Raw genomic sequence first — 144179 nt, forward strand, 5'->3', positions numbered from 1 at the left:
GATTTGGTAGAAACTGATTCAATCAGTTTATTGGATCAGATTTGATCCAATAAACTGAAAGTCATTTTTCGGTAACACTGGGATGACTCTGGGTGAATGCTCAGGCTTTCAGAGTTCCCCTTCTCCCTTTCCCATGAGGTGTGGACAAACTTTTACATTGTCCCGGTGGTGACAGTTAGGGAGGAGGGTCCACCCTTGGTCCTACAGATCCTCCCTCTCTCTGCCAGTCAACACTGCTGCACACGGTGGTGGCTGCTGAAGCCTGAGACTGAGGCACCTTCCTTCCTTCTCTAGTCCTGGCTGGGGCCCTTTGTCTTCCATGCTCGCTGGCACCACCTCATTCCCCCTGTGCTGTGGACCCCTGAGGCGGGCCTGTGATCTCACCTGGGTCACACCCTCTGGTAAGTTTCTCAGCCAGACTCCCAGACATTGTCTGCAACGTTCTGTGGAGGTCCAAGGAAATCCTGGGTCCTGGCCACATGGGTAGCAGGCCTGCCTGGGGAGAGCTCGACTCAGCCCTCCTGCTAACATGGGTTGCTGTGTTATTTATTAATGGTGTGCTCTTTTTTCCATGTGTAATTTTTAGTGGGTGACAGATTAGGAAGCACTTTTTATTCTGATGTAGTTTCAAACTTATAAAAAGTTGCACATACCTCTTGCTAAGATTCACCAGTTGTTTACATTTTGCCTTTTTTTCCTCTCTTCGTGTTTGTACTTATGTGTGTGTGTGTGTTATGTGTGTATCTACATAGTAAACAATTCAGAAAAACAAATATATCTACATAGTATAATAGATACACACATACATACACATAAACATATTTGTTTTTCTGAATCATTTGATACTTTTTATATACAAGTTTAATATAACTCCTATCAAAATCCCAGAAAAATTTTGATATAGACAAGATTATTCCAAAGTTTATATGAAAAGCAAAAGGAACTAGAATAGCTAAAGCAATCCTGAAAAAAATAGTAGGAGAACTCAGTTTAACTGATTTCAAGACGTTATATAGAGTAGTTAAGACTGTGTGATATTACTGGAGGAATAGACACATAGATCAAAGGGACAAAATAGAGAGCCCAGAAATACACCAGTATAAAAGAGCCACCTGAGATATATATATATATTTATATATATATACACACACACACACACACACACACACACACACATATATACACACAACTTTAATCTTTTGTTTTGTTTTGTTTTTTAGAGATGCAGTTTGTTATGTTGCCCAGGCTGGAGTGCAGTGACTATTCACAGCTGTGATCACTGCACACTATAGCCTTGAACTCCTGGGATCACGCAGTCCTCCAGTCTCAGCCTCCTGGGTAGCTGAGACTACAGGCGTGCCTCATTGTACCTGGCTTCCAGTGAACTGATTTTTGACAGAAGTTCAAAAGAAATACAGTGGTGGAAAGATAGTCTTTTCAACAAGTGGCACAGGAGCTGAACCTTAAGTTTCCCACCTTATATAAAAATTAACTTAAAATCGATCATATCTTTAAATGTAAAACTAGGAAAAAAGAAGATAATTTTTGCTATCTAGGGCTCAGTGATGAATTCTTAGACATGACATCAAAAGCATAATCCATGAAAAAACTGATACACTGAACTTCATCAAAATTAAGGAATTTTGCTCTTAAGTGAGTGAAAGCAGAGGTTGCCGTGAGCCAAGATTGCGCCACTGCACTCCAGCCTGGCTCCTGGTGACAGAGCGAGACTCTGTCTAAAAAAAAAAAAGAAAAAAAAAGATGAAAATGCAAGCTGCAGGCTAGGAGAAAACATCTGCAAACCACATTTCTGACTAAGAAGGTATCTAGAATATGTAAAGAAGTCTCAAAACTCAATAGTAATAAAACAATCCTCTTAGAAAATGGGCAACAGACATGCAGTGACATTTCCCTGAAGATGATACACAGATGGCAAATAGGCACATGAAAAAATATTCAACATTGCTAGCCATCAGGAAAATGTAAATTAAGACCATGATGAAATATTATTACGTGCCAATTAGAACAGCTAGGATAAAAATAAGTGACAACAGCAAATGCTGGTGAGGATGCAGAGAAACCGAATCTCACATATTACTGGTGAGAATACAAATGGTACAAACACATTGGAATACAGTGTGGCAGTTTCTTTAGAAGCTAAACACAATCATACTCCTGGGCATTTATCCCAGATAGATGAATATTTATGTTCACACAAAGGTTATACATAAATGTTCACAGCAGCTTTCTTTGTAAGACTCAAAACCAGAAACAACCAAAACATCCCTTAACAGGCAAATGGTTAAACAAGCTGTGGTACATCCATACCATGGAATACTACTTAGCAATAAAAAGGAACAAACTATTGACTCATACAAAAACTTGGATGAACTCTAACAGCATTATGTAGAGTGAGAGAGGCCAATCTTGAAGATTATATGCTTCCATTTATATAATATTCACCAAAGGACAAAATTATAGAGATGGAAAACAAGATAGTGGCCACCAGGGTTTAGGGGAGGTTAAGAGGGGTGTGAATATAAAGGGGTAGCAAGACATCTCTTGTGGTGATGGAATAGTTCTGTACCTTGATTGCAGTGGTAGTTATACAAATCTACACAGGTGATAAATAGCACTGCACGAAATTTCAAGGGACCCCCCCAAAGAACAGAAACAATCTCAAAAAAGAAGAAGGCTGGAGGACTCACACTTCCTGATCTCAAAACTTACTACAAGGCTATAGTAATCAGTGTAGTACTGACATACAGACATACTGACCAATTAAATAGAATAGAGAGCCCAGAAATAAACCCACACATATGTAATCAAATGATTTTCAACTACAGTGACAAGACTATTCAGGGAGGTAACAACAATGTTTTCAACAAATAGTGCTGGGAAACTGGATATCCATTTTTTTTTTTTTTTTTTGAGACAGAGTCTCACTCTGTCACCCAGGCTGGGGTGCAGTGGCACCATCTCGGCTCACTACAACCTCTACCTTCTGGGTTCAAGTGATTCTCCTGCCTCAACCTGGGATTACATGCCGCCACCAGGCCCAGCTAAATTTTGTATTTTTAGTAGAAACGAGGTTTCACCATGTTGGCCAGGCTGGTCTTGAACTCCTGACTTGACAGGATCCACCTGCCTCAGCCTTCCAAAGTGCTGGGGTTACAGGTGTGAGTCACTGTGCCTGGCCTGGATATTACGTTACATAAAATATACATAACATAAAACGTTATGTATGTTGTCTAGAGGTGTTTGGCTTCCAGAAAGTGTTCTGCACCAGTCAGAGAAGGTGATGATTTCAGGTTCAGAAACCGGTTCACTCCACCATAACATAAGATGTGGAATCTCATCTGGAAAGCACCAGACCCTCTTAGGAATGCAAAGCCTATGCTCAGGGGTTATGTGACCTGCCCACATCACACAGAATAACACAGGCGCCAGCCCTGCACGTAGGAGGCTCCCAGTTTGAGAGTGACTGGGCACTCCTGGTCAGAACCAAACTCTGGGCATTATGCTCTTACTGTGTCCAATTATTTTATTGTTAAGACTCAAACAACAAAACTGATATCACTGAATTGTATACTCAAAAATAGTTAAAATGGTAAATTTTAAGTTGCATACATTTCATAAAACAATGAAGTTGGACTCTTACCTTATACTATATATTAAAATTAACTCCAAATGAACAAAAAACTTAAACTTCAGAACTAAAACTATAAAACTTCTAGAGGAAAACAGGGAGAAAGCTACAGGGCATTGAATTTGGCAATGATTTATTGGATATAACACTCAAAGCACTGGTAATAAAAGAAAAGGTAAAGTGGACTTTATAAAAGTTAAAAACTTTTGTGCATCAAAAGACACTATCTAGGGAGTAACAAGACAACTCACAGAACATGATAAAATATTTGCAAATTATATGTTAGATAGGAGATTAATATCCAGAATATATAAATAACTCCTACAAGGAAACAACACAAAACCAAACAATCCAATACGAAAATTTGCAAACAGAGGACAGATCCAAGATGGCCGATTAGAAGCAGCTCAGGATTGCAGCTCCCAGAGAAAGCGCGGAGGGTGAGTGGACGCTGCATTTCCAGACGGATTATTTCCCACAGACCAGGAGATTCCCAGGCGGAGGAGTCCCACAGGTCACCAGCGCAGCTGTTTTGGCTGGTGTGGCTGTTTTGCTGGCACCCCAGCGCAGCGGTTCTCAGTACAAAATACATGGGTCCAGTCGCCATTTTAGCTGGCGATTGGAGCTCTGGGAAGGCAGAGTCACCCATTCATCTGATTAAAAAGGGTACTGAAAGAGGGAGCCAGGCCAAGAGATTCCTGGGCAAAAAAGTGCCACGAATCTCAGCATGGCTGTTTCAGCCGGTGCAGTGGGTTGATTTCCCACATGGGAAATCACACAGATCCGGGCGCCTTTTCAACAAGCAACTGGAACACCTGGGAGACAGTCGAACGTTCAACTAAAAAAAAAAAAAAGGCTCAGCTCGTCCCACCCCCACAGAAAAACAGCAATCGGAAACACCCTGGATTGAGAGATTCAAAGCAAGCACAGCTGAACCCAGGAGGGTACAGCTCTGTGGGGGAGGGGTGTCCACCATTACCGAGGCAGTCCACCACTATGGAGGTAGTTTGCCATTGCTGAGGCAGCCCGCCGTTGCTGAGGCAGTCTGCCATTACAGAGAGAGTCCGCCATTATAGAAGTGGGCCACCATTGCCGAGGCAGTTCTAACTACACCCATATAAACAGGACTGCAGGGAAGTTCACATGGCAGCTGGGCAGAGCCTCTGCAGGCAGACAGTGATTAGGTTGTCTCATCGCTGGGCAGGGCAGCCCTGAGAAAAGGCAGCAGTACAACAGAAACTCATAAATAAAGCCCTACCTCCCAGGGACAGAGCACCTGGGGGGGAAAAAAAGGAGGTTTATGAGTTCTGCTGCAGCAGACTTAAACATACCTGCCCAGCAGCTCTGAATGAACAACAGAGCTCACAGCTCAGCACTTGAGCTCCTATAAAGGACAGACTGTCTCCTCAGGCAGCTCCCTGACCCCTGTATATACAAAGAGTCACCTCATAAAGGAGAGCTCAGACTGACATCTGGCAGGTATCCTTCTGGGACAAAGATAGCAGAGGAAGAAACTGGCAGCAACCCTTACTGTTCTGCAGCCACTGCAGGTGATCCCCAGGCAAGCAGGGCCTGAAGTGGACCTCAGCAGTCCTATAGCAGAGGGGCCAGACTGTTAGAAGGAAAACTAAGAAACAGAAGGAAATAACTTCATCATCAACAAACTAGATGTCCAATCAGAGACCCAATCTGAAAGTCAACAACTACAAAGATGACAGGTGGATAAATCCACAAAGATGGGAAGAAACCAGCACAAAAAGGATGAAAACACCCGAAACTAGAATGCCTCTCCTCCTACAAGGGATCACAACTCCTCACCAGCAAGGGAACAAGGCTGGATGGAGAATCAGTGTGATAAATTGATAGAATCAGGATTCAGAAGGTGGGTAATAAGAAACTTCTGTGAGATAAAAGAGCATGTACTAACCCAATGCAAAGAAACTAAGAACCTTGAAAAAAGATTTGAAGAAATGTTAATGAGAATAAACAACTTAGAAAGGAATATAAGTGAACTGATGGAGCTGAAAAACACAACACGAGAACTTCATAAAGCATACACAAGTTTCAATAGCCGAATTGACCAAGCAGAAGAAAGGATATGAGAGGTCGAAGATCAACTCAATGAAATAAAACAAGAAGGCAAGATTAGAGAAAAAAGGGTAAAAAGGAATGAACTTAGTCTCCAAGAAATATGGGACTATGTGAAAAGACCTAATCTACATTTGATAGGTGTACCTGAATGTGACAGAGAGGATGAACCCAAGCTGGAAAATACTCTTCAGGATATTATCCAGGAAAACTTCCCCAACCTAGCAAGGCAGGCTGATATTCAAGTCAAGGAAATACTGAGAACTCCACAATGATATTCCTCAAGAAGAGCAACCCCAAGGCACATAATCGTCAGATTCACCAGGGTTGAAATGAAGGAGAAAATGCTAAGGGCAGCTAGAGAGAAAGGTCAGGTTACCCACAAAGGGAAGCCCATCAGACTCACAGCAGATCTCCCAGCAGAAACCCTACAAGTCAGAAAAGAGTGGGGGCCAATATTCAACATCCTTAAAGAAAAGAACATTCAACCCAGAATTTCATATCCAGCCAAACTAAGCTTCATAAGTGAAGGAGAAATAAAATCCTTTGTTAACAAGCAAGTACTCAGAGATTTCATCACCACCAGGCCTGCTTTACAAGAGCTCCTGAAAGAGGCACTAAACATAGAAAGGAACAACCAGTACCAGACACTCCAAAAACATACCAAATAAAGAGCATCAACACAATGAAGAAACTGCATCAACTAACAGGCAAAACAGCCAGCTAGTATCAAAATGGCAGTATCAAATTCACACAAAACAATATTAACCCTAAATGTAAATGGGCTAAATGCCCCAAACAAAAGACACAGACTGGCAAATTGGATAAAAAGCCAAAACCCATCAGTGTGCTGTATCCAGGAAACCCATCTCACATGCAATGATGCAAAAAGACTCAAAATAAAGGGATGGAGGAAGATTCACCAAGCAAATGGAGAGCAAAAAAAAAGCAGGAGTCACAATTCTTGTCTCTGATAAAATAGACTTTAAACTAACAAAGATCAAAAGAGACAAAGAAGGACATTACATAATGGTAAAAGGTTCAATGCAACAACAAGAGCTAATGATCCTAAATATATACACACCCAACACAGGAGCACCCAGATGCATAAAGCAAGTTCTTAATGACTTACAAAGAGACTTAGACTCCCACACAATAATAGTGGGAGGCTTTACCACCCCATTGTCAATATTAGCCAGATCAATGAGACAGAAAATTAATAAGGATATCCAGGACTTGAACTCAGACCTGGACCAAGCAAACCTAATAGACATTTACAGAACTCTCCGCCCCAAATCCGTAGAATATACGTTATTCTCAACACCACATCACACATACTCTAAAATTGACCACATAATTGGAAGTAAATCACTCCTCAGCAAATGCAAAAGAACGGAAATCATAACAGTCTCTCAGACCACAGTGAAATCAAGTTAGAACTCAGAATTCAGAAACTAACTCAGAACCGCACAGCTTCATGGAAACTGAACAGCTGGCTCTTGAATGTTGACTGGATAAACAATGAAATGAAAGCAGAAATAAAGATGTTCTTCAAAACTAACGAGAACGAAGACACAACATACCAGAATCTCTGGGACACATTTAAAGCAGTCTCTAGAGGAAAATATACAGCAATAAATGCCCACATGAGAAGCAAGGTGAGATCCAAAATCGACACCCTATCATCAAAATTGAAAGGGCTAGAGGAGCAAGATCAAAAAAACTGAAAACCTAGCAGAAGACAAGAAATAACTAAGATCAGAACACAACTGAAGGAGATAGAGACACAAAAAACCCTTCAAAAAATCAATAAATCCAGGAGCTGGTTTTTCGAAAAGATCAACAAAGTAGACCACTAGCCAGATTAATAAAAAAGAAAAGAGAGAATAATCAAATAGATGCAATAAAAAATGATAAAGGGGATATCACCATAGATTCCACAGAAATACAAACCATCATCAGAGATTATTACAAACAACTCAATGCACATAAACTAGTAATTCTGGAAGAAATGGATAAATTCCTGGACACTTGCATCCTCCCAAGCCTAAGCCAGGAAAAACTTGAAACCCTGAATGGACCAATAACTGAAGCTGAGGCAGCAATTAAGAGCCTACCAATCAAAAAAAGCCCAGGTCCAGATGGGTTCACAGCCGAACTCTACCAGACATACAAAGAGGAGCTGATACCACTCCTTCTGAAACTATTCCAAACAATACAAAGAGGAAATCCTTCCCAAATCATTTTATGAGACCAATATCATCCTGATATCAAAAGCCAGCAAAGACTAAGCAAGAAAAGAAAACTTCAGGCCAATATCCATGATGAACATAAATGCAAAAATCTTCAATAAAATACTGGCAAGCTGACTGCAACAGCACATCAAAAAACTTATCCACCATTATCAAGTAGGATTCATCCCGGGGATGCAAGGCTGGTTCAACATATGCAAGTCTAGAAACATAATTCACCATATAAACAGAACCAAAGACAAAAACCACATGACTATCTCAACTGATGCAAGAAGGCCTTTGACAAAATTCAACAGCCCTTTATGCTAAAAAAAACCTCAATAAACTAGGTATTGACGAATGTATCTCAAAATAATAAAAGCTATTTATGACAAATCAACAGCCAATATCATAGTGAATGGGCAAAAACTGGAAGCATTCCCTTTGAAATCTGGCTCTAGGCAAGGATGCCCTCTCTCACCACTCCTATTCAATATACTATTGGAAGTTCTAGCCAGAGCAATCAGGCAAGAAAAAGAAATAAAGGGTATTCAAATAGGAAAGGAGGAAGCCAAATTGTCTCTATTTGCAGACGACATGATTGTATATCTAGAAGACCCCATCATTTCAGCCCAAAATCTCCTGAAACTGATAAGCAACTTCAACAAAGTCTCAGGATATAAAATCAATGTGCAAAAATCAGAAGCATTCCTATACACCAATAACAGACTTAGAGCCAAATCAAGAATGAACTGCCATTCACAACTGCTACAAAGAGAATAAAATACCTAGGAATACAACTAACAAGGAACAGAAAGGGCGTCTTCAAGGAGAACTACAAAACTGCTCAATGAAATAAGAAAGGACACAAACAGATGGAGAAACATTTCATGTTTATGGTTAGGAAGAATCAATATCATGAAAATGGCCATACTGCCCAAAGTCATTTACAGATTCAACGCTATCCCCATCAAGCTACCAATGACCTTCTTCACAGAACTGGAAAAAAACCACCTTAAACTTCATATGGAACCAAGAGAGAGCCCACATAGCCAAGTCAATTCTAAGCAAAAAGAACAAAGTGGGAGGCATCACACTACTGGACTTCAAACCATACTACAAGGCTACAGTAATCAAAACAGCTTGGTACTGGTACCATAACAGAGATATAGACCAATAGAACAGAACAGAGGCCTCATAGGCAACACAACACATCTACAACCATCTGATCTTTGACAAACTGGACAAAAACAAGCAATGGGGAAAGGATTCCCTGTTTAATAAATGGTGTTGGGAAAACTGGCTAGCCATGTGCAGAAAGCAGAAACTGGACCCCTTCCTGACACCTTACACTAAAATTAACTCCAGATGGATTAAAGACTTAAACATAAGACCTGACACCATAAAAACCCTAGAAGAAAATCTAGGCAAATCCATTCAGGACATAGGCGTAGGCAAGGACTTCATGACCAAAACACGAAAAGCATTGTCAACAAAAGCCAAAACAGACAAATGGGAACTAACCAAACTCCACAGCTTCTGCATGGCAAAAGAAACAGTCATTAGAGTGAATCAGCAACCAATGGAATGGGAAAAAATTTTTGCAGTTTACCCATCTGACAAAGGGCTGATATCCAGAATCTACAAAGAACTAAAACAGATTTACAAGAAAAAAACAAGCAAGCCCATTTAAAAGTGGGCAAAGGATATGAACTGACACTTTACAAAAGAAGACACACATGAGGCCAACAAACATATGAAAAAATGCTCATCATCACTGGTCATTAGAGAAATGCAAATCAAAACTACATTGAGTTACCATCTCATGCCAATTAGAATGGCGATCATTAAAAAATCTGGAGACAACAGATGCTGGAGAGGATGTGGAGAAATAGGAACACTTTTACACTGTTGGTGTGGGTGTAAATTAGTTCAACCATTGTGGAAGGCAGTGTGGCGATTCCTCAAGGACCTAGAAATAGAAATTCCATTTGACCCAGCAATTCCATTACTGGGTATATATCCAAAGGATTATAAATCGTTCTACTATAAGGACACAGGCACACGAGTTACAATAGCACACGAGTGCTATTGTAAACCATTGCAGCATGGTTTTACAGTAGCAAAGACCTGGAACCAACCCAAATGCCCATCAATGATAGACTGGACAGGGAAAATGTGGCACATATACACCATGGAATATTATGCAGCCATCAAAAACGATGAGTCCATGTCCTTGTAGGGACATGCATGAACCTGGAAACCATCATTCTCAGCAAACTGACACAAGAACAGAAAATCAAACACAATGTGTTCTCACTCATAGGTGGGTGATGAATAATGAGAACACATGGACACAGGGAGGGGAGCATCACACACTGGGGTCTGTAGGGGGGAAATAGGAGAGGGACAGTGGGGGGTGGGGAGTTAGGGAGAGATAGCATGGGGAGAAATGCCAGATATAGGTGTTGGGGAGGAAGGCAGCAAATCACACTGCCATGTGTGTTCCTATATGACAATCTTGCATGTTCTTCACATGTACCCCAAACCTGAAATGCAATTAAAAAAAAGAAAATTGGCAAACAAAGAGAATAAGACAGTATCTTATTCTCCAAATAAGATATACAAATGGTCAGTAAACATATAAAAAGATGCTGAAGGCCAGGTGAGATGGCTAATGCCTGTAACCACAGCACTTTGGGAAGCTGAGGTGGGTGAATTATTTGAGGTCAGGAGTTCAAGACCAGCCTGACCAACATGGTGAAACCCTGTCTCTACTAAAAATACAAAAATCAGCCAGGTGTGGTGGCACACATCTATAATCCCAGCTACTCAGAAGGCTGAGATATGAGGATGGCTTGATCCCAGGGGGTGGAGGTGGCAATGAGTCAAGATGGTGCCATGGCATTCCAGCCTAGGTGACAGAGTAAGACTCTGTCTCAAAAAAATAAAAATAAAAAAAGATACTCAAAATCACTAATCATTAGGGAAATGCATTTCAAAACCACAATGAGGCACCACTTCACACCCATTAGGATGGCCACTATTAAAAATGAAACAAAACCAAACCAGAAAATCACTGTTGGCGAGGCTGAGGAAATTGGAACACTCGTGTCTTGCTGGTGGGAACATAAAATGGTGCAACCACTGTGGAAAATGGTATGGCCATTCCTCAAAAAATTAAAAATAGAGTTACCATATAATCTAGTAATTCCACTTTCAAAAGAATTGAAAGTGGGGTGTCAAAGAGGTATTTATTTGTACATCTATGTTCATAGCAGCATTCATCACAATAGTCAAAAGGGTAAACTGACCAAAATGCCATTGATGGATGACAAAATATGGTACACACATACAATAGAATATTATTCAGCATTCTTCACAATAGTCAAAAAGTTAAACTGACCCAAATGTCCACTGATGGATGAAGGGGTAAACAAAATATGATATGTACATACAATGCAATATTATTCAACCTTAGAAAGGTATGAGATTCTAATACATGCTACACACTTTCAAGAATGAACCTTGAAAACAGCGTGCTAAGTGAAATACGCTAGATACAAAAGGATGTACGATTTTGCTTGTATGAGGTTCCTAGAATAGTAGAAGTCGTAGAGACAGAAAGGAGAATAGTGGTTACCAGGGACTAGGAGGAGTGAGGAATGGAGAGTCATTCTTTAAAGGATATGCAGTTTCAGTCTGTGTTGATGAAAAGGTTCTAGAGATGGATAGTGATGATGATGGTTGGACAACAATGTGAATGTATTTAGTGCCACCGAATTGTACCCTTAAAAATGATTAAAATGGTAAATTGTGTGCTATGTATATTTTACTGCAATAAAAAAAAGACATAGACATACACACCTTCACTCAGCTGCAGTGGCCAGATTTCAAGTACTCAATACTCATATGGCTAATGGCTATTGGAGATCACAGGCCTGAAATGGAGGATTTTGGAGGTGACATGTATTTGGTGGGACCATAAGTGTAATTTGGTTTTGACATGTAGCCTAAGAACATCAGCTTCCTCCTTTTAGTCAACAATAAAATAATGGGAAACAGTAAGAGCACCATGTATAGAGTTTGCTTCTGACCAGCAGTGCCCAGTCACTCTCAAACTGGGAGCCTCCTGTGGGCAGGGCTGGCGCCTGTGTTATTTCGTGGGATGTGAGCAGGTCACGTAACCGCTGAGCATAGGCTTTGTCTTCCTAAGAGGGTCTGGTGCTTTCCGGATGAGATTCCATATCTTCTTATGTTGGAGAGAAGATAAAATATCTAAGTAAGTTCCAGAAAAGCACACAGATGAAACACACCAAGACTGAAACCACAATGATCCAGAAAAAGCTAGTGTTTGGTTATCATTTGCTTCAGCATCCCAGTTGCCCTGATCATTTTTTTCTTTTTTTCCTTTTTCTATTTTTGAGACAGGGGTCTTGCTTTCTAGCTATGCTGGAGTAGTCGTGTGATCACAAATCATTGCAGCCTTGAACTCCTGGGCTCAAGCAATCTTCCCTCCCCAGCCTTTCAAGTAGCTGGGACTACAGGCATGTACCACTATGCCCAGCAACTTTATTTTCTGTAGATATGAGATCTCATAATGTTTCCCAGGCTGGTCTTGAACACCTGGCTTCAAGTAATACTCCCACCAAAGCCTCCCAAAGTCATTAATCGTCTTGATGTATTTCCTCTCATTAGCTTGCCATTTCCAGCAGGATATTCTGTAGTCCAATTTCCCTGTTCTGCTCTCAAACGACTGACAGGGGGCTGGCATCCTCAGGAGTCACCTCCATGCAGATGGGGCACTGGAGCACAGCTCTGTACCTCCCAGCAGAGGTTGTAGAATGAGGAGGATGTGAGTATCCACCTTTGTCAGTACAGGCTCCATGAAAATAAACCACACCACCAAATAAATGGTTTAATTTTATTTCAAAATTGTACAAAATGGCCATAAGTGGCTATAAAAAACTTTGTCTTCAGAACATGTGGAAATTCAGAAACAACAAAACAGGTATCATTCACAGTGTAATGGAAAAGCTTTTTCTGAGGCAGGAGTTATAACTCTTCCTTCTTTTTCCCTAGTCTTTCATGGTCTCCCTCCCGGAGGGCTCGAATATAATTGGTAAATCCCAATTCCTGTGGGGAAGGGGGAGAAAGAGAGAGAGAGGAACTTTAATCCCTGAGCTGGCTGTGCACTCTCCCTCTACTCCCCACCCCCCACCTTTCCAGGGGCTCACTCCTGCAACAGGGAAGAGGTAGGCAGACTTCTGCAAGATGGAGAGGGTCTGCTTGGCTTCCACTAGCCCTGACAAGTAAGAAAACCCCTTGGCATCTGGAGTCCAGCCTGGCTTTGGGGACAAGATATCTGTGACTCTCCTCCCTTGAACTCTCCTCCAACTATGTCAAGCCTCAGCCAGGCCCAGGGCCTGTGGCATCCTGGTGCAGTGTTTCAGCTGACTTCTACAGTTTCTGGGATGCCGCTCAGTGCTGCCCCTCCTCGGTGGAAGTTTCCCTGCCCATCAGCAGAGCAACCCCGGGGCAGACGCCTCTCCCAGACTTACTGTGCGGTCACTATCATACTTTTCTGTGAACTTCCCATAGTGGTAGTAGTGGAAAGTGGGGTAGCCTTTGACGGCCTCCTGCTGGCACAGGTCTTGGTTCTTGTCTTTGACACAGTCGACAGCAGCACAGGCAATCTAGGGGGTAAGATAAGGAGAGTCGACACAGGGCATCCCCAGGCTGAGGCCTGGACCCCACAACAGAGATTGCACATCTAGCCGATGTCACAGGCCCACTCCAATTTTTCTCCATAGTGGCAGGAAGGAACTGAACCAAGGCACCCCCAGCTCAGAGCTCCTTTGAGACTGATGGTGCTTGTTTTCAATTTCCAAGGCAGATGGGTAACGTTAGGGGATTCGGCCTAGAGTGCCTTTAGACTGTCCTTGAAAATCAAGTATATGATGATCATAAAGGAAATGACGACTTGAAAGCAACTGTAAACACCACAGGTTCCGTGGTGCTTTCTGTAAAGCACTGTAGGATTCAATCATTTATCAACTAATGTTTCCGGAACATTTGCTTGGAGTGGACAGTGTAGTGTCAAGGTTAAGAGCAAGAGGTTTCAAGTCAAGTTTCCCAAGTGCATTCTTGGTTTGCCTGGACATGACCCAGTCTCTTGGTGTCTCAATTTTTTCAGCTGTAAAATGGGGACAATAACAGTATCTAGACTATGAGGATATTGTGAAGCTGAATAAGAGAATTCAAGTGAGGCTAATCAGCACAGGACCTAGCACAGGATTTGTGGTCAGGAAATGTCAGCTGCTATAAGTCACTTCTTCTGACCCCATATACAAGCTCTGTCCCCACTAGGGGCTCAGAGTCTGGGCAGGGGTTGGATAAAGAGACATCTCCAAAATGGTGTGATGTGAGGGATGAGGGAGGTGGTCCAGGTGCCAAGAGAACCCAGGTGAGCGGGCCAAAGGTGCTCCGTATGATTCGCCATCTGAGCCAAGACTGGAATAGGAGGAGATCAGGGAAGCACATCTGGAAACTGGAGGAGTCCTGCATGACTAAAGTCTTCAGAATGTTTGGCCAGAAAGTGGTTCCCACATTGGCCACTGGTCTCTTCTTGCCCATCTAGCAAATTCCACTGCTGCGTAACTTTTCCTCAGCATGCGTTGCTCTTTCAAAAGAAGAGAGTATAAAGCAGAAATGGGGAACTTGTTTCCTGTTGAGGGTTATACACCACAGAAGCTGGAGAATGGGTCCTCAATGGCCATACCCAATACAGAGGTGTTAGGGAAGGGAGGGCAGATTCCCATGAGAGGGAGTCCTCCCGCCAGGCAACACGCACTGAAACCCTGCTGTGTGCCAAGCCTGCTCTAGATGCTGGGGGAACAACGTTGACCTTGACAAAGTCCAGTTATCAAGCATCTGCTGTATAATGAATGAGGTCATTTTAGATAGAGCTCAATGAATGCTTGGAATAAATTAAAAGAGTGTGATTCAATAAGATAATTTAAAATTGTTGAATAGCCATGATTCACACAGTTCTTTGGTTGATGGTTATTCACATTCAGACAGAGGCCCCTTTCCAGGTAGGACAGCCCTGCAGGCCCCCATGGCCACATTTACTCATCATGTCCCTCGTGCCCAGGTAAGCTGCAGGACGGAGAGCTGGAGAGAACAATGAGGTGCGGCCTCCCCCTCCACCAGGCGCCACTCTTAATCCCCCTCCCCCTCAGGCTTCCCTTCTCTTCAGCTACGTAACATTCTATATGGTGAGGCTTTTACAATGGAGTTTACAAACTCGCTGCCTGCAATCTGTATCTGGCTCTCAGTCCTGTTCTATTTGGACCACACAGAATTTAACAAAAAATAAATAAATAAACCTGAATTAACTGCCAACATAGAAATGGAACCAGAAGATTTAATATAACAATTTGGCTTTCCAACTTCTCTTTAAAAGTCAGAAGACTTGACAGCACTTACCCTGCATTCCCACAGGCAACAACTGGCTGGGTGGAGAGGCAGCTGTCCTTTAGGCAGGCTAAATGTACCTTCCCCAGCATCCCCTGGAGCCCAATTCACCCAGGCCACCAGACTGGCCCCTGCGTACTTCTGAGAACCCCAGCCCACCACTTAAGCACTTTATTATTTAAAAACATGAGGCAGATGCTCCCCTGGCCAAATTGTGGGATTCCATTTCTTGGGGCAGGTGCTATGGGACTGGGCCCAACGGACATGGGCATCCATACACTCTCCTTCCTTGCAGCCAGCGACTGAGGACCTGTGTCCAGCCCAGGCCAGGGGCTGCTGCTCCACTGTGAAAGTCCTGGACGAACATGGCTCTGGGCTGCTGCTCTCCCTGCAACTGCTTTAAATTATGAATTTAATTTGTATACATGCCCCGGAGCTATTGGAAACATAGTGTATGGTTTTATAAATCTACTAAATTAGAAATGTGTACTTGTTCTGAATCACCTAAACTAGCTGCCAGCCGCACACACGGAATACAACTTCTAGCTGCAAAGGCGAATCCATGTGCAGTTTCCACAGAAGAGGAGACAAATGCATGCCTCTCCTAAGGCAGCAGCTTGGACTCTTTGGAAAGAAGACAGTGAAGAAAGCTCTTCTCAGCAATCGAAATTTCACCTGTCTAAATGCCCGTCCCCTTACACCCAACTCAAGATTTGCACTGATCACTTGCAACACAGAACATCTGTGATTTCTCGATTTGTTCTATGGTGGTCGGCACGAATTCCTGAGGCACATGCTTCTGCTGTCCTGCCACATCCTCTCGGACCAGCCCTTGCCACAGCACCTGCTGCTCTCAGCCTCAGAGCATCCTCCCAGCCTCAAGGAGCTGAACATAAGGCCAATGACAGATGGGGGTCTAGAACAAGTACGCTGGCTTCCTTGGCCTTTGAGTGGAACAGCTCCGTGTCACATTTCCTGGTAAAGTCTCCCTTGTGACTGAGCCTTGGTAACCCATGCAGCCATCTGCCTATAAAACACCTGCTTTGGTTCCTCCCTTTTCATGTCTCACTTCCAGGATCCCCTCTGCAACTTCCTGAGATCGCTGCCCAAAGAAATTCCCTGCACATGAGCCCAGGGGCAGGATCTACTTCTAGGAGAACTCAATCTCTGGCAATGCCTGTTTGTGAGTCTCACTCTGCCTCTCTCCAGCTGACAGACTCTGGGCTAGTCATACGATCTCTCTAAGATTCAATCACCTCTTCAGTAAAATGAGCACGTAACAATATCTAGATGAACAAGCTATTGTGAGGACAATATGACATAAGCAATGCTTTCAGCAGAACTCTCAGTAAATATCAAATATGTTATATTGTTCCTTCATCCAGTCAACATTTATACAGGTCTAAGGTGTCATGACTGTGGGGAGTTCAAGGACAAATGAGGTCTCTGTCCTCAGGAAGTTTTTGCTCGGAATAGGCAGTAGCCAGCCTCATAAACAGGAGGACCTACATGTCATAGCCAGATTCCAGTAGTGATGTGAGCCCATCACAGAGAAGGGGCCCCTACTGCCTCAGGGCCTCCCTCGAGGGGTGACCTTCACACTTAGCCCCACCCCCAGACTGTGGACACCTTGATGTGCAGTGAAAGGTGAGCCCCCCACCTGCTTGCCAGGCCACCAAGGTCCTGTCTGCCTTGCCCCTTCAATAACACCATCCGTTCCAACACTAACACTTTGCAGTCCTTTTCCCACCAGCGTGCCAACCAATAAAGTCCCCAAGTAAGCTCCTGGGAGGGGGTGGAAGCTCCCCAGCTAAAATATGAGCTGCCACATACAGCTTTATTGATTCAGTAAAATAAATCTCTGCAGGAGCTAATATTGACTCGGGCTATGAAAATGGAAGTGAACAACCAACTGCATATTGATTGGGAAAGGAACAGGGACTGGCTTCTGGGTGGAAAAAACCCCCACAATTCCAGCTAAGAAGTGCCAGCGTGGGGGCTTAGGAGACCCAGTTCTGGCTGTCAGTGACCTGCTGGGCATTCCTAGGCAAAGGACGCAGCTCCTCGCTGGGCCTGGGTCCCTCACCAGTAAAGGGAGAGGGGACAGGCCAACAGTCCCCACACACCAGCATGTGGCCAGCACAAGAGCCAGCTCTTAAAAACCGCACATTTCCGGCACCATGCTCCAGAGACTGCAATCTGATAGTTGTAGAATGGGACCCAGTAGTCACTGTGCCATGCCTGGAGCACAGTGGGCACCAGTAAGTTCAGTCCCCCAGGCCAGATGGCTGGCTTCCCTGATGTCATGAATGCAACCTCCAGGAATCCCAGGCAGGCCAGCTGCGCCAGACAGAGAGGTTACAAAGTGCATTCCTAAAAGCACGTAAGGGTGATCCCTGGCTTGGAATAAAGGAAGCTGAAAGGAGAAACAAAGGGAATAAGAGAGGGATTGAACCCAGGAAAAGGCCACACCACCACTGGTCCAAGACAATCAAGCAAAGGTGTGTCAGTGTCTAAGGGGAGGGGGCACCAAGGAAATGGGGCCCCTGTGTAGCAGTGGAGGGGGAACCGGAAGAGGAGAGGTGGGGTCTCAGCTGCTTGCTGGAGGCCTGGCAAGCCTGGCGTCACCTGCACTGATGCAGGTCAGGCCACAGGACAGCCTCAGCAGCGGTCTAGTGGGCAGAGAGGCACCATGTCAATAGGGCCGCCCCTCCAGGGTTTCCCCAGCCTTCCGGGTGCCTCAACTGGACCACGTTCCCTGACACCACACTTTCCAGTCTGGCTGGGAGGGCAATGCCTCAGGGCCCTCACAGATCTCCTAGGCCTGTGGAGACCTGAGTGGCTGGTGGGACAGGGAGATGGCACACCTCAGCCTTTCTCCTGCTGCCCAGCACACCGCTGGGTGATGCAGCTGGCCTGCCTGGGATTCCTGTAGGTTGCATTCATTACATCAGGGAAGCCAGCCATTTGGCCTGGGGGACTAAACTTACTGGTGCCCACTCTGTGCTCCAGGCATGGCACAGTGACTACTGGGTCCCATTCTGGGTGGGGCGTGATGGACATCGATGTGGAGTCCCATGGACTGGCAACCCAGGCCATGTTGGATATCCTGGGACCGCCCCCCCACAGTGGGAGCAACCTCCCTGTACTGTGCACAAGTGGGTGTGGACAATGAGGGACATGGACATGGGAAAGAAGCCCCTGCTGCCACAACCACCTCAGTCCAAGGAAAGGGGCAGGCAGAGGAGAAAACTCTTCTGGTCCTTGTACTCCCTTCTTGTGGGGGTGAAGGGTGCCTCAAAGCCAGGGCTTATCGGTAACAGTGGGACTCCCTGACTCCAGGGAGAGTCCTGGGCTCTGGGTCTAAGTGGGAGTCAGGTCCCCAGTTCGTCCCCACTCTACCTACATGGGTCTGTCCCCAGCCTGGCTTCCTTTGACTTTATGTCCATGTAAGGTTCCCCATCTCTGCCACTCTCTCTGGGACCGTTAAGGTGACCCTAGCACCTGTATCTCTGCTCCCACAAGGCTGGATGGTACCTTCAGGCCTGACCTGTTGGCCTTGATCAAAACTACAAGCCCTGCCCACGCAGCCCTGGAATGGTCATCTGTCTGTGCTCATGCGTGCTGCTCCACTGACACCAGCTGCCCTTCCTGGCCTCCGCTGAACTCTGTCTGGACCTGCTTGGCCTGTTTATCATGTAGGACTCTGTGATCAGCTTATGCCTGGCCTTGGTTCCTTCCAGACTACAATGGCCCCACCTGGAATTCCACCCAGGAAATTAAGGCACCCCCGCACATGACTCTGGGTCTGGGTATGTGTGAAAATGCGGGTCCCACAAGACTGCCAGCTTCTAGGGCCTGTTAGGCCAGAGGTTCCCATGACTGAGTTTTAGGGTTGGGAGGAGTCTTTGCAGCCCTCTGCACCAGCACTCTGCCTGTCATGGAATTCGAGAAGGAAACTGGAAGCCTGGCAGTCAACTGCACTTCCCCGAATTCAGGGGTATTTCCCTGCCCCACAAGCCCTCTCCCTACAGCAGCCCCGCTGCACCAGCTGCCTGGGGGATGCGCCTGGCGGCCCTGCACTCTAATCCAATCTGCAGCTCCAGCTTGTTAATTTTATGCTTCACCACTCGGCAGCTGCAGGAGCCTTTCACTTAGGCAGGGCGAGGCTCCACTGACATAGCCTTGCTCTCCTCCACCGTGGAATCCTCCAGTTGACTTTTGTTGGATTTTTAAACGTAGTTTTAATTATATAAGTAATGCATGACGACAATCCTACAGTAAAAAGTTTCAAGCACTAAAAAAGTAAACAGACGACCCTTTTAACCATCCCTCTCCTCCAAGTAAGTACTGGAACTGTTCAGCATATCCCTTTTAGTCGGTTTTGCAGCATAAATCCAGCCTGCCCTATCTTCCTTATAAAGAGAATGTCCTGGTTCCCTAGGAATTCCCTGCTTATAGGTCTTAGCTGACCTGCCCCTGTTTAGGGAAGGGACCTGAATGACAAGGCGGCAGGTGTAGGAATCAGCTGGAGGCAGATCAAGAGATAAAGAGGGCTATCCTTACCTTTCGGTCATCTTTAAAGACATCAGCAGCAGCAGTGAAGTGCGGAATGACTTTCTTACAGTGTGGACACCCTGTGTGAGAGGGGAACAGAGCACACGGAACAGTGATGATGTGCAGGGAGGCTGCAGGGCCAGGGGCCCTTCCCGAAAGCTCCAGAGAGGCCTCTCCAGGAGCCCCACCCCAGCCAGCCACAGTCAGGGTCCTTTTGTCAGCCTTACCACTCTAACCAGCTCCCTGCCATGTCTGATCTCTTGGTAGGGGGGATTGGTAGGAGTCCCTGTCACAAGCCTCATGTGCTCCTGACCGGGCTGGGGAGTGATGGTCACTGTAGTCTAGTTCTGCTCCTTCCACAGAGGATGAGGAAGAGCCTGATCTTGGGTGCAGAGGGAGCTCTGGGCTTAAAGAGGAAGACACGGGATTCTCAGAGCCTGCCACAATCTTCTCTTGCTCTGGGGACAATGGCAAATCTCTCCATTTCCTGACTGAGAGGAAGTGGCATTGGGAAACGTAGGGTGGGGGGATTTAGGGGCACCTACTCTACACCCACTGCTCACGCTTTGCTGCTAACTTCCACGTTCCTAGCAACCCCCACCCAGCCCAGACTGTGAGCAGCCAAACCAGGCCCTGATCCCCAACTCTCCATCTACCATTTGCTCTACAATAACCAGAACCTCAAAGCCAGGAACAGGAGGGCCACAGTTGGGGTAAGAGGGAGAGAAGCTATCGGAAGCCACCAGACAGTCCTCAGGTCCCCTGATGCTCTCTGTCCCAGGGAGAAGGCTTGTCAGAGTGGCCTAAGGCCTTTGAATTATACTGGGACCCCTATCTCCACCATCTGTCTCTTGTTCTGGGCATCACCCTGAGCCCCCAGCTCTGACCTCAGTGTCTCAGGAGCAGGGTAGGGAACTCTGTGGAGGCCACTTTCTCCTCCTGTCCTGGTGAGCCCAGGAAGCTGCAGGCTGCTCCAGCCCTTCCCTCAGCACTAACAGGTCAGAACCCAAACTCCCCTCCTGTCTCAGCCCTTTCCCAGTCACTGGTGGACAGAACTGCCTAGCGGGCAGACGGGCTCTGAGGGAAGGGTTTCCCTGGGCATGGGGAGGCTCCAGCCCACACTGTTATGTCAGCCAGCCTCCCTGGGCCATAGGAAGGCAGAGATGCCACGGTGGGAATAGAAACAACCCTGCTCATCTACTTTCTCCTTTTTAAAATAAGATAATAATGACTGGCATTTCAAAGGGTTTTGTGAAACCAAATTAAGGCTAAGCTACAAGTTTAATCTGAATTTAGTCTTTGAGCCAGTCCTGAGATGGGCAGGACCACCCACATGGTCCGGCTGGCAGAGTGGCCAGCTGGCCCAGAACATTGTTGGGGGTGATGGGGGATGGGGATGTAGAGAGATTTGCCAAATCTCATGCAGAAGGAGCAGAAGAGACCTGGGCCACTGATAGGTTATATCAGAAATGAGGCAAGCACAGCTTAGCAATGTGCCTAGCACAGCCTAGCTCACGTCAGAGACTGGATGATTTTTTAATAGCCTAAAATGGCAATTACAAGTAATACTTCTCTAATTTGACATAACAGAAAGAAAAATAGCTCAAATTCATGAAAGTGTCATACTATAAAGGGATGGTGTTATAAAATTTTCAAAACACTTAAAGAGCGCAATCTACTGGTTAACAAGGTACGTCTCAGACAGATCCTGCAGGCAGCTGCAGGCCCCTTGTGTATGGCATATGCCCGTAACAGCATTAGGCTGGCTGAAAACAACCATCCCCTTCCTCAAAATTTGGTTTCACTATTAATTTTTTCCTTTTTAACCCCTTTGTTCATTGAAAGTATAAAAGTAACTGTCAGCCTAGTGTAAATTCCTGTTACCACCAATTTAAAATATCTAGGCCTCAGATCAATGGCCTTCTGTTGCATCTAATTTTCTCATTATCCAAAAGAAAGAGCAGGGCCAATGAATAACAAGGGGGAGGGCTGTTTTAGAAAGTGCATGAAGATGCTTCTAAGAGTTGTCAGGAGGGCCAGATGTGCATGATTTTTTAAAATGTGGGCTTTAAAAAAAATAAAAAAAAGGCACTGTCTCTGGGCAGCAGAAAAACCAAAAAGCCTCCCAGGGAAAGAGGAACAAAGACTGAGGACGGGCTGGACAATGGCAGCTCTAGAGACTCCACCAAGCCGGCCTGAGAAGGGCAGTCACCATGACCAGATCATTCAGCGTAAAAGGAGCAATGAAACAGCAGGAGGAAGAGCTGTGCAGAAGCTGGGGAGACAGGATGTGGGGGCAGACATGGTGGGAGAAGGTAAGGTGTGGGGGTGAGGCAGCTTTAAGGGGAGCAGGAATGTGTGGGCAGGCTGCTTTCATGTTAGACCTTTATCAGGGATTTGACATTTATGTAGTGTTTAGATCCTTCATATATAAAAAGTATATTGTATATGCTGTATTTATATATTAAAAATAAGCTTTATTATTTTTATTATTTTAAAAGTCAAAAGATATGTATTTTTTATCCTTGGAGAGTCTTCCCCCTGTAACCCACTAATGAAGATGTATGTCCCTGGGGCAAGATTTAGGGACAGAAAAATGCAGTAAGAGAGATGAAGAAACTCTAAGGACCAAGCCCTCTGCCAGAGGTTGAGTCACTCACTGACCCTGCCCTGGAGGGAATGTGTTTAAAGTTTTGTCAGGGTAGACAGTGAGCCACTCAAGGCCTGGCAGGGACAAGTTTCCCTCCCTTATATCCTGGATCCAGGACACTGCACAGCACAGAGCTGATACCTGAGGATAGAGGGAAGACAGGCAGGAAGGCAGGAAGGGAGGCAGGCAGGCAAGAAGGAAGGAAGGAAGGAAGGAAGGAAGGAAGGAAGGAAGGAAGGAAGGAAGGAAGGAAGGAAGGAAAGAAGGAAGGAAGGAGTTGTAGATCTTTGGCAGCCCAAAAGGGTAAGAGTCTATCCCAGATTCCCTGGGGATTCAAGCACCTGTCTGCCCTGCAGCCAGGGTCAGGGGTGGCAGGGGTCTTATGTCTGCTATGAAGGCCGCTCAGTCAGGAAGGAGCTTAAGAGAGGCAGGGGAAACACTATGGCTCTGGTCTAGAGATCTGGGGAAGAAAAGCAGCATCTCCGGGGGAAAGTATTTAGTCTGGACTTTGTAAAGTTCACCCCAGGGCTGGTCAAGGGCTCCCACTTCTGCAGCCAAGTTCTCACTTTCTGCTGAAAAAAATTCTTACTCTCTGGACTGGACTGTGCCTGTGACAGAGAGCCACCCAGGCTGCAGGAGGGGCCTGCCACCAACTTGCTCCATGGCCTTGGGCAAGGCTCAGTCTTCCACCCACCAAAGCCAGAGGGAAGATGTCAGCTCCCGAAAATCTTTAAGTTTCTGGGCACACTCTACAGACAGAAGAGGACAGCAAGAAGCTCTCTAAGGGACCGGGAGAGGACGAGTCCCACTCTGAGAAAGAAAGGCAGAAAGAGAGGGGCAGGGAGGCCACCTCAGGGAGGGGGCTAAGACTGTGGCGGCCCCTTTCAGACCCTGAGAAAGCAGACACACAGATTATGAACACTTGAAAGGTGGGGGCAGGGAGAGCCAACAGGAGGGCCAGCTACAACTGAGTGGGTTTATGGCTAGATGGAGCTGCCTGGCTTCTCTGCAGACCACGGCTTTTATTATCCTCACTCCATTAAGCTGAGCTGTAACCTGGGGGAGAGAGAGAAGGGCAGCAGAGAGTGGGAAATTCTAAGAACCTTTCATTGTAAGTATCAATTAACAACTTCAAAATGGGAATACACAGAAACCCGAGGTCACAGATGCCAATGTCAGCAGACAAGTCACTTCCTTAGCTTAAGCTCTGATTAAAAAGAGAACCGCACAGGAGCTCAGGAGCAAATGTGGCTGTGCCTATACCACAGCTCCAGAGCCATCTGGAAGGGCAGGGAGATGGGGTTCCAAGGTGCCGAAGATAAGTCAGTCTCTGGAGGAGGAAGAGGGGGCGGAGGCAGCTGAGGGGTGGGAAGTGTGCAGGTAGGGGACAGGGGCGTGGAGAAACCCAGGGACAAGAGGGCACCAGCACAGAGGCAGAGGGCTTCAGGACAGAAACAAGAAAGGCTGCCCCAAAGGAATGAGAGCCCAAAAGGGTTGACAAAAGAAGGCCCTGGATTTGAAGGACCCCTCAGCATGGAATAAAACTGGAGCGCCTGGTTCATAGTAGAGATGACCCCAGGATCAATCAGTGGCTGCCCTGGACCCTGGGGTGGGTGTGAGGGTCTTCTTGGTTTGGTGCGGCCAAACCCTCTTACTTTGCCCCTCCATGAGCAGCCGAGCTACTTACAAGGGGCGTAGAACATGACCAAGGTGTGTTTCTTTCTCTTCAGGGTCTCCTGGAAGTTGTCCCCCACCAGGTGCAACACACTTGTCTGCTGCTCTTCCCACGTGGGCTCTGGGGGCGGGGGGGGCCTCAGGGCTACAAGAAGCCAGGGGAGAGGGGAAGCAGCCATGAGGACAGATTTTTAGACGGGCAAGGAAATCCATCCACAATGTCCCAACCACTCAGGGGAACACGCATGAAGAAGCTACTACATTCCTTCTAAAATTTCATTTTAAAACTGCAGTTTAATCACAAACAAATCTGTACCAGCAGCAAAGACATTCCCTGATTCCCTCTGAGGAGCCCATTAGGGAGTCATTTTGTAAATTGTGGAAGACTTGACCCCATTTTAGGGAGGGCAGCCCCCCTAGTTGTGGGCCATGCTTTCCTTGAAAGGACATAGAGCCACCTTTGCCTGGACTCCCGGGCCCCTCCTTCCTGCAACCTACATGATTGTTCATTATCTTCTGCTTCTCAGTCTTTGTTCTGGTGGAAAGCATGTGTCAAGGAGTGAGGCGGGTCTGGGTTCAAATCCAGGTGACTTACCAGCTGTGCAACCTTACGTAAGTTACTAAACCCCTCTGAGCCTCTATTTTTTTTTTTTTCTGTTAAATGAGGACAATGGGATCTTTACAAAGAGCAGAGAAGTATGTAAAGCATCTACTCAGTCAAGGAACTGTATTTACTGAGAGCCTAGATTCTCTAATAAATGTCAGTCATTGGATAAATGTCATTGCTTCTCCATCCTGGCATCCCAGAGCCATCTGCTGTTCACACTCCATCTGAAGGATCTCCTGTAAGTGCCCGGAAGAACTGCCATTTGTCCCTGGACAGGGACCTTAATTTCTCTGAACCTAAGCTTCTTCACCAATTAAATATGAATAAAAACTCTAGCCTCAGTAGGACTTGAGGATGAAATGGGGCATGAGATAGGAGAGCATTCTGCAAAGGCTGGCTGCTGTGATCACTTATGCATTGATACTGTCAGTCACGAGAAGGCCACAGTCAGTCATAAAAATAGTTTCAACTTTTTTTTTTTTAAAGACAGGGTCTCACTCTGTTGCTGAGGCTGGAGTACAATGGAGGCCCAGCTCACTGCAGCCTCGACCTCCTGGGCTCAAGCAATCCTCCCACCTCAGACTCCCGAAGTGCTGGGACTATAGGTATGCACCACAATGCACAGGTAATTTTTTTTTTATTTTTAGTAGAGATGAGGTCTCACTATGTTGCCCAGGCTGGTCTTGAACTCCTGAACTCAAGAGATACTCCTGCCTCTAATCTCCAAAGTGCTAGGATTACAGGCATGAGACACCGTGCCCGGCCAGCTTCAACTTTTTGAGTACTTCCACATCACATCCTGTGCTGAGCACTTTTCACAAGAGTCTCATTTAATTTCCTAGACAAGTCTATGGGGAAATTACTGTCTTCATCTTACAGATGGGAAACTGAGGCTTACAGGGGTCAAGGAAATGGCTCAGGGTCATGATCTGGGCCCAGGTCTCTCAGACTCTAAAGCCCATGCTCTTGACCTCAAAGCATTTTAAAAAGTACTTAAACCTGAAAGCACTTGGCCTGAGTGCTTTCCAGGCTCTCAGTGGCAGCGCTGGCACACAGAAAGGACAGAAACCCCTCATGCTCGCTGTTTGTGTCCAGGACTCTGGAGCACTGATTAGCAATGACCAACACTCTGGATTCCCTTGGTTCTCTAATCAAAAGTCCAAGCATCACAGGGACCCGGCCAGATTCCTCGCCCCGCCCCATCCCTTCCAGTGAACCAGCCCTGGCGCCAGAGCAAGGCTGGAAAAGTGGGTGTGAATAAGCCCCTTGCTTCAGACACCAGAAGGCCTTGAGGGATGAGCACCTTGTCCCTTTCAGAGGCAAAACATCGTTCCCCTCTGGTCTCTGAGACAAATGCCTGGCTACTCTCCAAATCCTCCCAGTGGACGATCAGGACAAAGTGGGAGAAACTGAAGCCAGGATCTCACCCACCCACTCACCTCTTGCCAGAGGCCTTCCCTGAACTCAGTGGCAACTTTGCTCCCATTCCACGAGCTGGTGTTTCTCACAACACCATGGCTGAGGGTCCCATTCACACCTCCTGAATCAAAGAGTCTCAGAGTCTGCGCTTTAAATAAGCACCTCATCTCTGACCCATGTCCTAACAAAGTAGCTCAGACCATATAGGTTCAACTGTGTTCCCTCTAATTCATATGTTGAAGTCCTAACCCCCATTATCTCAGAATGTGACTATATCTAGAGATAAATTATCCCTTTAAAGGGATAATTCAGCTAAGATGAAGTCATTAGGGTGGGCTCTCATCCAACATGACTGGTGTCCTTATAAAAAGAGCAGATTAGGTCACAGACACATATAGAGGGGTGGTCATGGGAAGTTATAAGCAGAAGATGGCCAGGGAGAGGGGCCTTGGAAGAAACCAACCCTGCCAACATCTTGATCTCTGATTTCTAGCCTCCAAAATTGTAAGAAAATAGGCTGCACACAGTGGCTCATGCCTGTAATCCCAGCACTTGGGGAGGCCGAGGCGGGTGGATCACTTGAGCTCAGGAGTTTGAGACCAGCCTGGCCAACATGGTGAAACCCTGTCTCTACTAAAAACACAAAAAAATTAGCCAGGCGTGGTGGGCAGCACCTGGCAATCCCAGCTACCCAGGAGGCTGAGGCAGGAGAATCGCTTGAACCTGGGAGGCAGAGGTTGCAGTAAGCCCAGATCACACCACTGTACTCTAGCCTGGGCGACAGAGTGAGACTGTCTCAAAACAAAACAAAACTGTAAGAAAATAAACTTTTGTTGTTAAGACACCTGGTCTGTTACTTTGTTATGGTAATATTAGCAAACTAATAGACAGGCTGAGGGGGCTCTTCAAAATCTTTATCCTCAGCTGCAAGCCACCGAAGGCCCAGCCAATCACTAGCAAACCTGGATGAAATGAGTCCGGCTCTGGCTATGAAGAGCTGTGTCTCTTTCATGTGTTCCAAGGGGATGGAATAAAATGCAGACAATGAGACCCAGGGCTAAGGAGACCGAGACAGAGTAAAGGCAACACAGGGTTTAGTGCGCCGATGAAGCGGTGTCCAGGGCTGCCAGTGACCTACTGATCAGAACACGTGATGAGCACATGAGGGGTGGCTTTAGGGTTGAGGAAGTCGGATCCGTCTTGGCTCCTGTGGGCCTGAGCCCAGGACACTGGCCCATAACGCCTACCTCACCTCCTCAAGATGGTTTCCAGGGGCCATCAGCCAGCAGTTAAAATGTGCTATTGAGATTGCAACACTTACTTCTGCATCCACTCGAGAAACTTCTTCTTTGTCCTGAGCGCTGGCACTGCATGTTTCTCTCCATTCTTAAAATACTTCAATGTAGGAAACTCTGAGATGTGGAATCTTTCTGCCAGGGCCTTGTTGACGGTGGCGTCGACAGCTGCAAGGACACCAGAGCTCTGGGATGGGGGAAAGGCCAACCATGCATTACAGCCTCAGACACGGCGCTGGTGGGACACAGGAGCCCAGACGCTGCCCCCCAAACCCATCCTGGACCTGCCGGAATGTAACTGGGTGGCTAGCCGGGTGGGCTCCTGTATCCCAGGGAAAAACTGAACATTGGCAGGCCATCATTTATCATTTATGGGCTGAGATGAGGTTTTCAAATCTGCCCCACCAGCCACGTTGAATAGATTGGCACCTGTTCCCGTTAGCCAGGGTCCCAGAGAAAAGAGGGAGCAGGCAGAGGTCACCTGATTGGCATGGGAACATGGTTTAATAGTCCCTTTGCCCCCCTCTAAGATCTCATCTGTCTAAGATGTTCTACTTGGGCACAGAGAGGTACTGCTGGCCTCCAGGGACCAGGGGAGCTGTGGCAGGGCTTGCAGGGGAAAGTCATAATGATTTCACCTGTCAGTGATTCTTTCAAAGACAACAGTGATGGGGAAGGAAAGGAAGCTTACATCTGCTTCTCCATGGAGGGCTTCTGCTGCCTTCTCAAACTCCGGCTTCATTTTCTTACAGTGGCCACACCCTGCGGGGAGAGATGAAGAGAAACCACTCTTACGGCACAGAGGCCCTGGGGATGCTCCCCTGCACCGCCTCTGTAAGGCAGCTCAGTTTCATTCCCAGACACTGGCGGTGCCTGGGAGAAAAGCAGCAGCAGCACCAGCTCAAAGAAAAGAAATCTTTTGCTTAATCCCCTGGAAATGGGTCGGGGTAGGGTGAAGGTACCTCAGACACAATAATAAAACAAGTGCATAAACAATACAGGCAACATGTATGCAGCCCTGCTGTGCCAGGTACTGACTAGTGCTTTACAGCCTCATAACAGCCCCACAAAGTAGGAACTGACATTATTTCCATTCCACAGATTGGACAATTGAGGCACTAAGAGGGCAGGTGACTGCCCAAGGCTATATACACAGCTGTGGGTCATAGAGCTGGGCTGAAAACCCAAGCAATCTGTGGGAGGCCCCAGCTGCAGGCAGCGTGTGGCACCATGCTGCGATCACCATCATCATCCTCTCCGGATAGATGGCAGTCTGAGGCCTTGAGCTGGGAATAAAAATTCACAGAAGCAAAAGTATGGGAGATAATTACATTCCAATTGTCCCCATATGACGTGATGGGATTTTCCTGGGATAGAAACTGTTCTGTCCTTTTCTTACAGCCACATGAACATAGTAAGATGTCACAAATAATAAAATTTGATGCATTAAAAAGAAAATAAGCCCTTTGTGTAGATGACAGACCTTGACATTTGTACACTGTTTTCATTTTAATCGAAAGAGTACTTTCTGGCCTGTGATGCTGGAGGGCTGGGAGGTGAGGGGTCTGCAGTCTGGCTCAGGCTGGAGGCTGCTCAGAAGGTGAGCCTGGCTGTGTATTAACCAGGCTCAGTGGATGACAGGTCGTGACTCAACCTTCTCAGGGTGTGCTACTGTGTGGGAGCTGAGAACGCTGTAATTCTACTGATTGTTAGGAAAAGGAAAGACAAGAAGAAAGGAAGACAGAAAGTCAAACAGTATAATCAGAGGAGACCTCCCACTGAGCTATGGAATCGGCTTTCCTGCCTCCAGCTGAGCACCCAGCCAGGATGAAAGCTCCTGTCTCCTCCTCCAGGGCCATTCATGCAGAGCTCAGCTCCAGGTGAGACAGGAACCTGTCTCATTCTTAATCTCTCCATCCCACTCTTGCCTGTACCTGGCTTCCTCCGCTCATCCTCACCCTGTCCCCCCATGGAACAAGGGACCCTGGAGGGGCTACTCCCCACTTAACCAATAATAGAAAACTGAACTGATCATTGAGCTCCCGGGCAGTGCTGTCAAGCTCCTCCTCCGGACAGAGCGCTGGGGACATGGCTTGGTCAAGGGCACTGATCCTAATGGAATGCAGCCCAGGGAGTGGCTACAATTCTCAGCCACACCAACAAGCCAGTCCTTCCCAAATGCATCCAAAAAAGAGGGACACTGCTAACCCTCAAGTCGCAGGATCCACAATAGGAGGAAGAAGAACTGCTGGGGTAGACAGGCACCCCTGCTGCCATTATACAGGGAGCTCCCTACTCCTGTTGGGCTATGACACAGGAAAGAGGGTAGAAAAGGTATCAGCCCTTAGAATCTTCCAGCATAATGACAGAGAGGACCACGGTCTTTGGTCCAGAGGAGAATAGAGTGGCACACACGATGCCTTTAAGGGATGAACCAGAGAAAGAGCACTCCTCACCTGCCCCAGCAGCCTTGGGGGAGACAGCAGCTGCTTTTAGCCCTAGTACGTCTGTACCCACACTACACACTCATCATGTTGGGCTCCAGGTACCAGACACTGACTCTCTAAAGGTGGGGCCTGAGGTTTTTTTTTTAACCTTGTACCTCCCCATGAAGCAAAAGTATCACCATTTAATAGATACACGATAAATATTTACTGGTCAGCAATGAAGAGACCTAATTAAATAGTGAGTAGACAACTCCTGGGGTGACCAGGGGCTTGAGAAGACCTCCCAGAGAACACATGGGGGCAAGTTAGAGACGGAGGACAGAGGGTCCAGTCAGGAAGGCAGGGGCAGCCTCAGAGAAACGAGCATGTCCCCACGCTCAATTCAGCAGCACAGAATCCCACTGCCAGGGCTGAGCAAGGTACGCTGCCCCAAAAGGCACACTGCCCTGCTCCACAGGGCTCCTCTGGGACTGCTGAGCTCGGCCCTGCAGAGGCTGCCCCAGGGCTGGGCAGGCCATCCCGGCTGTTCCTGGCCCGATTCTCCACAGCAGATGCTCTTCATGTCCCCTGCAGTTAGACATTGTGGAGATCATGATCAAAGCTGTAAACCCTTTTCCAGAAAAATGCACCCAGGGTAGGATGATGTTGGGAGCTCACGGACTGACTGGAACCCACTTGGGATACCCCCTTCATGAGCTGTAGAGGTATCAGGGTCATTGTTACTTTGAATTACAAGAATATCACTTTCCAGAAATGAACATTTAGCATAGTCACAAGCCATGTGTCGCCTAAATAATCCAGTTACAGAAGGGCTGTTTTGGTAAGCTGGCTGTTTGTGTTTCCCACAGAAACAATTTTACACACCAATTACACGCAGGTTCCCAGGGGCAACTACAAAAGCCCATTTAATAGGATACACCTGAAACATAAAAGCATGCAGTGCTATTTGTATTTCCCTGAGCCTGCTCCCATTGAGACATGTGCAGCCGGCGATCCAACGGGAACAGCAGACAGGCCCCTCCTTCTAGGCAGCAGGCCCCACCTCTCAGCAGTGAGAGGAGGAACTCCAAGAGGGACCAGGGAGAGCTGGGGCAGGAGTCTGTGCCTCCCAGGCACTGACGTTCTTGAGACTGTCACAAAAGCCACTCCTCCCCTTCCCCACACTGATGCATATACTCCACATGTATGTATAATCCCAGAGGCGTCCTGGACTCTGTGAACTTGCCCACAGACTGGGGTTAGGAGCCCAGGACAGAGGAGGCCACTGGACTCCAAGCCAATCACTTTTCCATGGGAGGGGGAGTGGACAAACACGGAGAGCTGACACACAGGGACCCAGGTTCAGATATCCTTCTACACTGGCCCATGTGTCCGGAGTAAATGGAATACTCTGAGGAAGGTTCTACTGGCTTAATATGAGGTATATTAAGATTAAAAATTATTTTTTGTTTCTTACTAAAATAGAGTGGAGTAAACCATCCTTTGGGGCTATGGTCAGGATGAAAAAGTTCTACAGCTCTTAAAGCGATCTCCCTGTCCTCGGGGTACCTCCAGGTTGCTGCTCCCTGCACCTGTCTGAGGTGAGCCAACCATTCTCTGCTCTCGGGCTGACCTCCTCTGACTGGGGCAGAGCAAGGGAGCTCACCCTGCTTAAACAGACTGCAGGAGAAGGAAGCTCAGAGTCACTCCTGCAGCTGTGGGTCCATCACCCGAGAGTTCAGCCTGCTCTGGAGAGATGTTAGTGTTCCCTGCAAAGTCCTCAAAGCTCCACTGCCTTGAGACAGACTGACTTAGCCCAGCAGTGCATAGTGGAGAACACACAGGGAGGCCTCAGGAAATGCAAGCGTGAGGCTCTGGGTGGCCTCCGTGGGAGGTGGGAGAGGCAGGAAAGACAGGCTCCCTTGACCACTCCCCCCATACCCTCCATGATATGGATGGTGCTGTCAGGCCAGCTGCTGGCAGGGCCCATGGTCAAGGTGGACAGTGGGACTGGAGTAGGAATCAGGGGAGGGGAGACAAAGAAAAGCCAGCCATTGCCACTCACTGAGAATCACTGTTTCTTTCTAAAGTGACCCAGTCGATGTGGCAGGACTCCTGAAGATGGGAATTTACCATGCGCTGGTAGGGAGGTCTACCTCATCTTTTTATCAGGCTCCAGGCCTTTGACGCCACTGCTCTGCTAGGGTGGCAAGTGGGTTCCATTCCACTGGCCAGCTTCTACCAGCAGTGGGCCTGAGACAGAGCTGAGACTGAGAACTGGCTCAATGGGAAGAGGAGCCATGACCACCTTGCAACATCTGTCACAGACATGGGAAGCCAGCTGGGGTCAATACCAGGAGACCTCCAGATTCTGCAGCTTACCCATGTGGCTGTCTCCTGGACTTCAGCCTCAGCTCCCAGAATCCCCCACCTCTATAAGGAGAGCACTAACTATCTGTGCCCGGGTTCCACACACTCTATCGTGGCAGCCCCACCAGACACTTAACACAGTGCAATAGGTCCATTTTACAGTGCCAGAAATTGTGGCTCTGGAAGATGAAGTGACAAATCCCCCAGGGCCATCACCACCTGCCCCCTCTTCCTCCCCGTCTCTGCCCTGATGGATAGGACCTCTCCACAGGCAGCATCCACCCTGGACAACCCCTCGCAATCCCACCTTCGTTCTGGCCCCTGCTTTGAGTCTTCCCAGTTCACTGCAGCCCCATCAAATGATCTGCTTCTCTTCTAATTACAATATACTTCTTATTCAGATATTTCTATGGCATTTAATGCTGTGTTGCTTTGTGACCGTGACACTGCTGTCTTCTGATATTTAAGGGCAACCGCAATATTTTTTCAAAACATCAATCACATCAAATCCCTTTGCTTAAAACTTTCCAGTGGCTTCCCATCACAGGTAGATTCAAACCCAAACTTGGCTACAAGCCCCACACAATTCATGGCTACAAACCCCACACAATCTGAGTTCTGCATACCTTCAAATTCAAGTCAGGTCACTTCTACTGCAGCTTCTGGTTCTCCTTCTCTTCTCCAATTACACCAAGCTAATTTCTACTCCAGCGCCCTGGAACATGTTATCTCCCTTACATGGAGACCTACAGAATCCGGAGGTCTCCTGGTATTGACCCCAGCTGGCTTCCCGTGTCTGTGACAGACTTGCAAGGTGGTCACAGCTCCTCTTCCCAGTGAGCCAGTTCTGGTAGCCAGGTCCATGTGCGGCTCACCCCCCTTTCTATCAGCCACTCAGGCTTCCGCTCAAATTTCACCTTCTAGGAGACCCTCCCTGACCACCTATCTCAAAGGTGCCTCATGCCATCATGCCCTCGCCCAATATCCTGTTTTGCTTTCTTAATTGTACTCAAAGCACCTGGAGTAATCTGCTCACTCGTTTCCTGCCCATCCCCTCAACTGGAATGGAGGCTCCGTATGCACAAGTAGGGGCTCAGCTGTCTTGTCTAGTTGACCACCATATTCCTCATACTGACCACGATGCTCCACACACTTTCTGAATGAATTAACCTCATGACTAGGTTGTTGGGTTTACACCTGTGCACACAGGTTTGGCGGGACTAAATTCTTTACAGGGAAGGTCATGGCTTATACTCAAATAGTTGTTAATTTGACTAAATGCCTCTAATTAGTAGAACTGGCAACCAAGCTGGCTCGTGTGCACATCCCCTCTCCACTTCTCCCCACTACCATTTGTGCACCTCCTCTGCACCTCACGAAGAGAAAAATGTCTCCAAAAATCTCTAACATCTAAGGATCCTGTTCCAAAGTTTCCCATACATATCCTATAGTTCTCTTGATATCGTTAAGGTTTTCAGTTCTAACATCAATTCCCTCTGGCCCTGAATAAGACACTAAGGCTAAGCAATAAACTTCTACAGAGTTTAGGATGAGGAGCCTGGCCAGGCCCAGAGGAGGAGAAAGGTCTGGCTGAGCAAACGCCTCCCTCCCTGACAACTGCCTGTCCTAGGGAGCCACGGGTGATGGGTAGAGCTGGCCGTGACCTGAGCACCAGCCTCCTGGGCCTGGCCTTCGTGATGTCCCTGGCTGTGGGACAGCCAGAAGAGGAGGGTTGCATGAGGGGAGCAGGACTCCAGCCCACTGCATTTCGTGTCCTGATTGTTGATTTGATAGGCCATTAAGTTTTATTGCTAAACTTCCTTGTTGGGCTTTTATCATCTGTGTAAGTGTACTTACTCTGATTTCTGTGATCTGGCCCATCAACTCCTTGATCATACTCTTTTCTGGCTGTGGGAATGTTGGCCTCCTTTCAACCCCAAGCCCCCAGATTCCTCTGGATTTCATTTAAGTCAATTATACTCACAATTTTATTATAGGCCAGCTATGGGGCTTTCCTGGATGCTGGAATCAGAATTTCCCAGGGGATTACATTAGTCTGTAAAGCTCCCTGGTAGCCAGGGTATGGGGGTAGTACTTGGGCCTCTAGAAGAGCCTGGCTCCTGCCTTGCTTGGAATTTGGCTTGGGGCATGCCAGGGAGGGAGGGTTTTCTACAAATGCTAGCAGAAATATGGCTGTGGGGGGCTCTACAGAGACCTCAGCGCTCTTTCAAGGCTTCCGAAATGCATAAGCACCAAAGTGGACTCCTTGACAGTCACAGCCTCTTGGGACTCACTCACTCACAGATGCCTCTGTTCATCAGATGGCCCCTCTTCCTATGCAAAGAGTTTGTTTTTTTCCTTTATGTTAGTGCAAAATGTGGATAAACAAGCTTTTAAAATTTTACTTCCAGGCTTCTATCCTAAGGAAACAATCTGACATGAAGACAAATATTTATGCATTAAAATGTTCTTTGCAGCATGATTTATAATGGGAAATATGGTAAACAAACGTTCAACATTATGATGCTAGTTAACTAATTTACAGTGCCATTATATTATACAATTGAATATTATGTGGACACAAAAAGCATGTACAAAAAAAGCATTTTTAATAACATATGAAAATACCTAAAAGATAATGTTAAGGGGAAAATTTAAAGGAAAAAGAGGCACAGAAAAGACTTAAATAAATAAAATTAGGGCCAGATGCAGTGGCTCATGCTTATAATCCCAGAACTTTGGGAGGTCAAGGTAGGTAGATTGCTTGAGACTAGGAGTTTGAGACCAGTTTGGGCAACAGAATGAGACCTGCATCTCCATAAAAAAAAATAAAAAAATTAGCCAGGTGTGGTAGTGTGTTCTTATAGTCCAGCTACTTAGGAGGCTGAGGCAGGAGGATCACTTGAACCCAGGAGTTTGAAATTATAGTGAGCTATGATCATGCCACCATATTCCAGCCCGGGTGACAGAGTGAGACCCTATCACAAAAACAAATAAAATGAACAAAACAAAGGAAAGAAAATCCCTTCCTCCCACCTGGCACAACAAACAAATGAAAAATACTGATGAATTAAAGAAATACATGTAAAAAACAAAAACATTATAACAAGATATAGGGCACTATTTTTATATCCTAAGGCTGGATTTCCTAAACAACTCACAATCCCAGAGGTCAGGATGGGAGAAGGTAGACTTGCAGAACGGCTCGGTGGTTAGGCGGTGGCCTCTGGGACAGCCTAGGCTTTCATCCTGGCTGCACTTTTTGGCTATGCGATCTCTGGCAAGTTTCTTGACCTCTTGGTGTCTACACTTCCTTACTTATAAAATGAGAATATTTAATCGTGACATCAAATTCACAGAATTTTTTGTGAAGACTGAATGAGTTAAAATATGGAAAGTGCCTAGAATGATGCCTGATCCATAGTAAGTGTGACCAGTGATCAATAAATATAATAGCTATTACTCAGCTACAAAGGATGTAAAGCTTTGTACAATGAAAGGCACCATAAAGAAAGTTAAAGCAAGAAATATATTAACGGCGCCAGGCGTGGTGGCTCACACCTGTAATCCAAGCACTTTGGAGGCCAAGGCGGGCGGATCACCTGAGGTCGGGAGTTCAAGATCAGCCTGACCAACATGGTGAAACCCCATCTTAAAAAAAAAAAAAAAAAGATTAATGGAACATGGAAAACACAGAAAACAGATCAAGATTAGTATCTATAATTATAGATGCCTAGGTCAAGAATAAAAAGACAAACCAGTGTATGAATAGGTGGTCCATGGAAGAAACAGGAAAAGCTGATTATCACATGAAAAGATGTCCAGCTTCCCTAGAGGTCAGAGAGCTACAGACAAGTTGCTCTTTTGCCCAGCTTAGCAGAAATATAAAAGGCAGATAGTATCCATGCTGCAAGGACAGGGGCTCTGTCACACACTGCTGGGTTTGGGAAAACCTTTCTGCAGGGCAATTTGGTAGCATCTACCAAAGCTCAAGCTTACTTACCTCAGGGCCAAGGAAATTCAATATTAGGAATTACTAAAAAATATTTACACATGTTCCCAATTATGTATGTTTACAAATACTAATTGTATTGTTTGAATAGTGAAAAATTGGAGATAAATATAATATCTATCAATAGGGGAATGTTTACAATTTATGGCATATCCAAATTATAAAATCCTATTCAATGGTTAAAAAGACTGAGGTAGATTTATGTGCCAATATCTACATTTACATGAAAATATCTTCAAGAACTACTGGCAAATCAAAAAAAACCAAATCAAAGAAAAATGGATAGAAAGTGATCCTAGTGTTTAAACAACAACAACAACAGCAAACCAACCCCCTGTTGTTTAGGTAGAAGCACTGCAGAAGGAGAAGGATCCATCCTCCACTATGAGTGGTGACCACCCCTGAGACGGGGCGTGGGGTGGGGAGTGAGGGATTCTCACTGTCTGCACTATATTATTATTATTATTTTGAGACAGAGTCTCGAACTGTCGCGCAGGCTATAGTGCAGTGGCATGATCTCGGCTCACTGCAATCTCTACCTCCTGGGTTCAAGCAATTCTCCCACCTCAGCCTCCCAAGTAGGTGGGACTACAGGCATGCACCACCACGCCCAGCTAATTTTTTGTATTTTTAGTAGAGATGGGGTTTCGCAATGTTGGCCAGGATGATCTCACTCTCCTGACCACGTGATCTGCCCACCTCGGCCTCCCAAAGTGCTGGGACTACAGGTATGAGCCACTGTACCTGACCTGTACTATATTCTTATGTAACCCTTGAACTTTGCGCTGCTGATAACAAGAATGCTGTTAATATTATTCTTAAATTATTTGTGCAATTAGAAAATACAAGTGGCCACGTATAGTGGCTCATGCCTGTAATCCCAGCTGCTTGGGAGGCAGAGGCAGGAGAATCACTTGAGCCCAGGAGTTCAAGACCAGCCTGAGCAACATAGTGAGACCCTGTCTCAAAGAAAAGAAAAGAAAAAAACAGAAATAAATGAATAAATAAAATAAAATGATAGCATGAAGGCACTTTGTGGCATGATAGTTACAGAAATCTATACATGTGATTAAAAGGTCAGTGTTATGGTATGTTCATTTAACAAATAAAAGTTAAAAACAAGGGGAAAAATAAATGAAAAAGACTAGCAAGAATGATGCCAAAAAGTAAAAAAGAAAGTGGTTACCTCTAGATAATGGGATTATAGGTAGTTTCTTTCCTTTATCATTTATGTTTTACTATACCTTCTAGATTTTCTACAAAGGTTATATATTGCTTTGAGAATAAGACAAAACTAAAAAGCTTTAAAAAAAAAAAAAAAAGACAGCAGATAATCTTGAGTGTGATGGGGACCTGTTGCCAGAAATAGACCAGCTCCTGGAAAGCAGTCCAGATACCTGCTGGAGGCGAGCTATGGCAAAGAAAACATCTCATCTCAGACCTGTTGCCAAGGAAAACAGGTCGATGTGTCAGAAGGTGCGCAAGGGTAGAGCCATGTGGCCCCCAAGACGCCCTGCAGTACAGGGGAGAGGAAGGGCAGGGGTGCTCAGGATCCCCAGCTCCCACATGGGTGTCCACGGGCCTAGCAGAGATGAGCTGTTCCTCAGGGACACCCCTCCCTGGGATGTCCCACCTGGTCCCTGAATATTTCCACATGAGCCACGCAGCTTGTCCTTCTCCTGCTAATGCAGGCGTGGAGTTACTAGAGAGGGGCAAAAAACAGACAGTGACAAGAGGACACCCACACTCTGACTTCTCTCACACTGAACACTGCAGAAAAACAACAGGTGCCACAGCTGGTAGCAGTCAGTGTCCTGCTGACACACCCTTTGCAGAGAGCATCTCTGTCACCTGCTGCAGGGTAGGAAAACTGGGCCTGGAACTGCACGTGAAGCCCCACTGTGAGGACCAGAGGGAGGTCAGACACAAAGCCTCGCTACAAAGGGGAAGCCATGCGCTAGCAAGAGAGCTTGCTCCTGGCCTTGGGCCCAGGCTCTGTCACCAGCAGCACCACAGACACACCCCTCTCAGAGCCCTCTGCTCACACTCAGCCTGTCCCGCCCAGGAGGCCTGGCCCAGCTCCTGGAGGACAGGACTATGGGGCAAACCTGGCCGTAAATTTCGGTGTGGCCTGCGGCAGGACGGAGATCACCTATATGAAGGACCTAGCATTATGGCTCTCCCAGGCTCATCTATTTAGTGACAACTTAGGCATCAGTTGGAGAGGCCGCTGCAGTATCTGTGGAGGATTTCTAAGGGACTCTCGCTGGGAGAGAGAGAGGGAAGGAAGACAATGGGGAGACCGGGGAGGCTGAGGTGGGAAGTGAGTGGCAGGAGTGCTGGGAAGAGGGTAAAGGGCCAGGTCCTGTGGCATCTCCAGGTCAGTCATCACTCATGGTGATGGGTGACACAGAATGGGGAGGAGTGCCATGTGTCTTTCCTGTCAAGAGCCCAGCAGGGCGGCCTCACAAGTGTCCCAACAGTTCCAGAAAGAGCAGCAAGTGACTTGCCTCTGGAACCTACGGGTGCCAGAGAACGCCCCCCTGGGGCGGCACAGGTCAGGAGGAAAGCTGAAGACCCTTTCCCTTCCTGGCCTTTCTCAGCAGGACTGGGAAAGAAACTAACATTGACTGGGTACTCACGATGGGCATAGAAGCAACAAAGCAGACCAGCTTGGGCAACAAAGTGAGTCCCTCATCTCTACAGAAAATTTAAAAATTAGCCAGGTGTGGTGGCATGCATCTCTAGTCCCAACTACAAAGGAGGCTGAGGTGGGAGGATCACCTGGGCCCAGGAGGTCGAGGCTGCAGTGAGCTGTGTTTGTGCCACTGCACTGCAGCCTGAGTGACAGAGCGAGACCTTATGTCAAAAAAAGAAAGAAAGAAAAGAAGAACAGAAAAAAGAAACAAATAAGCAACACTGGAAAGAAAGACCATGGTTTTCTCTGGGATCAGTATCAGGAAGCATTTTAATTTTCTTCTCTATACTTTCCTATATTATCCCATGATACAATGTACATGCATTGCTTTTGTAATTAGCATAGAGTCATAAAAAATAAATTCAGCTTTTTAGTTTGAGCCCCACTATTTTGGTTTGTTGGGATGCTTCAAAATGTCATTGCATGGTCTGATAGTTTAGCTGGTTAGCCTTTTCCCAAAGCTAAGCCTGCCAACTGTGAAAGCATGCTTTTTAATAGTGTTAACAAAGTTGCTGATTAAAAACAAGTACCTACCCTCTAGACAGACTCAGGCCAGATTCACAGTCACAAAGTATCCAGGGGATGCTTCCCCTCAGGGTAGCTCCATCCTGTCTGATTATCCCCATCACAGTCAGGAAAATAGAAACTCATTTAGTCAAATGTCTTGATAAAAGAAAGACATGCTCATTCATCAAGCTCAGCAATCCAAGAAACAAACCAAGCAGCACATTCAGCAATCTGCAGTAAAAGTTGTGGTCTGCTATGTTGATGGATCCCAATTTGTTTCTGTAAGTCGCTTAAAATGGTCTGTCTCCAAATTACTCCGTATTTGGCCTGGAGCTGACGCCTGGAACACTGTGATTTCCGGATTTCACCCTTTCTGCACTTAGGAACCTGGGATGGTACTGCCGGTCTCCAGCCTCTTCACATTTGTCCTTTCCTCAGGGTCCCTCAAACACTGCAAAAATACTTTCTCAATCACTGGGGGTTCTCGGAAGCTCTGGCACGAGGCACAAAGCCAGGCAGCTAAGACGTCTCTGCTCTTAGTTCACCTGTCCTGAGCTCCGAGCTCCCTAGAAAGCATGTCCATTCCATCCCTTCCTAGGCTAAAGAGCATGCTCCTAGATGAAGGACTGTGTAGAAAGATAATTAATCCAGAGCTATCGCTATCTGACGGGAACATGAATGGGCAGCACATCAGGAAGCTAACCACATGCTTTTACCCTGATCCCTCTCCCTCTGCCAGTCCAGCAGAAATAAACCCACATGTGCAGAGCCATGAAAGGCCAGGGGATAGGTGGGCTCTCCTGACTGGAGTAAAGGACTGGAAGGACAGAAATATGAGGGTGAAGACGCTAGAGGTTCCCAAGGAGGAACTGAAAACAGCCAGCCAGTATCTGCCGTCATGGCAAGCAGGGTGATTTCAGCTCTAGATTCAACATAACCTCCTGCAAGCCTTGCTGCCAACAGCAGCTGTGAGTCCAGCCAGGGAGCATATTTTATAGCTAGGAAGAACACTGCAGTGCTGCCTGGCTGGCCTCACAGCGGGCATTTTTTTGGTACCTTTACCCTCAGGGATGACCTCACCAAGGCCTTAGCAGACCTGAGGCAGATGCTTCTAAGGCCTTGCCATTGTGCTTTATCAGGAGAGGCTCACAAGATGGGGGGTGGGGGTTGAAACTTAGTTTTGGGGGCTTGTTTTGGTCTCTTTTCCAGGAACTCAGAAGAAGAGCCATAGGAAACCTTTCCTTTGGATTCTCTTAAGAATTTAACACGTATAAGAAAGAAAGAGTTAGGAAAATCCATCGTGAGAGTACGTTTATAAACAATTCCCAGGCTAGCCAAACCCAAACCAACAGATACTGTGGGGAACGGGGAGGTGGCCAGGAGGCCTGGCTCAGGCTCTGACTCCGTTCTTCCTGGATCCTGAGGCTCTTGAGGCCTGAGGCAGCTCAGAACTCACGAAGCAGTGAGCAGTCTGTGTCATTTCTCTATGTGACAGTCTCATCTGTAAAATGGGGCTAATCCTACTCACTTTGTGGCACTGTGGGTAAAATGAAAGATGACCCTTCAGGAAGACCATTTGTTATCGCCATAGGGTGACACACAGCTGCTGGCACGCGGACCCTATGATTGAGAGGAGGAATAACATTTCCTCCTCATGAAATATGCCTCTACAGACTAACCACCCTCACGCACTGTGACCTCGCAATTTCAGCCCTGCTCCGTGAGGCACTGACCTCTAGCTTTCCTCCACAATCTCTTATTCACCGTACTCTGCACCCGCGACTGCCATCCCCTGGCCTCACGAGGCCTTGTTTGCCTTCCCAGGGGCAGCCTTGTCCCTCTTGGAAACCACCTATGGTCAATTTTCTACTCTCCATGGGAGCGGGGAGGACACTGGCCCAGAAAACTCAGCCACAGGCCTTTTAGCCCTGTCACAAGCACATTTGATAGCACTTACAGCATTTTACTTCCTTGATTCACTGTGGTCATTTCAGGCTGAGACTGCAGCCAGGTGAAGCACACAGAAGGCATTCTAGATGCCAGGTGATCTGCAGCTCCAGCCTGGCCTCCCCATGCCGTCTCAGCTCCTGGGCAAACACAAGCCCTCCTGCAGCCTCAGCACCCGACCTCTTGTAAAATGAGAGGTGACTACTGCTCTAGATAATATGTTTTTTTTTTAATTAAAAAATTCCTTTAGAGATAGAATCTTTTTTTTTGAGATGGAGTCTCACTCTCTTGCCCAGGCTGGAGTGCAGTGGCAAAATCTTGGTTCACCATAACCTTCACCTTCCAGGTTCAAGTGATTCTCCTGCCTCAGCCTCCTGAGTAACTAGGATTACAGGTGTTGGCCACCATGCCGGGCTAATGAGGCCGGGTCTTGTTTGGTTACCCAGGCTGGAGTGCAATGGTGCAATCACAGCTCACTGCAGCCTCAACCTCCCAGCTTCAAGCAATCCTCCCACCTCAGCCTCCTGAGTAGTTGGGACCACAAGTTATGCACCACCATGCCTGGCTAATTTTTTATTTTTTGTAGAGATGAGCATCTTGCTGTGTGGCCCAGGCTGGTCTTGAACTCATGGCTTTAAACAATCTTCCCGCCTTGGCCTCCCAAAGTGCTGGGATTATAGGCCAGCACTCATATGAGCCCCTATATGAGGCATCAGCCCTAATTTTATTTCCAGGCTCGGTCTGTTCTAGGTAACATCTCAGGGTGCTTCCAGCCTAATTTCTCCAATTCATGCTGACTGGGAGGAAGCTGCTCAGAGCAACAGGTGGTGGAGCCTCACTGAACTCTAGCTAAGTGACAAGTACAGCCTGAATGGGGCTTCTGTGTTGTTTCCATGGCAATGGGGGGTGGGCCGTGTGCATCGTGAGGGTGGAGACCTCGCCTGTCACCACTGCATCCCCTGGCTTAGCATGGGTCCTGGCATCCAACAAGTAAGTGCTTCTTGGGTTCACACTGCGAAACACCACGCTCATCCTACTCTGAGAGAGGGGAGGGTGTGCAGAGGAGGAGCAAAGTTCCACTCACATGGGGCGTGGAACATGACGAGGACAGAGGAGTGTTCCTTCACAAACTGGTCAAAGTCTTCATCGGTCAGGTGATAAACGGAGCCGCCCTCATCTGCCCAGGGAGTCTCAGGGACCTGGGGCTGTGGCGGCTGCGGACTGGAAGACCAAAAACAGGCAGAGCTCAGAGCAGGCCCTGGGGCCTGGGCAGCCCTTCTCACTCCAGCCCCCTTGACATGAAGCTCCCCACTGGCTCAGCATGGCCCCCTCCAGGGGCTCAGCCTTTAACAAACCAGGAACTATCCCCGTGGTAGTGTCATGGGGTGAGTGGTGTGGCCTTGCCCACCTCCACCTTCCCCGCAAAGCCCCAGACAGGAACCTAGTTGATATACTGTTACAAACAGTGGCTTCTGGCTACAGCTCTCTAGATAGCCTAAGGCATCTTACTTCCTCCTGGGAATCTGGGGGCTTGTTAGCTTTCTCAACCTATTTCAAACTTTCAGCAAACTGGAAAGAATAAATAGCAACAGTGAACGATGACCTTTGGAAATGCTCACTGTTGTGTTTAGAACTGCCCACTGGGCAGTGGAGGGGAGGAAGAGGGCACAGAGAGGAGGGATGAGGAGGAGAGAGAGAGGCCAGGTACCTGAGAAAGATCAGATCTAGGCCAGGCAAGGGGAAGCTGCCACATGGGGGTGCAGGGGAGTTCACCAAACAGCCTCGGGGGAAGGTCGCAGTGAGGGAAGCAAAGCTGAGGGTATCCTAACTATGACAGTGTGTACGCTACATCACGAATCCTTCCCAGAGGCCAACAACCAACTTATTTAGTCCTCCCAGAAGCCAAATCAACTCCACTAGTCATCAGCTGCAAAACCTTAGGCAGCCGCTTGGCCTCTCTGGAGCCTGTTTCCACAGCGTGACTGTGACCGTCCTTTGTCACCATCTGCTAGGAGGAGGGAGGCTCACAGGGGCCCTCCCTTGCTCCAGAGTTCAGGACAGGGTGGCTGGCGGTGACATGATCTCCTTGCTGCTTTACTGTCACAAGTACCTTTGCCAGAGCACCTTAATTGCAGCTTTGAAAAAACCCTCGAGGATGACAAATGTGAAAAGACAACCATTGTGTCTCAACTTTGAGAGCTTACAGGAGGAAAAAGTCTAAAGTTCAAGCAGCCAGGGCTGTATAATCCAGAGACAGCGAAGTGGCTGACACAGTGGAATCTGCCACCTCCTTCCCTCTGCAGAAGCCTGGGTATGATGTCGCCTTCAGAAGCCCTCTCTGGCCCTTCTGACTGGGCCCCACTAGCTGCCACCAACTCCCAGGTCCCAAGAAATAGAATGAGGCAGGAAAGGGCAAATCAATCTCAGCCAATGCATATCCAATGTCAGATGGGACTGGTGACAAAATCAAGCCTCAGAATGAATCACCAGCCAGACAATGGTCCCAGACAAACATCATGCAATCTAGGTTCCTATACCTGGGCTCAAACAACTGACCCCTCAGAACACCACCAATTCCACTTCAGAGCAATTTATCTTTACAGTACACCTGCACGCATACAAAATTATGTGCATCCAAAGGCATCCACTGCAGGTTATTTGTCATAGCGAAGACTGGAAGGACGGGTTAGGTGAACTGCTGTCCATCTACACCAGGGAGGGCTGAGCACTGCAAACAATGATGTTCTCTACACCGTGATGTGGACAGACTGCTGGAGATAGATGGAACAGTTTAGAATTTGCTAACTTTTGCATTAAAAGGGGGGAGATAAAATATACTCATTCCCATTTGCTAGTATCTACATAAACACCCTAAGAACATAAAAGAAACGGGTCTAAGTTGTAATTGTAAATTCTAGGATATGGGAGGGAGAATAAGAAAAAGGAAAGAAGTGAAAGTGAGGCTTTTGAACGTATTCCTTTTAAACATCTTAAAATGGTGCCAGCCTGGGCAAAAGAATGAGATTCCATGTCTACAAAAATATGAAATAAAAAAATCAGCCGGGTATGGTGGCCTGTGCCTATAGACCCAGCTACTCAGGAGGCTGAGGCAGGAGGATCGCTTGAGCCCAGGAGTTCAAAGCTGCAGTGAGCTGTGACGGCACCCTCTGCACTCCAGCCTGGGTGACAGAGAGAGACCTCATTTAAAAAATAAAAATAATTTTAAAAATTGAATTCTGCGCATGTAATCGATTCAAAACTAAATTTTTAAAAAGTCCAGCAAGAGCACAAATATGGGATGGAGAAGCCATGGCTTAGCAGAAGGGCAGGCCCAGGAAGGAAAGAAACAGAGGAACGTCCAGCCAGACATGGAGGCAAAATAACAGTTCAGGAGTTTTAAAAAAAAAACTTTCTGAGTGGAAAAAGCAGAGTAGGGGCTCAAGAACCACAGCCACACAGAAGACAATGCTCTGAAGGGCCTAGGGACCCACTCCTTGAGGCATAGCTACAGCCTAGGGCTGAAAACAGGAGGTTCAGCTGAAAACTGGAGTGGTCAGGTCCTCAGATTCTAGGCCACTCTCCTCTCCTACCCAGGAGGTGAAGTTTCTTTTTGGGAGAGGACTGCAGAACCGGGCACCATGGTAAAAGGATGTACTGGGAAGAGACGGACTGAGTGGGAGTCTGAACCCAAAACACTGAATGATGCTTTTCACCCCAGGCAGTGAGCTCCTTGAAGAGCACTCTCTCACCTCTTTACTAACTCCTGCACCCAATACACAGCAGACACCCAATAAATGCTCATTGAATAGAAGCATTCCCTGAATGAGGAGAAAATGGCTTAAGGAACTGGAAGTGTTTAATTTGGAGACAGGATGTAAAAGAACTCAGTAGCTATCGTCAAATATTTCAAACTGCATTAAGAAAAGAAATTAAGATTTATTTTCTAGGGCCCTGAAGAGGAGAACCAACACTAACAAGTGGAAGCTCCAGAGAAAGAAACTGCAGTTCGAGGTAAGTAAGAATGTTCTGTCTACTGCAGGGGAGAGGGAAAGAAGGCCAAACTAGGAGTCAGCAGACCTGAGCTTGAGTCCTGTTTCCTTCACTACCCACAATCCAACAGCTTCAAACAGCCAAAGGCAGTGCATTTGTGGTCCTTTCTTTACTGCCTCTCAGCTCAGCTAGACAGAGAATAGATGTGAGATGCTTTGTAATTTTATAAAGTACTACCCAGATGTTCCTAGATACCATTTATCACCTAAATCATAACAGTCATTCAAGCATGAATGGGCAACCTCAGAAGGAGTCCAATGGGAGTGAGGAAATGCAAACATTGAAAGGAGAATGACTGGGGCAGATTTGATGACTTTATGTTCCCTTCCGATTCGCTTTCATGCGACTGATTTCATGAGCTCTGCAGTTTAGAGATAGTAATTGGTCCCAGGCTCCCTAGGACTGGGAGGGCCATACAATCAGACCTTTGTCTAAGGGAGATGTATGTGCCATAGATGAGAAGATGCAAGTCTAACCACTACGAGTCCAGAAAACTTGGTGTTTATAAATTCAGTTCACTTCTGGTTGGTATAAAGCTACACAGGCCAAAATGGCCCTGCCCAAAATGGATTGCTGCTTATGCATCCTTCCACCTGTCTGCTAGACCAACTCACCAGTGACAGCTTCAAGGGGCCAGTGAGATATGTGGCCATTAAGGGCACAAAAGGCACCAGCGCCACAATCAATGCATCTACTCCAGAGTCCTCACACACTCAGACGCCAGGGGCTGACTCTCTGCCCTGCCTCACCTGGTGCCACCCTTCCCCAGCCCAACCACCAGAGTCACGCATTGAAGGGTGGGACCTAGGGACTTCTCTCCTAGGTGTTTGAGAGCCATCTGGAGAATTAGCAAGGCTGGGTTCACCCTCATCTTTCTATACTTGTTTGCACAGAAGCCCTGAGCAGCTAAGGGCCAACGGAGAAACCTAGTGAAACAGGAAAGGTGAGGTCACTACTGCCCACCAGGATCTGAGGGGAAACTGGAAAAGGCTTAATACAAGTGGGACCGGAAAAACCCACAGGCAGAGCTGGATCTGCATAGGGGAAATAATACCACAATATGCTATCTTTGGGTATAGGGTTTGGGAGGACTTTTTGTTTAACCACACTTTTAGGTTTTTCTATAATAAGCCTATCTTAGTTGAGTATCTCTAAAATCAGAAAAGATTTTTAAAAATTAAGCCAGTTGGTAGCAGAGCAACATTGCTAGCTCCTGCAGGGGCTAAGGCTGTTAACAACAGCTCCTTCCCTCCCACGATGGGAGATGGGGGGAAGTAGGAAGTGGGGATGTGGTGCCCGGGACCAGAGTCTGGAGGCAGCTGTGGGGTGCAGGCCAGCCAGAGCAATGCAGGTGGGGGAGCTGAGATGGGGTGCGCCGGAGGAGAGGGGTGGGAGTTTGGGGAAGGAGACTCCACTGGGGAGATAATAGCCTGTTTCAAAAACGCCATGGATGTGCTCCCTTTGTCTAGGGTTAGCAGGCAATTCTGAACACTTAAAAAAACCCCACAAATTGTATCCTTCCAAAAAAGATATGAGGGTGTTTTGAAATCAGAAAAGGTTAGAAAAGGGAAAGAAAGCAGACAGATTTTATGCTCTAGTGACAAATGAGATTGCTATTTGTTGAGACATTCTCCCAAAGCAGAATGAGATGTGTCTGCCTGGAGGAGAGGACACGCTTATTATCAAATGAAAAAGGAAAACAGTAAAGCAAAGGCCCAGGTTAAGACAATGAATACATGATCATGGGCAGCAGCCTTTCCAGGCGGGGGCTAGAAATGAGGTAGCCGATGGGGACAGAGACGTGAGAATGCTTCCAAGAAATAAAAGACACGAAGCAAACCTGTGGTAGCACTTGTGTCATATCTCCCGGGCCCCTGGGAGTAGGCAGAACAGAAGAGGGAGATTCTCCACCTTTAGAAATCTAACAGTTTCATGTGCGTTTTTTTTTTTTTTTCCTTTCCTGATACAAAATTTACCCTTCTTTCCCATTTTGAAAATACACATTTTCAACCTCCATGTCTTTGGATAACTGATTCTTTAATCCTGGGGTTTGCACACTGTGTCCCTAAGGTAATGATGTCAATAAATATCTACTGTGCTGGCAGCCGTGGGGAAGGGTTCCGAGCAGAACTCAAAGAGGCTGAGGTGGACTGTGGGGGCTGCAGGGAGCTGGGCCGGTGGCAGGGATCCATTAGGGCCCTGACACTGCCTACCAGCAGCACCACCCGCCTCACTGTGCCTCAGGACCTCATTCATAAAATGAAGAGAACGGTAACATCTTCCTTACAGTGCTGTTGTGAGGATTAAATGAGAATCCATGTAAAGTGCTTAGAACAGTGTCGGCCACAAAGGAGATTGGCTGTTGTTATTCCAACGTGTGTGCACAAATACCCACGAAGCAGCAGCGGCTGGTAAGTGCCAAACTCGTGACACACAGAGCGCAGCCTGAAGAGGGTGTGTGCTCAGTGAGGGTGGCCTGGGGAGGCTTCCAGAAGAGGACATCGTGAGCCTGTGGTGGAAGAGCTCGTGAGAAGCAGGAACGGGGTGATCCGGCAGGACAAAGCAGCAGGCCTAGCACAGTGGGGGCTCCAGGTAAGCGGGCAGCGGCCAACAGGGTGGTGGAGTTTGGCATTACAAGGGTCTAATCACGTTAAAACAGGGATCACAGGTTGCTCTGAAGCCACGCCTGTGGGGCCTAAACAGCAAAGCACTCAGCAAACCTAAGGCATTAGAATATTTCTTAGTACCTTCATAGCACCTAAGACAGTGCTGTGTTTGAAAGAAATGTTCAACTGACAATTCTATTTTCAGAGAAACCTGCACTGGAACCTCTCTCAAACCTGGTATCCTGGGTGAGAAAGACCTCTATCCATCAGATAGATGTGTCGAGGAGAAACTTGATGTGAAATGTGGGAAGATTTCAGAAAGGCCCTGACTATTCCAGAAGAGCTGATAGGCTTAGGCAGCCCCTCCCCAGTTTCAGTCCATGGAGAAGGGAGGTAGGGGAGACAGACTCCCCACCCAACACACCAGGCAGGTCTGATCATCACAGGCCAAAGTCACACCAAATCCTCACGGATCCTGCAGCCTAAATTCCCGCAATCCCCATAATGACCTAGACTCAAGCCAGAGACAGCTGTGGGCCATACCACAATTCCCTTCCTCGTTCTCTCCCCCAACTACCAGCCAGAGCCCTGCGGCCCTCAGGCCCAGCAGACACCCCGCCTTCTGGATCCATGCCCCCCAACACACACACACACACACAAACACACACACACACACACGCAAGCGTGCGCGCGCGTGTGCCCCACTTACTTCTTCAGCCACTCCACGATGTCCTCGGCTGTGGACCCATAGTTGTCGTACTGGAACAAGAACCTTCCTTTCCTGTGAAATGTGGAGAAACGACGTGGGCTCAGCCAGGGATGCAAATGCCACCCTGAGATTATGGTCAATTACCAGGGAAGGAAGTAAGCTTTAGAAGGAAAGTGGGGGACATACTCAAAATAGCAGATGGTGGGGTAGCCGCGCACGCTGTATTCCTCCTTGATGTTTTCAAATTCAGAGGAGTGGACATTCATCCCAGCCAGCACCTGGGAGGAAGCGGAGAACAGCCGTGAGGAGCCTGTGCCCCACAGACACCCTCTGATCCACACCCATCTGTCCAGCTGCTCTCCCGCCAGAAAGACATGCAGGACAAAGCCCCACAGACCAATGTGCATCAGGGCTGCTGGGAAACAAGGCCAGTGAAGCCAGCTGGGAAACACCACCTGACGCTGGAGAAGGCAGGCAGCTTGGCCGAGTGCTGCACTCCACACACCTGCTCCCTCTGCCTCCCTGCAGGAGGAACCACCCCAGAGCAAAGCCAATGTTCTGAGGGTTGCGGAAGAAGCCTGACCTTGCCACCAAGTTCAAACTGCTCTCAGAGAGGGGCCACTGCCAAGGATGTGTTACGCCTATTTCTCTGCTCATGTCAACTCAAGTTGTATTCTTTCCTAATAAGTGGCTTTTGTATGCCCATTCAGCTCTGCACAACATCCTTACACACCCTCCTGGATACTTCACGGTTTGCCCACCTAGGCTTGAGTGTGATGTTTTCAAACCTCACAGCTCATATGTGGCCAGGGAGGCCATGTGGCTCTTATAACACAACATGAGAAACGAGGTGCCTTCCTAACTCTCCTCACTTCAGGCCGTGCTGTGCCTCCCCGGTGTTTCCTCCTGTCGGTGACTACCCGCAGGCTGCCTGGATTATCATCTCAGAATTCTGAACATATTCTGACTCCAGATGTTTACCTGTCCACTATCCTTGAATCAGAAAGAATATTTTAGTAGCTGGGTAACATGAGGTAGCTAAACACTAAGACTGACTCACAGAATCCCCTAAAACTCCATTTCCTGAAGCAGGAACCTTCTTCTCTAGGGATGGATCAGGAACTAGGAAGGAGGAGTCTGTAGAGATTAAAAACAAATTTTTTTTGGAAACAGGGTTTCACCCTGTCACCCAGGCTGGAGTGCAGTGGCATGATCATAGCTCACAGTACAAACGCGCTGGGATGACAGGCATAAGCCACCATGCCCAGCCAGGACTTTGAAACTGCTCTCACCAGAGAAGGTAGCTAGAATGGCCAGACACAGGAAGGCTGCTCCACAAAGCAGAGTGCCATAGAAGTGAGGGAAAAGTAAGCCAAAAAAGCCAACAGCAGTTGTAGAAGCAGAGAGAAGAAACCCTGCACAAAATCTTCCAATTCCATTGAATATAGGCTAAAATCCAGCTCCATAACTCTAACTCCTGGGCTCAAGCAATCCTCCCACCTCAGCCTCCTCAGTAGCTGGACCACAGGTGTGTGCCACTATGTCCGGCTAATATTTTTTTTTCTTTTTGGTAGAGACGAGGTCTTGCTGTTGCCCAGGCTGGTCTCCAACTCCTGGGCTCATGCGATCCTTCCACTTCGACCTCTCGAAGCACTGGGATGACAGGCATGAGCCACCATGCCCAGCCAGGACTTTGAACCTGCTCTCAGCAGAGAACACAGACAGAATTGCCAGACACAGGAAGGCCATTCCACAAAGCAGAGTGGCATAGAAGAGAGAAAAAAGTGAGTCAAAAAGCCAGCAGCAGTTACAGAAGCAAAGAGAAGAAACCCAGGAAGCTGAACTTTACTGACAAATATACAAGGACACATAGCAAGAGAAAAATAAATAGTGGTTTCAGTGGACAATAACTTGATTGCAAAGACAGCTTCCCCCTATGAGTCATGTGACCTTGGGCAAGTCACTCACCCTCACAGAGGTCCCTTGCTGGAAGATGTGACCATCACAGGACTCTTTAGAGAACTAAATGAGATGACCTCTGTCAGAAGTTTCAGCACAAAACTGGAGCTCAGTAACGGTCATCTTCCTTACTTCCTACCGAGTCTTCCTGGTGATAGGAGCCACTGTGCCTCTGGCCTCTCCAACCCTAGAGGCACCCGGATATCTTTCCAATTGTCTCAAGTCCCTAGCACAAGGCCTCACATACAGCAGGCACACAACAAATGCTCACTAAATCACTGATTTTTTTTTCCTAGCCAATTTTAGGATATAGCAAATAATACAGGAAGAACAAATTTGAATTGAATTTACTTGAAGCCCTGGAACGCTCTGTAAAAGTCATTCCGCTCATTTCCCAGACTGCTCCAGTGGCCTGTTCCAGTAATATTTGTCTACTTTAAAAGTCCTTTTCTTTCTGCCTAATTGATCTCCCCAATGTCAGTGCACATTCACTACAGATTAATCTCCTCGCTCATTACATCACTTCCCTGCACAAAACCTTCCAATTCCATTGAATATAGGCTAAAATCCAGCTCCATATTCAATGCCCATATGGTCCCTATTTCATATTTGAATCTTTCTTTCTTGCAAAACTCTTCATTGTACACCTGCTAGGGTCTATATTTTTTATTCTCCCAGGAACGAGACAGTCTGAGATTTCTGCACAGGAAGTTGGACCGTCTGCCTTCTCAGACATCTTGCCGAGTGCAGCAGCAACATGGCACAGTGGCTGGAAGCATGGGCTCTGGATGCCTGGGTTTGAGTCCCAACTCTCCACGAGGTCATGCGTTTCCTTGAACGAGCATGACCTCATGGGGAGTCAGATGTCAATAACTGGCAAGGCTGGGAAGAGGAGGCAGATGGAGACAGGGCTTGTTCTGACCGCTGCTCTGAGACAGGGGGCAGCATGGTTGCTAATGAGAATGTCAACTAGCAGGAGCAGATGGAACAGAGGTGATGAGTCACCAGACGTCAATGACACAAAAAAGAGGCAGCCCTAACTTTGGAAATGGCAAAGGCTGTGCATCCCTGACCTGGCATGCCTTCCTTCCTAATGATATCATCAGGTTGAATACCTCCCAAGAATTCTGTAGAGGAGGAAGATTTTTGACCCTTGCCAGAGACAGAGCCAGCCAAAAAGGCTCAAGGATGACAGAGATGAAGAGGAGACAGAAAGCCCTAATCCAGCTGTGTTTCAGCAGTGGGGAAGGGGTGAGCTTTGATTTCTGGGGAAGAGTGGCCCATTTCTTAGTCCTACCTCTTCTCTGTGTGTGAAAACAAAAAGCAATTGATACCTGTGGTCACTCAACCCCTCCAGCCCAGTCCCGTTTCTGGGGAGCTGCCACTGCAGAGTAAGCCCTAGCCTCTAGGGTCCTCTTGTGTGGGTGATGCCTGTAGTGGCCAGGGCCCTTCCCCTTTATGTAGCTGGGAAAAGGATAGAACTTTCCAGAAGATGCTTTCCTAGGCAATGAAGGGGAAAATTGAATAAAACAAACCCCAAGCAATACACAAACAAAGAAATGAGTTTACCCAACCCAGATGCCTTAGGTCAAGGCAGCCAATACCTGGTCACAGCTTGACTTGCCCAGCTTCGTAGACAACACCCCTGACTTTTCTGTAACGTTGAGGGAACTGGAAGAGGTAACTTTTATATTTTCTAGACCTGGGCCCAGGCAGAAGCTGGAATTCATTTTTTCTTTTTTTAGAGACAGGATCTTGCTCTGTCACCCAAAGCGTGGTACAGTCATAGCTCACTGCAGCCTTGAACTCCTGGGCTCAAGTGATCCTCCCACCTCAGCCTCCCAAGTAGTTAGGACTGACTACAGGCATATGCCATTGCCCTCGGCTAATTTTTAAATTTTTTTGTAGACACAGGGTCTTACTATGTTGCCCAGGCTGGTCTCTAGCTCCTGGCCTCAAGTGATCCTCCCGCCTTGGCCTCCCAAAGCACTGGGAATACAGGTGTAAGCTACCATGCCCTGCCAGAAACTAGTATTCTTAACACAAGTGGTCTTCGGGGTTAACCTTTTAACCTGTCCTACAAATGTCCTTCCCACTATGCTTCTGTCCTTAATAACAAATGCTTGGAATTCCTTTAAAAGAAAGGAACATTACTCTTAATATAGAGCTTAAAATAAAACATGGGAGTGATGAGCCACAAGCCTATTCATTCATTGGCATATACCAGGTATCTACTGTGAGCTTGGTCCTGTGGTATGTGCTAAAGAAACAGACATGAACACAGCTCCTGTACCTAAGAAATTCACGTATCATAATTAGTACCAAGTGGTGAACAAAGTGATCTGGAACAAAAGCAAAGATGAACATATCTGGCTGTGCATGGCAGGGACAAGCTCTGTGGCAGCGTAGGAGGGGGCCTGGACGGATACTGAGTTTGGCAGTGGATGCATCGTTGGCTGAGAATGGCTCACAAGATGTATTAGACCAGCGTCAAGCCCTTTTGAGATCGGCATCAAGTCCTCTTCTGCTTCAGTGGGTTTGGCCGGGATAACATGTGATCTGATTTGCAGCTAAGCTGTTTACCTTCCGCAGCAAAGAATTCGGGAAGTTGAGCTGAGCAGCTTTCCAAGTGTATGCAGGTGCAGGCAGAGAGAACACTGTGGGTAATTAAGTCTTTTCTCCAGGCTAAATAATCTTAAAATATGGTATCTATTGAGGTCCCAATAATTTGAAGTGAAACTTCCCTGGAGTGATGTATGTGTGCCCCAAGGCCAAACGTCTCCAGGCAAGTTGCTAAAAATTCATTGGTGAGAAGCAAGTACCTCAGTGTTACCCCAAAATGAGGTCAGAAGAGAAAGCACTGGTTCTCTGCAGCCCCATCTTGCAGCTGGCGAGTGGGGCCGTCTCCATGCCAGGTGCTGCCACTTCAACTTTTTAAGTTGACTTTGAGCTAATCACCACTTAATTTGATCCACAAAGATCATGATTCACAAAGATCAGGGAGTTTCTCAGATCTCCCCTAATGGGTCTTTGGCCACACCACTGAGATGGCTTCTCTTGATAACCTTTCATGAAAGATGTATGGATTTTTCCACACTCCCTAGAGGAGCCGGCAGCTGTTTTCATGTTGCCATCAAAACAAGACACTTCTGCTACTCAGGGTAAGTGCAAAAATGGACAAACAGATATCTGAAAGAATTAGAAGCAGGATCCCAAAGAGGTACTTGCACACCCATGTTCATTGCAACATTATTCACAACAGCCAAGAAAGCTGGAAGCAACTCAACAGATGAGTGTATAAAGAAAATAGGATGGTAGGCACATACAATGGAATATAATTCAGTCCTAAAAAAAGAAGGAAATCCTATGACATGCTACATGGATGAACCTTGAGAATATAATGCTAAGCAAAATAAGCCAGTCACAGAAAGACAAATACTATAGATCCCACTCACATGAGTACTTAAAATAGTCAAAATCACAGAAATAGACCCGGCCAGATAGCACACACCTGAATTCCCAGCCACTCAGGAGGCTAAGATAGGAGGATTGCTTAAGCCAGGAGTTCATATCCAACCTGGGCAACATAGTGAGACCCTGTCTCTAAAACAGACAAACTACATATATAAACATAGACACACACATAGAAACAGAAAGTTGAAAGGCAGTTTACCAAGGGCAGGGGTGAGGTGGGAAGGCAGAATTCATATTTAGTGGATATAGAATTTCTGTTTTGGAAAATGAAAAAGTTCTAGAGAAAGGTTGCACAACAATGTAAATATACTTAATGCCACTGAACTGTACATTTAGAAATGGCTAAGATGGTCAATGTAATGTTACATGTTTTTTACCACAATGAAAAAATTATAGACACATGGCAGAGAACCAAAAAGCCTGGCAGGGTGGAGGAACACTGAGGTAGCAGGGAGCATTTGGTGACCGACTTTTGGCCCTTCTGGGTGAAGTCTGTGCCCCTCACAGCTCTCTTCTCCCCTGAACACTCCAGGCTCCCCTCCGACCTCTCCGCCCCATCCCAGCTGCTCCTACTTCTCTGAAGGCCTGTTTCCTTAGTGGCTTCTCTTTCTCCTCCTGTTCCCTAGAGGGAGGCATCCCTAGGACACACGTGTCTCCATTCTGCCTATTCTTCCCTACACTCCCTCCTGGAAGAATGCCTGATTCCCAGGTCTCTCACTCCCATCCAGATCTACCTCCTCCAATTCTGGTTTCCACCGTTCTCCCTGCCCTACAGGAACCACAGAGCCTGGGAGGCCTGGATAAGGCGCTGCCTGTGTGAGCCCGCTTTATGCTTCTGGTCCACCCCTGAGGTCATTGCACCCTCTTCTTTGCGACTGGGCTCCACAGCAGCTGCCTCAGCTCACTTGGAGCCCAGGTCTCAAAATTCTGGACCCACGATGTTCTGACTTTGGTCCCTAGCTCCCTGACAATGCCACATGTGCATCTTGCTGGTGTCCTGTTTAATCACTGGCCTTTGGCAGGTGTCAAACTCTCCTGATCCCAGCAACTTGGTAGAGTCCTCAACCTTCACAGAGAACAGGTCTCTGAGCTTCATGCAAGGCTTCGGTTCAGCAACGGCCCAGACAGCAGGGTTAATCATCCTCACCATCTCAAAACCTGCCCCGTACCCCCGACGCAGCACCCTTCCCCTGCCAAGTCCAAGACTGGCCAAGCCCTGCTGGACAATGGCGCCTCACTTACAGCGTGGCCTCGTAGCTGAGTCGCAGCCTTCTGGAAATGTGGCATCATCCTCTTGCACATGCTGCACCCTGGTCACAGGCAGGAGAGAGACCACATCTAGTTACAGGGATGGCTGGGCCCTCACACCCTGCCCTGCCTCCCCATGGCCATCCTCCACCCGACAAGCACTTATCTAGGCTTGAGAAGCTCAGGACCATTCTAGATCCCAGGTACACAAAAGGAACAGGAGGCGGGAGTCCCAGCCCCCAAAGAGTTTACAGTCTCGGTGGAGCAAAACAAGGCACTGCCCGGCAGCCACTCATAAATGATGGACTGAAGAAACAAGCATGACACCAAGGGAGAAGAGCAGAGTCCAGAGTACTGATAATGAGGTCAACAGAAATTCAGAAAACCAGTACAGGTGTTAAGAGAGCAACTGCTACCTGCACGGTGAAAAGCACCCCTCGCTGCCCAGGAAGGGCCTGCCAATGAGCCAGAGTCAACTGCCATTATGAAGAAAAATGTGTGACCACGAATACTATCACTTTTGGTATTTCCAGGCCTCCTTTCCCTTTCATTAACAAGGATAATTAAGCAATGACCAGAGGCAGGCTGAGCGTGAACAGCACTGGCTCTGGCCTGTGGGATGAGCGACAGACCAGGATTCTGGATGCCACACAGGCTCTGATCTTCACGCAACTTGCTGCAGGCCTTGAGAAGTCACGTCCTCACCCTGGGCTGTTTCTTCTGGCAGATGAGGGAGGCTGAACCACAAAACCTCAGGCCCCTTCCAGCTCTGAGAGCAGAGGATTCTGTCTGCGATGGCCTTGGATCAGCCCTCCAGGGCTCTGTGTTGCACCATGGTCACACCCCTCTCCTGGTGGTGAAGACCCCCAGCCTTGGTTGGGGGTCTTGAACTCCTGGGTTCACTGTGAAGCCATAGTGGATGTTTGGGACCCTGCCTTTCTAGTTGGGGACTCCACAGAGTGACCTTAAACTCCTTCCCTTAAACCAGAGCAGACTACGTTTCAGCACTGATCTCACAGGACAGGAGCAATTTCCTCTGCTACAAAACAGAGTTTAAGATGCATGTGAAGACCACAGGAACCAAAGCTGCCTGGAACCATGTGTCAGGCTGGTTCTCATCTCAGCTTGGCACAGCGGGCATTGGGGCCACGTGGCGACAGGCAATCCAGCTCCAATCCATGCTTAACTGACACCTATGCAGGATATGAAGCCAGAAGGCCAACATTCCTGCTGCGCCACCAGAGCCTCCCCAGCACCAGGCCTATTTGGCCATGAGTCTCCCAAAGTGCCCAGCGGCCCCCTTCTGATATTCCTGTCTAACAGATGGACTCACACACACCCCAGTACGTGATCCCTGGGCTTAAGTTCTGCCATCGGTCCTGGCAGGAGAGAGGGGCTGTTTTGAGGCCAGCCTGCAGTGTGAGCCCGTTGCATCTGCCCTCAGAAGATAAGACGTGCCTCTCCTTGGGACCTGTCACCAAAATGCGAACACCACCAGGGTCATAAAGAAAGGAATATGACACTTGTCAGGGGCATTGTCCTCACTGTGGGGATTCGGAGAGAGGAGAGTAGAAGCAGGAACAATGCTCCAGGGGGAAGTCACTGGGTAGAAAATAGGAGGCTGCAGATGGCGCAGAAGAAGGAGCTCAGCTCTGGGAAGAACAAGACCGAGACCAAGGTCTGCGTCTCCCCATGATCCCTGTTGGCTGGGTGATCCTGGGCAAGTGCCCTGGACTCTCCAAGCCTCAGCTTCCCTATCTGTGCCGTGGGAATAGGTACCCTGCAGGTGTTGGACAGAGCTGGGGAACGTTCAGTGCCTGCAAAAACATCTTAGTTCAATGCCAGGTCTGAGAGCATGCTTCCCGGTCCATGGTGCAGGAAACACTTCCACAGAGGGAAGAGGATGTCACTCCATCCCCAGGAGGGAAAATAAGGGGGGACACTTGCAGCCTCTCACTCATTCTTGACTCAGTGACTTGAGACTGACACCCGCTGGGCCACATTCATCTACCAAGACTCCTCAGGTGTGGCCTCTCTCTTCCTGTTCTGCCTGTTTGCAGCCTGCAGCAACAATACACCGAAACAGGGGATGGGGCGGCCAGCTGTCCCTGAGGGCAGGGCCACCAGCACTCGGCGGAGAAGTTATTGGGTGGGGGGAGAAGTGATGGAGGAGGTGTGGGAAACCACAGGCCAAGCCAGTTTCCAATTTAACTTTTCCAAAAGTAGGGCTGGCCCTGTGATTTCTGAGTTAATCTTCCAGCTGATTCCACTGGGAGGCAGGGGGAGAGGTAAGACTAATTATCACTCTCAAACCCCAAAATTCAGAGTAGTCAGCCTTTTCATTTTCTAATCAATTCAGTGAGCAAACATCCCCCGAATAAAGCGGTAGATCCTGGGGAGCCAGGTTCCTTGTCACCGCCGAAGGTTCCCACTGCCTTTGGGATTATTCACCCCACACGTGACCAAAGGTTCACAGAGTCCTAGCAGACATCCCTGTTAGGGAACTGCTGGGTATCCCAAGAATCAGCTGAATTGAGATACCAAGAAGGCTTGATTAGACTAGAGTGCCAAAAGCACAAGTTTGTTTCATGTTTTAAAAAACCATACATACATGCATAATCAAAAAAAGAGTCCTGAGTTCCTTGGGACCTAGGAGTCCAACTGATCTGACCCTCCACCAAAAGTTTAACTTGACCTCCGAGTTTTCTCCTCCCTCCCCTACCACAAATAAGCTTTGTGACTCTGTGAGGTACTAACTTCCCTGCCCCAGCTTTCTCTTCTGTAAAGATAACTGTGCTCACATCTCTGTTGTGAAGAGTGGGATGAGCACACTGCCACACAGCCTGGATGCATGGCGGGGAGAGGGCGCAGAACACAGGTGCAAACCTCCAGTGCACTACTTCTAGATAACTAGAGATCTGCCTGGTTACACTCGGATCCTGTCTTGTGGCACTCCATTTTCTAGCTTCATTTAAACAATGTGTTGAGTCCTGAAGGGCTTTAAGATACACCAAAGAAGGCCCATCCTCTAGGGGCTATGTGGGCAGGATAATTTCTAAAGCAATTCGCAGCTGGGTACTTAATAATATTCCTCCAAGAAGAAACCAAAAGGGGTGAAACCAACTAATGAACATTAATAAAGAAGAGGAGTGAGGGTTAAAGTAGCTACCATTCAGGTCAGAGCTGGATTTACAGCAAGTGAGACACCAGGGCCTCCTCCCAAAGGCAAGCACAGCCCTGGGGGCAGTGAGGAGGCCTGGGGAGGAGGCTGGGGCTGGAGAACTCCCAGCAATCAAAACAGGAGTCGGGGGCCGGGTGTGGTGGCTCACACCTCACACTTTTGGAGGCCGAGGCGGGTAGATCACCTGATGTCAGAATTTTTAAACCAGCCTTGCCAACATGGTGAAACCCCATCTCTACTAAAAATACAAAAATTAGCTTGGCACCTTTAGTCCCTGCTGCCCAGGAGGCTGATGCAGGAGAACTGTTTGAACCTGGGGTGCAGAGGTTGCAGTACTCTGAGATGGCACCACTGCACTCCAGCCTGGGTGGCAGAGCAAGACTGACACACACACACACACACACACAAACCAGGGCTGGGGAAAGGCTGCTGTCATGGCAAATAAGCTACTGGATCAAGTCAGGCAGAACCACGAAAGCACCACAGAAGGGCATCCGGCTGAGGGTGTGGGGGCATCATTCCCAGAGTGCAGACAAGACCAGCCTTTGCCTAAAGAACTTCTCAGGAAGTGGGATTCAAGATGGGCTTTCATGAGCAAACAGAACTTTGGTTTGCTGTGACAAACCAGAGCCTATTCCACCCTCCTGAGCCACACACACCTGGGCACACCTGCTTGCATCATGTACAGCCCCTCTGTCGCTCCAGCCTTCAGGGAGACACTGACATTGCTGCTTCATGAAGGACAGATGCAGTTCACAGAGGCATAGCACAAAGGACCTTGCCAGGCTCAAATCCAGGGTTATTTTCAATTTGTGTGTTGGGACCCATTAGACTGTGGAGGTGCCCCGAGAGTGAGTATTTGAGGCTTTGCAGGCCACACTGCCTCTGTCACAAGTACTGAACTCTGTTGCTAGCCAATGTAGAGCCATGGCTGGGTCCCAATAAACCTTTACAAATCGAGGCAGCGGGCCTGTGGGCCATAATTTGCTGACCCTTTGTCAGAGGGTTATGAGGCAGTAGAAATAACCGATAATTTTTAAATAAAACAGAACAGAAAACAGTGGGTATTACATCTGGTAAACAACAGATGGCAATAGTAAGGGCAAGTGTGTTCTGTGAAACTTTTGTTTCAGCTTATTTGCATATAATTTATATATACTTCTAGTACAGGGTTGCAATATAAAACATTTTAATTCTGTGAAATTCCATCAAAAAGTTTGAAAGCCACTGCTGTGATCCGGTCCCTCCTCTTACAGATGGAGAAACTGAGGCCTAGCAAGGCGAAGGACTTGGCCAAGCTCACCCGGCTTACTGGTGGCACGGCTGGGATTCAAACCCATGTGTTCGGGCTGTCATCTCAAAGATCCTCCTGCTATCTCCCACATCCCCCTGCCTCATACAGGGGCTAAGCCCAAATCCTGGAACCCATTTCTCTCTGCTCCTGGTTCCCTGCTCCTCCCAGGTGGTACCAGCAGAGGATGCAGGAGCTAGAGCTGGACAAGCTGCTGCCCCTAGAGGCGGGCCAGGCTCTGCACCATGATGCCATGCCTGAGGGGTGGCAAAACAGCCCCAGGGTGACCTGCACCGAGGCATGGCACCACCAGCAGGAAACAGGACATGGCTGGGGAAGGTGGAGCTGACCAGACTGGGCGGAGGTCCGGATAAAGAGGGCTGAAAGCCACACATTCTAGTGGAGACAGAGTGCAGGGCAGACAGCAGGAGGGGAGGAGCCAGATGAAAAGGCAAAGACAAGGAAAAGAGGCGCAGATGGAGAGATGAGAGTCAATGTTCTAAGCGAGGGACCCGGGTCAGTCCCCTACAACCCCTCAACCCCCCCAACCCCTACCCACCTCCTGCCCACAAAGAGATTAAAAAACAAGCTCTGGCCCAAGGGAGAAAGTTCACTCACAGGGGGCATAAAACATGACCAGGAGCGGCTTCTCTTCCTTCTTCAGGAGCCGTCTGAAGTCCTGAGGCACAAAAAGAGAATACCAGGAGCTCACACACAGCACAACAACAGGATGAGACCCCTTCCCTGGCCCTGCTGCATCCAGAAGTGTGGGGATAGGGAGAGGAGCGGGAGCGGGCACTTCAGAAAGCACAGGCTGGTGGCTGACTTGCGGGTGGGGGCAGAGCCGAGGCAGGTCAAGAGCTGGAGGAACCTCAGAGATAACGTATTCGAGACCACCCTTGCCTATTACAGATGGGAACACTGAGGCCCCAAGCTAACAAATGGCTTTGGCCACCTGGAGAGAGGGAGTCACGAGGACCAGGCGGCTGGCTTTCCTTTCAGCTCCACCTGAACAGTTCAAAGATGGCAAAAAGCGATTTTTGTTCCATGAGGCTGTCGAATAGGCTGCCCCTTCCTGTGACTTACACAGCGGTTTTGTTGTGGGGCGGGTGGCTGTTTTCATGTGTGCCTGGCTTGGCCAGATGGGGATCTGCTCATTGTGGGAAAAGGGGTTAACCCATACCGGCTAATCTCTTGCTAATCTCTTCCCATGCTCCAGCCCTGCCACCACCGTCCTGGCCCCCAGGAGTCCACGGAGCACACAGGGCAGAGGAGGGGGCCTGCTCCACCCTCCAGGAGGTTATGGGCAAAATGGATTTGTAAAACCCTTAGAACAGTGCCGGGCATGTTATTAAGAAGTACATAATGATTTGTTAGCTGCACACAATAAAGGCAAAAAGACAAATGGCCACACAGTGCTCATGTAGACTTCAGTGTGTGAGCAGGGTGGAGAGAATTTTCTTCCAACGAGAGCCAATGATGGATGGGAAAAAGCAACTCTATCAAGCACTGCAGTGAAGCACGATGATAGAGCATATTTTGATTAAGCTGCTCAACCACTTTTCACAGAAGAAAATGAGAGGGTTTTCTCTTTTGAATAATAAGGAAAATAAGAAAATTTCAAAATGCAGCTTTCTGGCAGCAAGAAGGCATTAGGTACATAAATGATGGCACATCCCGCACAATGGGATGCCACTGCATCATTAAAACAGAAGAAGAAGGTGTTTAATGTCACAATCAGATGTGCACGGTGCACTGTGGGGACGGGAAGCAAGTTACAAAACAGCATATCAAATATAATGACATCTTTGTGAGTGAAAACATCATGTACATATACCTTGAAAGCCTGGAAGATTACAAAAATATCAGCAGGCATCTCTCTCAGTGAAAAGGTGTGGGGTGATTTGGTTTTTTTCTTTATGCTAAAGATGTATTTTCTAAATTTTCAACAATGAATGTGCATTAACTTAAAATTTTCCAGTTAGATAAAAAAAGATTAAATTTTTGTGGATATCCAAAACATTTTAGAATAAATTCTGGAAAAGTTTACCCTTGTTTACATAACTAGAGGGTTAAGGCACTAATTTTCAAACAAAATTAGTAAACAAGATATTTACCCCAACTAGGGGTACAGGATGCAAACAGTTCTAAAATTATCTTTTGAGATTTCTGGAGATAAAAGCTAGTAAAAGATCTGAGAAGAGAAGATTTTATTGAGCCTATAGCAATTTGGTTTCATATCTTGAGTAATAACAGATATTACATTCAAAGATGCTTAATTACCTTCACAAAGTATGAAATTCCAAGCCTACGAACTGAATCAGCAATTCAAACTTGAATTTGGAACTTTTCATTATTTATGTGGACATTCTATTAGCAGAAAAGCAGCTATACCTCTTACTTCCATAGGAGAGAAAAGAGCACAAATCAGAATGAGAGGGTTCCCTACAGGTGTGAAAGAGCTATTTCTCCTTAATATTCCTGCAGTTACAGAAGAACAACCTTAGGAAGTTCAGGACATGTTATTTGGGGAGGAAGGCGCCAGGCAATCACTTTCCAGAGAAGCTGTAAACATTCATTAACACAGGAGCAGCACTCTGTTTAGGCTGTTTGTATTTCCATGGCTCTTGGTACAAGTGCCACTCTCTCCTGGTACTTGCCCCTCTTTCCCTGCCCCCACATGCCTTTTTAAAAGACTTCCTTGAGTCTAGATGCAGTGGCTTACACCTGTAATCCCAATATTTTGGGAGGCGGAGGCAGGTGGATCACTTGAAGTCAGGAGTTCCAGACCAGCCTGACCAACATGGTGAAACCCCATCTCTACTAAATTACAAAAATTAACTGGGCATGGTGGCATACGCCTGTGATCCCAGCTACTTGGGAGGCCACGGTAAGAGAATCACTTGAACTCCAGAGGCGAAGGCTGCAGTGAGCCAAGACTGTGCCACTGCACTCCAGCCTGAGCGACAGAGTGAGACTCTGTCTCCAAAATTAAAAAAAAAAGATATCTTCAAGATGACAATACTGGCTCTTTCTATCCCAGAGAATGTTGTGCCCAGTCCTTAATTTGAATCACCACTGATCCACTTGGTTGGTCCACAATGATGACACATTTTACCTTCCTCCAGAAGGTAAAAAAAAAAAGCCATCATTTTCTTTTGGGCTAACAAGCATTAAGAGTACAGTCAATAGGCCAGTTACAGAGGCTCATGCCTGTAATCTCGGCACTTTGAGAGGCTGAGGCAGGAGGATTGCTTGAGGCCAGGAGTTCAAGACCAGCTTGGGCAACATAGTGACAGCCCATCACTATAAAAAATTTAAAAACTAGCTGAGCATGGTGGCATGCACCTGTAGTCCCACTTACTCAAGAGGCTGAAGCAGGAGTATTGCTTGAGCCCAGGGATTCAAGGTTGCAGTGAGCTATGATCACACCACTATACTCTTCCAGCCTGGGTGACTGTGAGACCCTGACTCTAAAAACAAAAAAAGAGTCAACAATTTTAAAGGAAAAGGGAGAGAAGGAAGAGAAAGACAAAACCTGTTTTATTTTATCGAGATAGGAATGAACCTTCTCCCTCCATCTACAAAAAGCACTACTTGCCTCACAGACCATCTGAACTATTACAGAGAAGTTCTTGCCCATCCTAAGTGAAGGCATCATACAAACATGGACGCACATGGCTAAAGATGCACATTCAGATCAGGTGGGCAGGCTGTGGATGGAGGGGCAATGTGTGTCACAGCTTTTGCACTCTTTATTATTTTAGAGATGGGGTCTTGCTATGTTGACCAGGCTACCCTTGAACTCCTGGGCTCAAGCAATCCTCCTGCCTCAGCTCCAAGTAGCTAGGACCACAGGCACATGCCACCCACGGCAACCTGTCTGTCATAACTTTTGTTAAATACTCAAGAACTAATAAAGGCTATCATCTACCTCCACTACTGGTCAAATTTGGAACTTGAAGCGTAACAGGGTAAATAATTGGCTCAAAGCTACAGAATGATCCAGAATTGTAGAGATCTGCCTCAAGTCTGTGGAATCTAACCCAAATCTCTAAGATTATTCTTTAAAAAAAACAAAAACAAAAACAAAAAACAAGATGTAAAGCCAATCCTAGCAACATCTGGATTACATAATAGAGAAAGAACATTTAAATCTATATGCACATATGGAAAATCTAAACATTTTCAAGTACATTAAATAAGGAAGGTGAAGAATGGAGAAAATTCTCAGGCAACTTGTGATCTCTACTGGTTACAACATGGAGCTGGGAAGGGGAATCAAATATTAGGGTCCCGGCCTAGCTTCCCTGGAGGAAAGCTCAAGTGATCCTGGAATATTCCCATCTCTCAGCTGGTTGGGCTCCTCTCCTTGGGAGGCCCTGGTACCAGGAAAGCTTCCAGCATCCATCAGAACTGATGGGGAATGCGTTACCTTTTCACTGTCAATGTGGACAACATCTTTGGCTCCAGGATCTTCCTCCCACAGTGGAGGCCCTTTGGGATCCTTCAAAAAGGCCACTATGGACTGACAAAAAAAAAAAGAGAAAAGAGAAAAGGCATTTTAGCCCTGAAAAGCAGGAGGTGGGGGAATCAGGTATCTTCCTATTTCCCTGCCTGGAGATCTGGGCACACCAGGTGCTGGGCTCAGGACTGCATATAGCATAAGCTTGGAGACTGTGCTATTTCCACTGTCCACTGACATCATGGCTAAGTGCCCCAAAAATGTGCCTCCACCACTCCCGCCAGGTTTTTCCAATCACAAGACACCTTGCTCACTCCAGTCAGGTGGTCCATACCTACTATGCGTCTTCATGGACAGAAAAGAGAAAATTTGAGACAATGAGTTGGCTTATTCAAACCAGAGACACACTGATGCTTCTACTAAACCTCATCTCCTCCAAGAAGTCCTTCTAACTAATGGAATAATGGTCTCAGTCTTGTCCAAAGCAGACATTTCCACACACCTGCAGCCACTAAAACTGTCATCTCATAAGCAGATAATCACACCTACTTACAACCTGCTTGATATTTCATGATCTAAAGTGGTTTTTGGTGGATTAAATCCTGATTATCCTCTGCTGTATATGAATAAGCGAGGTCCAGGCTGGGAAGCCCCCAGGGCAGGGTGGTCACCAATGTGGCCTCACACTTGTTGCTGTACTTCTTTTCCTGAGGGCCCCTCTTCTGGACTGCCCGGATTGAAGATCTGAGAAAGTCCTTACAGATAAAGGGCTTTGCTGGCCTTTGTTATATGTACAATGACTCAAACCTCCACTCGCTTTGGGGAAGACTCACAGGGGCAGGGAATAAAGGCACTGTCCTTCCACCCTCGTCCGTACTCCCTGCCATTCTCACTGGTCCAGGGCAGAAGCAGCACTCCCTTTCCCCTCAGTCACTCTGAGAGATGGTGCTCAAAGTCTGTGAGAGCCAGGAACAGGCACCAGATCCCAGCCAGACTGTAACTTCTGTCCACTTTGACCACACTCCAGTGAGCAGATGCTGAACTGTGTGTGTGTGTGTGTGTGTGTGTGTGTGTGTGTGTGTGTGTGTTGGGATATGGGGAGGGCTGAGTGTGTGTGTGTGTTGGGAGATGGGGAGGTCTGAATGTATGTGTGCGCACGCACGTGTGTGTGTGTGTGTGTGTGTGTGTGTGTGTGTGTGTTTTGGAAGATGGGGAGGCCTGAGTATGTGAGTGTGTGTGTCTCTGTGTGTGTGTGTGAGAGTGTGTGTGTGTGTGTGTGTGTGTGTGTGTGTGTGTGTGGAGATGGGGAGGCCTGAGATGAGAAAGGGAAGTACTCTTCTATAATAGTAAGGGTATACATTCAGCCCATCCATTGGTCACATACAGAGAGGACCTTAGTAAGGCTTATTATTTCTGGAAACTCTATTTGGAAAGAACTACTATGGGAGAATGGGAGACAGCCAAGACTTCATAGAATTTCATTCAGGTAGTGCTTCCTGCCTGTCCAAGTGGAGCTGTGAAACGCCTCCTGGCAAGAGAACAGCCATTTCTGCCACAGCAAAAGGCGGATCCACCCTTTCTCGGTCCCTTGTCAAGGCTTTGCCATGACAACATAAGGAATTATGGAAATGTCAGGGTCTTCCCAACACCCACTCTCACCCACAGCTGCAGAGGCACCTGTCCGCCAAGCTATGTGAGAAAGATGCTGGTAGCCGCCCCCCCTTGCCTGGGGTTCCAGAAATACCCAGTGCAGGTGCTCTCAACTTAGGGTGCATAAGAAACTTCAGGAGTTGGTGAAATCCCAGACTCACGTGACAACATTGACTTTGATTGCATGCACACACACTTTTTCAGGGAGGTCTGTGTTCAGTAGATGCTCAGTGGGAGCAGAACCCCAGAACAAGTTAGGCACTGCTGCTCTGAGGGACTCCTGGCCCCATGCCCAGCCCCTTCCCCCATCTCCACCTTGGTATCAAGAAAAAAGAAAGCAGTGGATGGAAAAGGAAAGAAATGACCTTTTAATGTAACAACTGACAGGTTCATACACACAATATTGTTTTTCAGGTGAGGATGATTCTCATTTAACTGAATAACCCTATCTCTAATGTTCTCTCCGAGTTGATCTAACTGGACAAGACCTCGGGAGCGGGGAAGTCTGCAGGGAGCAGCACCTGAAGTCCACCCTCAGTTGTGCTATTCGGGGTGCTCTGAGTCCCAGGCACTGTCTGACACCATATCTGGCCTTTAGGACACCTTCACGGCTGTGATCCTGGCTCACAGCTACCAGGCCCTGAGATCATCAGTGCATCATCTGAATCCAGACTGCCAGGTGGCACCTCTGGCTCTCACCACTTCTATAGTAAGGATTCGGGGAGTATGTGCTAACAAGGAAAGGGCAGCTTACAGGATGTTCCCCACTTTGAGTTTCCTATTGTTTGCTGATGGGGTGAAGTAATTTAAGTCCTCACTTATCTGGCCTGTGACCTCTCTAGGTGCCATGGCACAGCAACTGTGACTAGGCTCCTGCCCAACCGTGTGGGTTGACAAAAGCCACAGCCATAACATGGGCCTTCAGGCCATGGGCCCCTCCTGTCGAGGGCTCTTCCATCTCTCTGGAGTCAGGGTCCCAGGAGAAACCCTGAATGGAAAGTTGGTCAGTCAAGCTGAAAAGGCCAAAGCCATTGGCAGTCAGGGAACCATCCTGTCACCATCCCTCTGCCCTGGAGAGCTCCTGGGACTCTGCCCCAGTCCCGCTTGGGGATGCTGGGACTAAGAGTACCCTCTCTCCATCTGAAACTGAAGACTCTGGGCCTGTGTGATGCTCAACCACTTCTTCAGCTTGTTAATGCAGAAATCATGGGAAGGTCAAGAGAATGCCAACCTCACACGCCTGGTCTTTGTAAGAAGTGGGACGAGGCCAGGATTCTGCCTCTCCCACCCAGACACCCAGTGGCATGCTGGGGCCACCTGGGCTCCCTGCTCCTTTTCTGCTACTCCAGTTCTGAATAGCCACTGAGAACTCCCTGCTCCATAAGCCCAAGACAGATTCCTCAGAGGTCCTGGTTAAACATAAAATATACACAACCTCCAACCACAAAACAAAACCCCAGCCCTCTTTCCATCACTGCATAAGCACATCCCCAACCCCACCCAACTAAACCTCGTTCCTGGGGAACATGTGTTCTCTCCAACAACTTCGATTGACGTCTTAACACGGAATAAGAAGGGCTGAGCAATTCTAGTTGGAAGAACTTTCTAAGTGTCTAAGTAGGTGTTAAGATGATGAGTAATCAGGCTGAGTCCCTGTATAAGGTGAATGCTGTAGCAACTTTAAAAAAGAATGAGTGTTAGTGGATAAGCAAGAAATGACCTGGAGAGATGGTGGGGAGAGACAGAGGGAGAAAGAAGGAAGGGCACTGACAGCTGCACAGACAGATGGACAGATAGGAGAAAATGGAAGGAGACACAGATGGAGAAAGAGGGACAGATGAAGAGACAGGAGTACAGGGTCCAACCCAGTCTGGGAAAGATGAGAGTTAGGAAGTGAGTTCAAACACATCAGGAACAGAAGAAACATATGGCTTCAGCCAACGCAGGACCAGAATGCAGAAGACAGGCTGGAGGAAGGGAATGCTGACCACGAAGGAGGAGAGTTGCAGTACAGGAGTACTAAGGGCTGGGCCGGCTGCTTTGTGATTACAGAATCTCCTATTTCTTTTCATTTATGCTTTTCCATCTACTTCTAAACTGAATTGATAGCAGGGAACTCCTCAATGATACCCATATCTCATTTGGAATAAGCTGCATCGGCCCAAAGGTGCCAAGCTGCCGATGTGTGATACCCTGTGCTAACCTGGGCGCTGTACATCCATCCAACCTAAGGATGTACACTACCACAGAAATGGGGGGAGGGCTTTGAAGCTATAGCGAAGGGAGACCCAGGGGCCTTTGGCAGAGAGAGAGGTGACACCACCTGCCTCACTGGACAGCTGCTGATACATTCACAAATTCATCTCCAAAGCTGGGTCAATTCTATGTGTTAAGAGCTACAAACTTTTCCAGATATTCTGCTGACATATGCTCTAGAGATAAGAATCTCTCAGGTCATTTAGAAGAGCTATTTGTGCAATCCGCTCTTTCTTTTCTCAGAGAGAAAACCTGCCAGACTTTGTACGTCCATTTAGACTCCACCTCTGCTGAGAACGAGGGAGGTAAATTTACCTTAAATGTCACAGCTCGGTTATATTCAGTATGAAATGCACCATCCCTGTCAAATGAGGAGAAAAATGTGTTAACTTTAAGAATGGTTGTGAAGATACATACCTTTGGTTTCCTGCAGCATCTTAATAAGATTCAGCTTTTGAATGCAATTCAGGATTTTTTTAAAAAAGAAATAATTGTAAACACAGGAAGAAAAGCATTCTGAAATAAAATTAATCTAACTAAAAATTGCTGTTCAGTGAAAACACCAATGAAAGCGTTCAGCACTTACTTGGAAATTGGAAATGCCCATGTGTACTTACTGGTAATGGAATACTTCGACCTTTTTATCCTTTGGGCTCAGGTCAACTTTCATCTTTTTGCACAATTTCCTACTCTCTGCATCACTGAAAGACACAAATGTCGGGAACTATTTATTACCTGAAGTCCTCACAGAGGTGTTGACAGCAAAATCTGCTGGTGTCCTAAGAAATAAGCCAGGTAACCTGGAATTCTCAATAGCAGATGAAGGCCTTACTACAGATGGGCTGTGAGAACTGGAGGAAGGTGACTAACTAGCAAGTAGGGGCTGATCAAGAAAGACAGAGGCCAGGCATGGTGGCTCATGCCTATAATCCCAGCACTTTGGGAGGCCGAGGCGGGTGGATCTCCTGAGGTCAGGAGTTCGAGACCAGCCTGGCCAACATGGTGAAACTCCGTTCCTACTAAAAATACAAAAATTAGCTGGACGCGGTGGCATGCGCCTGTAGTCTTAGCTACTCAGGACGCTGAGGCAGGAGAATCACTTGAACCCAGGAGGCAGAGGTGGCAGTGAGCCGAGACTGTGCCAATGCACTTCAGCTTGGGTGACAGAGAGACTCCGCCTCAAAAAAAAAAAAAAAAAGAAAGAAAGAAAGAAAAGAAAGAGGCAAGCAAACAGGAGCTGGTGTGTCATGACTTGTGGGTGGCAACACAGACAGATCCAGACAAAGGAAGTGCCCCAGAAGCTTAGGGGGTAGACAGCCCATGGTAATAAGAAAATAAACTCCAACTGTGGCCGTTCTTTAAATTTACCAGGCAAGTTTTTAAAAATATCGATGCCCTGGCCTTCCTCTGATTATTAATTCAGAATCTCTGTGGGGGTGGGACAAGCAAGATTTTTGTTTCTAGAGCTCTGACATAGGCCATCTACTATATACCGTCTGACCAAGGCTAGAGGAAAACATGCTACCATATTGAAGAAGTTATGAAATCTGGCCAGGTATTGACAAAGGCAAAAGGACAGGGCAAGGCTGTGGTTTAAGAAGCCCCTCCCTTGGCATCTGGGATATTACACTCTCTTCCAATAAGAAATGCCTGTCAGGTGCCATTCCCCGTTTGCAAAGCACTTGTGTACAACCTCATCTCATCTTGGTGCCCTTACTGTTAGAACAATGGATTTCAATATGTGGTCCTTGAACCAGTAGCACCAGTGTCATCTAGGAACCTGTTAGAAATGCAAATCATCAGCCCCATCCCAGACCCACTAAATGAGAAACTCTGGGGATTCTTGAGTGATTTCCATTTGAACAACCTTCTAGGTGATACTGATGTGTGCTCAAGTTTGGAAACCACTCACTATATTAGACTAGCTCCTTCACTGGCTCATATTCCTCTCCCCTACCTCTACAAGGTTTGGCTCCCCTGGGCCCGACACCAGCCCCTTAGAGACCTGACCTGCTCTCACAGCTTCCCCATCCTGCTTGCACTCAGTCAGTCAGACAGCCCTGCTTGTTAGTTGGGGGCCATCTCCCCAGCCCTGAAAGGACTCAGTGAGGGCATCTCGGCTACCCAACACCTACTGGTCACCACGCATTACACAACCGGAGTCATGTTTTGGGGAACTTTTGTTGGAACAGGTACAACAGCCACCTGAGGCAAGAAGCTGTATCTCCCAGTTGCTTACATGCCCCCTCTCCACCAACAGCCACCAGCTTCACACAGCTGTGCACCAGCCTAGAACAGATGGACTAATTAAAACACTCAGCTCAATTCTAAAAGCAACACTCATCAATGGACATGCAAAAAAATGCAGGACCTCATTTTAAGTGTAAAAATGCAATTTGCAACTCAAGAAGCATGTCTTACTGGAGAGGTGTGTGAGGGTCAGAGAGGAAGAGTGTCTCCCTCCCCGCATCCTCCCCCAGGCCCAGGGGTTTCCTCTGTACTAGTCCCAGCTGTCTAGCCATCGCTGCAGCCACTGCAGCTTCCAGCCCTGGGCCTGGCAAATAGTGGGGACTCATGAAATGCATGAGGAATCCAGAGAGGAAAGGCTAATGACACAGCAACAGTTCCTCCCCTAAGGTGGCAAGGACATTTTAGGACAGAGAGATTCCAGAGAAGGGGCAAACTAAGAGTGGGCTCTCCGAATGGAGAAGGCAGCCCAGGGCATTGCTGAAAACTTTCTTATCCTAAAGCCCTCTGGGGTCCACACGGGCCTCTTCTGACAACTGCTATGACAGTTCAGGTGTGCCCCGTCCCACAGGGGCTCTGTGGTGACACTGCACTGACAGGCGGTGGGTCTGTTTGAGAACGACTGCAAACGACATGCCCTTTCCCCACTTGAGTTAATTCCCAGGACAGAGGGCTTGACTCTGATGTTTACACCACTCACTTGGCACCTTCCTCGTTGGCCTTTGTTCTGCTGTGCTGCACTCTTTCTGTGACCACCTACTGTCCACCCAACTGCAACAACAAACAGCAGCTGGGGCAGGAGCCAAGACCGGGATGGGATGGGTGCGGCCTCCCTCAGTCCCATCAGCCCCGTCCTGCCACCAGCAGCACACGATGGGCTTGCTCATCAGCTCTCTGTTCACCCTGCAGTGCCTGCCTGGGCGGCTCAGACACTGCAAGGTAGCAACTAGAGAGGAGAATCCCCACCTGATGCCCCTCTCTCTTCCATCAAGCCTGGCTGCCAGTCTCTGCCTGTGACTATCACAAAGCAGAGGGAGGAAACACGGGGCTCGGTTCATTCCCATGACAATCCCAGTCCACTCTGTGGGAAACCCCTCCACCGAAAAGTCCCACTACGACAGCCTTAGGTTCTCTGAGGGCCCAGGCTAGGCTTAGGACCAAGACTCCAAACCAACTAAGTTGGCTGGTAGAGCTGGGGGCACAGGGGCACCCCTGCCTGTTCTTTAGTGTGGCCTCCAAGGTTCAGCCCGGTGTGCAGCCCTCTGCCCTCACTCCAGCTAAGTAAGCACCCCACGAGCCCTCACTGCAGAATCTGTGCCACCTCCCTTGTTAGCTTATGTAACACTCCTAAGGATTCTCTCCTCTCCCATCCCCTGCACTCTCTCTCTCCTTGAGGAGTGAGTGGGGCGGAGGCTTCCTGTCCTGTCGGAGCACATTTCTGGCAAAGACCCGAGGGCTGCTGGCTCCAGTACTCCCAAACTCCCCTCCCCTGCTGTCTTCCTCTCCTCGCGCTTATCAACATAGGACCAACTTGTCCACTGCCTGCCCCATCAGAAACATGTGCTCTGTGAAGCCAAGGGCTTGGTTTTGTATGCAGCTATCTCCCCAGAGGTACAACAGCAGCTGGCACACAGTAGGCACTCTATAAATCACCTGACTGAATGGCTGAATGGCTGAAATGAATGACGTTGTCTTACTGCTGCTGGGATGAGGCTCTGCGTTTCTGGCTTTCTGGGATCTCTGGGCTCTGTCTATTGAGCTCCAGGAATCCTGCCAGCTGATGATGCCTGACAATGTTCTCTCGGCACTGCTTCCCTCCCTCCCACAGTTCTGTCTCTCAGAGTGTATAAGTGTGAGTTGTGTGTGTGTGTGTGTGTGTGCGTGTGCAAGCATGTGTGCACACACTCATTGTGCAGCGCAGAAAATAAGTATCAAAAGAGTTCAAGTAGGGGAGAAAATTACTCAAGCTCAGAGATTTAAAAGGAGCTGAGTTGGGAGATTAAGTACAATTAATCGATCTACTGACTATCTCCCTCCCCCAACTAATCACTGAGGTTCTAGGGGAGAAAGGAGACAACGCAGTGAGCAGGAAAACGAGATGCTTTGCTAGAACTGAGGAACTGAGGGGGATGGAGAACGCCACCAAGGGTCATGGAGAAGGGGCTGGCAGTGCAAAGACCTGAGGGTCCTGCCACTTCACTGGCCCCTATACTGTAGGAACCAGCCATCTCTCTGCCCATTTACTCACCACTGTTCCAAGGAATGAGGCATCAAGGTCACCAATCTGCTCCATCCTATCCCTCCCCACCTCACTTGGCTCTCTTCCATGGAGAATGTAGAAGGAAAGATGGCAGAGGCCTATACACACTTCCCTCCACACCCCCCACACCCCCACCCAGACAGGCGCATGCACATGGGTGTTTTCGTCTGAATCTACCATGGGACAGCTGGCTGCTAGTCGGGAGTGGCTGCAGGTACACGGTGCAGTGTTTATTGGATTTTCCTGTGCAGTAATAATTATCTAAGAGACTGGAGACATACACTCCTGGGAGTCAGACCCAGGGATCAAAGTGGGGGTGAGAGCCGGAAGAAAGAGAATAAACAAGGTCTGGAAGCCGGCAGGGTCGGGGGTGGGGCTCTGAGGTCTTTCACGAGTCCAGCCTAAGCACCATGGCCAGCTAGAGTGACAGCTTCAACATCTGGCTCTGCCGTTAGCGACCTCTGGCAGGACCCTTAGTTTCCGGAGCTGCAAAATGCAAGGGTTGTCCACATAAGCTGAATGGAGGTTGATTTCTCTACAGGGTCAAGTAAGACTAAATAAAGCATGGAGACAGGCTGCCTTATATCCTGACACATGAACCAGCAGCCAGAACCTGAGGCAAAAGGGGGAGACAAAAAAACCCTCTGAACCCGTCATCTCTCTCCTCCCCTCCCAACCGGATCCTCAGTCAGCCACAGTTGGGGTTCTTATGTCCACGGCAGACCACGTTCAGCCCTTCCTGGTGTAGTAGAAAGGAGGCTACACTGAAAACCAGAAGGAAAGCTTCTGCCTGTCTCGGTATTAACGTGATGCCCACGGCTACCCCAGCCTCTCTAGCTCCATTTCCCCATCAAAGAAGGGGTCACTCTCTTCCTCCCATTGGCCAGGTCTAACATGGCAGGATTCTGAGCAGGTGGACCTGTGATCCCCTGGGGACAAGTAGAAGAAAGGTAGAAAGCACCCTCACTTCAAAGACATGATGAAAATGGGGGGTGAGTGCTGAGCAAGAAATCCTGAGTGACTGCTTGATGCCAAGTACCAAGGACAATGTGAAAGAATGTGGCTGGAGGACACAAGGCGGGAGGCATGAGAGAGAAGTCCTGAGAGAGCTGAGCCTTGAACTTGGAGAGGCCTTGGTGGTCACATAGCCCGCTCTGAAGGAAAGACTCTCTACAACAGGGCTCCTTCTCCCCGATCTGGCTGATCTGGCTGTTCCCCTTGGTACCTGCCTCAAGAAGGTACATCACAGGGTTTGGATTGCACAGCAATCCAAGTTAGCAAGAGTGGTGGAAAACAGAGAGAAGAACATGGTTTCTCTGCAGACATGTAAGGTGCTTCCCCTTCACTGCCCTTCCAGCCCAGCCATTCTAAGGCTCTGCTCCTCAAGGGGCCGTGTCACTCCAACGAGTGCATGGTGGTGTGCTGGGAGGCATCTGAAGCCACAAGACAAACACAGCACTTCTTCTGGCAGTCTGTTTTACCCCATGGTAACTAATGTTGAACATGCTTAGGAGCAAATACTAAATTCAGATAGTTTTTAGGAGAAAACATAAGTCTTTAAAATATGTTACGCCTACCCTGGCAGGCCCCCAGTCTTGCATCTGGGAAGCTGTCACCACTTCAGAGAAATCAAGCAGATGGGGAGGAGAGCAGGGAAGAAAGTAAACGTGGTTAAGCAATGACCTGAAGCCCTGAGGAAAAGAAAGTAGCAAGCACCTGGTAGGACAGCCTTGCCCCCTGTGAAACACAGCCTCAGGAATTAGCATAACAGGCACAGCTCCTCGCTGGCTCCAGCTCAACTTCCCAGACAGCAGCACTCCATGCCAAGCCCAAGTCCCAGCGCCCAGCTGGCAGAACACGAGGGGAATACCAACTCCTGCATACAACCCGCTTAACAGCCGGACAACCACCACCAGCCAGACCGAGCGTGGCTGTTGAGGTCTGAGCCAGGAGTGGAGTGAGGGGGAAGGAAAGCTGACAAAACCCTGGACAGAAGCCAGACACCCTAGAGACACCCCAGAGCAACAAGTTACAGGGCCTGGGACCAGGGAGAACACCAATGGAGAAGTGTTTCTGTGTTCCTGCAGGTGCACATGGATGAATAGGGAGGAAAGAGCCAGAAAAGCAAAACATTTTTAAAAAAGGAAAAGAAATATCAATATAGAGAGGAAAGAGGAGAAAAGAGGCCAAAAGAAGGACAAGCCAGGCAGTGACACATACCTGTAATCCCAGCACTTTGGGAGGTCAAGGCAGGTGAATTACTTCAGGAGTTCAAGACCAGCCTGAGCAATGTGGCAAAACCTGGCCTTTACAAAAAAAATACAAAACTTAGCTGGGTGTGGTGGTATGTGCCTGTGGTCTCAGCTACTGGGGAGGCTGAGCTGGGAGAATGGCTTCAGCCTGGGAGGTTGAGTCTGCATGAAATGAGATTGTGATACCACACTGCAGCCTGGGCAACAGCGTGAGACCCTGTCTCAAAAACAAGAGTGGTTCGGGGCAGAAGCAGGGAGCGGTGGGGAGTCCTGGACACAGGATTGGGAAAAGGGAACAGAAACCTCATAAGGGGAGAGAAAAGAGGAGGGCAGGAGAGGACCTCAGAGAGAAGGATAGGCACCATTCCAAAATGGGGATGGGGAGGGAGGGGCACAAAGAGGAAAAGACCCCCCTCAAAGCCTGGAAGGCAATGCCCACCACTGTGCTTATAACCCGCACACTGGGCCTGGCAACTTCTGGCATTTTCTGAAGCAGGCGCTATACAGATGAGAGTAACAAGATTCAACTCCACATTTCCCAGAAGATTCAACTGAAGCCCAGAGAGGGGCAGTGACTTGCCAAAGGCCCCACAGCGATTTGATGTCAGAGCCTAGGACTCAAAGCTGGGTTTTCTGACCGAAAGTCCTAAAAATTCCACTGCACCCTGTACTTCTTAAGGGTCAGAGCAAAACACCCATGGCCAGGGGCTCATTCCCACGGCCAAAACCTTCTTCAGGTTCATCCTTACAAGAACCAAGGGCTCCTCACCCAGTAAACAGTTGCTGAATGAACATGTACACCATTCCTCCCCTCCAGTTTCCTCCTGAACAACCTTGCCCAGGTGAAAAACAACATCAGGAGAATGGTGTCTCACATGTAAATTGTATTTCCTATTCTCGAAAGAACTTTCCTTTACCCGATCCTTATCACAGACCTGGAAATAAGGCAGAATGCATATCGCTGTCCCGTTTCACGGCTGATGAAAGAGGTTCGGGTGACCGACTTGCCCAGTGTCATGGGGCTAATGAGCAGTGCAGCTAACTAACTAGTTAGCAGTCAGCCCAGGCCCTCTCCTAAGCCTAAGGCTTTCTCCCTTATTCCACATATCTGCAAAGACACCTTAACACTGGAGCAGCATATTTTCTCACCCCAGATGGTCCCTGTTCCCCTCACTTGCCCTTTAAAGGGAAAAGCAAGGTGGTCTGTGCACTCTTGACCTTCTTGGTCACCCCCACTTCAAGCCCTGTCCCCATCCTAGCCACCAACCCTTCGTGGGCAGGGCAGGAAGTAGAGCTGGAAAGGACGAGAGACGGGGGCCTCATCAGGGCCCATTTGAGGGAGGCGAGCTCTGGCTGGCTACTTGCTGTTTCATTGTAACAAGAATAAAGAAGAGAACATGGCTCCCTGCCACCTACTCACTCCTCGGCAGACAGCACCAGAAAGCAAAGTTCCTAACAGCACTTCTGCCCATCCCTGGGTGTGTCTCATTCACAGACCCATAGACACGGACTGGACACACTTAGGACTACAGCGAGAGCTGTCACTGCGGGGCTCTGTGGAGCTCTCATGCGGGCTCCCCATGCCCTAATGATTACAGGCAAGTTTGGAAGTCTCGGAGCAGGAGTGACCGAGCTGAAGTGGAGATCACCTTTTCTAACAGTGGTCCGTGACAGCTGCCACGTAGAGTGGCCTGCATGGCCCACAGCCCAGAATTCTGAACCTTGGGCTACTCAGGAAATATTGTACCCTGCCTCTAATTTCAAACTCACACCCAGATATTCCTGCTTCCAACTTAATCCACTTTGGTTCCATAATCCACCTACTTATCCACACTGTTTTAACATTTCAGTTTCTACTTCCTCTTGCAGGGATGAATTCAATACAGTGAGGCAACTATACGGGATAGTCCATCCTTCTGTCTTAAGGTGAACTCTTTCAACCTCTAAGGTGCTTCCCTGCCCCAATTTTAATTTGAGCACATCGAAATTCACAGGATGTTCTCATTGGCGCTTTTATTGACTCCAGACATCATGTTTCCAAACGCGAGTCCTGAAGTTGAATCTGCATAGCCTGTCTTCACCCACTACCCCAACCCCATTTAACTCAGGAATCTTGCATTGCATGTTTTTCAGGCTGCTTGGGGACTGCAGCAGGCCTTTCACCTCCACAGGCAGTTCTGGGGGCCCCACTCCACAGGCAGCTGCCTACAGGAAAAGCCAGGGCACTGTGAACATGTGGTATTGTGCTCTGAGGTCTTTGCACCAAATGTGCACCTGACCTCCTCTGCGAAGCTTTTCTCAACCTTTCCAGGCAGAATTGAGGGGCTCTCCCTCCATACATATAGTCTGTGTTTTTGGCATTGTTCACCTGATGTTGTAATCACTGGGATAAGTGTGTGCCTTCTCTTCACACACTGAGCTCCTTGAGGATGCAGTTGTTCAACTGTGTATTCTCAAAGAATGCAGTAAATGCCTAGTATTGTCTGTTACAAGGACCCAGGTGGAGGCAGCAACTAAGTCAAAGCTTCTCTGCCCATTTCTGCCACCTACAAGCCTCATAAGAACTCCCTACAATAAGCCTCCACTGGTTTGGCAGAGCTGTTGTCATCTTCAGATATGGAAATTCCAAAGTGCCTTGTCGCCATCTAATAGGCTTTGTCACTTTGCCAGTCACAGAGAGCACGGCTGGTCAAATATGGGAGAAAGAGAGATGTCTGGAAGGCAAGCACATTTTTGGACCAATTATGAATTAGAATTAGCCAAGGGCTAAGATCTCACCTACTGCCTAGTGAGTAGCCTTTTCTGTTCCGTTAGTATGAGGCCAGACACACACACACACACACACACACACACACACTATACAGCACATACCACTTGGCTAAGACTTATTATCCTAGTTTCACTCAGTGCTTTGTTAAAATATGAATCTCCTTCAATGTTTTCTAACCACAGGCAGAACAAACTTGAATTCATCAACTTATAAATCAGTTGTGTCCCAAAAATTCACTCGTAAAGTAGCCATTTAGAACTCAGACTGAATAGAAAGAGGATTACACTGGAGTGGATGCCGCAAAAGCTCACTTAACCTGCAGGGTAGTAACAGGGCTTATGACTCGGGCCATAATAGATACATTGAAGATTTAGAAGACCTTTACAGGACTGGGCCACCTCGGAAGCCAAGGCACAGGCAGGTCAACCCACTGATTGCGTGGTGGGCAGCAGAGATGTCTAGTGTAACGACCTGGGTGGGGGGTAGAGCTCATGGTTCTCGCTGCAGACTCACCACAGGCAAACCTCACTAGGTAACCCTGAAAATCACCTTGCCTCTCTGGGTATCAAGGCCACCCTCTGTAAGACAGGAAGGCCTCCTCTGCCACTCGCCTCCCTCCAGGAAGACAGAAGAAAGCAACACAAGAAAACAGAAGAAAGTGAAACTCTATGGGAAAAGAAAAGAAAAGGGGCTGGGCTGGGAAGAAAGGGGCGGAAAGCAAGACACTCCCTCTTCCAGTCCAGAGGTGACCTCGAAGTATCGCTAGAGGGAATCTTTCCATTGCATCCTCTCTCTCAGATTATTAATCAAGGGACAGTTCTCAGTCCCACCCATCAAAGCCCCATGTGCCCCCTGCCCAGCAGCCACCATGGCCCACGTCCCCAGGACATACCCACAATCCACCCAGCAGATGGTGCCTTGTCCTTTCACCGCCTGGGCCACTGTGGACAGTAACCTGAGATGATTTTCAGCTGCTGCCTCTGCAAAAAAACAAAAAATTAAACACCTGTGCCCAAGAGCACTGGGCCACCTCTGCCATCTTCCCTCAGGGGTGAGGAACGATGGAGACTTCCTTCCTGCAAGAATACTCCCAGCCCTTCTCAGAAACCCCGGATCTCACCATCCTCAGTGGCCTTCCTCCTAGGCATAGAACCCCCAACTCACCCTGCCTTTAATCCACACCTCACACCTTACTCTTCCAAGAATCTCTCAGCCAGATCCTCAAGAAAGTCTCTGACTCATGCCTTTCTGGGATAAATTGTGAAAATTGCATAAACAATTACAATCCTATAATTAACATAAGTAACTATGTTGCTGACTCCACATTCACCTGTCCTGGTGCCCCACCTGGGAGCTGACGAGAGCCGGGATCAGATCCTTCCTTTACTTGTGCAGCACACAATCATCTAGGAGCTCAGTATAACCTGGTGATAAAATGAGGTCTATACGTGACACTAGGTTCTGATGAGTCAATGCCAAGGAAACCTAAGCCACATTTAACAGCCCACTTCCCCAGAAGCGATGGGGCAAGAGCTGGTCCTGGCAGCACCTCCAGGGGTCAGCTGCAGGAATATGGACCATATTGGGATAGGATGTAGTGATCGCAAAAGAGGAAGACTTTCTTACTGGTGCAAGTGTCAATCCTGACAGGTCAGGGCAAGGCACCCAGATACTTCTGTGAGAGGGCAGGGTCTTAGGGACAGAGCCTCTCTGGCCAGGACTTCAGCACTGCCAGCCTGCAGTGATCCACTGCAGAGTGGCTGTGGTCAGTGTTTGATTCTTGCGGCCAGCAGGCTCCTGAGTCACGTTCTCCTAGGTGACACCTGTGAGCTCACTTGAAAGGCCTGCCAGATAAACACTGGTGGGGAGAGTGATCTGCTGCTTTCTCCCGCCAAAAACCGTACGATATGTCCCCAAGCCAAGCAGAAGTGATGTCTGAATTATCTGCCTCCGCAGATCGCCTCTTCTAGTGTAGATAATGGTAGCCGTTTGTGAATACAGAGCATGCTGAGCCTTTCACAGAAGCAAACAAAAGTATCGCTCAAGAGACATGCACGGAGTCACTTGGAGGAGGCACTCCCAGGAAACCACAGCCAGGGTGACAGGAGGAGAGCGAGTCACTGAAGTAGAGAAAGCCATTGTTCCACAGCTCAGACTGGGTTCTGGGAAGCAGGGGAGGGGTAGGAACAAACTAGAACAAGATAAAGTACCCCCTGCCCTAACCCTGCCTTTCAGCCATGGAAAGGGAGGCGCTGCTTGGAAGGATTGGAGGGAACAAAGAAAACCCAGTTTCTGCACTGCTCAAAAACTCTACTGAAGGTCACATGTCTCGTGCAGCAGGCGTGGGCAAGGAGGCAGGAAGGTAAAAGAATTGCCCAGGCCCCACCGGGTGATGAAAGCAGGAAGTAGGCTGGCAAGTGGGAAGCACTGGCAAGTAGGGGATTTACTCTCAATAGCTCGAGACAGGGTCAGGTTAGGGAAAGAGAGCTCAGGTGCTACCTCCTGCCCTGCACGCTCCTGACAACAGACCTCACCTTTCCACTCTCTAACTTCCCATAATGATTTTCTGGCCTCAGCCCCATTCTGGTCTCCAACCCTTTCTGTCATTGCAGAATCAATACTCTCTTCCCATCCTCCATCCGGAGAAAATGAGAGGCAGCAAGGCACAGGGACCAGCTCCCCACTGCTGTTTGGAAATCTCAAATGAGTCTGCTACTCCCAGCTTCAGTTTCCTCATTTGTATACTGGATGTCCTCTGACAACCTGCACTGCTTCCCTCATGGCAAAGGAGCACAAGAGACTGTATTATGATGAGCTTATATGATGGGATCTACCCCAGAGAAGGAATGGAGAGTGTCTGTCACTGACAATCGCTCTAGCTCCAACTCCAGGAGTATCCAACGCAGCGAGCCACATGTTTTCAGGGCCCTATGCCCCAGGCCTCAAGAGGACACTGCTTCCCCTTTCCCTTGATTTCACCCCTATTCTTGACAGCCGAGAAATGCTAGTCACATGTGAGGCTCCCAACAACGCACTCAGTGCATATGTGCCAGACCCCCAGAAGGGGAAGCAGCCGCAAGTGGCAATGAACGCATCCCACATGCCAGGGATGCCTGGAGGATGCAGGCATGTCTGGAGCCTCTATCATCCCCCAGGTGCCAGTGAGTGCCGAGGCCAAGCTGCCGGGGAAAGCTGTGCCCGGAACTGGCCCAGCCACTGGCTGCTGCTTTTCCAGGGCCACAGAAAACTTGGCATCCTTAGAAGCAGCAAAAAAACACTTAACTCTGCTGGAACAACTTCAATAAAGTCGGCGTTCACCCTCCCCCAAAGTCACTGCCAAGAGCCAAGCAAACCTCTCTCCATCTGCTATGTCCTTGCCAGCCTCAAGGTCAAAAGAGAAGCAGGCCACTGCCGCTGCTCCTGTCCCCCAGAAGTGCTGTGTCCCAAGTTTAGAGCCCATTCCAAATTCAGTCTTGCATCTGACCCCAGAGCAGGACAGATGGGCCAGGCAGGGGCAGGGCTCCAGCTGGGGTGAGCGTTCCCAAGCCTTGGGCCCATTCAGCTGGCAACAGGCCGGCCTGGCCAGTTAATCAACAGCTCTGGCAAAGCATGCCCTGGCGGGACTCAGCCCCACGCCTGTACAAGAAGCCAGGATGTCCATTCCTAGTACCCGCCATTGTAATCCTCTGTCCTACTTCGCCCTCTCCGTCTTGAGGAGTGAGGGGCTTCAGAGGACTTTCCCAACAAACACTCCTAAAAAGAAGCAGAACCATTCCCTGGTATCAGAAAGCGGCATAGCTAATGCTCCTGTGTGCCTCGCCTCTGTCTTCTGAGGACAGCTGACAAACTCCATGTCCCTCGGACTCTCCCTGAGTGGCTTTTGTCCTAAGGTCTCCTGCCTCCCACTTCTGCCCCCCTCCTTCCCCTCTATCCTATCCTACCCTGACAGTTGACCTCAAGGCCAGGAAAGGACACTCACCAGATTTGGAGTAAAGCACCAGTACATTATTCCGGGTTCTGAGCAGTTTTTTCAAGTCCTTGGGGTCAGAGATTCTCTCAATGAGCGAGGAGACCTTTGCAGAGGACAACCACGAAGGCAGGACCACCTGGGGATCAAGGAGCCGATGACTGTAAGTTCCAGCTTCTGGCTGAGCCCCGGAAGAATCAGCACCCACGGATATGCTGCCTAGAGCTGCTTCACTTCCAGAGGATGAGGGCAAACCAGCACAACTCATGCACCACACCTACTTCACTCTAGGGACACTCCCCAGCCCACTCCCAATCTCCCTTCCCCTTCACGCACTTTTATAAGGCTGTATGGACTGCAGATATACACAGTCAGCCCTCTATCTTGCATGTTCCGCATCTGCAGGTTTGACCAATCATTGATAGAAAATATTTGAAAAACATAAAAAATAATAAGAGAACAATAAAAAATACCAACAAAAACAATACAGTATAATAGCTATTTACATAGCATTTATATTGTATTCTGTATCAAAAATAATCCAGAGATGATTTAAAGTATATAGGAAGCCATGCATAGATTAGACGCAAATACCGTGCCATTTTATATAAAGTACTTGAGCATACATGGGTTTTGGTACCCTGTGGAGGCAGGATGCTGGAACCAATCCCTCAAGGATATCAAGGGAGGCTTGTATAAACATTCTGCATTGTTACACATGTCAAGAGCCCCCTGGGAGGTCAATGTCTGTCTATATTCTTCATGTTACCCCAATGCCATATGCTGGGGCAATGTAAAAACTTCATCCCATCTAGAAGCACCAAAGCATAAAATACGCAGAGAAATAAAATCATCCTTTAATGCTTAGGGTGGGAATGGATGGGTGAGATGCTTTTAGCTTTTCTTACTCAGTCAAATGATCGCAGGAGGTCAGTCAGCAAGAAATATGCCAACTCTCCCCCAGAGAACCCTGGAAAACTTTGGGAACTGGAGGTACCAGGGACCTCTGCAGGCACAATGAAGGGTGGTCTAAAAGCAACTGGTGGGGGGTTATTAAACGTGTGAATAAGGAGTAGATACAAAGCAGATCCCCTTGTCCAGACTGCACAGCTGGGCAACAGCCCCTTGTCTACCGGGCAGAAGGCAAGAGGGTTACTATATGGAGAAATTGAGTAAGAAAGGTTCTACTGGGAGATAACCCAGCAGAGGGTGGGAGGATGGCCCTCAAAAAAGACAAGGAGATTCAGAGAAAGTCTACAAACTGAACCTTGAGATCACTCATTCTACCAAGCTCCCAGCCCCCAGTGTCTCCCTTCCCTTCTCCGGAATGCCACCTGCCAGTCTTATTCCCCAGGCAAGAGATTAGACAATTTTCCTCTGGGGAAACTGAGAAACATAAGAAAAACAAGCTAAAGGCAGCAATTTGAAGATCCTCAATTGAAACAGCTAAGTTCCTGCTCAAATCTCCACTGTGAGGCTCTCACAGTAAACAAGCCTTCTCCACTCCCTCCACACACTCACAGAGCTGCCAGTCTGTGTGCTAGTGCCTTGCTCTTCAAAACAGACAGATAATCAAGGTTCACCAGTTACAAAAGACAGAGACCAGAAAATACCAATGGAAAGATAAAATGTAGAAGAAAAAGAAAATTAAAAGAATAGAAGAAAACAAGAAAATTATTATTATCAGAGAAATAAAATAGTACATCCATAAAATAAGAATAGAATGTTATAAAGAAAAAGAAATACTCAAAGAGAATCACGAAAAACTATCACAGAAATAATTAGGGTTGGAAGTAGAATTGAAAAAAATCTAGAAAATACAATAAAAAGATCAATAAATTAAAAAGGACTTAAGAAAAATAACAGAATGAACCCATTAAGCACAAGAACCAAATTAAAGGAACTCTAAGAAAACAAAAAGAAAAAATCAAAAAATGAATTCAAAGCCTGCCACAGTGTCTCATGCCTGAAGTTCCAACTACTCAGAAGGCTGAAGCAGTAGAATCACTTGAGCCCAGGAATTCATGGCCAGCCTGGGCAACAGTGAGACCCAATCTTTAAAAAAAGCAAATAAATTTAAAATAATAATTCAAGAAAATGTCCCAAAACTGAAGGATATGAGTCTTCAGTTGTTAGCGCCCAGCATCATGAATAAAAATACTCTTAGCAAAATACATCACTGAAAATTTTCAGAATACTACTGACAAAGGGGAGATCCTAACCATTTCAAAGAAAAAAAAATACAACATACAAAAGATCAGGAATCAGAATCGGCGTAAGATTGTTTATCAGCACACAAAAGACAATGAAGTGCTGGCTTCACAATTCTCAAGGAAAACTATTTCTAACTGGAATTCTATAACCAGCCAAACTATCCATCAATCATGAAAATAGACTTACTTGAACAGACGAAAGATAAAAGATGTATAAAATTTACCACCAGTGTACCCTTTCTCAGAAAGATACTAGGATTCATTTTCCATAAAACAAAAAAATAAATGAAAAATTAGAGACACAGAAACTAGGAAACAAATAATTCAATGAAAGAGAAAGCAAGAGGATTACCACATTGATGGTAATGAGAAATCCCAGGATGACAACTGTTCAACAGCCTGCAGAGCAACCAGGCCAGAACAGAGAGAGGACAGAGCTCATGGAGGAATGTGGTCAATAAAAAGAGGCAACCATAGCTTATTTGATATGCTTGATCAAACTGAGAGGAGTTTTAATTTCTGTCAGAAAAAATTAAAAAAATAATAATCTGACCAAAATTCCATAGCTAATAAGTAGAGCCAGGATCTGAATCCCAGTCTTTCTAATATGCTGATGCCTTCTCAGCCGCCCCCCGCCACCTCTTTGCAGCCAGAATTCTTGAATTGAGTCTGAGCCACACCACTCGATAGCTAAGATGCCTAGCCAATGTCACTCAACCTTTTAGAGGCTTAGTGACTCCTGTCTGACACAGAGACAATGATACTTCCCTCATGGGATTGCTGTGAGGATGAAATGGGGTAATTTATTGAACGTGTTTTATAAATCAGGAAGCACTTTTAGAGTATCAGTTACCATAATATGTAACATAAACTTCCATCTCAGCAGAGAAGAAAACTGAAAGATGGCCATATTCTAGTGTTTCTAAATATAATCTGCCATTGGAATTCAAAGGTTCTCTCTTCCCAGGGTAAAATGAACCAGGAGGAAGTCAAGAAATGATTTCTCCCTCACTACATCCTGCAGAGCAGGGTAAAATGCCTGAGGACCCACTGCCCTTATGCAGGCCACCTTAAACGCTCCCCCAAAAAGTTTGCTAAATTTTATTATCATTACATGTTATCCCACTGCTCCCAGGCAGCTAATGGACTTCAGACTGAAAACTCCACAGCTCAATGCACATGATTAAAGGGGAAAAAAATAATCTGTTGGAAAAACACATTGCCTCACTGCTCTGTTTTTAATCCTCAGATAATCCGACCAGTGGAGAGCAACAACTGCCTCAGGACTTTGACCTGTAGCCCAGCACCTCCTGAGGCTGGTAGCCACCCACACTTCTGGAACTGGGGAGAGGGAAAAGGGAAGGCAGGAGGGAGAGTGAGCTGCTCACCTGCCCAGGCAGTGCTGCATGCAGCTGAGCCGCAGCGACAGCAAAGTGTCTACAAGAGAAACCACGAGAGCCTGGGGCTCACAGCACACCCTCAGCTTCCTTCCCATAAAACCCAGTCCATCCCTCAGATCATCTAAACAAGGTCCACTGAGATTAAACAAACCACTTTCCAGCCAGTGAGCCAAGCCCCGCACCCAGCGTTCAGCGTCATGCAGTAGAGAAGTTAAGCCCAACCGGAAACGGGCTGAGCAAATTTTCTTTGCTTGAAAACCATCACTGGGCATGATGCTGGGGCTCACACTGGGCATCACCTACAGCCAAGCCGGTTTTGAAGCCTTATGAAGGGTCCATCTCCTCCCTACCCTCACCCCCATTCCCAAGATTAAGAGCTCTGGAGGAGGCAGGGATCCCGCACAGGACCTGGCCCACTGAAAAGCCCTCAGGAAACGTTTACCCAGTATTACAAACATGACAAATTACACTTGTTACCACACTCCTGACCTTAGCAGAGGTCACCCACTATCAGCATGTGACGGGTGAGTCCACAGCAGCCCCTGGGAGGCCCAGAAGGGGTGAGGGAAACCAGACAGACCACAGCTCGGGGGGTGCGGTCTGGGCTAGAGCATGTCAGAAGGCAGAAGGGCAGGCTGGGCTCTTAAAAGCCTGCCCAAGGGCCTGGCCTGGTGCAAGAAGAAAGTGGGAAGCATCACTGCCCAGTTAGCAGGGGAGTGAAAGGATGAACACGGTATCGTTGAGACTCATCTGGCTGTGACTTCACACCGGGCAGCAGCCAGGGAGGAACAGAGGTGGAGGGCCCTGCTGGGTAGCTGCCAGAGTGGAGAGACATGGATCAATGCAAAAGCCTCGGAGGGAGAAACAACAAAACCCAATGACTATTCATAGGTAAGTGAGGAAGAAAGAGAAAAAAAGTCTAAAGCGACTCCCAGAATTCTGGGCTGGGAGGCTGGAACGACAGCCAAAGAAGGAAGAATGGAGAAGCAGCAGTGGAGGAGGCTTTTCTCTTATATTGAGGAAGATAATAAGCTCAGGTTTTGGACAGGTGGACAGGAAGGCATCAAATATAGGCATCCTCCAGGTTGCAGGGTGAGCCACCAAGCAAATGAAGTCTCCATAGGCCGGCCTCAGAGGGAGGAGACAGGAAACACCCTCAGTGAGGGAGGAGACGGGACCAAGAGGGAGGTGGGGAGGGCTGCATCCACAGAGACCAGGGAGGGGACACTTCTAAAGGAAAGGGAGTGATCCAGAGTGGGGAGGGGCTGGGAAACGGCCAAAGGCTGTGAAGTCCACGGGAACACTGGAGAGAATGTCCGTGGTACATGTGGCAGGAGCTGGAAGCCAGGCTGCAGAGAAGAGAAAGTCTACCCAGCGCAGGAGCTGGGGTGATAATCAGATGGTGTGAGGTGGTGCCACAGGGTCAGAAGAAGGATGGGTTGTGTCCCGTGAAGGTGCGGGAGTGTGGGTGTTAGTGCGCTAGGAGAAGCAGGGTTTGCCTAGAGTGGCAGGATCTGAGAACGAGAGAGGAAAAATAATCTGGATAGGTTGATTCAGGGAGAATCCAAGGTGATGAGGTCCAAAGAGCTAAGACACTAACTGGGCTTCTGAGAAGGGGAAGGATGGAAGGCCCCTCTGTGTCTGGCCGCAGACAGAGCCTCACCCTAGCAAACAACCACAGAGGCAGACAAGTGGGAGCCCTTTCCTCCTCCCCATAAGCCCAAGGGGACTTTCCTCCTGCCACTTAACATTCTCCTTTCTCCTCCACTTCAGTCCATTTTAACCTTTCCAATGTGCACGCTCCTTCCTTTCCTTAAGATGCAGTCCCAGCAAGCCTCGGAGCACCTTGCCAAGAGCCTTGCTGCAGACTTCATAAGCCACAACCCACAAACCTTGATAACAACAATAACTACCGCAACAATAACAATGTTAATGATGCACAAACTGTCTGCTCCATTGTCAAGCCCTTTAGGGGGAAAGGGCAGGATTTGAGAAGTGCTTCCAAAGGCAGCCAGGGTTCCCTGCCAGCCAAGGCATTCTTCCTGGGCTTGGCAGGCTCTTTACATTCGAAGTCAATCGCTCTGGAGGTAGAGGAGAGAAAAAAGATCCCCTTTGTTCACCATGCAAACTCCTTCTGACCTTCTCCAATAATTGCTTTCTTTCTGCTCACCAACCCTCAGTTTTAATAGTATTTACATCAGGGCTGAGCTGCCCCCACTGGCTGGGCTGAGACCCATAAAACATCTCCCTGGTGCAGGGCAGGATGCTGCCAGGAAAATGGCTTTCCCCTTTCTGCTGCTGGGAAATAAAGGCCCCCAATGCCAGGCCCTGCCTATTATCAGTCAACCAGCACATCACTATCAGAGTGCCAATGCCCCCAACCTCCAAACGCCCTCACAGAGCTTCACTGCACCCTTCCCCCTGGAGCACCAGTCCCCTTCCACCACCCAATCCCTCCCCTGCCATCAGAGTACAGGCTCTCTTCAGAGCCCAGCAGCACCAGAGTGCCAGGCACAGAGGTCCCAACTGCCCTCCTCTGCCATGGCTGGAGGCAATGGGGTGGAGACTGAGTTCTTTCCTCATCTTCCAGACCTCCTGCAGTGCTCTGTAACAGGTGTCTGCTCATTCAGGGCCTGCCACACAAACCACCATCCCACTTAGAAGCCCACTGTCTTCTCCTCCCTCTGCAATCTTCCAGACACACAGTAACATGACCTCAGGCCTGTTACTAGATCTCTGAGTGTCAACTCCCCACCTGCAAGGTGGAGAGGAGAATACCAATGCCCGCCTTGCAGGGTGGCTCAGGACTACATGAGGGGGAAAATGACAAAGAATCTAACATAAAGTTTGGCATGCAGAAGCGCAGAATAATCGTACTTCTCTGTATTAGCGAGACAACATACAAGGGGAGCAAGGACAGCAGTAACACAGGGACCACCTCTTCCTCTCCAGGGGCCCTGGCTGCAATCAGGCAGGGCAGCAGGTCCAGGCAGGAAAGAGTGAACATATACACACATTCAGCCACCAGAAAACCTGAATCATCACCAGCTGCACAGTGACCCAGACCAAGAGGTCATACGGCACATTTACAGCATGCTTCCCAGGTTTCATACCCATTAACTCATTTACCTCTCACAATACCCCAGTGGGTGGGTACTTGCCTCATCCTACAGATGAGGAAACTGAGGCTCAGAGAGGTTATATTAATTACCAAGGTCACACAGTAGGTGAGTAACAGAGCCAGGATTAGAACTTGGGCCTCCTGACTCCTTTTTGTGAGGTTGAGGCCTTCTTCTCTAAACCCCACAAGCTCCCTGGACTGCTACAATAGATGCCACAACCCATACAGAAAAGGAATATCTCCTTCCAAGGCAGGGCCTGCCGAAGCAACCAGTAGAATCCCCCATCTCCCAGAATCCCAGGGCAAGGAGGGTTCCATCAGGGGTTTAGACTAACCCTCTGCTTTCTGCAAGCCCAGGAGATGCTGGAGTCTCCCAATGTTCCTGGGGCCAAGAGCATGAAGATCCTATGTGTGGCAATCAGCCCAGGTCTGTTCCCAGCCAGAGACTGTGTGCAGGAAGTGTGTGGTCCTCTCCATCTGCTAACGTAGCACACACAAACTCCTCTCTTCACTTACCTCACTTAATGAGGCTGGTCGCCACCCAGCAGCGCCATCAGACTAAAGAGATAAGAGTCCCAGCACGCTGGAAGATAATCAGGGAGAACAGTCCTTACCACATTACACCTCAGCTTTAAAAAGCTCCTCGTCTCTGGGGCGCGTGCCAGCACCCTCACATTCTCTATAACTGGCAAAGCCGTCTGTCATTATAGATTTACTATTCAATGCAGACCGTGAAGGAAGAGATATTCAATTATGTAAAAGCAGCTTGCTAAAGGAGGGAGACTTGGGAACAGAAGCTTAACATTGAGGAAAGAGGGTGAAGGTGGGACTCGACCTCTTTTGCTCTGTCACCTGAAAAAAAGATACCCGTATGTTGAGAACTGGGAAGAAAAGGGTTTAATTTAGTTTAATCCACATTTTGCTCAAAATAGTTTTGAAATGTGAGAATCTAAGTCTAGACTCATAAGAAGCTGGGACTCAGGGAAAAGATGAGGACCTGAGAAAACAGATGTGGCCCTGAAGCCAGGGTCAAAGAACTTGAGCGGGCTGAGAATTTAGAGCTCGTGGTTGGGCAGAAAGAGCACTGTACTTGGAGGCAGAGCCCAAGTTTTGTGTTGACTTTGATTATTACTGGTTGTCAGCACTCCTCCTCCAAGTCTGCTTCCTCCTCTGGAAAACTGAGGAACTGAAAGTGACTTCCAAAGTTCTTTACAATCCTATCATTTGGTAAACCTACCACTACCAGAGAAGTACTATGAGGTAATCACACCTTGTGAAGGAACCATTGGTTCCCTGGGCATGTGACCACTCGCAATAAAAGCCTCACCTCTCTGTCTCCCTTGCAGCAAATGTGGCCATGTTCCAGCCCCTGGAATGTAAGCATAAGTGTGATGTGGCAACTTTTAAAAATTGTCCCTAACAGACATCTGATGAGTCTTCTTAGTCCCTGCCTCATTCCTGCCAGCTGGAATTTGGACAAGATGGCTGGAACTCAAGTAGCCACCTTGATAAAATGAGGAGGAAGGACCTGCTAAAGATGAGCTAACAAAACAGACGTTACCTAGGTCCCTGACATCACAGAGGGATATACTGGCCCTGGAATATCACTGTGCAGGCTTCTACCTGAGTGAAATACATGATCTTTTTAAGGTGTTCTCATTCTGGGTCTTCTGGCACACATACAAATAGATCTTCAGTGCTCGCTGCACAAAAGCTTTAACTAGAAAGAAATACAAACATCTGTTCCAATTGGGATATTTCAAAGTGCCTCACACACCAAACCATGCATTAAACTTTAGATATTTTATTTAGAAGGAAGGAGACAGAGAGACTGTCAAGGGATGGATTTACCCAGTGTTCTTCCTAGTAGCCCAAATTTTCAGTGTGCCTATTCTTATCAAGTACCTTGGTCACCTGGTGTGAGCTACCCAGAAATGAAGGAGGAATTAGCCGGGGAACTCTTCAGTTTCCTTACCCCAGCCCTTTTCTGGTAAGAGGGCTACTGCTGGAGACAGAGAAGCCAGGACATCTCTTAACATTCAGATTTGAGTTGGGCTAATTGTTTCCCACAAATATAGAAATCCCCTCAAAATTCCTCACATAGCATCTGCAACTTCCAGGTAACCCTCCAGAGCCAGGGATTCAAAATCTCCCAAGACCACTCAACTCAGGTGGACCCAGAAGGCTGTGGGAACTCAACGTGCTAATATGTAGAAGCTCCATGTCCTATGCCACACCCATATTATCTTGGAAAGCTCCTCATTAGAAACGTTAAATCCTCCCCCCACACACACACAACACATGCAACCATCTGTCAGCCTATCACACTCTAAAGACAGCAAATACGTCTCTTTTAGGATTCTCTAGGTGAAATATCCTAATTGCTCACATGTGATCTCAAATCCCCCACTGTCCTGAATGATCTTCCCTAGATACCACCATCTCAGTGATTCTCAGAGCTCTTCCTAATGCTCTGTTCCAGACTGTTATAGCTTGAAAAGAGTAATGGGCCATTTTATACCATAATTTATTTTTAGAAATAAATACCTAGGCTCTCATCATTCAAAAATATAGGAAATTAATCTCAACACAAATCTTCAATGGTGGGTAACAGTTTAAAAAAATAAAAGGTTGAGAAACACCATTAGTGAATCTCTTAAAATATGGAGCCCAACTGTTATATACTGCTGGCAGAAACCTCAACCAGTACAATTCTTTTGGAAAGGTAGCTGGCATAATTTATCATGTATCTCTAAAGTATTTATGCTCTTTGACATGGTAATTCCACTTCTAGGAATGTGTCCTGAGGAAATCAGCAGAGATCTGACACAGATATGATTCACAACCACCCTACTCATAAGAGTTAAAACCTATATACAACCTGAATGTCCAGCAACAATGGAATGGTTACAAAAATTAGTGTAAACCACTCAATAGAAAAATAAGTCATTCAGATAGCATTCAGATGGCATTTTATTTAAATGGTGTTTTTAAAGACTTTGCAATGCAAAAATATTTGCTTTAAGTCAGCTTCAGTCAGCTTGTGGTGAATGCTGCCAGGCCTAGGACTCATTCTTCATGTATGTGGGCTCCCCTCTGGCCTAGAGTAGGTCCAGAAATGCCATCCAAGTGCCAAGGCCTAGAGTTGAGGGCGGCCCCAAGAGCCCACATTGTGTTGTACTCCACTGTGGCTGAGCTGGTACGTAGCCTGAGTTCTGCCTGTGTAGGAGGAGTTCAGTCAGGGTGGTGGGAGAAATTTTAGAAAATGCAAACCTTAGAAGGCCAGAAGGTTTTGCAAAAGCCTTGGGAAAGAGCTTATGGCTGTAGGCAGCCTAACCCCCTAACCTTGAGCTAATAACTAGGAGTAGATACAAAGGAATGCAGAGGAGTTTGTCTAAATAGCTTGTTTACTCATGTGGTCCTACCGATCTTTGATCTTCCACAGGAGTGTGACTACTGTCTACTCGGTGGGGGGGGGGGCAGGGGCGGGGAGGGTGGCAATGTTAATTACCCTCTAATGGTCTTTACTTGAGACCTTTGTCATTTAATCTGTACTAAATAAATGCAAAGGCTGCCAGCTTATCAAGGTGGCTGCTGGCTCTGGCAGAGCCCCTTAGCCATGTTGACAGGCAAAAAAAAAATAGAATTCAAAATATACATGGTATATCCACAACTATAAGTGAACAAAAGTACACTTGGAAAAACACTGAGGATTTGCCCTTGGACAGTATTTATTCTTCCCCTATTTTTCAACTTGCCATAATAAGCATGTCCAATTTAAATGTTTAAAGAAAAAAATTGCCACCATTTGGCTACCATTATGAAAAAAATTAACTGTCTCAAAAGTATCTCCCCACCAGAAAATGTAACTTTACAGTAGGGAAATATGGCAAAAACCCCCTTAACTAAGGGATCAACATTAACACCACCAGCAATGGGTAAAATTGACATTGGGTGTTCCCTGATGGCAATGCACTAAATGAAAACATCATCAAAAACAAAATTGAGGAAAATTCTTAAAAAATGTTAAGGTCACAAAAGACAGAGACTGAGGAACTATTCCAGATTAAAGGAAACTAAAGAAAGGCAATTAAATGCAGTGTGTGATTCTGGTTTGGGTCCTGAATCAAATACTACCTTCCTAATTTTGGTCATTGTACTATGCTTTTATAAGATTATATCTTTGTGTTTTAGGAAATATTATTTAGAGGGCAAAGAAACATCATATATAAATTTTATATATGTAGAAGAAGAGTAAGATAAAAACAAATGTGATAAAATATTAATATTTGTGGGATCAAGATAAACGGCACATGACAATCCTTTGGATTCTTGCAACTCTTCTAAAAATTTGATGTTATTTCTAAATACAAGTTAAAAGGAAAATAACGTGCCTAAAAAAAAGAAAGGAAGAACACAGCCATATCTGGCCTTCTGATTCCTCCCCATCCAGTGCTTGCTTGGTGCCCTTTCCGACATATGTGCAGTGCTTATCTGTCCGTCTGCACTGCTAGCTGTCTCGCCTCTGTTCATGTGACATTGTGTGGTTTGCTTTTCTTCATGACTATTACATGGAATCTGCAAAGTACTTGGCATGCAACACATGCCTAGCAAATACTTGTAGAATGGTTTTGATGAGCGATGTAAGAAAGAACACTAATTTTAAAATATACATACTGTATGCCCCTTAAAAGGGTTAATTTTAAGCATCTGCCAGGAGCCAACATAGCTAAACATCACTCTTCACCAAGAGCGAAGGAGGCCTAAGCTTAAATAAAGCTTGGAGATCTCACCACCAATGCTTCCCAATGTTCAAATGTCTACCCAGCAGCCTCTGAAATAAAACCAAGCACCATGAGACCCTGAATGATGGTGATATTGGGGTGTGTGTGTGTGTGTGTGTGTGTGTGTATGTGTGTGTGGTATGTGGTGTGTGGTGGGAGAGGAGGAGGCTAGCCCTGGGACATGAGACCCTTGGCTAGTAGCAGCTAAGGGAACTAACTGTGCTTATTAACAAAGAGAAATCCAAAAGCACCTGGCAAGGAACAGAAACCAGGAGAGGATTCTTTAATGCCAAATCCAGGGCCTAGGGATTAGCCCATGATAACAGTAACAGCTGAAAGTAGAGTGCTTATTGTGTGGCCAGCATTGAGATAAGCAGTTCCTGTGGTGTCTAACTGAATTATCTTGACAAGGGTATGAAGTAAGTACTTTTACTGTACCCATTTTGTAGATAAATAACCTGAGACTAAGAGGAATTAAGAAATTTGCTGAGGAGGCTGAGGTGGGTGGATCACGAGGTCAAGAGATCGAGACCATCCTGGTCAACATGGTGAAACCCCGTCTCTACTAAAAATACAAAAAATTAGCTGGGCATGGTGGTGCGTGCCTGTAATCCCAGCTACTCAGGAGGCTGAGGCAGGAGAATTGCCTGAACCCAGGAGGCGGAGGTTGCGGTGAGCCGAGATCACGCCATTGCACTCCAGCCTGGGTAACATGAGTGAAACTCCGTCTCAAAAAAAAAAAAAAAGAAATTTGCTGAAGGTCACACAGCAAGTAAGAGAGCTGTGATTCAGATCCAAGTCTGACAGACTCCAGCACCAGAGTTGGGGCATAAGGAAGACAGATTCCCAGAGCTACACACACCTTACTGCTTGCTGCTGTAAATACAAAGCCAGCTGCATTTCTTACATTTCGCTTCCTTTAAAAAGCCACACCTTATATTTGGGGCTAGGCAGCACAGTTTCTCCCCTCTTGTATTCCCCACGGCACAAATGTGGCTGTCAACAATAGACAATTCAGGGGCAGGGCAACTTATCTGAGAGCTTATGAAAACAGGTTTTCTTATCCTGAAATTGCAACTGCAGTGCATTTAGCCAGGACTTAAGTCCCTAAAGCTTTTAATGTTTTGGAAAACCTCTTCTTGAGCCAAGAAGGCTCTGGATCTCTCCCAGCTTGGTGTGCCAGGTCTGTTAACGAGGAAGTATGGTAGAGGGAACATTGAATTAGGCAGCAGGGAGGGAGGAAGAGCAGGTGAAGTCCCACTCTGGAAATCAACTCTGCCTCCAAGCTCTGCTAACTGATAAGAAAATAACAACTCAGTGCTCGTGATCCACGGTGTACATCCATGCCTTTACATACATTATCTCATTTCAACCTCTAAAGTTGGGGGTCTAGGTCACTGTTTCCACCCTTCAGGTCTCAACACAAGAGTCTGGTCGTAAAATCAGTGAGTCACACTAGCATTTTTTAAAAATTACATTGACTAGAAAACACCAGTGAGTAGCATAGGTAGCAACACAATGCATTCAGTGAACCCAATATGTACTGGGTTATACTGTAAAATGTATAACTGCTCTTGCAGGAGTTGAAAAACTGTCATAAACAATCAGTGTTTATAGGTGGAGGTGGTACTATCCCCACTTTAGAGATGTGAAAACTGAGGCTCAAAGAAGGGATTTGCCTCAGATCAAGCCTAAAACAGTAGAGCCAGGACCCTACAAGGACAGATCTGATGCTTTCCTCTTCACCTGTCAATAGGAATAGTTCCCACAGACATCCCTGGAACATCGTCCACTCCCTGTTGCCCCACCCAGAATAATACTCGAGAGGCTGGCAAGTCTGCTGTCCCTTCCAATCTAGCTATTGAGCGTGACCTGCTGAAAAGAGGTCAACCTGATCCATCTTCCCTCTGCTACCAGCATGTCTGCAAACCCCCACATCCCTTCAGAGAAAAGCACGTGATCAGGCCAAGTGACACTGAGCAGACGGCGGTGACACAGCTCCAATGTGAGCAGAACTGGTGCCACACACTCAATCAAGAGCACCCACCTCGGTTGGCAAAATGCCACCAGCCACTAAGATTAACTTTGAAATGTGTCTGGTTTTGTAGCTACACCACAGTGCTCACTATTGTGAGAATACAGATTCCTGGACTTTATTCTTAAAGAAAAACATCTCAAGGGGCTGACAGCCCAGGAATCCTTTTTACACATATCTCCTTAAGGTGAAGAAACTCCACCACTGACTCATCTTTTAAAAACCCTCTCTCTGGACCACATATCACTCCCCTCTCCACTAACAGCCAGAATTTTCCATGTCCTCCACTCCTCCCATCCTCCTCCCTCCTTCCATTTCTCATCCCTCTGAAATCTGCCCCTCCCCACCACCACCAAAAAGGCTCTTGGTGAAGGCTCAATAATGACCTCCCTGTAGATAAACCCTACAAGCACTTCCAGTTCTCATCTTGTTTGGCCTCCTGAACTGGATGGGGACACTTGGTTCCCTCCTGCCTCTCTGGCCATCATTCCTTCCTTCTTTGTAAACCCTCCTCTCCCTAGCCTTTAAATGTTGAAGTTCCACAGCTCACTCAGTCTACCCTCTCTTCCTACCCTATATGGTCCCCTAGGTGACTTCACCCACTCTCCTGAACGGCGCCCCTAAATGAACACCTCCAGACCAGACCTCTCTTCTAAGTAACACATCCTTACGTCCTGCTCACTCAGTGGTTCTTAACGGTTGTCAAATATAATTCTAAAATGTTAAAAACCTAATTCTCATACAAACAGGTATTGAGCATATTTCAAAGTTCTACTTAACTCACTAATAAGAGACCCTAAAAAAGAGGATATAATCCTGATATAAGATTGCTACATTAGATACCAAACTGGTTAATGTTCTTCAGGGCAATAATCTTTGTGTTTCTCTTCTTTACCAAACAGAAATCATTTGCATCCTACCTAACTTTACAAAGTATGGGTCATAAAAAATAATAAACAGAGTTATGTCACCTAAAGCACAGCTGGTCCTTAGGTGGTTTCTATACAATACAATGCTCTAGTATGATACTAAAAGGTTACAAAATCATCTTTTAGTTCTAAGTTTTAGATATTTTTTCCCCACTGGAATCTATGAATTTGGATGGAGAAAAATGACATCTTTATCTTCGCTAACCTCTAACTGAATTATGAATGTATTTATAAATGTATAAATGCTTTCTACATTTATGAATGTAGGTAACAAACTGCAATGGTAATTAGAGTAGCAGTGTCTGTGACTTTGCCACCAACAGAAATCATATTTTCTTATCACATTACAAGGTACCTTGAAACGCTATTTATGCTTATCACTACTTAAAATTATGGAAGTTATCAAACCTGTATCTTCGATCTTTTTATATGATGCATTATAAACATAAATATTATTTTATCACAACCTTGTTGTTATAGTTTGATAACTGTATTTCAATATAACTGCTTTCTTTGTAATTCTATGCATTCTACTTTACACATTTAAAAACGGTATTCTAAGAAAGGCCCAGAGGTTCTCAGAGAAGCCTTTCCTGACTCCTTGAATTACGTTAGAGATCCCCGTTATACACCCTTTTACCACATTATATTAATACTTTATCTTTCCAGCACTTACTACATGAATTAAATAATTAATCAGTGGCTATCCCACTAGGCCATGAGAGAAAGGGATGGCGTCTGTATTATTTATGGTTATCCCCAATGCCTTAGCACGAGGCCTGGTTCATAAAAGATTCTCAAGGAAATATCCATTTGGGAAAAAAAAAAGAAGTATCTGTTGAATGAATGAACACCTGTGGCACATGTAGGATGCTGGTGCTGGTCCACCTTCCTTTGAAATAGGGGGCATGTACAACACTCTGCCCGAGACCCAGCAAGATTACACCTGGTGATGATAACAAATCTACTTATTCCTCAAGACCCTTCCCTGCCTGGCCCAACAACAGAGCTTTCCTACCGGGCCCACATCTGGGCTCAGATGCTTGATCACCTTTATGTGTAAGCCCCAGCTTGCAGCCTTCAACCTTGATCTTCATCAACTTCTTCCAACAAGGATTAAAGGATCTGCTCACGAATTCAAGATATCTGCCTGCGCCAAGGGGTTGGAGGAACTGTAGGATTCTTTGTGGGGAATGGACACTCCAGCCCTGCACTCCCACAGCTGTAATGAGTTAGAAACTCTGAAGCTGGACACAGGCCCACCATCATACCATCTAGGAATGGAACGCACATCAAACTGGGGCCTCAGTATGACTTTGAGGAATAAAGGCTACTTTAACCCCGCATTCCACGAGTGTCTTCAACCCCTCAATGCAAAATCACAAGGCTAATTATTTAGAAGTGGTTGCAAACTGGTATGTGGAAAGAGACCCTGTTGATGTAGGGTGGCCATAAGGGACAGTGAACTGGAGCTTCTCAGGAGAAGGATATGATCAGCACGTACCTGGCATCCCCGTCCCATGCCAAAGTCACCAGGGAGCAGCTGAAAAGCAAGTTTCAGGGATACTTCTGGAAAATGGCTGCCAGTGCAGCTGCTTACACATTCAAGCCAGGCACTGAGACTCTGACTGTGGTCCCACCTATCTCTTTATGCCTTTACCTTCCAGGCCACAGATGCCCCAACCACATCTACTGGCATGTCACCTTCCACCTCCCTGTCCAGCCACCCGTCCCCTTCCAGGGAGTAATGAGCTAGCCTACTCACCTCATCAAGTTAACATGGGGCTCAAAACCACACTGATGTGAAATACATGGAAATGCTTTGCAAACGCTAAAGCCCTCTACAAATGCATCTGATTTGACAATTCTGCCAATAGATCACACAGGGAGCCAGAGGCTCCAGGCAGTGCTGCAAGATGATCCAAGTGCATCCAAGAAGGGATGGGCCAGCCCACCAGGACGGGGTGGGGGAAACAAATAAACCATGTCAAGTCCAGGTAATGTGGAAGAACCTCAGCCTCTCCTTATACCTCATGCATTCATTTCTGGCCCATTGTCACTCAGACAGCCTCAAAAGCTACCACAACCACCACGCAAGACACAGAGCCTGACAGAACAAAACCACAAAGCTGGGGCAAAATCCTCCAGGGATATGGTGTCTTCATTGTCAAAAGAAGATCTACTTTCAGAAGGAAGGAGAGAGAAACCAAGTGCACTTACATCCTGAACCCTTCTGCACACCGCCCCCTCACCTGGGATCTCTGCAGCAGCCTGGCAGAGAGGGGGCAAGGAGGGAGTCCAGAGCTCAGCTCCAAGCAACTTCCATGGGGAGAATCCTAGCAGCACTAGGGGCCCCGTTACCTGACATTCAAATCATGCAGTCTCTCTCTGGCCCTTCCCTGCCCACCTCCTCCTCTTAACTGACTTCCCCATCATCTCTTACTCAACAACTGGCAATGACTGCTGAGAATTCCAGTGACTGAGCACTTTCACATGCCAAGCACTGTGCTGGGTACTTCCTGTATTTTTTAAAATCCTTCCAACACTGCAAGATGGATATCATTATCACCACTTACAAACAAGAAAACTGAGGCAGGGCCCAAGGTCACACAGCTCCTGAGTGTCTAGCTGGCTAAAAGCCCATGTTCTTTCCACTACATCACACTTGAATTTATCTTGTAGGTAACAGAGAGGAAAGTAAGAGGATGAAAGTGTTGTTCTGGGAAAATTAATCCAGTCTCTCCCCCTCCTTCCCAACCCTACATGTGGCCTGATTGATCTTGTTATTAAAAGGGTATCTTTCATCATGTCTCTCCATTACCTACAGAATCGAGTCTCCATGGCTTTGCCAGGCATTTAAGATTCTTTACGATCCACTTTTTCAGTCTTATTCCCCTCATCCCCAGACTCAAACCCTCCCTCCATACAGCCTAACCTATCATTCCTCGTTTCCCATGTCTCTGGCTTGGAAGGTTTCCTTCTCTGCCTGTGACATTAATTCCATCAGCAAAACACGGACAGGGCCGATGACATGCCAGGCCCTGTGCTAGGTGCTGGGGACACCACAGCCAGGACAGAAGGCTCTCTGCGTCTGCCCTCCTTGTGAGGCCAGCTCACACCTTGCTCTTTCCTGGGGCCTTCTCTGGTCACTTGGTGTCCCACTGCCTGGCCCCATTCTGAATCCCCAGCACGCGGGGCTGCTGCTTTTATGGCACTCAGCCACATTTCCACCTTATAAGCAGGTCTGTTTTAAGACTTCCGCTGTAATGTATTTATTTCTGTGGGAAATGTGCACTCCAGGTTCCAAACAGCATTTTAAATGGCAATTTGGTCCTCAGGCCAGCCCACAAAAGCCTATTAAATAGATAATGGTCCCAGAGAAGTACAGAACCTAAATAAGTGTACCTTAAAAACTCTACAGGAGAAACCAGGAGTAAACATTTGCCTCCTGCACTTCCACCCACTGTCCTCCAGGGTCTGAGCTTCAAGCGACCATCAGGGGCAGAGACAGAGAAGCAGGCGGGAGATGGAGGAGTGGGAAGAACCCGATTTATATTCAGCAGATCTGGCTCTACTCCCAGCTCTGCCTTCACTAACTGGGTGGCCTTGAGTGAGTCCCTTCCCTCCCTAAGCCTTGCTATTCTCTTATAAAATGAGAAGGCTAAGTTAGATCACTTCTGAATCTCACAGATCAGCATAATATATATTTTTAAATATAGGTATGCAATACGGATTTTATATATTAAAAATAAATGTTATCAAGAAAGGACTTTTACAAAGAAATCACAATATGCTACAACCAGTCGCATTTTACAACCAGGGACTCTGTAACCCCCTTCCCCCAAATATGGTTATCATGTCAGAAAAACTGACAAGTTTTTAAACTGAAAACATTTAGATTCATGAAAAAAAAAATTGTCTTTATTTTTCCAGTTTTACTACAGATCAGAAAACTCCAACCCAGCCCAGCTTCAGTCCTTGGCCCGATGCTTGAGAACCACTGAGCTAGGAGACCTAGAGTTCACTCCAGCTCGATGTTTCTCCATTCCACAGGCTGGATAGAGACCACAAGACAATCAGCATGGGCAGCCCTAAAGGAGGATCAGCCGCAGGAGGAGCTGAGCTGAACAGCATGAAAGCAGGCAGTCAGCACAGGGATGGAAGCAGGGCAGCGTGGCCCGCCAGGGATTGCCCCACATCCCAGGGCTACCTCCTGCTCCTGTGCCCAGGAGCATTTGCAGGGAGGGCACCTGCAGCTATAACCTCCGAGGGCACAGACGCCCAGCCTGGAAGCTCTGGGAACTAACTTGTCCCACATACTTGACTGTGACACCTTCCACCCCAGTATTTTTCTGGAAGGCTGAGGGTCCCCAGAGGAACATTTTAAAAAATCTTTATTAACTATTCTGATCATAAACTAAGACATATTCATGTGAAAAACTTGGAAACCACAGAAAAGCATAAGCAAAGAAGCAGAAGTCCTCACAACTCCACCTTCCAGAACAACGACTGTTAACATTTTGATGCACTACTAATTCTTCATACACATAACTTCAGCCACCTGGGATTTGGTTTTATATCCTGCTTTTCCCCTAGTTATTACACTTAAACATTTTTTCACATCCTTAGATATTCTTCATAAACATCATAAAATGTTTTCATAATAAACCTAACATTCTGGTAAATATAAACATTCTTTATAAACATTGTAATGGACTGAACATTTCTTTTTTTTCTCTTTCTTTCTTTCTTTTTCTTTTTTTTTTTTTTTTTTTTTTTTTTTTGCGATGGAGTCTTGCTCCATCACCCAGGCTGGAGTGCAGTGGCATGATCTCTGCCCACTACAACCTTCGCCTCCTGGGTTTGAGCAATTCTTCTGCCTCAGCCTTCTGAGTAGCTGGGACTACAGGTGCCCATTACCATGCCAGGCTAATTTTTGTATTTTTAGTAGAGATGGGGTTTAGCCATGTTGGCCAGGCTGGTCTCGAACTCCTGACCTCAGGTGATCCCCACCTCAGCCTCCCAAAGTGCTGGGATTACAGGCATGAGCAACTGTGCCTGGCTAGGACTGAATATTTCTGTCGTTCCCCTGAAAATTCATATGTTGAAATCCTAACTTTCAAAGTGATGGTATTAAGAGATGAGGCCCTTCATAGGTAATTACATCATGAGGGTGGATGGCTCATGAATGGGCTTAGTGCCCTTAAAAAAGAGATCCAAGAAAACTGTCTGGTCCTCTATCATATGAGGATACAATTAGAAGTCAACAGTATTCTCACACTGATTTCGGACTTCCAGTCTGCAGAACTGTGAAAAATACATTTCTATTGTTATACACCATCCAGTCTATGGGATATTTGTTATAGCAGGCCAAACTAACAAAGATAAACATAACTTTCCATGATATGGACAAGGCCAGATATTATTTAACCATGCTACTATTATTGAGCATTTAACCCATTTCCACAATTTTGCTATTGTAAAAAATGTGGTAGTTGTACATCCTTGTACATGAATCCCTGCAGATGCCTTTATGCCCTTCAGGTCACAGCCCAGTGCTGTGCATATATCAGCCCTCAGTAAATATTAAATGAACAAAGAAACCTGACTGGCTTCCAGGGACATGGGGAGCACTTATCAGATAGACACAGCATGTAAATTTACAGAGGCCCAACCCGCTGTCCAGCTATCACTCACCACTGCTCTTGTTGGCATGCTCCCTTCACCTCCTACCAGCTAAGTCAACCCTAGGGCTTAGGGAAAGGAGAAGATAGAAATTGCTTGCTCAGGACTCCCAGGTTCTAGCGCTCTCAGCAAACCTACCTGCTCTTCTTCACCTCTTGGTGAAGGAGACCTGCAGCCCTCCACTATCTAGCTAACTACCACACCCACTTCTGCCTCTGTTCAACCCCACCACCTCAGGAAAGCCATGGCTGACCTCCCTTTAAATCAATGTATGGCTCCCGTTCAGTGGAGGATACCAGTACTTAAGGTCACAACACTTGCTGTTCTGTTATTATTTGCTAACAGGACTGACTCCCTTGCCCAATCCAGGGCAACACCAGACAGCAGGCACAATGTGTTTTGCTCTCCACCCAAAATCCAATCCAGTGGAGGGCAAAATATCAATCCAGACAATGTGATTGATAAATGTGTCCACCAAATGAAATTTCAGATTCTAAAGCCCTTTGTTTTCACAAGAGGGAGGAGAAAGGGAGGGAAGCAGGACCTCCTAATCAACCCAAGTGCAAAGATGGATGGGGGCCTCGCAGGAGGTGGCTCCCTCCTCTGCACAGTCCTTCCTAGCCCAGAGACCCACCCAGACCAACTGGCTCCAGGGAACTGATGGCAAAGAAAGCGTTCAACAAACCCAGACTCAATGAAGTAACACTGCCCCACTCTAGGCTGGTTCTCCCCAGGAGGGACAACACAGACCTAAGAGAACAGGGGGCTTCCCTCCCCACCCACTTCTAATCAGAGAGTACCAGGCCACTCCTCACTGGTGATCCAAAAGGCCAGGGTATTGGGAGATGGAAATGTTTCAAGCAACTCAACCCACACTCTTTTTCTCTTTCTGTTTGCCCAGTGTCCTTGCCACACCCAAATGGAAAATAATGGGAAAATCTGGGTTGGGGAGAGTGCCAGGAACAGGAAGTTCCCTGGAACTTCAGGAGAAAAGGACCCAGGCTGGTCCTAAAATAAGGAAGGGCATAAGTTATGGGGAAGATAAGGAAGGAGGCCACAATATCCCATCACACACCCACGAAGGCCAAACCCCGGTCCTGGGCCAGCAGGCACACCCATTCCGACCTCTCTCAGGGATGCCTGGGGTCTCCCCGCCCCCTAAGTGTAGCAAACTCTTCTTGGAGCCCACTCCTTTTCCACTCTTGCAAGATTTTGCAGTTTACACAGCTTCCTCCTCTGAGAACTCATCTGACCCTTGGAACCACCTTACGGGGGCACCTTTGCCTTTCTACTTCATGGATGAGGAGGCTAGCTCAGATACATGAAACGAGCCGCCGCGTCACAGAGCTAGAAAGTGGCTGTGACTCGAGCCAGCCTCACTTGGGTGTAGGAGCAGAACTCCCCCACCGGGGCTACTAGCCGCGTCAACCCCACCCAGCCCACCAAGCCTGGCCTGTGGGCGGAGGCCCAGGTGGTGGCCCGCAGTTTCTCAGCCGCCTGGGGTCGAAACCAAGAACAAGGTGGCCCTAAATCAAGGTTTCTGGCAGTGCAGGTGGTAAGCACCCACATCCCACCCCGCACTCACACAGGTGCAGGGCTCGGAGTCTGACGCTGGGCGCAACCCCCAGCCCGCCGGCATCCCGCCGGAGCTGGTGGCTGTCCCCTGACCTGCACGCCCGCAAAGTTGTGGCCGTGGCGCAAGCACCCTGCCAGGGATCGCCCGGCGCCCCAGAGCTGCCTCCTGTCCCTGCGCCCGGGAGCGCTAAGCGGGGAGGGCACCGGGACTCCCGCTGTCTCCCGCGTAGCACCCCGTGCCCGCCTGCTGGCATGCACGCCCTCATCCCGGCGCCCCGGGCAGCTCCCAGCACGTCCCGCAGAGGGCTGGAGTAAAGAGCGCAGAAGGGCACGCGGGGCACACGTGCCGGCGCGGACCCCTGCCCCACAGTCTCACCCAGATCGCCAGCAGCAGCCACGCCGGCCCGGCCCGCGCCATCCCCGCTGCCGCTGCCCACCGCTGGCTCCTGTCTCCTCTCCCGCGCCCGCGCCCGCGCCCGCCCGCTCGCTAGCTCCACCGCGGCCAACCACCACCGCCACTTCCCAGCCGCTCCCCGCCTCCGAGTTCCCGGTGCCACGTCTGCCAAAGCATGCGCAGCAGCGGGGGAGAGAAGGCCGGGAAGAAGTGCTCGCTGGGAGTTGTAGTCTGCAGCCCGGCTCAGCTGGGGGCTGCAGGTGCGGACTGGGCTTCGAGGCCACGTGGCAGCGAGTGAAGAGCGAAAAGGCAAGGTCAGGGAGTAAGGAACGGCAATCAATACGCGAGGCTTGCTCTGTGCCTGGAGCTTCAGAAACAGTATCTCACGCAGCTCACAGAAATTAGGTTTTATCTTCACCACTTTGAGGATTAGGAGGCAGCCCAGGGAATTTAAGTATGTTGACCCAGATCACACAGCCAGTAAATGGCAGAGTACAGTGCTGCCTGTGAAGGATGGGAAAAGCTCTCATCCCTGCCTCCCAGACTCCCCCCTGCCTATTCTATTTAACTTCAGTAAAACATTATTGGGCTGTTAGAAAACAATTTGGTGGCTCCTCAAAAAGTTAAACATAGATTACCTTATGACCAGCAATTCCACCCATAAATACCCTAAAGAATTGAAAACAGGTATTCGAACAAATGCATGTACACCAGTGTTCACAGCAGCACTGTTTACAATAGCCAAAAGGTGGAAACAACTCTAAAGTCTGTCAAAGGATGAATGGATAAACAAAATGTGATACTTCCATCTAATGGAATGTTATTTAGCCATTAAAAGGAGTAAAGTGGCCCAGCAGGGCAGCTCATGACCGTAATCCCAACACTTTGGAAGGTCGATGCAGAAGGATCACTTTAAGCTCAGGAGTTTGAAACCAGCCTGGGCAACATAGAAAGAACTCATCTCTGCTAAAAATAAAAATAAAATAAAATAGCCAGGGTGCTGGTGAGGGCTTGTATTTTCAGCTATTTGGGAGGCTGAGGCAGGAGGATTGCTTGAACCTGGGATATGGAGAATGCAGTAAACTGAGATAACGCCACTGCACCCCAGCCTAGGCCGCAGAGTGAGACCCTATCTCAAAAAAAAAAAAAGTGATGTGTGTGTGAGGGAGTGGGGGGGTTAAAGTGTTAATACATGCTACAATAAATGAATCTCAGAAATGTATGCTAATGAAAGAAGTCAGCCACAAAAGGCCACATATGATGTGATTACATCTATATGAAATATTAAGAATAGGTAAATCCACAAAGATAGAAAGCATAGTAGTGATTGCCCAGGGCTGGGGGTGGGGAGGAAGGAATGGGGAATGACTAATTAATGAGTATAGGGACTCCTTTGAGGGTGATAAAAATATTTTGGAACTAGGTAGAGATGTTGGTTCTACAACATTGTGAATGTACTAAATGTCACCAAACTGTATACTTTAAAATGGTTAATTGATGTTATACACATTTTACCTGGGTAAAAATTTTCAAAAGAAAAAAACTATTGAACCCATTCCATGTGCTAAAGCAGGGGTCCCCAAACCCTGGGCGTCTGGACAGTCTGTGGCCTGTTAGGAACTAGGTGAGCAGTGGGCCAGCGAGTATTACTGCCTGAGCTTTGCCTCCTATCAAATCAGCAGTGGCATTTGATTCTCATAGGAGTGTGAATCCTTTTGTGAACTGCACATTCAAGGAATCTAGGTTGTGAGCTCCTTATGAGAAGCTAACACTAATGCCTGATGATCTGAGGTGGAACAAAGCCATCCCCTGCCCCCCCACTATCGTCTCTGGTGCCAAAAAGGTTGGGCCCTGTTGTGCTAAAGCATTTGTGCCTGCAGTCACTTTATGCATTCAAGAATGTTTATTGAACATTTACTATGTCCTGAAGCTCAAGACATCCAGGAGTGAGTTGGACAAGAGAAATGCACAGTCAGAGGTTGGTAAGTTACAGCTGAAAGGTCCTTGCCTTCCATCAGGAGGGTCAAAGCTCAAAGCTTAGAAGTCATCTATCACTCGCTTCCTTTTCTCAACAGGCACATCCAACCCCTCACCACATCCTGTCAGTGTTACCTCCAAAATATATCTCTTCTGCCACCTCCCGAGTCCAAGTCACTGACATGTCAGTGACTATTACCTGGGGAAGAGTAACAGCCTCTGCAAGAGTGTGCCTGCTTCTCCCCTGTACCATCCATTTGTTAATGTCAGTTGGATCTTGCTTACCCTTACCCTGAAACCCTCCAGTAGTCTCCCATTGCCCTTAGAATAAAATCCAAACTCTTCCCACGACCTGCAAGCCCTGCATGACCTAGGCCCTCGCCCGGTAGAACTCATCTCCTGCCTCCCCCCACCCCTGCCCACCCAGTCCAGTTTCACAGATCATCATTTCCTTGCCCCTCCCCGCTCCGGAGCTGCTCCTGCATCCGAGCTTGTGCTCCTCCTATTCTCTCTGGCTCAGCAATTTCCTTGGTCTTTGTCTGGCTGGTGCCTTGGAATCCTTCAGGGTTCTCCTATCTGTCCGTTCTCAGAGAAGCCCTTCAGAGCAGCCCACCTATAGGTGAGTTTACCCTCCCCACTGCCAAGCTCCTTTTTCTCTATCTCAGCTTCTGCTTAGATTCTGTTGCTTCCTTCCCCAGCACCTACTACAGTCGACAAGACTTACTGAGTCCTTGTGTTCATTGTCTGTTGCTCCAACCTGAATGTCAGTTTCCTGGCTCTCTGTTCATCACCTTTCTTCCAGAGCCTAGCACAGGACAGAGCCACAGATCATTCTGGATATTCTTTTTGATGAATGAATGAATGATTGAGCAAGGTAATGTGTTGGGAAGGGTCAGAAATTCCTAAAGCAGTCTGGGGACAGGGCTTCCTTGGCATGCTTTGCTCTGCAACCTCAAACTCATGATCTGCACGTGGGAAAGTGAACCTTGCACCCCCTCTGTGGGTCTCTGTTTCTCATCTGTAAAATGAGGTGGTTGGTGAGGATGCAGAGCTACTGGAACACTCACATGTTGCTGTGGGAATGTAGATTGGCTCACCTACTTTGGACAACTGTACATGTACGAAATCTGCACCAAAATGTTCATGGAAGCTTTGTTGGTAGAAACTGTTATGGACTTGTGTCCTCCCAAAATTCATATGTTGAAGTCCTAACTACACGCTTAGTACATCAGAATATGACCGTATTTGGAGCCTTTAAAGAGGTAATTAAAGGACACGTGTGGTGGTACATGCCTGTAATCCCAGCATTTTGGGAGGCCGAGGCGGGCAGATCACCTGAGGTCAGGAGTTCGAGACCAGCCTGACCAACATGGAGAAACTCCGTGTCTACTAAAAATACAAAATTAGACAGGCGTGGTGGTGCATGCCTGTAATCCCAGCTACTTGGGAGACTGAGGCAGAAGAATCCCTTGAACCCGGGAGGTGGAGGTTGTGGTGAGCCGAGATCCTGCCATTGCACTCCAGTCTGGCCAACAAAAGTGAAATTCCGTCTCAAAAACAAACAAACAAAAAGACGTAATTAAGGTTCAATGAGGTCATTGTGGTAGACCCTAGTCCCATTTGGCTGTTTTCCTTATAAAAAGAGACTAGGAACATATATAGAGGAAAGACCATGTGAAGACACAGAGAGAAGACAGTCAACCAAGCCAAGGAGAGAGGCCCTCAGAAGTCAACCCTGCCCAAATCTTGATTGTAGATTTCTAGCTTTTAGAATAATAAAAAAATAAATCTCTGTCATTTAAGCCACCAAGTCTGTGGTGGTCTTTTATGGCAGCCCTAACAAACTGGTACAGTAGCCCAAACTGGAAACAGCCCAACAGTCAGAATAGAATAGATAAATTTGTGATAGCATTTCTGAAAAAAGAGAGAGAACAAACTACTGATATATGTAACAATGTGGATTAATCTCAAAATCCTGATGTAGAGCAAAAGTAGCCAGACACAAAATAATATGTACTGTATGATTCCATTTATCTGAAGCTCAAGAACAGGCAAGTACAGTCTGTGATGATAAAAGAAAACAAGTGGACAAGGAATAGAGACGGACTGCGGCGAAAGCAAGAGCAAACCTTCCAGGTACTGGAAATGCTCTGCATCTTGCTCTTTTGTTTGTTTGTTTTGAGGCAGAGTCTCAAAACCCAGAGTCTCAAAGTCCAGCCCAGGCTGGAGTACAGTTATGTAAGCTCAGCTCACTGAAACCTCCACCTCCCGGGCTCAAGCCATCCTCCCTCCTCAGCCTCCCAAGTAGCTGGGACCGCAGGTGCACACCACCACACTGGGCTAATTTTTGTATTTTTAGTAGAGACAGGGTTTTGCTATGTTGCCCAAGGTGGTCTTAGACTCCCGGGCTCAAATGATCTGCCCACCTCAGCCTCCCAAAGTGCTGGGATTACAGATGTGAGCCGCTGTGCCCTGCCTGTATCTTGATTCAATGGTAGTTACATAACATTTAAAATTAAATGTATTATTCCAGTTGAATTGATTTACTATCTGAGCTATATGCTGAGATTTTACAGTTTATATACACTATCTCTTAGTCTTTTTCTTAAGTCATTAAACAATGAAGGGTGGGGTGAATCAGCTAATCTTCAGGATTCCTTGTAGCTCTTGTATCTTCCAAGTCCAAGACTCGCTAAAAGTTCCTGGGTCCAGGGAGGGCTAAACTCTGCAGAAATGTAACTGCCAAAAGGGGTGAGAGCCAGGGGAGGAAGGGAGGAAGGAAGTTATGCACCTGAGAGCCAGGGAAACAGAGGGCAAGGGACCGAGGGGGGAAAATAAACATTTCCAAGAAAACAAGCCATTTCACTCTGCAATTGAAACAAACTAAAATGCAATTTGTGGCCCTTCTGGGAATGCTTACCAATTCCAAGCTTCACTCTCCTTGAAATATTAGAAGAATAGCACAGGGCAAACACTGTCCCTCCTCCATTAGACCCCTCAATGGGCACCATCCATTTTCCAGCAGCAGCCCCACAGGGCCAGGCCAGAGACACTTCTTGTCCTGCAGTTTATTGCGAATTGTGACACCACATTATATTTGTGTAGCCAGTTCCGCTCCATCATCTCGGCTGGGATGAGGACTAGCACAATGACCATTTTCTGATGTTCAAGCAAGATAAGAATTGGCCCAGAAAAAAAGGAGGAATGTTGAACCAAAGAAGTCAGACACGGAAGAGTATATTCTGTAGGATTCCTTTATATGAGAAACACAAGGCAAAGGTTGTCTATTTTATTAGAAGTCAAAATAGTGGTTACCTTTGGGGGAAGGGTGTCAGAAGTCATTAGAAAGGGTCTCGGGGTGCTGGTAAGATTTCACGTCTGAATCAGGGCACATGGGCATGTTTACACCCATGTAAGAATTAACACACACATCCGTGGATATAAGGTATGATATGGTTTGGATCTGTCACCCCAAATGTCAAATTGCCCAGCTTGGGCACCCCTCCTTCAACAGCCTCTTCTTACACTTGTCATCCTCCTACCAACACCCCACCAGTCCAGAGCTAAGTGTCCCTGCTCTGCACTGTTACAATTTCCCATGTAGAGCACAGTCCTCAAGAACAAAGACTGGGACAAATTCATGGAGGAAGAAAGTACGACAGTGGTTTCCAGGGGCCAGAGAGAGGGAGCCATTGTTTATTGGGTACAGAGTTCCAGTATGGCATGATGAAAAGTTCTGGAGATGGATAATGGTGATGGTTGCCCAGCAACATGAATGTTCTTAATGCCACTGAATGGTACATTTAAAAGTGGCTAACAATGGAGGACCAAAAAATGGTGTCGGGAAAACTAGATGTCTACATGCGAAAGAATAAAATTGGACCCTTACCTTACATCATATACAAACATTAACTCAAAATGGATCAAAGACCTAAATGTAAGAGCTAAAACTATAACTATAAAACTCTTAGGTGAAAACACAGTAGGAAAGCTACATGATACTGGATTTGGCAATTATTTCTTAAATATGAAACAAAAAGCACAAGCAACAAAAGTGAAAATAGATAAATTGGATTGCATCAAAATTAAAAACTTAAGTGCATCAAAGGACACAATCAACAGAGTAAAAAAGCAACCTACAGAATTGGAGCAAATACTTGCAAATGATATATCTAATAATGGGTTAATATCCAGAATATAGAAAGAACTCACACACAAGAGAAAGAGAGAAGAAAGAAAAGGAAAGAAGGAAGGAGGGAGGGAAGAAGGGAGGGAGGGAAGGAAGGAAAGAAGGAAGGAAGGAAAGAAGGAAGGGAGAAGAAAGAAAGAAAGAAAGAAAGAAAGAAAGAAAGAAAGAAAGAAAGAAAGAGAGAGAGAGAAAGAAAGAAAGAAGAGGAAGGAAGGAAGGAGGGAGGGAGGGAGGGAAGAAGGAAGGGAGAAAGAGAAAGAAAGAAAGGAAGGAAGATGAGGGAGGAAAGAAGAAAAAGGAAGGAAAGAAGGGAGGGAGGGAAAGAGAAAAAAGAAACTAAAGAAAGAAATGAAGAAATAACAAGTGCTGGCAAGGATGTGGAAAAATTGGAACCCTTGTACACTGTTGATGGGAATGTAAAATGGTGCATCCACTATGGAAAACAGTATGACAGTTCCTCAAAAAATTAAAAGTAGAATTATCATATGACCTGGCAATTCCACTTCTGGGCATATATCCAAAAGAAATTGAAAGGAGCGTCTTGAAGAGATATTTGTACACACATGTTCATAGCAGCATTATTCACAAGAGCCAAACATGGAAGCAATGCAACTGTCCACTGACAAATGACTAGATAAACCAAGTATGGTATGCAATGGAATATTAGTCATTCTTAAAGGGGAGAAATTCTGGTACAAATCACAACATGGATGAACCTTGAGAACACTATTCTGAGTGAAATTAGCCAGTCACACAAAGGCATATACTGTATGGTATCACTTATGAGTTACCTGGGATTTTCAAATTCGTAGAGACAGGAACTAGAATGGTGGTTGCCAGGAGCTGGGGAGGAACAAATGGGAAAAGAAGAAGTAGATATTTTTTTTTAGATATTTAATAAGTATAGAGTTTCTGTTTTGCAAGATAAAAAGCATTCTGGGCATTGGTTGTACCACAATGTGAATGTACTTAACATTATTGAGTGTACACTTAAAAATAGTTAAGACAGTAAATTTTATGTTATGTGTATTTACTATAATTTATAAAAAACTGTGACCTTAGAAAGGCATGGATATGAGTCCTGGCTCTGCTATTTACTAGCTGTGTGGCCTTAGAGCAATGACATGACTCCACATCCCCTTTCTGTAAAATGGGAATAATAACAGTACTTTCTTTACAGAGTTATATTGATGAGTAAATGAGATGATATGCATAAAATATCTAACTAGCATTTGTACTGGATGCATATTTAGCTCTTCTTTGACTTCTTTGACTGCCCTCTTTACGATATATTATATTTTCCTACAATGTCCAGTCTCTCAACCACTCCAACACCCATATCCCAACATACAGACACGCACATGCACACACACACATGGTGTGAACACTTAAGGGCAATGATGGCATGGCATCTGGTTTACTTCATGTATCTTTGTATCCCCAGTGCCTGGTACATAGTAGGAGCTCATTAAATATCTGAAATGAACTGTAGCAAGAGGGTTTGACTACATAGACAAGGAAACCCTCTTGACATGAATATAGACAAACAGCGGAACAAACTGATCAAGTAATTTTAAGACCAAAAAAGAACGGTCACAGACCTGGATTAGGCTGTGTCCTTCCAAAAATGGGCATATAGAAGGACAGCTTCAGGAAAATGAAGCTGGGTAGGCATCCCATCCCCCCAGGAGGGACGGACAGTGACAACAGTCAACCTTTGTTTCCAGGGCAGGCCTAGAAACAGTGTGGTTGGTTATTGAACAATAATTAGTAACTCATTATTGGACATTGATTAGACATTCATCATACACTCATTTTTGTAGGGCTTCCATCTGAAATTTCATTAAGAAAACATCACATTACAAAACCCGGTTCTCAAGGTAGTAAGTGTGCTTCCTGCCTGTCCTCTCCAGCCTGGGTCCTTATCTCTTCTGACCATCTTGTCCTCTTTCCTCCTACCCATTCTGGCTCCAGCTGGTGAGCTGTTTAACCCTGTAGTCCTGCAGGCCCACCCCTTGGCCTTCAGTTAGAATTATGACCACCTCACCCCATGTGGCTGGAGTTCCCCAGACAAACTCTACTCAGTCATGTTTCCAGGACCTGTGCTTTCAGTCCTCTTTCATGGACCCTAAGTGAAACTGGAGGACCCTGTGGTCGTGCATTTGGACTTCATCCTGCTAAGAAGGTCTCCTTTGAGAACTATATCTCTAATGTTTCTCTATTTTTTTCACTTTCCCCATTTTTTCTCATAACTTAGCTCTCCAACTGATTTTACCTACAAGGCCCCAGGCTCTAGCTCATATAAAACAACAACAAAAACACATTGACTTGCCATAACTAAATCCAGGGCTGACCTTAGAAGACATCATTTTCTTCCTTAACAATAACATTCAAATTACTGAAGACTCCAAGTTTATATTTAAAGCCAAATGTCAGCATCCAGGATATCCTCAGATACTCTAGCTTGTGGGGTCACCCTTCTGTTAATAGTTACATTTAAATGACTCGAAACCTTTTCTCACTTATGATGGGAAACAACCCAACACCTTCTCCCCACTAAATATCTTTAGAGAGTCTCAATCTAGGACTCTCCCAGTAGGATTCCGGGAGATCTCAGGGATAATATGTTTTCTTTTGTCATCTCTAGCTCCAATATCTCGTTTCCACTAAAGCATATGCATCTCGGTGAAACAAGATATTGGAGCTAGAGATACTGACGCTTTGGTTTCTCTCCATCCTGTGCTGACACAACCATGATGCGGCCCCTTAACCTGTGGGGTCTGCACTAACACTGGGAGTCAGTGTTAGAATTGAATCAGATTGTTGGACCTCCATCTGGAGTTGGAGGATCAGACAGAAACCCTTCTGTGATGAGGATTGCTCTAATGGTGCCTGTGCATGTATGTGTGTTTGGAAGATCTCCAACCATATAGGTCTTGGTGACAGTCAGAATCCTGCCTCATATTTGCAGCATCCCCAAAGGCCATGTTGCAGCTGAGGTGTGTGCACAGCGATCCAAACTCAGCCAACCAGCTGCCTAGGCCAGTGACTTCATCTTTGGAGCAAGTGCTCTGAATAACGGAAGGAATGTTTATATTTTAAAGAGGGCACCCTTGTCTGGGCCCCACAGCCTAGAGTGCCCAGCCCTGAGCAGGCTCTTCCTTGGTGTGGCCTCAGCTGGGGCATTGGCTGTCCAATTTTCTGCCTGTTTTTCAAGTCTTATTCTCCAACTTTCCTGGATAGTTTTAATTTTAGAATATGTCCACAAATTCTTTGATACTTCTGCCCTTCAAGAGCTGGGGCTTAATTCCCCTCTCTGTAAGGAGGGGCTAGACTTAGTGACTCACTTCTCATGAAAAGAAGTGACCACGTGTGACTTGTGAGACCAGGCCAGAAGACACACTGAGGCTCTCTGCTTTCTCTCACTCTCGGATTGCCCATATGGGAGAAGCCACCTTTCATGTCATAAGGACTCTCAGGTAGGATTATGGAGAGTCGTGCATGGGTGAGAGTGAAGCCCCATGCCAATAGCCAATGAAGTACTGATGTTTCCCATCAGCATCCTAATGAGTGAGCCATCTTGAAAGCAGCTCCTCCAGCCCCAGTCAAACTTCAGAAGTTTCTCCTGGATCCTGTGAGTTTTCCTGTGGATTTATTTTCTGCTTAAGTTAGCTAGGGTCAGGGTCAGTTTCTGTTGTTTACAGACAAGAGTCCTGGCTGGTACCATTCCATATCTTCTGCCTCTACTTATGAGGCAGCTGCTAACCTCCACCCCCAGTCCACATCCCCAACCCCTCAACTCCTACCTGTTTATCAGACAGGATAGTTCAAGTTTCTCATAACCTCACCAGCATATCCAGGTTATGTCCTAGAGCCTTCAACCTTTCTCATCAAACAGGCCATTCAGATATTTTCCTAGTTGTAAAATCATCCTCACCACTCCCTGAGAAGGTGAAAACAGCTGGAGACCACTGTGGCATTAAATGACTTGCAGCCTCCTCTCCCCAAAGCCTTCCCATCTGTCTTCCCCTCCTCATCGCCGACTCGCTGCTCCCTTGGCAATTTCCCATGGTGTCCTCCTCAGTGAGTTGAATCACCTCGTCTCAGACCCCTGAGAACGTCCTTGCTTGACCTGTGTGCGGTTTTGAGCACCATTCACCACAATCCTTTTCTGAAAACGCTCTCCTTCCTCAATTTTCTCTATTGCACATGCTACATTTCTGCCCCACCTCTCAGACTCTGCTCTTTCTTTGTTTTTTAGGTTAGTCTCTCACTTCCTAAATAATGTGCCTCCTCTGGTTTCTTCCTCTGTGCTCTCCCTGAGCTGCCTCAGCCTCTCTCAGGCCTCAGCTCTCAGTTAAAGAGAACTCTCTGGATCTCTAATTCTGCAGCTGACTTCTCTCCCAAACACCAGGTTCCATTTCTTTCTGTTCGGTTAACGCTAATTAGCTCTCACGTGCGCCTCAGCTCAGCACCGGTGTGTGAGAGCCAGAGCCTGCTCATCTTTTCTCCCGACTTCCCTCCTTCTATTAATGCTGTCATCCCTCCCTCTGGAAACCAGGCACAAATTCCCAGTCATCTTTGACATCCTGTCTCCTTTTACTCCCACATCTCCTTGGTTGTGAAATCCCACCAAGTCCTTCCCCTCAGCACCCCCACTTCCCTTCTTAGCCACGCTGGCCTCTCCCCTCTCATATCGACCTCTGCGGGTATCTCTCCACAATCTCTGCCTCCTGTCTGCACTCTGCCACTTCATCTCCCCGCCATACAGGCTCCAGAGCAATATTGCTAAGGAATAGTCTCCATCTTACTTACTGCCTCACATAAAAACCTTCCATTATATTCAACAGTTATTGAGTTCCTATTGCATGTATATTATTTATGATTCTTTGCATGCAACCTACTGAAACCAACTTGTGCCAGTTTAAACTGAAAAGGGGGTGTAGATTACACGGATTCAGGGAGAATGCAGCCAAGCCTCAGAACTGGAAAACTCTCAGGACACCATGGCGTGCTCTCTCTCCATTCCCTCTCTGCTTTTCTTGGCATCTACTGCCTCCTGCCTGGCTGCAGAGGCCAGCTTTCTCTGATACCCAGTCTCTTGCAGGAGATCCCTGGCTCAAAGGAGCCAAGGTTTATTTTCATCCCTGCCACTCAAAAGACCACTCCCAATAGGAATGGAGTCCTTCAGTCCCAGTTTTAAATTTGCAGGTGTGCTGCTCTAGGATCTTCTGCTTGCAAATGATGAAAACCCAACATAACTAGCTTGGACAAATCCATAATTTATAACGATTTTAAAAACATGCCTTGGAAAGAGCAGGGCTGGGACTAGACCTCCTTGACAGAGGGTGACAGGGAGTGGATATCATGTATCTCCTCATTTTTCTTCTCTGACTGTGAGCATCTCTTCTTTGATACAGACCTGCACTTTACACATGTTGAAGGCCATGGCCATGACTCCCTGATGACGACTGATAAATCTTACCACCTAGGGAGCTTGACTCTTCTTTCCCAAATTCCAATAAAAAAAATAACCTTTAGAACTCTACTTGATCCTGCTTAGGACATGTTTCTACCCCTCATAGGTTCTGAAGTCAGGCTGCCTGGGTTTCAATCCTGGTTCTGTTACTGATTAGCTGTGTGACTCTTGGTACTTAAACCTCTCTATATCTCAGTGTTCTCATCTGTTAAGTAACGATAGCAATAGGACCCATCTCATAGATTGTTATAAAGATGAAATTTAGACTGCTTAGAATAGTGTCCAGCACACAGTCAGGCTTTGTGTGGGTTAGTTATGATGGTAATAATGTTGATGATGATGGCAATGATGAGTGATGATGATGATGATGATGACAATGACAAGGACCACGGGGGAGAAGGACAGGAGCAATTTCTTGAACCACATGCTTGAGGGGAGAGGAGAAGCTCACCAAAAGAAGGGTGTATTCGTGTCCTAGGACTACTGAAAAAAGTGCCACTGGCTGGCTTAGAACAGACATTTGGTGTCTCAGTTCTGGAGGCCAGAAGTCTGAAATCAAGGTATCAGCAGGGTTGGCTCCTTCTGGAGACTGTGAGGAAATGTCTTTTTCCTGCCTTTCTCCTAGTGTCTAGTAGCCTCAGGTTTCTTTGGTTTGTAGATGATGTTTCCCCTGTCTCTTCTTACCATCTTCTCTTTGTACAAGTCTGTATCTAGATTTCTCCTTTTAGTAAAGGACACTGGTCATGTTGGATTAGGGCCCACCCTAATGACCTCATCTTAACTGAATCATCATTTCCAGAGACTCCATTTCCAAATAAGGTCACAGTCATGTGCTAGGGATGAGGACTCCAACATTATTTGGTGGGAGGCAGACACAATTCAACCCACAATGAGGGGGATGGGGCAATGCTGGCCAGACTGGCAGCAGCTCTTCCCTCCACTTATGATTCCCAGGACTGAATATACTGATCAGGCCAGGTTGGGTCAGTTGCTCAGCCCTAGCCCTATCAACAGTAGCTTGGCAAGTGGGGTTGAAGATACACTGCACAAATTGCTCGGGACAGTGGCATGTCTCAGAGAAAGGGCTAGAATGTTGACCTGCTGGACAATCATCTCAGGTGCAGTCCTCTCCAATGTGCAAAGTGCCCATCACTCAGTGGGAGGTTCCTGGAGATGAGCAAGAAGACGTTTATGCAGCAGTGATGGAGAAAGTCCCCTATGGAAGAATGAACAATGGAGCAGGTGCCACAGAATAAGTGGTCCAGTGGAAGCACAAAGCACTAGGGGAGCACGAGAGAGCGTGAAGTTCCACATTGGTGGGGAAGGGCTGGAAAGGGCCTTTTGGAGGAATGGCAGTTGAGTTCTTCTTAGAGACAAGGGGAGAATTTGGTGGGTAATGAAGATGTAGGGATAGGAGGGGAAGAGTGTGATCCTGTGGTCAGAGAATGGTGAGGAAGTAATCTAAGGTGTCAGGGTAGTCAGATGTAAAATGGAAAGTGATTGCAAACATTCACTAAGAGCTAACTGGGTGCCTGACATTATTTTATATGTTTGATGTGCATAATCTCTGTTGCCTTCCCTGTGACCTCTCCCTTGGTAAATTACCATCACTCCTGTTCTACAGATGAGGTTCAGGGACCTGCCCAAGGTTACCTGGCTAGAAGATAGTTGAGCCCAGGGTCTCTCTACTCAGTTACTACTTCTGCCCCCTCTCCTATGAAAGGTTAGCTTGGAAAGCTGAGTAGGCACAGAATGTGGCTGGCTTTGCCAGGGAGCGTGGAATTTATTTTGCAGGTAACAAGAAGCCACTGAGGAATTATAGGCAGAGGAGGACCTGATTGGGCCTTTATTTCAGGATGACAGCTTGGTGCAAGTGGGGAGGATGCTGTGAAGCAGGGAGAGATTCCAAGGGAGCGAACACCTGTCTTCTCCTACCCCACTGGGAGGCAAAAGCATTAACCAGTCATCCTTCTATATAAGACAGCACCAGGAGCCTCGGGGACCATTTGCTCTGTCGTTCTTTTTAATTTAATTTTTATTGAAGCATAACCTACATACAAAAAAGTGCACAAATTGTAAGTGTGGCTTGATAGATTTTTCATCAGATGAACATACCTTGCAGTTTCGTTCTTTACATTAACAAACCCAAATAATTCCCTATCAAACGTAGCTCTGAACCCACCACTCTGACTACCCCATCCTTCTCTGGTAAACCTCTTACTGATTAATATGGCTGAACGCTTTCTGCTGGAGAAACACAGTGTCATTCCAAAGTGGTATGGGCAGCAGCACTAACTCTGAGTCACACTGTCTAGACTCCAGGCTTCCCCTGACTCACGGTGCAGCCTGAGACCACACAGTTCTTTCACCTCTGCAGGGCTTAGTGTCTGCATCTGTAAAATGGAGGTAGAAAGGGTTAGTTTCTATTTTACAAGTTTCATAAAAATTAGCTGCAGGCTAATTTGGGAGGCCAAGGTGGGTGGCTTGGGATCATGCCTGTAATCTCAGCAGTTTGGGAGGCTGAGGTGGGCAGCTTGGGATTGTTTGAGCCCAGGAGTTCGAGACCAACCTGGGCAATATGGCGAAACCCCATCTCTATGAAAAATACAAAACATTAGCCAGCCATGGTAGCAAGTGCCTGTAGTCCAGCTGCTCAAGAGGCTGAGGTGGGAGGATAGCTTGACTCTGGGAGGTCAAGGCTGCAGTGAGCTGTGATTGTGCCACTGTACTCCTGCCTGGGTGACAGAGTGAGACCCTGTCTCAAAAAAAAAAGCATTATAAATATAAAATCTATAGAAATGTATAAAATTAATAAAACATAACAATATATTATGTTTATATCATAAAATGCATAATTTATATTATTGGTACCATGAATTAATTAAATAAATGGAATAATTATTGGCCATCACCATCTTTGATGGCGTCCATTCCATTTACTTTGATATACCTTTACAGAGATGTTTCTATGCCATCTGGAGGCACAGTGCTGTGGGGGGCATGGTGCTGTGGGGGACACAGAGGAAAGGAAGATGCACCCTTCCTACCCCCGCCCAATAAGCATTGGAGATTTAGTGGAGAGCGGTGGAGAGGTGTGCAGTGTGGAAGCCAGGTACACAAATGACCTTTAAAAGATTCTCTCGGCCTCAGCCAGTGTGGTGTTTTATGGGGCCCTGATGGAGCTTGAGCTATTTACTATCTCTGCTTTGCTCTGAAGATTTCTGCCTGCGGACAAGGGGGAATTGAGGCCCAGACTCAGTAGTGATGGTTGGTTAACCCTTTATGCCCCAGAGTTGGTGATTAGGGTTGGACTGGGAGCCAACTTCAGTGGCTAAGCTTTGTGCTGCATGTTGCATTTTCAGTGATTAGTGATTGTATTTTCTCCTCTTCCCTCACACACTTCCAGCCAGGTCACTCTCAGACTGCCTCTCCCCTTCATTCAGCTCACATCCTGGGGGACAGGGAACTTCAGGCCCCAGGGGAGGGGTCTGCCTGCTAAGTGACCCATTATCACCACTGGCCTCCTGGAAGGGCAGCTGCCCAGCTCTGCTTCTCCCCTTCTCCTATGGGAGCAGGCTCCCTGGGGTACTTTTCCATGCCTTCCAAGCTCCAGTGTGAGTGGCTGAGGGCAGGAAAAGCCATGGTGAGTGGAAATCAGCATTTTGTGGGATATCTGAATCCTGCTTCTCTGGGATTCATTTCTGTAGTATGGAATCACAGAAAGGATGCTGAGGTCAAAGGGTTAGAAGTTGGAAGCCTTGAACTCGAGTCTACATGTGATCAGTTCTGATTATCTTGCTATGTCTTTGTTTCCTGAAGCTTCAGCTTCTTTGCTTATAAAATGAGAATAATACTGACCCAACTCATCTCAAAAGAGTGATTGTGCCTTTAGAACCGTAATGTGCTAGGAGGAATGTATGAGGTCATTATTCTCACTATTGTCTTTCTTCCTGGCCCCCTGTTATTGGAAAACCATATAATAGTCTTTTAAAAATCAAATTACAAAAGTAATACATGCTTGAGACATACACTATAAGTAGTAGAGAAGGGCCCAAGGTGAACAGTTCAGATTCCCTTCACACTCCCCACTCCCACGCCTCCAAAACCATCCTTCTAAGATCGCTACTCCTGTTCGTTTCTTAGGTATCTTTTCCGACTTCTGTGTGTAAACAAGTGAATATGTGTGTAATAGGGTTCTTTTTACCTAAATCAGATTATACTGTACATCTCTCCTGCACCTGGCTTCTTTTTCATTCAGAATTTTGAAGAGCTTTTCACTTCAGCACAAATAAACTCTTTTTAGTGGCTACATGATAGTCCAGGATGTGAATGTACTACCATGTGTTTACCAAGCCCTAAAGATGAACATTTGGAATTCCTATTTTTGCTTTTTTTTTTTTTTAAATTTGAGACAGGACCTCACTCTGTCACCCAGTCTGCAGTACAGTGGCGTAATCATAGCTCACTGTAACCTTGAACTCCTGGCTCAGGCAATCCTCCCACCTCAGCCTCCCAAGTAGGTAGGACTGCAGGCACATACCACCATGCCTAGCTAACTTAAAAAAAAAAAAAATTGTAGAAATGAAGGTCTCACTATGTTGCCCAGAATGTCAAACTCCTGGGCTCAAGCGATCCTCCCACCTCGACGTCTCAAAGTACTGAGATGACAGGTGTGAGCCACCGCACCTGGCCTCCCATCCTTTTAAGGTCCCTTAGGTGGCAGTTCGGAAGCTCCACGGTTGTCCCTGACTTTGTGCTCTTCCTCATTTCGTCCTCTTAGGAGTCCTTGGGGCCCGTGGGAGCTGGATGTAGCAGGCATTTCCGGTCTCAGGATGGGAGGAGCTGTGAGAGACTTGTCGGCACCCATGGGCTGAGGTCTCCGGGGGCACAGGAAACAGAGGAGGAAACACTGGGGCTAGGGACATCAGTCACTGTCCCTGTTGACCTCCGCAGTCTCCGGGACTGCCTCACAACCCATGCAGAGGTGCTTGACCTGGCCTTGAAATAGAATCACCTGGAAAACTTCTGCCATCTCAGAGCGAGAACACGCCCCAGGCCAATTAAACTAGAATCTCTAGGGTCCAGCCCTGGATAGCAGTAGTTTGAAATATTTCAGGTGATTCTGTTGTGCAGCCACAAAATCTACGGTGCCTAAGCCTGGAAATGAGAACATCATGACAGGCCGGAGGGCCTTTGCTTTCTTCCTCTTTTCAACTATGAGAGCAAGATGCTTATCCCATAGCACAAGCACCAGAATGCATTTAACCATCATGCATCCACAATGTGTACATGGAGTGGTTCTTATTTTATTCCTTGACAAGTTTTTATTTGGTTGCTCTTTTGACTCTTATTCAAAATTGTTTATGTAAATTAGTAAGAAGTTTTTAGCAGACAATTTGGCAATATGTATCAAGAGAAGAAAACTGTTCAGAATCATTGGCCTACTTATTCCACTTTTGGAAGCTATCCTACAGAAATAACATGAATGTAGTGGGAAGCTATATGCGTAAGATGTTCATTGCAGCATTATTTATGCTAACGAAAAGCTGGCAAAACCTAAATATCCAATGATACAGGAATGTATAAGTAAACTGTGGTACATCTATTTGGTAGAATATTAAGTAATCATTAAAATTATGGTTATGAAGCCAAAGTAATAACATGGAAAATGCTTATGCCATAAAGTTAAATAAAAACGTAGGACACAAAATTGTGCAGATATACTATAATCACAACTATATGCAGAGGAAACTAAATATAAAGGAAGTAGAAAGTAAAAAACAAAATGCTAACATAGATTATGTTAGAATGATAAGACTAATTCTTTTTCCTACTTTCCAGATTTTTACAACATGATTACATTATTGCTTAGCTGAAAACAAACCATAAAAACAAAAAATGTCTGCCTTGTGCATTTTTTCATATGTCTATCAGACTGGAGACACCCTAATGTTAAGATCCCTACAAACAATGCTAAGGCCACCGTGCCACATGTAGCGCCTCGGGCTGCCTGCAAAAGGCCTGACAACGATAGATCAGAAGTCAGAGGATCTGGCTGTTAGCCCCAGCTTTAGCTTCACACTGTGACCTTGAGCAAGTTTTTCCTCCTTTCTGAACCTCAGTTTCCTAATCTGTGAAACAATAGATTCCACCAGGAGGGTGCTCAAGAACCTGCTGGCTCTGAAATGCGATGATCATGACATGGATGATGATGAATATGATACTATTGAATCCCAATTGCATTCAGATCCATCAAATGGGAGACTAAGAGGCAGAAAAGTATCTCCCCTAAAACGTGTGCAGGCAGGCTGCTCCTGCTTCTTATTTCTACGTTCAGAATTGCTACCCTCCACCCTTTAAATCCTGAAAAGCATAACTGAATAAATGTAAGGCAAATCACGCCCCTCTGTTCAATATTTGGTCATTTCTCTCCATATCACTTGCATGCGGTCCTGATGACTTGTAAATATAAGTGCCTCTGAAATACGCAGGAAAGTGTTTGGAGCCAATCAGGAAACCCTGCTCCGCCCCCACCCCTGATTTCTCATCTTGATAAAGTAATTTTCCTCAACAGGCAGAGGGTGGGGAGTCATAAATCAGTGGCAACACAGCTCGTGGTGTCTGTGCTGCCCTCCACTTGAGAGAGATGCCTCTCTTAGATGTTGTGGATGCACCAGCCTGGGGCTAGAGAATAACAGGGAGAAAGATCTGGGGTTGTTAAAAGCAGAATCATTCTGATGGGAAGGAAAATTGAAACCCCAGGATTTAAAGAGAGCAAGAAAGGTGATGATGGGAACCATGACGCTCATGGATACATAGTGCTACCTCCCTCCTCTGGCAGGAGGGAAGGAGCTGCTGGGATTGGTGTCTTTTTCACAGACTGAAGTTTAACTGTTGAAGTGCCGGTCTTGACCTTTAACCCCATTAAGATGCTTCTAGATCTTTTTTTTAGACGGAGTTTTACTCTTGTTGCCCAGGCTGGAATGCAACGGTGCAGTCTTGGCTCATTGCAATCTCTGCCTCCTGGGTTCAAGCAATTCTCCTACCTCACCCTCCCTAGTAGCTGGGATTAGAGGCATGCGCCACCACACCTGGCTTATTTTGGCTTCTCCATGTTGGTCAGACTGGTCTCGAACGACCGACGTCAGGTGATCCACCAGCCTTAGCCTCCCAAAATATTGGGATTACAGGCGTAAGCCACTGTGCCCAGCCTCAATCTTCTTAAATGTCTGTGTAAGACATAAGCTAGCCTTTTTCTAATAATGCAAGGGAAAGGAACCAAGAGTTATATTATCATATATCTATTTGGGTAATTATTTGGGGGAATGCCTGTATTCCCCATGGGACCATAAGTTCCATGAGGATGAGGACCGAGCATCCCAGTTCTCAGGATGTGCCTGGCACAGACATATTTGTTGAATGAGGCACTCAAGACCTATTTGTTGAATGTGTGAGTGCATGAGAACCCCCGGACTCTAATAAGCTGTATTATGAAAAACTCTCTGCACTGTATATATTAGAAAATGGCTCTTGCTAAGCTAGGCAAAACTGGAGATGTATCCAAGGGTTTTATGGGGTCTATAAAGGAGCTGTTGTACTAAGAATTGACTAGGAACCAGCTGGAGCCCTGCAGAGCCAGAAAGAACTCCTTCTTCTCACCCCTGCTTGTCTCTGGACTCCTCCCTCAGTTTCTCGGTCATTGGGGCTCATCTTTTTCTGCTCTGTAGAACAGGGACGTCTTCATCTTTTATTGGTCCTCTGTTTCCAGGAGCGAGATTGGCCTTTCTTCATTTTTTCAGTTCCTCGGCTTCCCAGGATAGGACTGTAGTTGGCCCGGTTTGGTCGGTGATCATCTCAGAACCGATCAGCTGTGGCCAAGGAGTCTTGGTATTAATAGGATGACTGGCGTGGAAACCGTGTAGGTGGAATGGGTGTGGGAGTCCCCGGACAAAGGGATATGGATCCACAAAACAGTAGGCACTCACTACATTCACACCATCTCCTTTAACTTTTTGTTTTGCTTTGTTTTCAATAATTTTATAAGGCAGGTGGGCCTATTATCTGCACAAGCAGAAAAACTAAGGTCAAAAAAAGGATAAGATATTTGGCTGAGGTCACACCCCTAATGATTGGTGGATACTAGAGGCAGGAGTGGCAGGAGAGAGGTGGCAACAAAGCCTGGGCTGTCCCTCTGTGCTGTGCAGGCTCCTGGGTCAGCCTCCCAAACACTTCTTTGTACTGCGGTAATTGCAGCAGACAGGATAGCCCAGAGGGTTGAGTGATCACTGACCCCAGAGAACGCCCTGCAAATTGCTCTCTTGGAAAAGCCCCAAAGTCAGCTTGCTTTTTGGCTATTTGTTTGTCTCTCTTTTTTTTTTTTTTTTTTTTTTTTTTTTTCCTTTTTCTTTGGGACGGAGTTTCGCTCTTGTTACCCAGGCTGGAGTGCAATGGTGCGATCTCGGCTCACCGCAACCTCCGCCTCCTGGGTTCAGGCAATTCTCCTGCCTCAGCTTCCTGAGTAGCTGGGATTACAGGCACGCGCCACCATGCCCAGCTAATTTTTTGTATTTTTAGTAGAGACGGGGTTTCACCGTGTTGACCAGGATGGTCTCGATCTCTTAACCTCGTGATCCACCCGCCTCGGCCTCCCAAAGTGCTGGGATTACAGGCTTGAGCCACCGTGCCCGGCCTGTTTGTCTCTCTTAAAGCTGGGTGAAGGTTATGTCCTGCCTGCTCTTGAGAGCCTTGTACTGCAGGTTGCCTTTTTGCAAAATTAATTAGCAAATCCAAAGCCAGAACTGCCTCATCAGTGACTGCGGGGCCCTCCAGAATAGCTTTTTCTTCCTCACTGTGGCCGTGGGTAGCCTTTAACTTTCCCACAGCCATGGAAGCTGGGTCAGTTATAGCTGCATCTCTACCCCCAGGAATAGACTCCCACACTGTGCCTTCTACATTTAGGAGGTTTTGTGTTTGGGTGTGAGGGAAGATTATCCTTTGCCACTGCTGAGGAGCTGTGCAGAAGTCTTTTGACCCCAGCTTATCCCTTCACTGACATCATCATCTTTCTCATCACCAGGTGACACTTTTCTCCAGATATGCCACTGGCCATGATTTCCCCAAGTTCTTACAATGTTTGACTTTCAACAACCTCTTTTTTTTTTTTTTTTTTGGGGTGGGGACGGAGTTTCGCTCTTGTTACCCAGGCCGGAGTGCAATGGCGCGATCTCGGCTCACCGCAACCTCCGCCTCCTGGGTTCAGGCAATTCTCCTGCCCCAGCCTCCTGAGTCGCTGGGATTACAGGCACGCGCCACCATGCCCAGCTATTTCAACAACCTCTGAAGCACAAGCAATATGACAGCCGTATCTTTAATATTGTCACAAGGCTAGAAAAAAAATCTTCCATAATGTCTACATGATAGAGCAGCTTGCTCATAACATTTGTTTTGTAATAATACTTCATATACTGGATATCCCCCTTCTCCATAGGTGAGATCAGGGAAGTAACATGAAGAAGGTGAGGGGGAGGAGGAAGGGCAGGAAGACATTGAAAATATTATTAGATCATAACCTTGGGGAGCATTTTATAATTACCTAAAAATAAGATAGCTTGGCTTACCTAGGGAGTTCTGTTGTTCTCAAATAATCATTCATGAAAAGTTTAAATGGACAATAGAACCAGTTAGGAAAAATATATTTGTCTGAGAGCAACTGGTGTCATATATTTGAAAGATTCATTCAGTTAAATTTCTAAAAAAGATTGTAAACTCCTGGTGGGAAAGAGCTTTCAAATAACAGAAAACAACTTAAAACGTATGAAATGATGAAGAGATTTACTATTAGTTCATATAACAAGGACAGTTTTTTTGATTGGTCAATTTATTGGTTTAACAGCAGCATCAAAAACCCTAGCTCTGTCCATCTCTACTTTCTGCCATTCTCAGTATAGTTGCTAGCTTTCCTCACAGTCATAAGATAGCTATGCTATCTCTAGGCATCACATCCTCACACACCACCATTCAGAAGCAGAAAAGAGATAGTCTTTTCTTTGTGCCTTTATTTTATTGAGATGGATTCTCACTGTAGCCCAGGCTGGAGTGCAATGGCACAATCTCAGCTCACTGCAACCTCGGCCTCTCGAGTTCAAGCAATTCTCCTGCCTCAGCCTCCTGAGTAGCTGGGACTACAGGCCTGTGCCACCATGCCCGGCTAATTTTTGTATATGTAGTGGAGATGGGGTTTCACCATGTTGGCCAGGCTGGTCTCGAACTCCTGACCTCGTGATATGCCCACCTCAGCTTCACAAAGAATATAGGCATGAGCTACCATGCTCTGCCCCACGCCTTTATTTAAGACTAAGAAACCTCTCTTCGGACAATCTACCCAGTGCACTAACTTGATATAATCTAATTCTGTGTCTCATTTTGAAATGCCAAGGCAGCCCTTCAGAAAATACATGACTCCATCAATCACCCTTGCTTGTTCAAATCCATTTGCTTTTTCAATTAGCACTGGGCCAGAAAGAGGATGACTATATGATATTTGAAAGAAAAATTTCATCCATATATACCTATATGTATGGCTGTTTCCCTCTCTATCTATGTGCACCCATCTGTCTACCTGCCACCTTTTATAGCTGTCTACAGTCCACAAAAGCTGAGATGCGCTCTTTGACATTTTCATTAGAGGAACTTGGGAATCCCTCTCATAGGATGACATTTGTCATATTGCAAGCTCTTTTTTGCTGCGTTTCCCCTCCTGTTTGACACTTAAGATCTTTCAATTGCATGCAGCAGAAATCAATCATCGTTAATTTATAAGGAAAAATAATTTATTTGGAGGACACAGGGTAGTCCATAGAATCAAGGGAAGATCCAGGGATCTGGGTACAGGAACTAATCACGTTTAGTTGCTGGGAGAATTCACTCCTGCATGCCAATCCTGCCCTCGGATTCAAGAGTCTTGGGGGAACGCCAGTTGGCTGCTCTTGGCTACAGGCCCTTCTCTTAGCCAGAGACAGCTGGGGCATTTTTATTAAAGTGCCTATCAAAACTGCAAAACTGGGGGAGGAGTCTTTCCTCGACAGGAAATCAGCGTTTGGTGGCTGGATGCTGGGCAGGCAAATATAGACACTCAAAGCAACAATGAGCACTGCCCAAAAACAACATACAACCAGCACATGGAGCAAATGGGATTCATAGAATGCAACAATAAAATAACTTTTCTTGTTTTGCTTCCCATGTCTTTTAAATCTGCTTGTTGGAGGAAACCTACCCTCTGACTGTAAACTCTACCCTGACTGTAAACTCTACTTACTTCTTGATAGTAAAACAGCCCATGATCACTTTAAAATATAAACACAATTTGGAATTCAGTAACAGAATATTAATTTTATTAGCACTTTCTTCAAGGATAAGACTCATCCCCCATTGCCTACCTGGGATCAGGCATCAGTTGCAGGCAGGCTGTCTGCCTTTGGCCAGGGGAGTGGTCAGCTTTTCTTTCCCTCTCATCTCTCCTGTCACAGCGAGGGTGGAAGGCATGGGAACAAGTACAAGAAAGTTTGTATTTAACGGGCACTGTCATCAAATGTCCTTGTGCTCTCATACCAGAGCAGAGCTTTAAAGCTGACTTTGTCTCTGGGCACCTTCATGGGTCTTTTTGAGACTCCTCTGGTGTCTTTTTGACCACAACACTTTTGCTCTCAGCTTCCCAAGTAGCACACCTGCCCATCTCTCTTACCTTCTAGGTTTCATGAAGCAGACGACAGACACTAGTCTCCTGCACTCCAGGCCTCTGACAGCAAGGGTCACACACTTAGTTTTCTAAGCGATCCTGTCGTATCCCTCTTCCTGTCGCATCACCCTTCACTTGAGCTGAGGGATAGGCATAGCTCTCATGGGGTGTGTGTGTTCTCGGCACAATGCTCTCCAAGGAAACTGTCTTAAGATAATCCTCCTCTCCTCGACTGCCATACCCTCAACTCCCTGGGTTCAAGAACATGAGAGATTCAAGAATTGCAATTTTTTTTTAGACAGGGTCTTGCTCTGTCACCCGGGCTGGAGAGCAGTGGCACAATCATGGCTCACAGCAGCCTCGGCATCCCAGGCTCAAGCAATCCTTATTCTTGAGCACCCCCGCAACTCCCCAGTAGCTGGGACTACAGGTGCCTGCCACCATGCCCGGCCCTGTGCCTTTATTTAAGACTAATTTTAGTGTTTTTTGTAGAGACAGCATCTTGCCATGTTGTCCAGGCTGATCTCAAACTCCTGGACTTAAGCCATTTGCCCCACTCAGCCACCCAAAGTACTGAGATTACAGGCATAAGCCACCATACCTGGTCTATAAATAATTTTTAAAAAGCTTTGCCAATAGTTGACAGTGTTTTGTTTTCATTTGCATTTATTTAATTACTAATGAGACTACTCATTTTCATACACCCTGTGTGTGTCTAATAGTAGAAATAATTAATACACAACTCTCACTATGCACTAGGTACTTAAGCCAACTCATCTAATCCTCACATTGACCTTATGCAGTAGGTGCCGCTATTATTCCCATTTGGCAGATGAGGTTCAGATTGATAAATTCGCTTGCCCAAGGTCACACAGCTAGTGTATCTGGCTCCAGTGTGCTCCTACCTGTCTTTTTCAACATTCCCTGCTCTGTTCATTGTACTTTACTCTGTGTCCTCCTCTTTTCTTTTCTTTTCCACTCCGTCCTTCTTACCATCTTCATCTTCCCAGGGAGCACTTTGGCCTCACTAGCTGTTGTCAACCTGTTCAGTTTGAGTTCAACACATACGTAGTAAACATTTAGCATATGCCAAACACTATGTGAGGGGCTGAGAGACAAATAAACTTGGCGTGACCCTCAGGAGCCAACCATCTAAAAGGGAGATTATGGGCTGCACACACAGAGCACATCGTGGTGTTCTAGGGATGCTCACGATCCCTCCTCCACAGTTGCTGTTCTCAGAGACACTAAATGACTTGCCTGAGGTCATGCAACTCAACCATGGCGGTATGAGGATTTCTGGCATACCAATCAACCAGTCTCAGGTGAGCTCTTCAGACCTTTTCTTCTTTTACTGTTTTCATTGTCACTCCATGTCCAGGGACTAATTGCCACTAGAAATAGCCTTCATCTCCATTTTGGGGCTATTCCTGGAGCTTAAAGTTCACAGAAGGCTGCTCTCTGGTTAACTGAGGTGTTACTCTAGCAACAGCAACAATACAAATCAGAATGGTAGCTGCAAATTTCACATTAAAAGACTCAGGTGTCCAAACAGGTAACTTCATTTTCTTATAACTCAAGTTAATTTCTGACCCCAAGCCCCTATTCTGCTTGATGTAAGAAATTTATTCTAGTCACTTTCAAGTACAATCAATAAACTTCAGTATTTCTTAGTCTTTTTTAAATTTAAAACTTAGTCTCTTCAGGATGATTTTCACTTTTCTGAGCTCCTGGAGAAAGGGGGGATTCCCTAAGTGCCCCCGCCCCCTCAGCAGCAGTGCGCTTCTGAGGTGGATGGTGGTATCTGTTTGCAACTTCTGTGGGCCTCAGAGTTGGGCTTGGCTGCAGTAATAGACAGTCCTGCTCAGGCAGAGACTGCACTGTCCTGGTGCTGGGGATCCCTGAGTTGTAATCACATCCCAGTCAGATTCACTGTGGGGACAGTCGACACCACACCCTTCTGATGCGTGACCCCTCATCCCAGCTGAGATCCCCTCCCATGGCTCTCTCTTTCTCAGTTAACTTCCTTGATCCACTCATAAGATTTACCCTCTCATGGCTCTCTCAAGGCCAAGAAAGCCCAGGGGGTGCTTGTCTCCCCTTGCCTTGTGGCCGGAATGAGATGGAGAAGAGGAAAAAGAGAAGAAAAAAACACAGTGGTTATTATCTCAAATATCATTCTGTTGCATCAGTACACATTGCTTCCTCCAAAGCAGTGCTATTTTTCATTTCCAAGTTGAGATCTACCAACATGCCTCTTTTGTTGCCTTTTGACCAAGAAACACTGAGTACATTCCCCTCCTCCAGGAACTTCCACATATGTACACCTTTGGTCACCTTCCCAAACGTGCTGACCTGTGAATGTTCATTCACTGCCAGCCATCTGTGTCCTCCCCAGAGGTCAGTCCCCTGCACCTGAGAGCTATGGCTCTGCACCATGGGCAGTCTCAGCTTCCAGCTCCACTTTTCACTCTCTCCACTCTTGAATCACATGAACCCAACCAACTGGCTGATATGCTTATTTTTCATTTCCTTCTTTTCTTCTATGTAAGTATTTATTTTTTAACCTTTTTACTTGCCTTGAATCCTTTTTGGAAATAGATGAAGTCTAAATTAAAATTGGAATAAATAACACAATTGTAGCCTTTTTAAGGTTAAATGACTAGAACTACCCACATTATGCCAGATGTGGATACACCATAATTTTCCTGTCTCCAAATTGCTTTCATTTTAAATAGATTTCTTTGTGTGAAGCCTTTGATGTTTTTTCCCCCTTCTGAGTCAGTAATCCTAGTTAGGCAAAAGAAAGAAAAGGAATAATGGTGTTGGCTTATCTGTGATATCCCAGTTTTTGTGCTGGACGTGTTTATCTACATTATCTCATCACATGCATCCCAAATTCCTAGCTGGAGCCAAAGGCATATTTACCCTAAGGTTCAAACAAACCTATCCAGAAGACTGCAGGGGGGAATGGGTGGACAAGAATTCAGGGATTGGTTTAAGTCTCCTCTGAAAAATAATAATTTTCTAAGCTTGAAGAGAGAATCCAACTGGAAGAGAAGAATTTGTTAATTCATTCAACAAATATTTATTGAGCATCTACGATGTAGCCAGTACTGTGCTAGGGATACAATGGTGAGAAATTCAAGGGCAATGAGCCAGTTTTGGAGGAGAGAAGAGTGCAGCGGGGAGTGAGTATATTGCTTAGCTGTTGTCTAAGCCAGACCCCAGTCCTAAGACACAACAGCTGCAGTGCACAGCCAAGAAACACCAAAAGTTGCTTCAGTTCCATTTTCAAAGACGAGTGAGAGAAAAGTTGAGGCCAGTGTTTTCTACATCCTTCAAAACGATCCCTCTTCACAAACATCAGGAAACTTAACTTGGAGATGTTGTTGGACACCAGGAGGGGACTTTAAATGAGACATCGGTAGAGTCTAGGGACGTTGACCCAAACAACCGAGGCAAAAAGGAGGTACAGCGCAAGGGCAGCTGACAGGACTCTTAACTGAGACATGCTGGGGCTTGTAAAGACTTGCTGGAAAAAATCAGGGAAAACTGCAATTCCCAAGTTAAGAGGGTGGCGCCAGAGAAAACAGCTTTGGGACTTTTGCCAAGTGTCTACTTTTACCCCCAGGCTAATGTGGCCTGGAGAGGGTTGAGTTATTTCACATTGGGGCTCAGAAGAGATAATGCTGTCTCTCAAGGTCATTGATTTGGTAGCAGTCCCTATCCAAAGTCCTTCCCAGACCCAGTCCACCACATGGTATTATAGAAAAGCTTCAGGGTTCCCATCTCTGCTCTGCTGTTAACACATTGTGAGATGTTGGACAAGTGAATGCATCCCCTTGAGCTCTACTTTTTCATCTTTTGAAGGGAGGTGTTGGACTGGAGGAGCTATAATATTCTGATTCTTGGACTGATTTCACTGGTTCTGGTTACTGCCGATAATCTGATCCAGTTTTACCAATCCTGACTAATCCCCCTCATGTCCTTGGCCCTTTCACTCTAGCCAAGCCGATTTTCTCACTGTCCCTCAAACACAGCACATTTCTTTCCATTTCTGACCCTTTGGCAAATTCCTCCCTAGGGACACTGAGCACATCAGAATGCGCATGCTGATCAGACCATAGTCTCTCCATTGTTGGGAGGGACATGCCCACCACCTTCCCTGATGCAGACCTTCCAGGTGGGTGTATGTCAGCTTCCCTGGGCATCCATTACATCTCTGACATTAGTTTATCCTTTTGTGAATTTCATTTATATTTCCCTCATGTACTACATCTTGGAGGAAACTGTTCTACAAGTTTATTACCCATTCCTTTTATTTGCTCTAACTATTCCTCTCTCATCTTCCCCTCCAGCGAGTATTTGGGTTGAATAAGTCCTTGTTCACCTACTGGTTATTGATGAGTTTACTGATTGCCATCCTGTCCTTTTCCAGTCTGGAGGGCTCTAAACCTTTCTGGCCCTATCTTCCCTCAGCAGCCTTCAGCTATTCTTTTCTGTTCTTTCTCCAGTATCTGAACATCAGGGGTTCAGCGACTAGAACCCAGCACAAATCAGTGAGAGGTGGATGTATCATGTTTAAAGAAATGAGGGAGTGGGGGCTCAGTTATTTTCACCCACCTCCTCCCCTTGCTGATGCCTGACTTGTTTTCTTGGCTTTTGGTGCAAAGCAGGACTTCAAACTCTTGTATTGGAAGGGAAAATTCTTCCAGAGGCCCTCTCCTGACTTTTGACAGAGATGTTAGTCACAGAGTTTGGATTTTATTTTTAAACATATCTGCACATGCCACGTTAAATTTATCTGCCCCTTTTCTTGCCAAATTATACAAACTCAGTTGGTAACAATAACTAACATTTAGTGAGCTCGTACAATGCCCCAGGCAGTGTATTAAATGTTCTCCTTGCAGTATCTCTTTTAATCCTCTCTGTAACCTTATGAGGTAAGGACTATTATTATACAATGTTGAAGAAAAGGATATTTATAAACAGACAGATTAAGTAGCTTGATCATCACACAGCTGAACAATGACACAGCCTAGATTCAAATTCAGGGAGTCTGAGATTTTCAGCCTTGATGCTCTATGCAGTCAACCCTGGCTGTGGATTGGAATCACCTGGAGCTTAGAAAAAAAACACTAATTCCCAGGGCCCCACCCAGGGCAGTTAAACCAGATTCTCTGGGGATATCTTCAAGAGCTCCTGGAGATGACTCTAATGTCCATCCAGGGTCAAAGACCAATGCTCTGGTGCCTCCTTCTGTCAAAGCCTGTCAGTTTCTTGCCACTGTACCTGGAGGATTATAGTCAGAGCCATCTGCAAGGCAAAGATTTGTCAAGTGACCTTCCCCTCCAGAACATGTATAAAGATGTTAAATCATACCAGTTTTGGCATAGATTCTTTTTTTTTTTTTTTTGCTGTTGTTGTGGTAAAATATAAATAACATAAAATGTATCATATTAACTGTTGTTTAAAAAATATTTACTTTTTAATACATAAACTGGATTGTTCTACATATGTATTTTTTCTTTTTAAATTGTGGTGAAATACATTAACATAAAATGTGCCGTCTCGATGCTCTTGAAGTACACAGTTCAGTAGCATTAAGTACATTCACATTGGGCTACCATCACCACCATCCATCTCTACCACTTTTTCATCATTCCAAAGTGAAACTCTGCACTTGTTAAAACCTCATCCCTCCATTCTCTCCCTTTCTCAAGCCAGTGGCAACATCTGTTCTATCTCCTGTTTCTGTGAGTCGACTACCCTAAATACATCATAAAGGTAAAATCATACAGTATTTTTCCTTTTGTATCTGGCTTTTTCACTTAGCATAATGTCTTCAAGGTTCATCTGTGTTGTAATAATATGTGTTAAATGTCATTCCTTTTAAAGGCTGAATATTTCATTTTATGTCTATATCACATTTTATTTATCCATTTATTACATAGATCCTTGAAGAGAAAATTTTAACAATGTACCATCTAAAGAAGCCTAATTTTTTTTTTTTTTTTTTTTTTTTTTTTTGAGAGAGAGGGTCTTGCTCTGTCATTCAGGCTGGAGCAAAGTAGCTCAATCTTAGCTCACTACATCCTCAATCGCCTGTCCCCAAGGGGTCTTCCTGCTTCAGCCTCCTCAGTAGCTAGGACTACAGGTGTGTGCCACCATGCCTGGCTAATTTTTTTTTTTTTTTTGAGACGGAGTTTCGCTCTTGTTACCCAGGCTGGAGTGCAATGGCGCGATCTCGGCTCACCATAACCTCTGCCTCCTGGGTTCAGGCAATTCTCCTGCCTCAGCCTCCAGAGTAGCTGGGATTACAGGCACGCGCCACCATGCACAGCTAACTTTTTGTATTTTTAGTAGAGACAGGGTTTCACCATGTTGACCAGGATGGTCTCAATCTCTTGGCCTCATGATCCACCCGCCTCGGCCTCCCAAAGTGCTGGGATTACAGGCATGAGCCACCGCGCCTGGCCTCCTGGCTAATTTTTTTTTAAATTTCTTTTAGAGTGATGGGGGTCTCACTATGTTGCTCAGACTGGTCTTGAACTCCTGAGCTCAAACAATCCTCCTGCCCCAGTCTCCCAAAGTACTGGGATTACAGGCATAAGACATCATGCCCAGCTGAAGCCTAAATTTGTTCCTACAATTTATTTTCTGTCTCTAAGCCACTCTCTTGATAAAAGAGATATCACTCTTTCCTCCCCCTCAAGCTTCATGGTGACTTAACCTTTTAAAAGAGGCTTTCTTAGAGAACTTTGTCAAAAGCACTTTAAAACTCTAAGTGGGTTATAGGTGTTTCCTCATTATATCTACTCTTCCTTTACTTTCTTAAAGAACTCCACTAAATATATGCTTCCTCGCCTGCACCTGCCCACTCCTATATTTTCTCTGTGACCCAAGGCAATTCCCACCTCCTTCAAGAAGCCCTCCTGGACACTAAGCCTCAGCGACTCCCTCTCCTCTGAACTTCTCCAGTGTTTATTGCCTGGAGCAGCCAATCTGGCATTTACCTGCTATTTACTTCTTGCTTGCACCACACGTTCCCAATAAGATGATCATCCCTTAAGCACTGCTTATCCTCTGTGTGTGTCCTCTCTAGCCTCAGAACAGAACTGAGCAAATAACAGGGGTGTGAAAATTCTTATTTAATTGAAGTGAAGAAGCCTGCTGCCTCCCACTCACATCAGGGCTTCCTGGCTAACATCTGAGATCCAAGCTACCTGCAACATCGCCAGAATGTGTTAAGGACACATTCCATCCCCCTTTATTTCCCAGATGGGAGAGACCCAGCACTAAGCCCAATGGACGGGTTCAGGCAAACTTGTCTTCATCGGGCCTTCACTTACTGTCACGTGGCTCATATTCCCCTTACTGAGCACTCGTATTGTTTCTCTTACTCTTTTTTATTCTTCCCCATCTCAGCTCCCTGTTCTGCTTTCTGACCCCTTAGGGTATTACCTCATGCAATAAGAGTGGATAATGGGTTATCATTGCTTTTGGCGTCTACCCCAGTCAAGATCCTACTCATGTGCTGGGGCTGTCATAATAGTCTCCTAAAACTCATCTCCCTCACTCCAGTTCAGCAACTGCTACCCTTCTCACTCCATCAGCCTTCTGCCCCAAACTTTGGATTATTTCTCTTGCCTGGACTATAGGAAAAATTCCAGCCCCCTGCCATTGCATTCAAGGCCTCTCAGGCCCTCCCACGGTCACGCGTCATCTCCCTCCATGACTTCTATCAATAATAATGTCTTGAATGCCTCCTCTCCAGGGGCTAGAGTTCTAGGTGCTTTGGATGGTCCTGGTACAGTGGTGTGCTCAATAGATCATTCAGAGGGAATGACTGTTTATCTCCCACTCCTGCTAAGGTGCTGTTAATGCATGGGTTGCCCTATTTAGGTAAGGCATTAGGCCAGCCTACTGTTTCCCTGCTGTGAGGATTTTAGTCCATGGAACACCAGAGGAGAGACATCTTGGTGGGACTGAGAAGCCTTTCTGGACCTCTCAACCCCTCCAGTGGTTTTCTACCTCCAACCAGGCAGGAGGTTCTCCCTCTTTATGCCCTATCCAGGGGTCTGGTCCTGCTTGGGTCCTCTAAGCACCAGGCCCTTGCCCCTTCTTGGTTACAACCTGGGATCCTTTTCTTAATGAGATGCAGATCTCCTTCTGGGAACACTGCCTTAGGTGACCTTGGCCAACGCCCATCCTGTCCTGATCTTGTCCAAGACTTTTGTGGCTTCCCACTAGTCCTAGGAGATAATAACAGGCACAGATCTCTAGTGTTCAAATGCCTTCACGAAGAGTGACCACACCTTGTGTTCTTCCTTGGGCCTAAACATCCTGAGAGCTGCCACTGTCCTCCTTGCCTGGAGTTGAGCCCTTGACTTGACCCTTTATCCTGCTCATCTGCCAGGAAGCCGGGTGTCATCCCTGAATCAGCCATGCCTCTGATCTTCACACCCCACACCTCAGTTCCTCTTGATTTAGCCTCAGCCCAAATCTGACAGTCTGTGCCTGGTCAGCAGAAAAGAGGAAGGCAGAGAGGTGCTTGTGAGTGTCCGGCAAGAGAGATGTGATTACCCCTGGGTGTCAGCTCAAGACCAAGGTACAAAGCCTGTCTTTCTTGTCTCTCATCACAGCATTGGCTTAGGGCTTTATGAAGAAAAACTGGAAATGTAGCATAAGGGAAAAATGGTTCCAGAAAAAAATGTGTGCATGTGGGACTGATGAACACTTTTTGTGGGTTTCAGAGCTAACTCTCACCTCTGTTGTGACTTGGAATGCTGCATGTAGTTTACTAGGTTGAAAAACAATTAGCATATGTTTAACTACAATATGCATTTTCTATTAAAAAGTTTTTAAGTGCTAATATAAATATTAACTAATAATTAAGCAGTTGGAGAAAAAAAATATATGGAAAAATCTCAGTTCAAGTCTAGCTCTGAAAATTACCAATTGCATCCCTCAGCCCCAGTTTTCCTATCTGTAAAATGAGGACAATAATCATTCATTCATTAAGTTATTATTTTGTACCTTTAAAAAAAAAAAACCAAGCGCTGTTCTGTAAGCTGGGGCTATAGTGATGAACAAAGCAGGCAAGGCCTCTGCTCTCCTGGAATTTATATTCTGGTCAGGGGAGACAGATAATAAATATGTACAATGTCAGGTGATGATAATGACAAGTATTTGTCATTTTTGAAAAGATGGTAATACGTCTCTGATGAACTGATATTTGAGCAGAGATTAAAGGAAGTGAGAAAATGACCTATGTGGGCATTTGGCAGAAGAGCTTTCCAGGCAGGGAGAGCGTCAAGTATAAAGGCCTTGAGGTGAGAGCGTTGGGTGTGTGAGGAACAGCAGAGAGGCTGGGGGAGCCTAAGAGAAGTAGGGATAGGGAGAGTGCTAGCAGATAATGTCAGGCAGGGCCTTGTGGGGTTGCTAAGTCTTTTTCTCTAGAAAGCTGGGGAGCCATAGAAGGTTTTTGAGCAGAGGAGTGATAGGATCTGGCTTAGGACAGCTTCCGTATGAAGAACAGACTGTAGGTACAAAGGTTAGAAACAGCAAAGCAAACATCCAGAGGAGAGAAGACAGTGGTTTGGGCTGGATGCAGTGGCTCAAGCCTGTAATCCCAGCACTTTGGGAGGCCGAGGCTGGTGAATCCTGAGGTCAGGAGATCGAGACCATCCTGGCCAATATGGTAAAACCCTGTCTCAATTAAAATACAAAAAAAAAAACCAAAAAAAAAATAAAAAACTAGGCGGGCATGGTGGCATGCACCTGTAGCCCCAGCTACTGGGGAGGCTGAAGCAGGAGAATCGCTTAAACCCAGGAGGCAAAGGTTGCAGTGAGCCGAGATTGCGCCACTGCACTCCAGCCTGGCACCAGAACAAGACTCCATCTGGAAAAAAAAAAAAAAAAAAAGAGTGGTTTGAACTAAGGTGTGAGTGGAAGAGGTGGGGAGAAATGGTAAGATTCTGAAAAGATTTCAAAGCTAGAGACCACAGATGGTTTGGATGTGGGGTATGAAATGACTTCAAGCTTTTGACCTTGAGGAATTGGAAGAATGGAATTTTTTGTCTACTAGGATGAGGAAGACTGAGAGAGGAGATGGTTTGGAAAAGCAAATCAGAAGTAAAGTGTTGGGCATGTTAAGTTAGAGCTGTCTCTTAGATGGTCATGCAGAAGAAGGGGCAGTTGGTTCTATATATCCAGGTTTTAAAAGTGAGAAAGAGGTAAGAGCCGCAGATACAAACTTGGGCATCATCAGCACAGAGAGGTTTATAGGCAGTGACTTCATAAGCTCATCTAGGGGTTCACTGTAGCTATCTCCCTCACATGGCTGTGAAGGTCAAAGGGGATAGTGTACAGTAAATACTTTTGTAAACTGTAAAGTGCTACACACAAGGAAAGGACTAAGTGTGCAAATATGGTAAAGAACAGAATGTAAAGCAGGATTTAAAGAAGTATCTTCAGGTAGAGTCAGCATCATAGAATATATGTGCAAGGAGAAGCTTACAAACCAGTGGATCAACCCCTTTTATTTTATCTGGGAGGAGCTGAGGTTGGAGAGATTAAGAGGCTTGTCCAAGGACACTCAGCTCATCAGTGGCCCAGCTCATCCTAGGACTGGGGAGCCCTAACTGCTGGTGCGGTGCTCTTTCCACCATGTGAAACACCTGCTCACATTTACTGCTTCAGCTCTTTCTGGATCTGTTAACCAGGGCCAAGTAATTCTTCAAACAAAAATCTAATTATATCGCCTTGTGCTTTTATACATGCTACTTCCTCTGCCTGGAATACTCTGCCTCCTCCTGCTTCTCTGTCTGGCAAATTCCTGCCTTATCTTCCATTCCCAGCTAGAATGGCCCTTTCCAATGAAGACTTCTTTGTCCTATTTGGTAGAGCTGGTCAGTGGTTCTCCACATGCCCGCAGAGCTCCCATCCTGTCGCTGTCCTATAACCTCTCTGTCCAGCATAGTGAGTGACACTTAAATGTTTGGGAAGGAAGGAAGGAAGATCTCTTCTCTCACATTAGTTCAGGACACTGGTAAAGCAGTCATTCAGTGACACTTCAGTTCCTCTGACCTGAGCATGCTTTTGGTTCACAAATTAACAATGACTTCTGGGGTGGGAATTTTCCTTTTTCTTTGCAATCCCCAGGCACAATGAGCAGGCAATTCTGGGACCAGGAAACGATTTGAACATTATATATGCTGTCTTTTTATTTTCAATTCTCTCTCTCCTATTAGTGTATGACTGGCCATTTGCCTTTTGCTGAAAGGCAAGGTTTGTGTTTTTGCCTGGGCTATGCACAGGCATGTGTACACACGCACACAGACACACACACACACACAGCCTCTTGGGAGAGCCTGCACTCATTTTTTAGCTTGATCTCCCAGAAAATACTCTTAGGTGAGAGGAAGAAGACAGTACTGTGCTCCCAGGTCTTTCCCCCATTTCTGTCCTTGAGCATGAGAATTTGGATCTACTTCTTAACGTCTTGGAACCTTAGTTCAAGGTAAGTTTGGAATTTCTAGGTCAACAGTGAATCCTAAAAACTCCTTCTCACCCCCTATATTCACTGCTCTTTAGCTTGTTTGCTTGAGACAACACTGTGTTAATTACTATATTTCCATTCTGCTTAATTAACAGTGTTTTGGTAGGAGGAGAATTACTCCTAACAAGCAATTATCTTATAGGTTATTGCAAAGGTCTAAGGAAGGTGGCAGAAGCTGGTGGTGACACTGTGGTGATGGGACCAACACTCCAGGTTTTGCTCCAAGTAAATGATTCAGATATTCTAACAAAGCTGGGTTTGCCAAAGAGCAGGTGGTAAGCCAGGCCAGTAAAGAAACTGTCCCTTCCGGAGGGCTGGGCTTCTGAAGCTCTCCTGTATTGAGAGCTCTTGAGTAATCAGTGTTAATCAATACAATACTTTAGAATGCAATTAGGATTAATTAGCCCAGTGTTACAAGCTGTCCTGCTACTCCCTGAAAAGGAAAATTTTCTTCCCTGTGTTCCCAGGCTGGGGTCTCCTCTCTTCTCTTCCTGTGCCAAGCCCCCTCCCACATACAAGCCCCCAACCCCCCTCTCCATTTTATGATACGGAGAGGGAGAGCCAGGAAGGGGCTTGACATGATAGTGGGAAAGAAAGAAAGAACACAATCAAAACATGGTAGCAAACAAGAGGGCAGGTGAGAATGTGTGCAGGGTGGAGAATACTTTGGTTGCCTTTCAAGAGAGAGCTGTGGCTGACAGAGCCACTCAGAAGGCATTTTGTCTATTCTCCCAACCAGACAAATTGGAAGCCCTCTTGTTCATTCCGTTGTCCTGCAGTATGGAATAGCTTCATGTTTTTCGTGTTAATTAAAAGGTATCTCTATATTGCATGTACTTCTATTTCTTACTATGACAAAAACATTCCCCATGGTTCTGTAGGGAATGAGGGGGGCACACTCATAGCAGTGGAAAGGTTCCAGAGCGGGAATCAGCAGACCTATCCCCATCTCAGCCTGGGACTCTTAGAGAATGGCCCTGAGCTCATTGTCCTTGTCGATAAAATGATAGATTTGGACTCAATATCCTGTGCTGCCTCTTCCAACTTGATTTCTACCCCAATATTAAATGAATGGGCTACCAGATCGGTATGCCCACATGTACCCATTTCCTTCCTTTTTTTCTTCTCTGCATCTCTGCCTTTGTGTCCAGAATGTGTTTTCCCTTTGCAAGTTTCTCTCCATTCTGCACATTATGAGTTTCAGCATTTCCGTTGCCCTAGAAAGTCTATCTTTGAGATCTTGCACTGTTTCTCTTTTTACAGTATCTCATAAACTCCCTTCTTAGATTCAGAGCCACCCTTTCTTTCCCATTATCCTGACACACTGCTTCTTGCTGTGGTCCAGGGGTAGGAGGATGGCAGGGAGGAAGTGCTTCTCTGGGGCTGTTAGTGTCTCCATTCTTCTGCTTTATCTGGGGTTTCCTTTACCCAGAATTTTGTTATGTAAAATGCTTCACTCAGACTTTGTTCTAACTCTCCAATTTTTGGCATACTCTGGAAGGTCTTTTGATGTGTTCCTTCCTCCAACTTATCTAGTTTTATTTCATAGTCTCTCTGGTTCTCTTTTAGAATCACTCTTTCTTGGTTTTAATTTTTCAGATCCTTTGTCTTTCTCACTTGTTCTTAGGTCACCTTTTTTTTTATTTTAAAATATATTTTTTGTTCAGCAGAGGGCTCCCTTCCCATCCCGCTTGCAACCCGGGCAGCTAGGATTTGAAGCTTGCCCCCTGCATCTTTCTCTCCTGCCTTCTAGCCATCAGAAACACTAGATCACTTTAAACTTGTAAACAATTTGGTGTCGCTCGTTGTGATCGCGCTATACATCCCTCCTCAGCCGAGAACCCTCCACCGCCTCCCCGGATCGCTCATCTCTTGGCTGTCCTCCCAATGTTCCTGATGCTATTTTACTCCGCGTATCCCCTACCGTTCTTCACAATTCTGTAGCGTGCGTATTACCAACCCCAGTTTACAGTTGAAGAAACTGAGGCTTGAAGAGTTTCGTTCAAGATCGTAGTTTGCAAGGTTAACCCTAATCCTGCCAGTTCTGGCTTTCCAGCCCAGCCCCGAAGCTGTCTAGCCTCTCTCTGCTGCTGCAGCTTGTAACGGCTCTTCACCGTTTTACACGCGGCCCCTTCCACCTCAAATCCACAGGCAAGAAGGTCGTTCCGAACTGACCCGGCTGAGGAATGTGGGAGTCCGGAGTGGGGTGTGGAGGCGCTTCCTCAGGCTCGGAATGTCGGAGTGACGGGGTGGGCAGGCCGCGCCAATGCCCCGGGAGGATGTCACATTCGAGATGGGGTGACCGAGGACGGCAAAGCGGGAGGTGGCAAACGGTGGCAAGTGCTCGGGGGACTAGGTCTCGCCGCTGGAACACCAACCCGGGAAGGGGCTTCGGCCCACCCTGCTGGTGGTAACCAACTCGGCAGGCCCCGGGCGGGAGTCGGCCGCGTGTCCGCGGGATGCAGGGCGCCCCCTCGCGCTCCTCCGCGCGCCTCAAAGCTGGCGGGTGCAACGCCCGCCGCGGCAGGTCCGCTCCAGCCCCCTCCTCTTTTTCGCTCCGGCTTCCCTCCTTCTCTCCCCTCGCTCGCAACTCCTCCCCCACCGCCCCCTCCCTCCTGCTCCCGCGGTCTCCTCCTCCCTGCTCTCTCCGAGCGCCAGGTCGGGAGCTAGTTGGAGCGCGGGGGTTGGTGCCAGAGCCCAGCTCCGCGGAGCCGGGCGGGTCGGCCGCGCGTCCAGCGGCCGCTGGGAGCCTGAGCGCAGCGGGCGCTGGCCCGGGTCGGGACTGCACCGGAGCGCTGAGAGCTGGAGGCCGTTCCTGCGCGGCCGCCCCATTCCCAGACGGGCCGCCAGCCCGCCTGGTTTGCCCCCGCAGCTCCGCGCCGCCGGGAATCGGGAGCCGCAGGGAACCGGGCACCTGCACCCGCCGCTCGGAGGTGAGTCCTGGGAGCCCCGGGCGCTTCCCCTGCGCGGGTTGCGGCTGCAAGTTGCAAACTTCAGCAACTCGAGTGGGTAGCGGGGTAGAGAGGTAAGGGTCCAGGCTCTGCTAAGTTGAAGCCTGGTAGGTGAGGCTGCAAGCGGAGGACAGGGGGTCCCTGCCTGGGCTTCCGCGCCTCCCGCTGCCACCTCGGCTTGAGAGCCCTCTGTGCTGCGGCGTTCCCGCCGCCGGCCAGCTCTGGGTCCCGGTTGCGCTCGGCCCTGCCTGGGCTGCGGTCGGCGCATCTGGGCTGCAGCGGCGATGGACACCCGGGGCCCAGGCCTGGAGAAGGAGACGGACAAGAGAGGCTGGGGGATAAGAGGGGCAGAGGTGCGGAGATGGAGGCTCAGGGAAAGCAGGCGAGTAAACAGCACGGAGGGAGAGTGCGGGCGGCGAGGCGCACGGGAACGCGTGGCCCTCCCGGAGTGTGAAATCTCCCGCTCAGGGACGTCCCCGCTTCGCCGCCACCGCCTGTGGAGCCGCCGCCCAGATTCTTCCCAGACCCCCCTGCAGGACACTCTTGCCCTGGCCGGGGCCTGCGGAGCGCGAACTCTGCCCGCCAGGCCCCAGGAGCTGCTGACTGGGCCGGTGGAGAGGGGTGCGGCAGAGGGAAGCGGGGACGCGAGCGGCGATTTCCGATTTATGTTTCTCATGGTAATTTGTCTTTGTGGTTGGGGCTGCCCATTCACTTTCCGCTCACGTCCTGCGGGAGATCCAGCGTGAAGGGAGGGAGCAGGGCGGGGGGCGCTCGGGCACAGGGAGTGATGCAGACGAGAGTGGGGATCCGGGACCTGCGCAGGGCGGGAGCCGAGAGGGAAGTCGTTGCAGGACCCGTGGAGGAAGAAGGCGAGGCTCTAGAGGGCCCGGCCCAATCGAGCCGACTCCTTTACCCTTGGCAAACTTTAAACCAGGAGGACCGCCTGCAGCGGCGTTGTTGCTCCCTTCTCCCCCCGCCCCCAGCCCAATCTTTGGGTTATTCCGACGGCCCGCCGCGCCAGGCGGAGTGGGCCCCGAGTCTGTCTGGGAAGAGAGGAGAGCTGGATTCTGCCCGTACCCGCTGCGATCTTCCCCAGGCTTTCTGCAGGGGGTGCGGGGTGAGAGGAGCCAGAGCCGCAGGTCTGCTCTCCATGGGGTGCACTTCTTCCTGGTCAACGGAATTGGGACTAGGGGCTTGGAAGCTTGCCTGTGTCTAGACCCCACTACGATCCTATGCTCTCTGGCCCTAACCCCATTTTTTTCCTTCAGTCCCGGTGAATCCAACCTCCTTCCACGTTTCTCAGGCACCCCGACCCACTTGGGCCGCAGGGCCTCTCTCCACAGCCCTCCCTGCCCGCTTGCTCCTCGGCCTCCTCACTTCCTCTCATCTTTTTAGCCTATTCTTTTCTTGACAATCAGCAGTGGCCTCTCACCTTTTCTAAGCCGGGACAGATGACCTTGAGGAAGGGGCAAGCGGGGAACTTGAACCTTAGAAGTGGACCTCACAACTACAGAAAAGGGGGGCAGATTTAAAAGCAGCTTGGAAAGAAACAGCCTGTACCTTGCCCCAAGTCTAGATTTTCAACGGAGGAGGAAAGGAGATAAGATACAGGAGAGATAGGGGAACTTGCCACTTGGTCACTCATGGGGTGCTGAGAGGTGCTCTGGGCCTTGGGGCTGGAGGTAGACCACTCTGGAGGCAGGGCTGCCTCTGGCTGTGCTGTGCTGGGAAAGGTGTGTGTAGGTGAGTTTGTGTTTCCAGGGAAGCTCTTTTCTCCATATCGACACCTACCACCACCAGTTTGGGAAGGAATGGTGGATCTTCCACCTCCCTTCTTTTTCCAAGCAGCCAATGCCAGAGCCTTCCTCCTCCAAAGCCAATAGTGGCGACCATTATCATGACTGTGAGCATCATGACTGTTTAGGCACCTACTGTGTGCAGCACACCTTAATAAATGCTGGTAGATAAAAAGAGGTAAAAGGCTGAGCTCATGCCCAGAGAGGTTGCTAAGTTCACCAGTTTGATCCTGAGACACCTGTCTATGTGTTCGGGGATGGAGAACATGGAGAGGAAAATGCAGTGGCTGTACAGGCAGCAAGGTGCCTGATGACCCAAGAGTTTTAGAGGGGAGCCATTAAAGAAAGCTTGATGAC

At 47.0% G+C, this 144179-nt stretch overlaps 2 protein-coding genes and 1 long non-coding RNA gene across 6 annotated transcripts in view; 2 read left to right on the forward strand and 1 right to left on the reverse strand.

Annotated features, from left to right (window-relative positions):
- Positions 1–12878: 12878 nt before the first annotated feature.
- On the reverse strand, positions 12879–104308 carry PDIA5 (protein disulfide isomerase family A member 5). Of its 2 annotated transcripts, XM_032267721.1 has the most exons (18): positions 104113–104308; positions 82007–82133; positions 78920–79007; positions 69116–69199; positions 68814–68859; positions 64563–64655; positions 60746–60806; positions 55650–55717; positions 49161–49252; positions 48975–49046; positions 42694–42830; positions 28341–28411; positions 27676–27836; positions 27406–27411; positions 24342–24466; positions 20014–20084; positions 13530–13664; positions 12879–13104 (listed from the first exon to the last, which is right to left on the reverse strand). In XM_032267721.1, exons 1-18 carry the CDS (start codon positions 104152–104154, stop codon positions 13024–13026), a joined length of 1560 nt encoding a protein of 519 aa, XP_032123612.1. In that variant the 5' UTR covers positions 104155–104308; the 3' UTR covers positions 12879–13023. The 2 variants fall into 2 exon arrangements, 1 of the variants encoding a protein (XP_032123612.1); XR_004265314.1 differs by lacking the exon at positions 27406–27411 and having other exon boundaries at positions 24342–24473.
- On the forward strand, positions 35926–38333 carry LOC116542668. The gene is made up of 3 exons (XR_004265315.1): positions 35926–36205; positions 37377–37383; positions 38323–38333. It is a non-coding gene; the product is annotated as an uncharacterized LOC116542668 (long non-coding RNA).
- A 37360-nt stretch (positions 104309–141668) lies between the features above and the next one.
- The window catches only part of SEMA5B (semaphorin 5B), a 123348-nt gene continuing 120837 nt past the window's right edge, over positions 141669–144179 (forward strand). For all 3 annotated transcript variants that reach the window (XM_032267727.1, XM_032267730.1, XM_032267729.1), the window contains exon 1: positions 141669–142008. The gene's annotated coding sequence lies outside the window, so the exon portion shown is untranslated. The remainder of the gene's footprint in view (positions 142009–144179) is intronic.

The sequence above is a fragment of the Sapajus apella genome, unplaced genomic scaffold (assembly GCF_009761245.1).
Source record: "Sapajus apella isolate SASKATOON/1434 unplaced genomic scaffold, GSC_monkey_1.0 scaffold171, whole genome shotgun sequence".
Taxonomy (NCBI): Eukaryota; Metazoa; Chordata; class Mammalia; order Primates; family Cebidae; genus Sapajus; species Sapajus apella.

Excerpts from the sequence above, each read along its gene's own strand:
- PDIA5 (XM_032267721.1), bottom strand. The coding sequence starts at position 104,154 with ATGGCGCGGGCCGGGCCGGCGTGGCTGCTGCTGGCGATCTGG. Across the intron at positions 20,085-24,341 it reads GGTCATGTTCTACGCCCCTT|GGTGTCCACACTGTAAGAAA; the intron begins GTAAGTAGCTCG and ends CCTCTCACACAG. Across the intron at positions 13,105-13,529 it reads AGTATGATAGTGACCGCACA|GAATTGGGATTTACCAATTA; the intron begins GTAAGTCTGGGA and ends CCTTCCCCACAG.